Genomic DNA, 142,843 nt, shown 5'->3' with positions numbered 1-142,843 from the left:
TTGGACAAAACTTCTGAAATGGAGGTCATCCTTCCTTGCCCGCCCAGGCCTTCTGAGATCTTTCTGCTTCCTGCCTTGCCTCGTTAAATATACAGACACAATGGAAGGAGCGCAGGACCAGGAGTCCCGAGGCCTCCATTTAACTCTGTGACCTTAGACAAGTTTCTAGCCCTTTCTGACGTCAGTTTCCCCAGTTGCTGTGAGGTAATTATCTCTAAGGCCCTTTTTATGGATACTGAATCAAGCTACTGGGCGTCTTGCGTAGGTTTTCTTGTAGCCGTGCATCATAAAGGAGTGTGTGTATGTGCATGTGTCTCAGTCCAGATCAGCCTGTCCTTTCAGATGTAAGTTCTTGAAGGGAAGTGACGAGGCCACGCAAACAGGCAGCCAGCCTTTGCAAACCAGAGTTGACAAAAATGGTCAGCACAGGGAGAGTGGATCCCAGGCCCAGCTTTTGCTGAATTCGGAGTGGCCTCAGGCAAATCCCTCGTTAATAATCCTGACTTTGCCCTCCCAAGGGTTTGGGGGACGAAATGACGTGTGAGATGTGAAGCCCTTTGAAGGGGAAGGCAAGGCAAGGAGCTGTGTGCTTTCTGATGTCATCTTTTGATGCCTGTGACGGTGATGGGCTACGGAGGCAGAATAGGGTGTCAGGTGTTCAAAGCCTAGTGCTGGCCGCACCCCCTTCCCCAGAAGCTGTGGCACACACAGTGCGGGCACACGGCCCACCACCAGCATCCCCCACCAAGGTGAACAGGGGGCCACCTCTGCCCCACCGGACTCCTGCCCACTGCAGGCTTCTCTGTGTGCACCTTGGGAACTGAAGAGGGAAGATTAAGAGGCTTCTGAAACCTGAAGGAGGGTGGTGGGTGGATTACCAGTTAATTGATCAGCCTGTCTTGGCCACAGGCCTGGTGGGCAGGTGCCGCAGCCCCTCACCTCTGCTGCAGGGAGATTAAAGCCTCGCGGAATCGTGAAACAGGACCCCTGTGGAGGATGTGGAGCAAGGAGGGCTGCTGTGGATACACACAGGGAGGCCAGGGCAGGGTAATGGGGGGAGCAGGTAGCGCTCTAGACCACATGGAGAAGACTTTATGGAGTACTGGGTTCAACTTCCCCATTTCACATGGGAGGAAATGGAGACCCAGGGAGGAAGAGTGACGTGGCCAAGGTCACAGCCTCAGCAAGGGTTGCAGAGCTAGAACTTGAACCAGGACTTCAGGACTCTGTACAGGGTCTGGGCCCCCTATGCAGCCCAAAAGCACAGGAAGCATGGGAAGGACTGGGAATGTTCTAGTGACTGAGAGGAGCATGCTAGCCCAGGAGAAGGAGCCGAGCCAAGGTACAAAGGTGGGGAGCAGAGGGGAGGGTGCTCGAGTCCCAGGGAAGGTGTACAAAGCGAGGCTGGGAACTGCAGACCTTGGAGGATTTTGAGGCCACACTAGTTGGGAGATATGGGCACAGGATGTTCCTGGGGAGACACAGACCCCAAATTACCCAGTGAGGCAGCAGATGACATGTCAGGAAGGCAGTGAGGTGACTCGGAAAGAGCACCAGGAGTCTGGCAGCCTGTGTTGAGATGGCCTTGAGCAGCTGTTTCTCCTCTCTGACCATCAGTTTCTTATCTATAGAGCGGGGGTCCGAAGCTTGTTCTTTGCAGGGTTGATCGTGGTGACCACAGAATGCTTTTGGAAGTGCCCTGTGAACCTCAGAGTGCCGGGTGAATTTAACACTTAGGTTTTGTTGTTTCTTTTCGAGGGCCTCAGTAAACATTTGTGGATGTGCCCCACGCTAGGCTGGGCACTGCATCTCTTCATGGCAAGGAGAGGCTGAACTGCAAAAGGGGTGCGTCTGCGAGTGGTCAGAGGGACCGAGGGAGGGCGGGGGGGGAAGGGGGCCATCGCTCAGAAATGTCGGTTCTCCTTGGGACACTTTAACGACACAATGCAAATACCCTTTTTGGGAGGACAGTCCCTCCCCTTCCATATGACTTGGAGTCTCCCATTTCTCCCGCTTGCCCTCCCTGGCACCTGGATGTGCACGGCGCCCGGTGTCAGAAGTAGTTTTCCCAACCAGAGCCTCCTCCCCGGGGGGCCGGCCAGCTCCTCCCAAAGGGGCCCAGACTGTCTGTGCTCTTTTTCCAAATGGCCTTGTCGGACAGCAGGAACCGCGCGCCTGCACTTCCCAGCGGGACGTGGGTACATCCAACCCTCACTTCGCCCCCAGGTCCTGTCCCTCCTCTTGGGTCCCTGCGATGGAGTCCTCAGGCCGGGCTCACTGCTCTACTTGGCAGATGAGAAAACTGAGGCCGGGAGAGGGGCCAGCACTGCCCCACAGCGCCTCTGACAAAGCTCTCTCCTTGCCTCGCCAAGGGCTGGAAGTATTAGGCTCATTCCATGGGAAAAGAAGTGGCCGCTCAGGGGGAGTACATGGTTGACGGTTGACAGGAACTTCTCGAAGAGCTTCCCTTCCCCTTCCCACTGCGTTCAGACATTGGTCTCCTAGGGTGCCCGAAACAAATCACCACAGGTGCAGTGGCGTAAAACTGCAGAAACGCCCTCTCCCACTGTCCTGGAGGCTAGAAGTCTTAAATCCAGGTGTCAGCAGGGCCACACGCCCTTCGAAATTCCCACAGGACAGTGAGTCCTTGTCTCTTCCAGCTTGTGGGGGCTCCGGCAGTTTCTGGGCTTGTGGTGGCCCACCTGCAGTCACACGGCCTTCCCCTCTGTGTCTCTCTGCATCCTCTCCCATTTGTGTAAGGACTCCAGTCACTGGCTTCAGGAGGATCTCATCTCAAGATCCTTAATTACATCCGCAAAAACCCCTTTCCCCAAATCAATTCAGTCACAGGGACCGGAGGCTAGAGCGTGGCGTTATCTTTTTAGGGGACACCATTCAATCCAATACAGTGTCTTTCCTCCTCCCGGGGACACTCGTGGTCCCTCGATTTCTCACCACATCTCAGCTGGCTGGGAGAGCGCCTCCTACAGCATCTTGCCCCACCTGGTTGTTTAGAGAGGAGACAGGAGGCTAAGGCAGTGAGTTGGGGGGACTCACCTCCCTTTGACTTCCTGTCCCAGCAGCTCCCAGTCTGGCCACGGCTGTTTCAACAGCACCTTTTGTGCCCCTTTCTCTAACACCTCTCCCTCCTGGGGTACCTATGGGAAACACGCCTCTCTAGGAGGATGTGCTCACTGCCCCCTGTGTCCCAGCCCCGCTGCGGATGCCCAGAGCCTGACAGCCCTTTGCGGCGGAGCTGTGAGGCATGATAGAGCTTTGCATTCCCTACAGAGAGCCCAGCCCCCCAGGCGAACCCTGCCCAGGTATGGATGTGGTCCTCAGAGCAGGAGGAGGGAGATGGAGCATGAAGGGCTGGCCCGTGGACGGTGTGTGTGGAGGGCAGGATGCTGAGGGGGGAGGGGGGTGACCCCCCCTTCCTTGTCTGGGACTCACCTTGGCCAGGCCGGGCCACGGGGCCATACTTAGGGCCCAGACCCCTGGGAAAAACCACAAGGGCTTCTTATCTGGGGTACCTGGAGGATATCCCAGTCTGCCCTGTGTCGGCTGGGTTTCTCAGGGCCAGTATCCATCCGGAACCAGAGAATCTGGGGCCTTCAGGGTCATTTGACCTAAGGAGTAAAGATGCTCAGGGAGAAGAAGCAGAGATGCCAAGAGAGGACCCAGCAGACCGCTAGTGTCTCCAATGAGAGCTTCCTAGGCCAAGGCACCTCTGCACAGCGGCCGAGGGCCCACGGTCCCCCATACAAGGGGCTTGGGCAGCCCCCAGTTTGCAAGGGGAGAGCTGCAGGACCACGTCAGCAGAGAAGGGCACTGGTCTCTTTGCGTGGAGGGTTTCTTTGGGTGGCTTGCAGGGAGGGTACACATGGAGATGACAAAGGGTATGTAGCCTCCCCTCCCTGCCCCAGCAAACACCATCATAACCCACAGTAACCTCTGTTTTCTCCTCGTGGCCTCACACGGCCTCTGTCCTTGCATCCAAAAATGGCCTACCAAGAAAATGTAATATCTAATCCAGTGGGTCTCCATCCTGGCTAGACGTCAGCATGAGCCACCCATTCAATCCAAATCTCTGGAGGTGGGGGCCTGGGGCTTCTTGAAAGTTCCCCAGGTGGTTCTGAGAAGCAGGCAGCGTGGAGACCCCGAGGTAGTCCGATTCCCTACCTCTTGGTGCATCTAGAGGGCCAAAGCCACGTCTGTGGCCTTATCATCCTGCCCACAGTGCCCTGGGTTGGGCCCAGCACACGGCAAATAGTCACGCAGATACAGGGAGCCCGCCCAGCCGATGGTGGTGTACTTGCCCCAGCAGAGGCTACAACTGCACTTCTTGCCTGGATTCGGGGCCATCCGTGCACGTGCATGTGGCTCAGTGCTTCCCTGGGCTTCTCCTTCTCCTGCGCCCTTGAGCCCCATGCACCAGATGTGGACGCAGCACCTGCTGGAGGCAAGTCAAGCTCTCAGGGAGGAGTGCCGGGTTGGGGGGGTGTCAGGGGTGGGGGAGGGCTCCTCTGTGCAGCCCCTGGTTATCTGCTCTCAGCCTGAGGCTGCAGCTTCTCCTCCAGGACTAACTGCCTTTAAGGATTGCACCCCCCCCCAACCCCAGCAAACGTTGACTGCCCCACTGAACCCAGAGACCCCCTCCCCGACCCAGCTCTCTCTCAGCCCCCAGGTACCAGCTGTCTGCAAGCTTCAGGTAAAACCTGGACTCCGCAAACTCATCACTTTTAACAGGGCAGTCCCACACCTGAGTGTATCCTAAGGAAAAAATCCTCAGACACTGAAATAGCTCTTGGAACAAAGTTCCGGCATTACATCTAAAAGCAGCGAACTTGAGCACGCCCATTGTAAAAGCTAATTGTGAGGACGATTGCAACATGAGGAATCGCTAAAGATACAGTGTTGAGTGCAAAATTGCATTGGGCAGGAGTCCCAAGGTGGAAAAGTTGTACATTTGCATGAACAAGGGCTGGAGGGGAGCCGGGCGGCGGGGGGGGGGGGGGGGGGGGGAGAAAACCAAAAGGTTTGCAATTGTGGGTGATCCTTTTTCTGATTTCTGAGATTGTTGTAATATTGTTTGTGCAATAAATATTTGAATGAATATATAATAATAGTAATTATTATTAGTCCCTTGTTCAGGGAAGGCTGTTGAATAGACCTATTCAAGCTCAGGTGGAAATGAGCACAGGTCCCAATGTGGGCTGCCTCTGTGGAATATTTGCATTTGAAAGAAGCTAAAGTTTCAGACACAGTGGTGTTCAGGCCGGTAGCAGAGCTATTTTATAGGCAGGGCAAGGCCTTGATTGAAGTCCCCACCTGTAGACCAGCCCCCTCCTCCACATGCTTCTTCCTGTGCCCACTTTGTGGGACAACAGAGGAAGGGACAGCTTGCAGGTAACCTGGCCTCTGAGCCTCGCCTGCCCTGCACGTTATTTGGTACAATACTAAGGATATCTGTGGGAGCAGACAGGGACACTCTGACCAGGCAGGAGAGGTGCCGCGGGTCCACAGCTAGGAAAAGGCAGGGCTGAGATCTGAACCCAGGTGGGGTTCAGCTAAGGACAAGGACCTTCTCCCCTCCGGCTTCGGATCTTTCCTCTGGGATGGAGAGGTGACAGGTGCTATCCAGAGCTCCCTCAGCGGCAGCCTGCACGGACACTTCTAGCAAAAGGACCAGGACAGGGTGCTGACCCCAGGGAGGAGGGGGGCTGGCGCTGGGCCTGAGGCTTTCTTAAAATCTAGGTGTGGACCTTTTGAAGTTGTGTTCTCAGGAAAGGCAGCGGGAAGCTTGCTGTGTTCTCTGTCCCCACCCAGCTGTCGGAGCTGGGAGGCGGAAGTGCTCCCTGCTGACCTGCTGGGGTCTGGCCTTCAGGGCACGGCAGCTCTGGACGGCCTCTGAGCCCTGGGATGTACACGCAGTCAGCCTGGGCATGGAAGGACAGAGTTGCACAAAACCTTCAGTGGGAAGGAAAGCTTCACTTTGACAGGAGGATTGAAAGTGACGATCACAACCAGTGTTTCCCAAGCTCTCACGATATGCAGGTACTGTAAGCTCTATAGACAGCAGATCTCACCGAATGCTCCCTGAGCCCCGTATCACAGTCCCTGTTTCAGAGATTGGAAAGTTGAGGCTGTGACTTGAATAAGGTCACACACGGCAGGGACTCAACTCAGGACTGGTGCAAAGTTTGTGCTCTCAACGCCTCTGCCATTTTGCCTGCCTTTCCTTCTTTCCTTCCTTCCTTCCTTCCTTCCTTCCTTCCTTCCTTCCTTCCTTCCTTCCTTCCATCCTTCTTTCCTTTTTAAAGATTTTATTTATTTGAGAGAGAGCGGGGGCAGGGGAGAGGGAGAAGCAGGCTCCCCACTGAGCAGGGAGCCCGATGCGGGGCTCGATCCCAGGACCCCGAGATCATGACCTGAGCTGAAGGCAGACGTTTAACCAACTGAGCCACCCAGGAGACCCCCCCCCCCGCAATCTGCCTTTCTTAATAATCACAGGACACATTTCGACTTCTGAAACTTAAATACATATACGGTTTCTCTTGGAACATGTCTGCTCTGAAGTTCACCACAATATATACCCTACAGCTAACGTTCAAAATCTGACTCTTATTCGAATTAGCCAGCCGATCTCAAGGCTTTCCCAGGATCAAGCCTTTGAGAAACAGTCCACTTATGGGAAATATGGAGTACTTGCGGGCAGTCTCACCCATTAGAATACCGGGACCATAGCGATCTATTAGCCATCCTAGGAACAGGAAGATACTAAAAGGGCAAATGGTCTGCCTGAGTGGCTCCGTGACGTAAAGGCTGAATTTGTATTAGATTGCCATCTGCCATGCTGGGATTTCTTCCTCCTCAAAAATTGTTGTGCAACTCTTTTCGCTATGGTTTCTGACCTGTTTTCTAGAAAGTCCCTTTGGCTCCAATCTGTGTCATACCTAGCCTGCATGGTTTATTTTGTTTGCCTTTTAAAAGATCCAAGTGCAATGTCTTTCTTTCAATACACAGATCTGGCCTCTGACAAGAGCGGCCAGGGCTGGGAATGTGCCGGAACCTGTGGTCACGTCCTCCTCACTATCAGATAACTCTGAACCATCGCTGGGATTTGAGAATGCTCCTGAAATCCCTGCTAAATATTTTAGCATGGGGAGGGAGCTGCTAAAGAGAAGGAGAAGATCATGGAGGGCTGTGTAAATATTTAATTTAGCTCCAAGCCGGTATCCTCCATTACAGCATGTTAATGTCTTTATCGGAATATTCCTGAATCTAACTGAGGACAAACAGCCCTCGCTCAGGCATGCCTCAAATCCCGGGCAGAAGATGCCAGGCAGAGCTCGTCCTATCACTCCCCACACCCATGTTACCCTTCGCCTCCCTGGCACGTCCTGACTCCTGACCACCAAGGGCCAAGGAAGAGCGGGGACAGATTGCATCCTCCCTGTTTATGGATAGGGGAAACTGAGGCTTACAGGGTCAGGGAGGCTGGTAAGTGAGCTCAAATTTCTTTCCCCCAGATCCTGAGCATTTTCTGCTCCACCTTGGGGTCCACAGGGAGGCCCACAGGTCCACTGGGGCCCCATGACTCCTCCCCTCTCTGAGTTCAGTTCTGCTGCAGTGAATGACTAAGGGGTGTCAGCAAATTGCCCGAGAGAAAGGGCCATGGAAGACCCAAAGCCTAATTCAGCCCAGGGATGTCAGGGCTGGTGGCCAGGGGACCTGTGGGCGGAGGCTAGTCCCCAGGCCACACACGGTCAGAGTCTGCGCCCGCCCTGCCCCTGCCAGCCTGGTCAGCCCTGGCTCTCCGGGGTGCCCCCTTCCCCAGCAGTGCAACCCTGCCCTCCTTCACCAGGCCAGGGCGGGGAACTTCATGCCTTCTCTGCAGTTCTCTCAACAACCTGGTGAAGCTGTTGCTATCATCCCGTATCGCACGTGGAGTAACCTGGGTGGCATGGAGCCCAAAGTGCATGTTCTCTTGGTGACCCCAGACACCAAACCCACCAGCGGGCACCCCGTATTCCCCTCACAACTGACCTTTGGCTTGCTGGTCTGCCAGCCCCAATGTTTGCTGAGTGCTGCCCCCTGGCTCCATCCTAGCTGGTGGAGGCTCACTTTTGAGCCTCACCTGCCCAACACACATGCACTTGCATTGAAGGAGCAATGCGCAGGGGCATGGATGGGTCTCATCACCCCGGGACCAGGTCAGATGCTCGTAGGAAGGTCAGTGCTCACAGGATGGGGAGGAGGGAGACTTCATCTGGTCCCTGGTTTCTTTCTTCATTCACTCATTCATTCTTTCTACAGACCCTTGCCGAGCACCTGCTCTGGGACAGATGCTGTGGTAGGCTGAATAACGGTCCCTCGGAGATGCTCACAGATCCTGTGAATATGGTACCTTACATGGTGATGAAGTTAAGGATCTTGAGATGGGCAGATCGTCCTGGATTTTCAGAGTGGGTCCCTTGTAATCACAAGGGTTCTTAGAAGAGGGAGATAGGAGGGTCAGAGGTCAAAGTGTGACAATGGAAGTAGAGGTCAGAGAGATGCAGCTCTCAACTGAGGAATGCGGGCAGCCTTTATACACTAGAAAAGGCAAAGAGATGGATTCTCCCCTGAAATGTCCAGAAGGAACCCATCCCTACCAACACCTTGATTTTACCCCAGTGAAACTGATTTTGGACTTCTGCTCTCCAGAACCATAAGATAATAAATTTGGGTTGTTTTAAGCCACTGTGTTTGTGGTAATTTGTTATAGCTGCAATAGGAAACTAATACAGATACCAAGATCAATGAGATGTGGTCCCTAACCTTGAGGAGCCCTTTATGGGGCCATGCAGAATCCCCTAGAGGCCTTGTTAAACACAGGTGCTGGGTCCCACCCACACAGTTTCTGATACAGCAGTGGGTCTAGGTAGAGGCCGAGAATTTGCATTCTAACAAGCTCCCAGGAGATGCTGAGGTCACTGGCTGGGACCATACTTTAAGAACCGTTTGCGTAGAGGAATGGGTCTCAAGTTTTAATGGGCATTCAACTGTCCCAGGGACCTTGTAACATGCACGTTCTGAAGGTAATTCCCTTGTGCATTTGTTGCCATGTTTATTACCTGAACCCTCTGCTAAAATGTTAGGTCTGGGAAAGCAGCTCCTTTGCTAGAGCAGTGCCCGGCAATAGACATGCAATAAACACTGCTGAATGGCTGGGTGAACGAGCAAGGGCTTGGAGCTTGCCTGACCGTTTAGGTCAGACACCATGATGTGGTGTCCTGGGTACCCTTGCTGATGGCACAGAGTGAATGAAATCCCACAGGGACAGAACGAAGATCAGGAAGCAGAAGGGGTGGAAGGGTCCCTGAGGACCCCATGGTAGGAGAGGGGCAGCAGGAGTGTCCACAAGGGAGGAGGGGGGAGGAAGAGCAACTGGAGGAGAGGGGAGAGCCAGGAAGGAGGGGTATTCCCGGAGGGAAGGGAAGTCAGCAGCTTCTAGAGCAGAGAGTAGAAAAGGGCTCCTGGATAAGGCTGGAGGGAAGGGAGAATTTGAGCATAAAACTCCCGTTCTTGGGAGCTGGGGTGGCATCTTCTATGGGAAGGCTTAGGGGCTCAGATATGCATCCATTATTTTTTCTCTCTTATTAGAGAATTTATAAAAGCAATATGGGTATGCTGGGCAATATTTTGGAGAATTCTGAGAAGTGTAAAGGAAAAACTGAAATCACCTGTCATGGCCCCACCCAGAAATGAGACTTATTTATGTGTTTATGTATTTCAGGGTTTTTTAAAAAAAGATTTTATTTATTTATTTATTTGAGAGAGAGAGAGAGAGAGAACGAGTGGGGAGGAGGGGCGGAGGGAGAGGGAGAAGCAGGCCCCCCGCTGAGCAGGGAGCCCGATGTGAGCCATGATCCCAGGACCCCGGGATCACGACCTGAGCTGAAGACAGATTCTTAACCGACTGAGCCACCCAGGCGCCCCTATGTATTTCAGTTTTTATTTAATACATGAATGGGGGCCACCTGGGTGGCTCAGTTGGTTAAGCAGCTAACTCTTGATTTGAGCTCAGGTCATGATCTCATGGGTCATGAGATTGAACCCCTCGTCAGGCTCCGTGCTCAGCAGAGGGAGTCTGCTTGAGATTATCTCCCTCCCTCTCCCTCTGCCTGCACGCCCGCTCCCCGTGCGCACACATTCTAAAATAAATATAAATCTTTAAAAAAATACATATATGTTACACCCATAATTTTCCTTCAAATTGGGATAATATTGTTTGCATCTCTAAATCCTGTTTCTTTTACTTAATACATTGTTCCATAAGTATTTTTTATGCTATTTTGAACAGCAAAATATAATTTTTGAAGGTGGGTAATATGCTTTTGCACAAATGCACCATAATTTAGGCTATATCCTTATTTTTGAATATTTAAGTTGTTTTATTTGGTTTTAATTTACATTACCCTAAGACTAATAATATTCTGCATCTTTTATGTGTTTATTTGCCATCCTTATTTCTTCTTTAGTGAAATAGCTGTTGAGATCGTTTGCCTATTTTTTAATTAGGTCATTTCTTTTCTTATATATTTTGAATATAAGGCCTTTGTCAGGGTTATGACTTGTAAGTATTTTCTCCCAGTCTGTGTTTAACATTTTCAGTGTCTTGTGCAGAGCAAAAGTTTTTAATAGTGATGAAGGCCACTTTCTTAACATTGTTCTTTTACAGATTATGTTTTTGATATCTGAACACTCTTTGCTTAACCCAAAGTCACAAATATTTTCTCTTGTAGCTTCTAGAAGTTTATAGGTTTGCATTTCACATTTAAGACTATGATCCGTTTTGGAATGAGGTTTTTTGTTTTTTTTAATAAGAGGTGGGGTAGGTGAGGTCTTTTTTTTTCTTTTTTCTTTTTGGTCTTGCAAATAGATGCCTAGTTATATCTCAGTCATTCATGTGCACCCTGGCTCTGCACATTCCCCCTTACACAGAGAAGAGACACGGGAATTCACCATTGTACACCCTTCTTTCCCACAAGCGTAGATGGTGCTTGGCACAAAGTGCCCTGGGCTTGCGATCAGATCAATGTTTCCAGCCTGCCCCCACTCTGTGGAACAAGTCACACCATCTCCCTAGGTCTCAGTTTGAAAACCAACAGCAGCAATCTTGACATCACTGGGTTGTGAGGGCTGTGAAGGTGTAATTTGGTAGCAAAATTCTAGGCAAACGTTTACAAACTGAGAAGAGCTTTTCCTAAGGTAAGGAGATGGGTCTGAGCGACAGTTATGGATGGAGAGACTGGGTTAGCTGGAATGGGGCCGGAACTCCCCATGCACTTCCGGGGATCTGGACCTCTGGGACAGCCCAGGAAGCAGCTACAAAGATTGGGGTTGCCCTGTGAGGCTCTGCAGTGATAAAGGCTTCCCCTTGCAGTCTGAGGGATCGAGGCTGGACATTGGGAAGAACCTTCCGTCTGCCAAAGGAAGAAGTGAAAAGGGGTAACTGAGTGAATGGTCAGGAGAGCAGCGTGAGTCTCTCCTGACTCCGCTTATCCAGACTTTTCTTGTTTCCCGCGGGATCTGCGGGGGCCTGACCAGCTGGACCCTTCTCGCCCTGAGGAGAGCTGCGCTTGCTCGGGCAGGGCCCCCGCTGCCCTGCAGGTGGCGCCCTCGTGCCGGCGCAGGTGGCCGCGCAGCCTTTGGTCCTGCTCTGGGATCGTAGCCGGGCTCAGGTCCCCACCCTGGGCCCCGCGGAGCCTCAGGCCTCGGGCCTGAAGGAGCCAGAGGCATCAGGGTGAAGACGGAGAACACCCACCTGCCCACAGCAGTTCAGACCCCTGCCCCGTGGCCTTTGCGGGGGTGGTACTCAGCTGTGTGATGAGTCCTGGTTCAGCCTCTCGCTGCCGGAGGACACCAGGACAAGTCCCTGGTTTCTCTGTTTGCCCACCCTAAAAAATGAGTAATCCCTCCCACTTCATAGGGCCGTCAGAGCACGTAATAAGCACTTAATCAGTGTTAGCAATTATTGGTACTCAGCAAACACGATGTTTCCATTTCCAAATAGATGGACTCTATTGAATGCTAGAATCACAGTGGTTTTATTTTTATAAAATATTTAATAAGATTTAATTACAATTTCAAAAAAATTAAGAAGTCTAGGTTAAGTAATTTTGATTTCAAGTTTTGATATTTATTACTATTTGTATTTGACCTTTAAAGTGTAATAGGTAAATTTTTAAATATTTTAGAAAAAATAAGCATTTTTTCCACAGGCATTTTTTAAAGTTAATTTTTACAATTGATGTAATTTATATTCCTATGATGAAAATATATTCAAATTGTATACTGTGGATGCAATTCATTTTGTTTTGAATCCCTCAGATCACTGAGCATGAGTGCAAATACAAATCATGATAGTGCAATTTATCACAGTGGGATGCAGGCAAACAAAAGGAAAAAAGAAAAAGAAAAATCTCGAAAGAGACAGCTTGCTTAAATTCTTAAAACTGCCAACAACAAAGCGAGTGGATTTCACTTGTACCCCCGAGAAAGCACCTCTATGATTACTAGAAATGGAAAACAGAGACAGTAACCGTGGACAGTCTTCAACAAAGACAAGTGGACAGCACTCGGGCATATTGGCGGGATGTTCCCAAAAGAATAAAATCATGTGCCCCATGTTCAGCAAAACAGTGCTTTATTTGGGGTGGGGAGGGGCACTAATGGTATGACATACACAGAAAACAAAATAATAAAGCCTAGCTTTAGTAGAAATGACTTCAGTTTGTTTTTCCTATCTCACCCGTTCCCCCACCCCACCCTCTCTGGCAACCACCAGTTTGTTCTCTGTATTTGAGTCTGTTATTTTGTCTTTTTTTCTTTGTCTAAATGACTTCACATTTTAAAGTCCAAGTAGCCAAACACGTAGGATGGATTTTTTAAAAAGTGAAACAAGTAATTACCTAGGATATAGACAATGACTTTATTAATTTGGAGGCTAAGAAGTGAGAGAAGAAATTGAACATAAAAAAATTTTTAAGTAAAATATTACCCAGATCAACTAGATTGTATCCGGGACAAAATCCACACTGAATGACTAACGCTTATTGTTCACGTTTTGAACTACAGAAAAAGAAAACAAAGTCAAAGTTAAGGAGACTTTCATTGGTTTTATGCCTTTTATAGAAAGTGAAGGTTTGGATTAACGTGATGAACTGAAAAAACAGCTTTCAATTATAGACATTGACCGGTCAAGGGTACTGCTATGATGATGTCAGTAACACAATTGTAAAAAAAAGAAAGTGCATGAGCCAGAATTTTGGCCACAAAGGCAGAAGCATTCTCTATGCTGGATACAGCACGTGGTTTTCAGCCATGCCAGGAGGTGTGACCTCAACTGTGCCCATGCAGTGGCATTCTTTGGACAATTCAGTGATTATATATCATATTTTTCTGGGTCTGTCCCAAGACTGAACATCCTGATGAAACACGTATCACGTCAGGCTCCCAGCTCAGCGGGAAGCCTGCTTCTCCCTCTCTTCCCTGTTCGTGCTCTCTCTCTCTCTCTCAAATAAATAAAATCTTAACACACACACACACACACACACACACACACACATCAAATCTGACCTTGCGGTGCACATGGGTGGCTCAGTCGGTAAGCATCTGCCTTCAGCTCAGGTCATAATCCCAGGGTCCTGGGATCGAGCCCCACATCGGGCTCCCTGCTCAGCGGGGAGACTGCTTCTCCCTCTCCTCCCCACTTGTGCTCTTTGTCTCTCTCTCTCTCTCCAATAAATAAATACAATCTTTAAAAAAAAAAAAAATCTGACCTTACATAGACTTACATAGACCTGTCATAGACTTGATGGGTATGACAGCAAAATGCTCCTAAAGGAATCAAGATGTAATTTGGACAAGATAGAACGTAACTAGAAGAGTTCAGGTAAACAGCAGATCCTCAAATAAAGAGCAAAGCACGGTCTTTGACAGAAAATTAAGGAATGTTCTTTAAATTTGTGCTATCCGTAATTACTTGGTATGAACTATTGCTTGCCATTAACAATGTTAGCAAAAGGTTATTTTCAAAAACAAAGAGGGCTAAATTAGCCGTGTCATTTTTTTTTTAAGGGACTGAAAATATTTTTGCATGTTTAGAGAAAATGGTTTTTTTTAATATATAGAAAGAGGCTTTGTAGAAAATATGCAATAAATGTGATATTCCAGTAAAATATAATTAGAAAACAAGAGTAAAATGCTCATATGACTATAAAGGAGAAGATTCACATTCTGATAGCCCAGTTTATAGCAACTATGTTCAGGCCACTCTAGATTAAGGCAGAGTCTCAATTAAAGAGATTGGAACAAATGAATCAAATACTGGTACTTGGATTTTCTTTATAATATCCCAGTGTTAAGAAATGTGAAAAGAATTGCTAATGGATTCTTTATGCTATGAGAAACTACTAGCTGAATTAACAGTGTGCTGAGGGACACACTCTTCCTCAACCCCCGATCTCATCACAGACCAGCACCAAACATTTTAGGGACTAGATATAGCTGGAAGAGATATTCGAATCTCTAAGTGATAGAAACTTACACAGGAAAACTGGAACATTATGTCATGTTTCCTGTGATAATATATCATTATATATAAACTCATTACACTATTTGAACATGATATGTAAAACTTCACTTCCTACGGCTGTAAGGAATACATTGGTAATTCCAGTTGCTATTGTCTCAGAAAATTGAAGTTTCTCCATATAGAATCTAAAGGAAAACTGCCTAAGAATTCAAGAAAGACTGTCTCATTTGGCATTTCCGCCAATAGGACAAAATTTTGTTATTAATTATGTAATTATGTTGTTAATTATAATTGTTGTTACATGATTGGTAGTTTTGTTGAAATAAAGGGAGACAAATTTCATGAAATAAATAATGTATAACTTACACGTGTTTTTACTATTCTTTCAAACACCATTAGACCTTCGACAGAACAGTGATATCCATAGCAATGATCAAATGCAGTCATCCTTGGTATTTTACTAAATTTGGCCATTTTTTAGTCATTTGAAAAGACACTCTTTTTCAATTCCGTCATTATTAAGGTATATTTGATAAGGTAGGAGGAGAAAAACATTTTCCTTTTCAGGACCGCGAGCCTGATTAGTAACTTAAATATTTAGACATATCGCAGGCGGGCCTCCCTTTGTGCTCTTTCAGGCCCCAGAAGTGTCAGGACCCTTCGCCAACTGTAAAGTGTATTGCAGACGCCTCACTGCCCCTCTTCTGAGCGGCTCTGAGGTATAATGGGGAAATCACAGAGTATAAAACAGGAGGATGCACCTTACTTGCTTTATATCCTTTACCATCCATAAAGCAGAGGTGATATTGCCTGCCTCCCAGCACTATTTAGAAATCATGTGAAATAGTACAGGTGCGATGAGGGCTTCATGACACAGAGAGGACCGTCCAGATGGAAACTATTCTTGCCCAGTCCCAGGACCCCTGGTGTCATACCTGACCGCCTTCCTAAGGAACACGGGCTTGCCCCAGCCAGGGACTCAGTGGCAGCTCCAGGCCATTTTATTTCATACCACAGTCTTCCTCTTACCCACCGTTGACCCAAGGGTAGTCAACCTGTGACATAAGACAAGAGTAGACAAAGATGAGCTGGAACAGGGAGAACATTTTGAACCTCCCATTGATTCCCCCTCTCTCCCCAGGACATCCTTCGGATTGCTGCTAAACTTCTCTCTTCTCCACCTGTCTCCGCTCCTTCACCACCCTGCCTCTCCGGCTCCCAAAAGTTGTCACAATTTTCTTGTGGTTTAAGCTTAGAGGTAGTTACAAGTTCTAAAGATTTTATCCAAGGCATAGAAAAAACTGAGATAGCTACATTTGAACATTTGTACTCTACTAGAACTCAGGAAAGAATCCAATATTCTTGACAAAACTCAGAGCAAAATTGGACCCTGGAAAATGGACTTGGTAGAAATAAAGGTCACAGGAGGGAACTTGCCACGACAGATGCTCTCATTGGTGAACTTTGATATTGACAAAAGTTTGATCTATGGGCCTGGACCAAATTTCTGCTATAAAATTTAAGTGAAAAGGAATTGGTCCCAGTGAAAATAGTTTCAATCAACTCAAAATGAAAAAGTGAAAACATTGGAAATAGTTTAACGGAGCTGTATAGAAAATTGATCAAGGAATTAAATTGACCTAATGGAGTCCATTCCGGAAAACTCTTTCCCAAGGAAAATTCATCAAAGTCAGTGGACTTGCTCGATACATGTTTGTATTCGGAATGTCTCCAGTGCATTCTCTGGAATTTTTGCTAAGAAGCAAGGAACTGGCCCACTCGGGAGTTGCAGCTGCTAGGTCCTGGTGTAGAGGGACCGGGAAGTGTGATGGGCAGTGCCTCAGTGGGCAGGTCCCTCTCTGCATAAAAATATATTAAAAATTATATGACTGTATTGGCATAGGGAGGGACATCATCTAGGCTACATTCATTATTTTATATTCTTTTATTATATATTATATTCTTTTTTTTCTTCTGATTTTGGAAGAAATTAAAATATTTTCACTAAAGAGGGCCCTAGGCACTATGGCTAATGGAGAAGTTGGCCTGGTGGGGTCCCAGGTCAAGGGTAAGCAGAAGAGTCTGGGTGAACCTAGGTCAGGGGTGGGGCGGGAGGAGGAGAAGTGACAGGGCTTTCTCTGTGTCTTCTGAAAGGACAGTGCCAGAGGCTGGGATCCCCACCTAGCCCTTCCTGGTGCCCCGCTGTTGCCAAGGCCTGGGTTTCCACTCATGTCTCTTCACAGTGAATGAGTGGTCCACCTCCTACGGAGCCCTGGGTGCATTTCTGTTCTTGAAACCTAAAGAGCCCAACTAAATAAACAATTCTAATGCCCCCTCCCCAAGCTCATGAAGCCCCTCTGAGCCTGTCCAGCTTTAGTGGAGTGGTCTGCGTGGAGGAGGGCCAGCAGGCGTGAGGTTGCCTCCCAGACTCAGCTGTGCACTACTCCTGGGGCCGAGACTGGCTCTTTTTTTTTTTTTTTTTAGATTTTATTTATTTATTTGAGAGAGCACGGCGGGGGGGTGGTGGTGGCGTTAGGGTTAGGGTAGAGATAGAGGGAGAGGGAGAAGCAGGCTCCCCGCTGAGCAGGAAGCCCAACTCGGGGCTCGATCCCAGGACCCTGGGAGACGCTTAAGGCAGACACTTAACCGACTGAGCCACCCAGGCGCCCCAGCTCTTTCTCTTATGCCCATCCTTCAGCCAGGCACCTCATCAACGCACATGCACTGAGGACCTCCTGCCTGCCAGACCCTGTATCGTAGGCCCTGAGGCAAAGCATTAACCAAGACACAGCCCTGCCCTCCAGGAGCTCATTCAGGGCCAGCTCAGGACACAGTCTCTCAACCTTGGCACTATTAACAGGTGGGCCAGATAATGTTCATTTGTGGGGGGAGGGCTGTTCTATGCATCGTAGGATGTTCAGCAACATCCCTGACCTCTACCCACTAGATGCCAGTGATACCCCGTCCCCAAATCATGACCATCAATGTTTTCAGACATTGCCAGATGCTCCCTAGGGGGCCAAAATGCCCCCCTCCACCATTGACAACTGAGTCGGAGAGTTCAGGGAGCACAGTGTAGCTCATCGTGGGCTCCCTCAGAACACCCATAGGAACTAAAGGCAGGGAGGGCTGTAGGTCTGGCTGGCAGGGCCACTTCATGGCTGAGGTGCTATTTAACTTGGGCCTTGGAGCGAGCAGACCCCTGCAAGAACTGGGAGCAGCACAAGGGGAGAGAAAAGAGAAAATTCTTATCAAGTAAGAAGGAGGGGGAGCTGACATATGCTCTAGGAGGAATGATTGGGGTTGGGTAATAGGTAAATCTCAGTATCAAATCAGAGGCTGGGGGCAGGTATAAATCCTACAATACATAGGTAACACATGAGTTAATTGTAGTCTAAAGATGCATCTTGTCTGGCTCATCTAGTAATAATTAAATTTTGAAATGGATTTTAAATGTTTCATTTTAGCCAGAGTCCCCACCATTCCTTATCACCCACTGACCCAATTCTTCATTTATAATTATTTTGCTTGCCAAGTTTCTCAAGACTTGTGAATTTATATTTTTAAATATAAAGTGATTTTTCACTTGGGGTTCATGGACACTCTCCAGGTCTTTGGGTGTAATTCACGGCATCTGGAGGCTCAACAATTGTGGGCAGAGGGACAATAAGACCCTGCAATGCATCTAAAATTCTCTGCTCATTTTTCTGATGAAAGAGTGCCTGGCTTTTGTAGAGTTCTCTGAAGGTTCTCCCCCCTCTCTCCACCAAGAAGCTCAACAAAGTGGGGCAGGAGTCTCTGCCAGTCCCTGGAGAAATATTGTGCCATTGGCAAAGGAGAGACTCAGGGCTGAACTCCACTCACCTTTTCCTGTCGGTCCAGTTTAATGTAGTGAATAATGAAAACGAGCAAAGCCCTGTGGGATGTGCTACAGCTCAGGCAGATGCCGGGGCAGGTACCGGAGGGCTGGGCTCATTGATATGAGGTGGTGGTGCAAAGTGAGCCACTTTGCGAGCCAGAGAGAAAGCCTCGAATTAGTGATTTCGTCTGCTCATTAAGAGGCTGCTTTGGAGGACACAGAGCTGGAGCAGGAGACAAGAACTGTGGCAGGTGGCAGTCTGCCAGGGAGGACACTGGGGGAGGGCTGTGTGGCCCACATGCAGGTCTCTCCCATCCGCCTCCACCCCTGGCCCCAGGACCCACTGGCTGCCCTACTTCCCAGCGAGCCACTCCCAGCAAAGGATCTGGTCAGCCATTTACACCAAGGAGCAGACATGAGAACAGCGTGCTACCTGGTCTACATTTTAACTGGAAGCATCACTGGGGGAAGGGGAAGGAGTCCCGTCCTCAGATTCATTCTGGGTGGTTCCAGCATGGGCAAAGACTCATTTCCATTGAAAACACAGCAGCTGAGTGTGATTTTCCTAGTTTCTCTCAGTTTTCTGTCCACCCTACCTCCCTCTAGCTTTTGTCCCAAGGATCTGTGGGGCCCATCAGGCCTGAGAGGAGCTTTGGATTTCCCAAGGGGGTGGGCAGGCCGGCAGGGAGCGCGCATCTGCACACACAGGCATGCTCACATGCACAGGGCTGGGGCTCCCCCTGACCCACCTTCCCTGCTGAGCACCTGCCAGAGAACTTCGTGCAGAGCGCTCTGGAGAACTGGTTTGTTTTAGGGGATGGAGAAAGTGAGACGGCTTAAGGAGGTCCTTGTCTGACGAGTTAAGTCCCCATCCTGGGTCATGCCCTAGTCTGATGGGGGAGACAGAGCGCTCCCTTCAGAGAGCAACATGAAGCGGAGGAAAACAGGGCCCAGAGCACCTTAGGAACCCAGAGTAGGGTGCTCGAATACCACCAGTAAGGGCAAACAAGCACCCTGCTGACAGCTGAACCCAAGGTGGGAAGCAATCCCATTTCCCCTTCTTCCCACCCTCCTCGAGCCTTACCATTCCTTCAGGCTTGCTTTTTACCTGCCAACAGGAAAGATCACTAGACACCAGCTAGTTCTCCATCTCGGCTGCACATTATAAATCGGCTGGGCACTAGGCCACACCAAGAACAGATCAGCTCGGAATCCCCGCTGGGTAGGGGTGGGGCAGACACCAGCGTTTTGTAGGACTCCCCAGGAGATTCCAATGTGCAGGCAACTCTGAGCCTCAGTGCATTAGGCAGTACTTCTCAGGCTTTAATATACACACCAATTGCCTGGGGATATTGGTAAAATGCTGACTCTGATTCAGTAGGTTTGGGTGGAGCTCAGATTCTTCATTTCCAGCAAGCTCCTGGGTGACGCTATGCTAACGCTGGAGGGTGTAAGGAACTCTGTCAGAGTGTTGTAAGGAGAAAACTAGTTCCCAAGCCCCCTCAATTCTTTGAAGCTTCATTCATTCATTCGTTCAATCACCCATGCACCACTCATGGAGCTCATTCGATGGGCCGGGCTTTGTGTTAGGTGCTAGGAATAAGGTAGAGACCAAAAAGAGTCAGGCTCCTCCTATCAAGGAGGCTGCACTCCAGTGGGGGCGGGGAGAGGGGCAGTGCACAGGTGAACCAACATGTGAACAAGCCCATTTCTGCTGGTGAGAAAGGCTACGCACACATATAAAGTGGGGTACTGTGGCAGGGGCGTCTGGGAGGCTGCCTTAGCTGGGTGCTCAGAGAAGACCTCACCAAGGACCTGAGACTGGAGCTGACGTCTGAATGAGGAGAAGCAGCCAGCCCCTGAAAACCTGGGAAACACTTCCAGGCAGGAAGAATGGCTGTGCAAATGCCCTGAGGCTGGATCTTGGTGTCCATGAAGCCCTCAGGTGGAGCACAGCCCGGGAAAGGCACTGCTCTTAGGCCCAGGTGGGAACCTGGTCTTCAGGAGACCCCTGTGAGCACATTCAGACCTCCCATCTGAGCCCACCTCAGAGTTGTCCTGCCCGCACCCCGCCCCCCGGCACAGCCAGTGGGCTGCACGGCTATCCCTCCATCCAACCGCATCGCACCATGCCACCTCGGCATCTTAAGATAGAATATTTTTTCTATAAAAAAAATTAAATTTTAAAAATTTAATCTTCTTTAAATAAAAACCCAGTTTTAAACAAGGCAGCCAGGCAACAGACAGGCAGACCTTTGGGTGGATGTGAGGAGATAGAGGGCTGGTGACCAAAGAGAAACAGAAACCAGGAGAGAAGTGCCCCACTTGCTGCCGAGCCCAGAGCCGAAGGAGACAAGGCAAGGCCCTGCCTGGGGCCACTCCAGGCGGCACAGACACTGGGGGCCCCCTTCTAGGCTCCCCGACAGGCTTTGGCGAAGAGACAGAAGAGACCGGCTTCAGTCCAGCTCCGCCACAGACCACGGACCCCGGAACACCAGCACACCCCGAGCCCCTGCTCCCGCGTTGAAAGGAGAGGACCACTCGGTTGGCCCCTTAGGACCGCTCTGAGGATAAGCTAAAATAAGGAAAGGACTCTAAAAAGTGGAATGTAGGAAAGTTCTTTAGAATCTCATTAATTCAAACTCCTATTTGGAATTTGTCATAAACATGTTTTGTTGTGTTTTCATAGCAAATAAAAAATGTGTACCTCCTGAATCTGTTACTCGCAGACTTGTAGAGGGAAGGGACTTATTCTTACTCATCATTGCCTCTCCAGCAGCCAGCAGTGTCTGGAAACTTCACTGCGACTCCTTCCAGGTGCCTTCTGTGCATCTGTGTGCATGCGCACGTGCACACGCACACACACTCTACTGCATCTTACTCTGTAATAGGTACAGCTTTTGCAAGTCCATTAGGGAAGACAGTAAACACAGGAGGGTATGGTAGAAGGGCTGTAATGCCAGGTCATTCACAATCTAATGTAAACGGACAGTCCAGGGATGCTGAAGAAATGGGGCACATACCAAGGAGACTTGATCGAGAAATAACCTCCTGTTTCTGGACTCTTCTAATCATTTAATGGAACAAGTACCAATTTCAGCAGACCTGGTAGAGTCCGCGATGGAACAGGCTAATTTGCTCATCTGCTGGGGCTTTCTCGTCCCTGGGAGAGCTGCAGCCCTGGTTGAGCATACTGTGCAGGGCCGCTGGGGTGGAGCCACGAGCGAGCGGAGATGGTCATGGCCTGAGGACAGTGGTTCAGAACACTGAACCTGGCTTCTAGACCTTGGTTTGTCAAATTAACTGAAGGACCTCTAGCAAGTTGCTTAAGTTCTTCAAGTTTGTTTCATCAGCTCTACGGTTTACTTAATACCTCTTCCCAAGATTGTCAAAGGAATTAGAAAGAAGGCATGTGGAGTCCTTTTGCAAAAGCCTGTGGGCACTTGGCCACTTTAGCTGTTAGTATGGTCACTATTGCTTGGTCTTTGATTTTGGAAAGGGAAGGTTACCCCAAGCCTACCAGAGGAAGAGCATTCCAGGCTGCGACTCAAGGCAGGAATGGGATCTTCTCAACGTTTCTTGTTGGCAGGTAACACAGGACTGGCAGGAAGGTGTTCAGGAAGCGTTTAGTGAAAAGAACTGCATGACCTTGAGCAAGTTACTCAAAGAGCATCCTGTTTTCTCACCACCCCCCTACCCCCTGCCAGAGAAGTCTTTCACTCATGGTAAGCTGTGAGAGTCTGGGGAGCACCTACAATGGTGCTTGTTCCCTCCCTATCCTTATCCCTAAGCAAAGATCATCAAGAAAGACCAATCAAAACCATAGATTGCTGTACCCAGATACTAAGAACTCAGAATATTCATTCAAGGGCACAGGCAGTTGCCGGGGTAATATCTTCTGTTGGGTACTTCCAGATGGAGATGGTGCCTCTTGCTGTTGCCTGCAGGAGTTGAGAAGATACACTCTCCTCCTGATTACCTTGTCACACCATTGATGGGATTTGAGAATTACTTTGGGGCCTTCCACTCCAATTGAATTACAGAGATTTCATTTCAGTGGTGTTAAAGAGGAAAGACAAAGTAACAGTCATTAAATTAAAAGCATGCACATTTGCCAAGACATCCCTACTCCCACCTGGCCCCGGGGGTTTATTTCCTTCTTCTAGTCCCCAAAGAGATTAACGCTCTTTACTAGATTTTCTAAACTGAAACGGAGCAGCCCTTCTTATCTCAGTGTTTCCACGAGGTGCAGATGAGAACAGAGCAGAACCCCAAGAAAGTACCAGCTCTGCTGGGGCAGGGGCGGTGAGCTCAGTTGCCACGAGCGTGGGGTTGCCCCATAATATCCAACCTCAACCGTGTGTCTGCCATCAGTTCCTGGGCTGCTCGATTTCTGAGCCTTCACAGGTCTTTTTTTCTCCCCCTTTGCCGTTCTCTTTGCTACGGCTCCTCCTTGGTGTGCTTTGCAGCCCTGCCATTTCCCAAAATCCTCCTCCTGGAAAAGGATTAGCAAAATTACAGTGTTGCTGCTACTTAACATTCAGGAAATGCAGCGCGCACGCACACACACACACACACACGTTACCAGTCGTGCTCACCAGATGGCAAATGTAGCTCTTTTCACCAGAAAGTGAGCAGCAAACATTCAAATTCGTCACCAATACAACATTTAAATTCACATCCATTTTCAATTTGACATCTTTGGTTGGTTGGTATAATGAAAAGCAGTATTTTATCCCCATATTGTTAACTATTTTTAACAGTTACAATAATGCAGATTTGAGATTTTTTAAAAGTTGTCATTAAACAAATCTCACTACAACTTGCAATTTTGATACACTCTATACCTATGTTTTTAATACCTCAGGGTTCTGTATTCAGAATGGGCTAATGGGAATGGCACAGGGTAGGAAGAATAAGAATCTAGCAGCTGACGTTGGGGTCTGTGTATTTTTTTTTTTTTAACACCACTGCTTAAGTTTAGTGGTTACCTTTTATTAGTTTATAAAAAACTTGAAGATTGATTAGTCTCTCTTATTGGCCTGTATTACGAGACAGGAGTTGAGAGCCAGGGAGCCCTGTCTCCTGAGTCTCAAGTATAAATTTCTGTCCACCTAATGTTCCCTGAAGTTCTCAGAGTTTTGGCCTTGGCTGGTTATCAACTAATTAAATGGCATCCCTGGCTCATTCTATTTCTCTGCACTTAAGAGTGAAGAGTGGTTGTTATGAGCTGATTGTGTACTTCCCCTAAAATCCATGTTGAAGTCCTAACCTCTGGGACTTCAGGTTGTGACTGTGTTTGGAGATAGGACCTTTGAAAAGGTAATTAAGGTGAAATGAGGTCATATGAATGGGGCTGAATTCAATATGACGGGTGTCTGTATAAGAAGAGACTAGGACACAGACAACACACAGAGGGGCGAATCCATGTAAGGACAAAGCAAGGCAGCCGTCTACAAGCCAAGAGGCTTCGGAAGAAACCAAACGTATTGGGCGCCTGGGTGGCTCAGTTGGTTAAGCGACTGCCTTCGGCTCAGGTCATGATCCTGGGGTCCCGGGATCGTAGTCCCGCATCGGGCTCCCTGCTCAGCGGGGAGTCTGCTTCTCCCTCTGACCCTCTTCCCTCTCGTGCTCTCTCTCATTCTCTCTCTCTCTCTCAAATAAATAAAATCTTAAAAAAAAAAAAAAGAAAGAAACCAAACGTATTGACACCTTGATTTTGGATTTAGGCTCCAGAGACGTGAGAAAATAAATTTGTTACTTAAGCCCCTTAGTCTGTGGTATTTTGTTATGGCAGCCCTAGGAAATACAGTGGTCCAGACTGGAGGAAAATGCATGTAATGTAGGATTTACATTATACATTTCTCTGTAACGCAGACATTGTGTTATTAATCAGGGCTTGTTATTCTAAGTAACGGAAATCAAATCCAGCCAACTTAAGCACACATAAGGAATGCATCCTGATACAGTGGTAGCTCGCGACACTGGAGGGACGCAGCTGGCCTCAGAAATGCACTGGATCCAGGGCCTGGAGCTCTGTCAAGATTGTTTTCATCTCTGCTTTTCACAGTGTATCTGCTTCAGTTTTCTAATCTATCCCAATTTTGGATTCCTGGGGAAGAGACTCACTGGCCCAGCTTGAGTGAGGGACTCACCCCTCGTCCCATGGTCCTGCTAGAGGCGGCAGGGTCACAGGGCACACATCTGCTGTCAGGGCCCTGCGGGGAGGAGGCATTCTCAGGAAAGAAGAGCTCATCAGACTGTGGAATAAGTCCTCCGTGCCAGGGAGGGTCTGTCCCGTCTCAAGGGCAACGGGGAGGCAAATATCTGAGGTTTCGTGTGCTACAGCGGAATGGCCAGTGTGTTAACGGTTTGGTTATAAACAGCAAAATCAAAGAGCAGACTGAGACCTCATCCAGACCCAGAACTGCTTGCAACCTATGGCTGTTTCCCGACTGAGGAGAGACAAAAAAGAGACACCAAGGATGTTGACAAAATATGTGCACACATCAGCTAGAAGAAGTTGACTGGTGACCCATTGAAATTCCATTATACAAACGGTGCAGAATGCCTATAACCCCAAAAATGATGGGCAAGGAAACACAACATAAACCCAGACTGGTCTCTGGTTTTATATGCATTTGGGGAGCCTATATCATTACTCTCGGAGAAGAAGAGGGGGAAAAGGATGAAACAATGCTTGTTGATCTGGAGAAGAGACAAGTATAGAAAATCCAGGAAGGACAAACTTCCAAATAAATCAGAATCAGACAAAAATGGTGACCAGTCTGAATGAGCCTGGAAAGGGCACCCTCACAGCTGCCATGCGCTGTTTTTGCTCCTGTTACCCCTCCTCTTCTTCTACCTGGTCCCCGGGCCTGAGGGCCCCACTTAGGCTCTGTCTCCTCTACAATACCTTCCCTGACTGACCACACGATTTGGCATTTTATCTTTCCGAAACTGTTCTGTGGACACCGTGTCCCCATGTACCTTACACCTCCCGGGGTGAGGCCCACGTGACAGTTTCTTCCCCACTTTGTCTTACAGGACCTCATACACCTCTCGTGAACATCTGTCGCCTGACTAGTTGTCACCGGTTGAACAGAAAATGGTCAGAAATCCACTTGCTGGGCACAAAAAAAAAATCTGAGATTAGAGAAGGAACAAATATCCAGGTATATTCCTTTTTAAGATAAAAACTTTATTTTACAATTTTATAAAGCAGCTTTACATGAAGCACAAACAATCCATTTACTTTGTATAGAAACAAAATACCTTTCCATCTGCAAAAAATCAAGTTTTGCTGTATAGAAAACTAACATGTGCACATTGTGCTTAAACCCCAAAGTCTGTACAGCTTTACAAAGGACCACCCTTCAGAAGGGCATCCAGTAAACACTTTATTGCATATTTGACACATGGTCTCTAACCCACATGTACAATGGAGGAGGAACAAGAACAACAATTGCAACGAGGAAGAGGACAGCAGCTTGCGGCCAGAGTCCGCGCCGGGCGAAGGAAAGGACTGCCACGTCTGGAGCTGGGCTCGGGCCATTTCTGTATCTGCTCACGTACACTGGATGCTTTTTGGATGAAGCCTTTATGTACAACAATCCCAAAGGGTCAAACTTGACCTTTATCTGGAAACTTTTGGCTGGTTTTACAACCGAAGTGGCAACAGATTTAATTTAACATCAAAGCTAACTCAAGTGTAAAAAACGAATACTCATTATCTGGAAACAAAGAAAAATTTAAAGAAACAAAACAAAATAAAACTTTAAAATACCTTCCCCATTCTCTCTAAGCTCAGAATAAGTAAACATTTTACATGATTTAAAAACCTATAAAGAACGCTGTAGGTGTTTTGGAACAAAAATGCAATTGATGGTCTTGGGCAGTGCTCCTCCACGTCTGCCCTGCAGATCACCTGCACCAGAAAGATCTGAATGCTTGTTAAATATGCAGACTATCCTGCTTCCCAGGCAGACTTAGTGACTGTCGGCATCTGTCGCTCAGGAAGCTCCCAGGTGATTCGGAGGCACCCGAAAGCCGGAGAACCACGCTGGCAGAGCTGCCACAGGTTCAACTCATCCTCTTAGAAAATTCTGGGATCACAAGAAAAATCAAGTTGCTGTTGCAACGTGGAAGGCAGTGTGAAACCAACAGCAGTGAAACAGCAATGCCATTTCTAGATCAAAATGTCTTTCCTTTTTCAGTGGAAAAGGACAGCCACATTGTTAAGGCACTGATATTTGTCGCGGAAGCAGTACCATGCTGTTTTCATGGAATCCCTTAGTCTGAAGGACCAGTATGCAAACACAAGGCAGAAGTCTGGACCGCTCTCGGTAATAACAACCAAGATGAAGGGCAAAGGGTTTCCCAATTGGAGAAAGTTTATGTTGGGGCACTGAAATAAAAAAAGGAGTCCAGATATTCTTGTGGAGACATCTAATCATGTCTAAGAACGACAAAGGTCAAAAGCCAGGGGGAAGCTTAATAACCCACAACTGTTGTGTTGTGGGAGGAAGAGAGCTGTGGTCATGTAACTTGGGATTTTAAGCTTCCTTTTCCACGGCCGGTTTACTACTGTCTTCAGTGTACATCTATATTGTCCTCTCTGCTCCTGCTCCCTTTGCCACTAACATATATATTTTGCATGTTTATTCTATTCATAGATGTGTATATAGTTTCTGGTTTCTAAGTAGTGTCAGTAGGCTGAGTTCGATTTAAGATGCAGTATGTAGGCAAGTGCCCACGTGGCTCTTGATGTGCATTTAATACAGGTCACAAACTGTGACGTGTTTGTCAGACTCAGTCTCCTGAAAGTGTGGGGTCTCATATTTCAATCTGTGTAAGTTACAGTACTCATTTAGTGTACTGTCATACATTCAACAAAAACAACAAAATCAACCTCGCTTGATTCTGATAATGCCTGAAGCCCTACCGCAGACACTGCCCAGGGTACAAGGGTTGTGAAACCTATTTATGTGAGGTAAGGTATAGTGGGATAGAAAACCCAAATAAAGGTCTGGTTACACACATACAGCAAATGCAGTAGCATCAATCACTTCTATCCAAGAGCTGAAATAATTTAAAATTAAAATTGCAAAGGAAAAACACTCATGTGCAGAGTCAATGGTCTGGAAAGTTGATGACCAAGAATGATCCAAAAGTAGGGAAAAAACCTGCCATGATTCTTGTGTGTAATATCTGACATAGTATTTTTCTTTAAAGAGGGAAAAAAAAAATCCTGAAAGGGTAGTGGGAATGGATTAGCCCCTTTCTCCAATAAAATGTCCACAACGTCCCAAAAATGTCCCCCAAAATAGACAAAACTCTCAAGTATAGTCTGAAATGAAATACAGAATTCTAGACAGTGACAAAAAGAAACCATCACAGCGGGGGTGGGGAGGGATCCATTGATTATCAAATCTTTACTGATTGTAGATCAAGTTTCATAAAACATAACATTTTTGTGATTTCTTGTGCAGTCAACAAGTTTTGTTTTAGTTGTGCTTACGTTATATAACTGTGAAGCCTGAACACTGGTTGTGTTAATTTACACATTTCAAGAAAACCGTACATTCAAAATATTCTCCATATGTAACAAATTCAAGAAATGCAACACAAAGTTCGCCAAGAAATTAATCTGTAGAAAAGAAACATCATTTTAAAAAGTTGCACACAGTCCACTATTCAGGCTGCGAGTACACATTTACTGTATTACAGCACATTATTTTTTTAAAGTTTGTTTCCAACATAAACATAAATCATCACATTTTAAAAGAGACCCATACTAAGTTTTCAGGTACGTGCCGGACAGTTGGCCAGTAGCAGCTACTTACCAGTGTCTTCGCCAGACCCAGAGGGACTGGACCATCTGTGGAACTGTAGACGTTATTTAATAAGCAAGACAAAGTTAAACATCCCTGTTCAGCCATCGACTAAACACTTTTCTGCTCCGAATGCCACCTATGTTTCGAAACACCCAACCCACAGAATGCAATTATCTCAGAAGACTGGTTTATCACTTCGATGTAATCCACAAAAACCTAGTATACCACCTTTTAAAATGTGCCTAAGCTCTGCTGAGATAGGGCCCATGGTTTTTGTGTACGGCAGAGGCTGAAAGATGATTTTGGTTCTGAGCTCTAGTTGTGCTTTGCCCTGCTGCCTTTAAGGTAGCTTTTCCACCTCTTGACAAATTCTTTGAAGATTGGGGACTCATCGATGGTGCTGAGTAGCTGCAGCTGATTGATGTGAGTGGTGTGGTAGTCCCAGCGGGCCAGGTTGGGGGCAATGCCAAGCATGAAGTGGCGGAGGTCATAGATGGTCCCTGAGCCAGTGTCATACAAGGGGAGCATGGCTTTAAGAGATTCCATGCCTCGCTCGTACAAGGACCTTGCTTCTTTCCCAAGTTTTTCCCCTGCAGTTTCTTTTAAGTCATACAGCCCAATTAAAGAATACATAAAGCCATTTAAAACGAAAGAGCTAGGTGTGGTTGGATATTCTTCATACCAGTCATGTTTATTCATAAACACAGCCTTAACTCCATGCTGCTCTGACAGAAACTTGTAAGGGGCTGTTGCCCTTAAAGCTGAACTGAGGAATAAATGGTCTTTTGTCAACAGATAGGCCCTGACTAATGTAGAAATGGCTTGCCCTTGGGCCATGGCAGAGTACCACCCTGGCTCTAAAGACTTGAACCCCTCTCCTAACTTACGGGTCACCATAATTGGCCAGCCACCTTTCTCATCCTGGTTCCTTACCAGCCAATCACTGGCAGCAAAGAATGCGGCCATGTGGGCTGTGGTGGAGATGGTAATGTTGTCGAGGAATCCTTTCCCTTTTGCAATCAACCTAACCACCCTTTTGGGCATTATTTTGGTTGGCTTGACAGCTTTTGTGTTGGAAAGACCCACTCCTTTCCTGAGGTCAGTGACCAGGTCCCTTGTAACCGTGCTCCATGAAGTTCTAGGCCCAATGCCATAGTATATGTCTCTTTCTTTAAAAGCAATTAGTTGGGAATTTGAGACATAATGTACAGTGAAGAGCTGATTCTTTTCTGTGGTCTCTAGAACCACGGACACACTTCCATTTGTCAAGAACTTGAGGTCAAATGAAATAATAAAATCTTTTGTGTTCCCCAGTTGCAAGGATACACCTTCACTGGTTTCTGTAGGGGAAAAAACATACCAACAAAGACTAGTTAAAAGAAAAGCTCTTTGTATTAAAAGTTAATTGCAATTCATCTTTGATAACCACTAACCACACAAAATTAACACTTCAATATTTCGTGTCCTATGATCATCATCATCAATTATTTTACAAAAGTAACCATAAACAAATGATGAGTCTATGATGGCTTTCAAGCATCAGGCCTAATTTACATTAGAGGGTTAAGAGAAAATGGATAAGGTACTGTGGATCAAACTGCCTTTTCTAGATCAAATGCTAGCTGATCAATAATCAATGACTGTTTTAATATATCCATTTTATAAAAAGAAAAAAAAAATTGGCTCAGCACATTTTGTGAGAAGCTAGATTACACATGAATTAAAATTTTTTTATTTAATTAACATTTAGTAGGTATTTACTATGTCCTAATTTATATATTATATTAACTCACATTAACTCATTTATTCCTCATATTAACTCTATTTTAATCTTCAGAACAATTACAAGACTAGTGCTATTATTACTCTTACCTTACGGCTGACAAACTGAGACACAGGGAATTTATGATACAAAATGCTGAACCTAGGTTGCCTAGTCTGGCTCCACAATACACACTTTTTTTTTGTAAGTTTGTTTACTTTTTTTGTAATCTCTATACCCAATGTGGGGCTCGAACTCCTGACTCCAAGATCAAGAGTTGCACACTCTCCCGGCTGAGCCAGCCAGGCACCCCTCCACAATACACACTCTTAATTACTAAATGATGCTGAAAATGATCGGTTTGTTTTCAGATATTTGCTGGAATTGGGAATAAAATTTCTGAAAATTAAGTAATGGGCTCAGGTAGTCAACAAGAAGTGATGGATACTGGGGGAGGATGAGGGAGAAGCATAGGCTTTGGAGTTAAAAGAAAAAAAAAAGGAAAGAAAAAAAAAAGCCCAAACCCCACAAAACCTTGTTTGAATTGTTTCTCTTCTACTTCCTAGCTTTGAGATGTTCAAGATGAAAGAGCTCTTTGAACTTCAGTTTCTTCACATGTTGAATAGAGATAATATTACTTCGCAAGGTAATTGGGAGGATTAAAAAAAAGACAGTGGCTTAGAACAAAGTGAACATTGATAGCGATTATGATTATTATTCTGAAGCCATTGGCTTTCAGAGACTGATAAAATAGTTAACAGCTGTTTTGTCTGGCAAATTACCAAATGGGAAATTTCTCTTGCATATCTATAGTACAATGATGGTGGATTCCCAGAAAGCTGACTTTCTGAATACTGCTGGTCTAGATCTACCAAGAAAAGAAACAGAGCATATTAAAACGTATCAGCAGCAGCAGCAGCAAGAACAACAACAACAAATAGGTAGTGCATATTTTATATATAACCTTCAAGGTAAATATGCCTTGATCTCTATGAAACATATTTTCGAAACACATTCTCATGTGTTATCTCGTATGATCCTTACAATAATCTGAGGCTGGTAGAGCAGGAATTACTACTTCCATTTTAGAGATGAAGATATGGAAGTTTTGCAAGGTTAAAAGGTTTGCCCCAAGCCAAATGCTAATTAGTGGTAGAGAAGGGACCAGAAACCAGGATTCCTGGACCCAAGTTCAAAGACTGTAAAAAAGAAATGATACTGGATATGGCATTCTCATGAGCATAATCGGTGGAAGAGTTATTTCTCTTAAACATAGCCACAGAATCACATCCACTTTGAGGAGTTCTTGAGGAAATCTTCAGTGTGTCACCAGGAGCAAGGACGAAGTGTGGACTGATGATAGTGTATACAGTGTGATTAACCTGGAGAGTCTTAGCATGTTGAGTTGGTTGTTCAAGTCCCCCAACACTGGACTCTACCAGTGTTGGGATATAATTGATCCAAGGCCCTTAATGATTCCATTTGATGGAACAATCATGGAAGTTGTATAAGGAATGAGAACATCTTGATAGACTTACACATCAAATGATGCTTTGAGTGACTTTTTAAAAAGTGATTTCAGAAGCATACTTCTAATAAAAACCCATTTTATCTGGAAAAATGTCAATATGCAATCTCTTAACTAGCATTTTCCTATATCTACGGTAAAATGGAATCTGACACTCAATACAACATTTCTGAAACACTGCAGGATTCTGAATTGACTGATGAATCGCTCAAGTTTCAATTACATTCAGTAGAGAAGGCTATCTTGAGTGTTCCTTATTTTTTCATTCTTAGGGTAATGCCTCATTAATAAGGCAATATTGCTAACTATGACATCCATTCTCATGAAACTGGGTAACAGTGATCCAAATTTATTAGTCCAAATGGGAGGAAGCTGAACCCATTTTCCTCCCAGAATTCCATTCTAATTCACTTTATGAATACAAATCTATGAAATGATATGGTCTCAATTACCTTATGTTTCACTATAACAGATTAGTTCAAAGAACTCAGTAATAAATTATGTCATGGGATATAACCTTTCAAAAAAACTATTTTCCTAAAACCCCATCACCACCAGAGGGGGTTACTGAGCCACACAGGAGAGACAAAGTCCCAATCCCCGACACGAATCAACCGGCAGACAATCGTAGTCTTCACAACAATCTTGTAAGTCTTTTAATTTCCATTTTCTAGATATACAGAGTAGTTAAAGTAGTCAGCATCGCTCAGAAGGATCCAAATGGTAGCAAACGGGATGTGAGTGTGGTTGTGGCAACCGCTTTGGAAATGTAGCAGGCAAGGTCTGAGCTCTGCTGAAGGTATTATGCTATCTGGAGACCCCTGCTTTAAATCTCTTAGTAGAAAGTTTTGGGTTTTCCATTTTTTGAAATCCATGACTCCTTTTCTCTCTGAGCAGTTAAACCTGGGAGTCACTACAAGTGTTTATTCTTGGCATATGTGGTAGTGTATATGTCCCTTTAGGCAACAAAGGATGATAAACATTTAAGGACAGTCTCATAAATCAGTGTTTTCACCTGTAACACAAACCATTAATATTCATTCATTTTAATCAACAGGTTTACTGGATGCAGTGAGAAGTCCTCCCTACTCAGAACCTTGAGGAATACCAAGCGATAAGGGCCAGGCAAAAGAAGAGAACTCACAAGATGTCTGAGAAAGAATGGCTACACAGAGACAGGGGAGAAAGTGAGGTCATGGAAATGAAGTGGAGAGAGCGCTTCCGGAAAGGGAAAGCTAATTTAATTTAATAGAGTACGACAGGTATAAAGTTTCAGTTCATTCAATTTTAAAATTAGGCAGAGGAACAAAACATTATTCAACAAACAAAAGAATAAAAATATGCAGACCCATGTTCTGGTTCTTTCTTCTAGACAACTTAATTTCCTTTCAGGGAAAACAATTCAAGATCCAAAAAGAAAAAATAAAAGGCCAACAGCATTTGGCCCCTGGTCCTCCAGAGACACTTCATTGAGGCCTATGCTTTTATATACAGTTCCAATTTCTTCTCAACAGCGATTCTCTGAATTTATCTCCCATGAAGTCTACATCCTCTGAAAAGCCTCATCTCCCCATACCTGTCTTCAATACAACAGTCTCACCTCTTTGATTCCGTTCTCCTGCTCTGAGCAACAACTCCCATGTAATTCCAACCCACTTGCCCTCAAACATTTGGATCAAATGCACCTCTAGGCATGCCCAAGATATCAAAACAAGCACCCCATTCCCAGTTAGCACACTCCCACCAATAGCAGTTGTAGATGCAGTGGTTTTATCTCCATGGGCTGCAGAATGAAGAGGTAAAGTGAGGGTCCCTCACGTAGTATGAGGAGACTTATCTTTTGTATTACCCAGGGCATCCAGAAGTGCACAATGAAATCTATTGCTTTAAATAGGATAGAGTTCAAAGAACTGTTCTAGAAAACTTGCCAGCATTTGAGGAGATCAAGATTAGGACTGCTGTTTTCTACCCTAATCCAGACAACATTATTGATTAGTGCAAAAATAAGCTCCTTGGGTACAAACAAATGTCCTTTGGCAAAGTCTAATCATGTTCTGCTACAATAATCTCTTAGGTATCGCAAGCTACATATTCTTAAACATCTCCGCATACTTTCTCACCAATCAAGCAAAGATGCTCTATGTACTGGAATATCACAGAATACCATAGGAGAAAAGAAGTTCCAGTCACAGAATAAAAACTAAAGGTCACCCATTATTTGCACTGCATTAAGCACTCATAAATCTATTACTTAAGGCCATCTAGAATGAGTAGATTTGTATTGTGGCTTTCAAGGTCTGTGAATTATACGGTCATCAATAAAGGACAAGGAGAGAATACAGAAGAGGTCTTATAACCTTTTCTCTCGTTTTATTTACCGACTGAAAGGTTGGGGGTGGGGAGGAAGGAGTTCTGTTCTTGACAACATTTCCCCATAGAGAATTAAGCCTGAGGTGCTAACTAAAATTATTTCATTGTCTTTTTAAGTAATGGACTCATTAATTCTCATGGATATTGATTAGTGGAGAAAAATATATTACAAGCTAATTAATGAGACTGTCTTACTAAAAGGGGAAATGTTGCATAAAGTTAATTTGATTTTATAAATGATTTTATTAATAAAATGGTTTTATATGAAGTTTGAGACAATCTACTGCATTAACAAAACTCAATATGAGAAGCAGGCCTGGTTGCTAATGCTATAGTATCTTGAAAAAATAAAAAGCTGCTGGTAAAAAAAAAAAGGCAAAGGAAAGGATGGCATGCTCTATAAAGAATTTCTACCTTAAAGAAAAATAGTTTAAAAGTTAAAGAATTAAATACTGTACTGAAATACTAAAATGAACTAAGGAGCATCATTCCTGTGGGACACAGATCCCTGGAAGGAGATCTTAATATTCAATCTATGGTTTGGCTTTTTAAGTATTTTTTTTTTTATAACCTTGAATTTTTAGCTGTTCTTTTTCTAGGGATTTCACTTGAGTGACACCATTTGTTTCTTTATATAGATATAAAGGGTCTGCTAATGTGCTTTTTAAAACCATAAAAACAATTTTAAGGGAGTATCAGGTGCCATAAATCAACATAAAATTAACAGGCACATATAATAATACATCACTTACCTGGAGCAATGAACTGTTTAACATTGGTGAATCTAGACTTATCAGCCACACTAGCCATAAAGCACCCCTTTGGCACGGTCCAGTCATTAGGCTTGCTGTTTCTGTCCCTGTCTTCTGCTGTTTCATACACCTCTACGTGAGGGGGTTTCTCAGTTAGATTCTTGCTGTAATGACTTAACCCATACTGTGCAATCTGGATTGGGTAGAAATAGCCTTGAGGTCCCCACTGTGTAGATAAAGGTACACCTATAAAATAGAGAAACAAAATAAATAACCATGTCTGGACACTTACAAGTATATTCTGAACACCACTCTTTACTGTTTTACCTCTGGGGCATATTATAGGCTTATCTGCAACTTTCAAGCTTCTGTATTATACTGTTTTCCTAATTATTTAAAAAAACTAGTACTAAATCAGATATGAAAAACAAAATGAAGGTTTTTTTCACTCTCAGTATTTGTTAACAGCAATGCAATGTCGTAGATTATCTTTTAAGGATTGACTTTTTATGTGTAACTTTTGCTCATAGCTATAGATGTCCTGTTTCATAACCCTGTTTCATACATTCAAATTTTTTACAATTTAAATACACGAAGATAATGTTACTACAGGTTCATCCTAAAATATTAATCGTGAAATTTTCTTAAATGTTTGTATTAACATTCAAGTTAATTACATACTCATCTCTCTCTCCAAAGTCAAGATGTGGTCTAATACCTATACCATGTGATGGCTAAAGTATGTGCTTAAGGAGCGAGTTGTAACTAGGTAACTTAAAGTATAAACACAGCTTGCAATTGTTTTTCATATCCTTCATGTTAAAATATAATTCTTGAGAACAAGGTGTGTTTTTTTAATGAATTAAAATTGCACATTTAACCACAAATTTCTGACATAATTCATTAATGGATTACCCCTTTAAGGTTCTAAGCAAAACTTTTAAATGTTTGGTATTAGTGTTTTAGTAATTTTCTGTATGGGAAGTACAATAATATTACATTGCATAGAATACTGTATTGTTGCATCATGGTCTATGTGTTGAGAGAGAAGCTCCTCTCTGGAGTTCTAAAATAAACCAACAAGCGTCAGATAGGCACAGCAGAAGCTAAAACCTACAAAACCATGTGTGTGGTGTAGTTTCAAAACAGTTTAAGGATTTAGGAACCATAAGGGCTAAGAAACCTAGGCTACAGATAAGCTCTTGACTTGTATTTTTTTCTCCAAGGGTAGGTTCCCCTCCCCATTCAAATAGAATTATTTTCACTTAATGAAAGGAAGGTTTATACAGGACCTCATTAAAGATGGGTGATAACTGTAACAATGTGCGACCAGCATAAGAATTGACAGACTGATCAATGAACAAGAATAGAGGCCAGAAACATACTCTGCTATTCAAAATGGCTTAACGTAACGATAAAGACTGCATCATGAATCATTGGGGAAAAAAGATCATTCAATACATGTGAAAGGAAAAATCTGAAATTATACCCTGACCTTGTACCATTTACCAAAATATAAATCAATCTGGCTGGCCTAAAGAGCTGAATGTAAAAAAAAAACACAACCCTAATAAAACTACTAGAGAAAATACAGATGAATAGCCGATCATCACGTGGCAATGACTTTCTAAGCATAAAAGAAGAAAAAAAATAAAAATAAAGTCTGTAAATTCGGTAAATAGAACTAAAAACTACTAAAACTAACAAATCATAAGTAAAATGAAAGACAACCAAACTGAAGAAAATCTTTAACAAATGCAGCAAAGTATCATTATCCTTACTATATATAGAAAAGTTCACATGAATATTTAAAGAACCCACTAATCACATTAGAAAAAGGGGAAATAAGATCAAGATTTTATGATGATTAGAAGCATATGAAAAGTGTATGTGGCCTCACTGATGGTTATAGAAAGCAAATGAGATCCTTTGTAAACAACAGATTAAAAAAACAATGTTCCATGACAGCAAGAGTGGGGTGACAAGAGCACCCTTCCTGGAGGCACAAGTAGGTTCAACCTTTTTGGAAAGCAGTTTAGCAAAATAGATCAATTTATATTATTTTTCACGGCAGTTTATTTCCTAGGAAACTACTCCTAGACTATAATTAAAATAGCAAACGATGAACTATGAATATCTATACCATTACGTATAAAAGCAAAAAAACTGGAAATGACCTAAGTAGCCAACTAAAGAGAAAGGCTGCAAGTATTACATGTACCATGGCATATTCTTACTAAGCATACTAGTCATTAAAATAGTCAATAACTATTTTATTATCCCACAATAACAAGGGGAAATAATCAAGATAGTTTAGATGAAAAAAGAATATAAATTGACCATACAGTATGATCCCAACTTGTTTAAAAAATGTGTCTCTACAACAACAAAAAGATTGAAAAAACATATCAAAATATTATTTAACAAAGGTTATGGGTACTTTTTACTTTTTCTTTAGCATCTAAGCATCTTATATATTTTATACAACATATAAACATTTTATACATTTTATAAAATTTATGTGAAAAGGTTTGGTGAACAGCTAAGTATAGTATATAAGTATTACAATGTTGTGTAAGTATCATTTCAACTATGTTAAGACAAAGGCCTACATACAAAGAAGTGCAGAGAATATACAAAAATGGTAATAATTACCTTGAAGTGGTATGAATATAAGTGAATTTGGCTCTTCCTTCTTGTGAACATTTGGTAGAGATATTATAAAAAACTTAAAATATTAAAATATTGAAATCACTTTTTATAGAATGAGGAAAATAAAATAAAATTGAAACTAAGCAATCTTAAAACACACTGAGCTCTTTCCTTTGGTTAAATATTTTAAAGTCAAATTCAATTTGGCTTTCTGATCAATCTTAGGTTTGAAATACAAATTCTAAAATGTACTGATTATACCCATAAGATTTGAAAGACAATATATAGACTATAGGAGTGTAGTATAAATGCTCAGAGAAAATGGTGCCTATGTGTTATCTTGTTCTGAGGACTTTAAACCTCCATCCAGAAATGATACCTGGTTAATGTGGTAACAAGATTGCATTGGTACATAGTCCAATTGGTCCATTGGTCTCTCCCATTTCCATCTCCTCTCATAGGACAATAACTATATTTTAATGCAAAATTTTTGGAGACGCTGTGCCTTTACCTTACCAGTGAGAATTTCAGATGCTGCAGGTTAATGGAATAATCCTATATGATCAGGCATGATCTTCTTGCAGCCCTTAAATCACAACATCCAGAAAACTGTCCCAGATTCAGACTTCACCTATTCCTCCTTGCTAAGTCAGAGTGACAAATGGACTCTTGATAGTAAGCTGTGTATGTACTTGCTAGATAATTAACACCTACAAATTGTTACTCCTCAACACAATCAGGATAGAAAAATGCAGTGGAGCAGACAGATACCAACCTTCAACCCCACTTATGCACTTGACTCTGTCCCGGACTTCCACATTGTAGCCTTCAAAGGACATAAACACACCATCAGGGTGATACGGGGCTCTCTGTGCATAGACTTTGGAATAGCTATGAGAGAATTCAAACCGATCATAGCCATCATATTGAACCACCTTTCCATATACATCAAAATATTTCTCTACCCAAGTGAATGGAAGAAAGACTTCATTTCCCTCTCGTCTCCCTTTAATTGTGTGTTCATCATTTATGAGACAGTCAATTTCTTCATATTTGAGCCCTAACACCTTGCTTCCCCCATTGCTGTTGAAGCTCCCAACAACAGGGGGTGCTTTCTGCTGTTCCTGAGGGAATGCCTCCTCAGACTGTTTGGCCATGTGGTTCACATAGTTGTTACTCTCAGATGCTGCTGCTCTTTTTTCTATTCCATCCACTCTGAAGCCACTACTCAAGTGCCGTGGAAACTGGATCGCTTTATCGCTGGAACATTTATTCCACAAAAGTACTGTGACCAAAGTGAAGAGTGTGCAGATGATAATCAGAGTCTTATAGTTGACCCGAGCTGCCAAGCAACGCATATTCAGACCATACCTATGGAGGCAAGAAGAAAAATTCATGCAAAGATGTACTGCAGACATTTCATAGGATAAGGTTTTACTTTTTCTTATATTGAACCACACTAAGGCAATTTTATTCACTGTAGCAATCTGATCAGATTTAAAATTACTAACTCAAACTTTTCAGCAGAGACAAAGAAAAGGCAAAAGGAGCTTCCCCCTTTTAAAATTCTTAGTGTGACCCTTTAAAATAGATATTCTCAAACTTTCTGTTTGTGACTCTCTTAGTATCTTAGTAATTGTTTCAAAGTCTCTGGGCCAAAAGAAATACCTAATAGTTTCATTTATTAAGTAGTTGGGTCCAAACAACTTAATGCATTATTTTTGTCCCAACAAGTTAGCTGTTTGAAAAAACATAATGGGGGGCGCCTGGGTGGCTCAGATGGTTAAGTGTCTGCCTTCGGCTCAGGTCATGATCCCAGGGTCCTGGGATCGAGTCCCGCATCGGGCTCCTTGTTAAGCAGGGAGTCTGCTTCTCCCTCTCCCTCTGCCTTTCCCCCTGCTTCTTCTCTCTCTGTCTCTCCCGCAAATGAATAAATAAAAATCTTTAAAAAAAAAAAAAAGAAAGAAAAAACATAATGGGTATTGTGACAGTAAACACAGACATCCATGTTGCCAAATCCAACAGTGAATTTTTAGTGCTCATCCTACTTGACCTCTCAGCAGCATGAATAGTCAATGACTCTTTCCTACTGGAAACACTTTCTTTCCATGGCTTCCAGGGTACCATCTTCTTGTCGTTCTCCTTATACGTCACTGGCTACTCCTCCTCAGTCATCTCTGATCATTCTTTCTCATCCCCCTGACCCTGAAGTGTTAGCGTGCCTTAGGTCGGTCCTCACACCTCTTTATCTCTATTCACTCCTAGGTGATCTCACCCACCCTCATGGCTTTAAATACACTTTATATGCTGACTACTTCCAAAATTCCATCTCTAAGCCAGACCTTTCTTCCGAACTGCAGACACATCTATTTAAGTGCCAATACAAGTAGCTGACATCTTTACTTGGAGGTCAAATAGACTTCTGAAACATCCGAAACAGCTCCGTCTTTTCCCCCATCCTGTTTCTCTTTTCCTACTGCTCAGACCAGAAATCTCTACTCCTTTTTTGCTCACCCCATATCCAATCAGTCAGGAAATGTTGTTGGCTCTACCTTCAAATTATACCCAGAATCTGACCTCTTTCCCCCAACTCCACTATTACCACCACATCCAAGCCACTGTCATCTTTTACTTGGAATACTGCAGTGATGTCCAAACTGGTCTCCTTATTTCTACCCTTGTTCTACTATTCTACCCCCAAGTCTATTTTCAACAATAGCCATTAGAATGATGCTTTTAAATATAAGCCAGATCATGTCACTCCAGTCACGATGGGAGAAGAATGTGATGCTGTTGCCCCTGCTGGCCATATGGTGTATCAGCCAGTTGTGACTGAAATTAAAAAGTAGTCCTGAATTGTCTGTTTTTGAGGTTACTGGGCTATGGAAAATTATGGAATTAGTCTCCTTACTGTTTGCTACAGTAGCTCTATAATTTATTTTATGGTATAAACCCACAACTACTTACTTTGCTGTAATTCTTTATCCCCTTTTTTCTCTCCCCTTCTGGCAGCAATGAGATTTTTTAAAAAATCAAACCCCAAGATGAAAATGTTTAGTGAAATATTACACAATAATTTTCTATTTTTTAAGAAACCTGATGGTGAAAGTGTAATTCCTTATCTATTTATCTATCTATCTATCTAAAGTAAGCTTTACACCCAATGTGGGGCTTGAACTCATGACCCCAACATCAAGAGTTGCATGCTGTACAGACTGAGCCAGCCAGGTGCCGCTCACTCATTTAATTCCAAAAGAAGGTACCTTTGAATTCTTGTATGTCTAAAAAAGACCTCAGTCTGCTCTTAACCTTTGATTAACAGTTTGGCAAGATACAGAATCCCCGGTTATACATTATTTTCTTTTGAAAAGTTGTAGGTAATGTTTTATTGTCTTAAAGCATTAAGAGAATTACTGATGACAGATTTGAATTTCAGTCTGGTACTTGTCACTTTGTACATGGCTTTCCTCTGGATCTTTTGTTTGTCCTTGGAATTCAGCTTCCCAAGAAAGTAGTATATTATGATATTTGATTCACTATTTCAGCACTTGCTGTGCCCTTTTGACCTGAAAACTTGTGTTCTCTTATTCTTGTTTAATGGGTGTAGTATCTTCCTGCAGCCCTGAGTAGATCAGAGTTCGTTTCTTGATGAGTTCTCTCTGATTAGCTCTATTTTCTCCAGTAGCAATTTTTCTGATTATCTTAGTCTCTCTTTCATGCCATCCATTTTCCTCACATCCCTGGTGATCTTGGTTGCTCATTAGTATTTACATCTGAATGACTCATTAGCCAACACAGACTTCCTCTACCATTGTGGAGATGGTCTGATTTTTGGCTAGACTGCTCTCCTGAGGAGGACTCTGTGTGGGTTAGGTACAGGCTTACTGGCAGTATTCCTTTAGGGTGCATGGGTAAGGAGCCAGCAGGCCCTCTAAATGCCAGAATGATGGAGTTTTTCTTTTGTTCTGGAGAGATAACTTGTACTCTAGAAGCCTTAGCTTTTCCCAGTTTCTCTACAGGAAATCTGATGTTTTGCTTCGGGTTCATGCCTGCTATCAATAGTCCAAGTGCAGGGATGAGAACAGTATAGGGAGATGAGAGGGTAGAGCTGTGCCTTCTAGTACTTGAACAGAGATCCAGAAATCTGTTCAGTTATCACTCTTTCTACTTATTGTTATTGGTTTCTTCATTTCTTATTTCTATACACTTTATTTCAGTAGGGCATCACGAGGGAAAAACGCAAAGACAGGGTTTGGTCCATCTTGGAAATCTTACACAGATTTAAGAGCCAGAATCCAGTTTTTATCATTTGCATTATGACTATGAGAAAATGTTTTGAATACTAGAAAAACCAAAGCGTGGTACAAGGAAACCTTCAGAAGTCATACATTTATAAAGGATTTCCTTATATTGTAGTACAGGCAAACCGATAACACTAAACGGTGTTATTAAAAAAAAAGCAATCCTTCTTTTAAGCATTCCTTAAAAACACTTATGTGCTAACATTTGAATCATGTGTCAGCTATAACTAACATTTAGATCAATTAAAATAGAAATATAAAGATTTTGTCTCATCTTTGAGAAGTGCCCTTCCTCTATGACTCAAATGAGAGTAAACCTGCTTATGGAACTAGACTACCATTATGATGAGACACATGATGGGAAAGTAAAGAAAAATGAAAATAAAAAACTTTCATTAACCTTTATGCCCAGATTTTGTTATCTGATACCACTCCTTCCTAAAAGCAACGACGGCTTCTTAGAGAAATGGATTTCAAGTCTAGGGCCTTGTTATGCCAGAAAATAAAGAAAATTTTCAAATATCGATGAGATCATAATCCAGTGGATCAAAAAAGCAGTAGGATATAGAGAAAATGAGATTGGAAACACTGGTTATTGCTGAAGCTGAAAGATATGTTGAAGGTCCACTATATTATTCTCTATACTTTTGTTTGTTTGAACATTTCCATAATTAAAAACATAGTTATCATAGCAAAAAGACACAAGAATCCACCTGAAAGATCCTTTTCCCCGTAAGTCAAAGTTGCAAGAATTATCCCTGATGTTGACTGAAACACACTGAAACAATAAAAATCCATGAGTCTATAATGATACTCAAAAAAGAGAAAGCCAGAAAAACAAATCAAAACAAAACAAAAAGCAACCTTATGTCATCTTCTGACTGAGCTGGTTAAAACCGGTAACTAAGTGAAATTATTTATCTATCTGGCCTTTGCAAGAGAACAAACCAATAGCCCCAGATGATAAAGAATTCTGTTACAGAAAAAGGGTGGCTAATGATGTAGAAGAAAAATTCTAAAAAAATCAGAAAATTAGCATTAGTATTATATTCAGGTATATGTTTGATACGGACCTTGAGATTCATACTGTGCAAAGTAACACCAAATACATTATTTTCTAGTAGCAAGATAAAAAAGCTGAAACTCTACAACGAAGGGATCAGATTCATTACCCTAATTCAGTGCTCAAATACAGTCTCATTAATGGTGACTCATCCAGATACTGTTTTTTTTTTTGATGAGTTAAAATAAAAAGTAAATAACCTATCATATATCCCAGCCAAAAATGTTTAATATGGATCCCTGAGGCATTACAATTTGACTTTTAATTAATAAAAAATACAAGAGATAGAGGAACAAGTTAAATGCAGATGCAACCAGACACATCTTTTTTCTTTTTTAAGATTTATTTATTTGAGAGGAGTGAGCAAGCGTGCATGTGAGTGGGGGGAGGGGCAGAAGGAAAGGGAGAGAGAATCAATCCTCAAGCAGACTCCCGCTGAGCACGGAGCTGGATGCAGAGCTCCATCACAGGACCCTGAGATCATGACCTGAGCCAAAACCAAGAGCTGGCCGCTTAACTGACTGAGCCACCTAGGTATCCCTCAACCAGACACATCTAGAAGGCAAGACATCCTGCAGGAGAGCTGGCCCTGTCCCCTCAAAAAGTCAGTGGTATGAAAAGAAGAAGGGGACTAGGTCAGATTTTTTTTCCCAAAGAGACTTATTAGGGCATATGACAACCAGATGTGAGACTTGGTCCTCCACTGGGAAATCTGACTATGCATTTGAAGATAGAAGGACATAGACCGCTAATCGAAAAAAGGAGGAACAAAACACACATAGAATGATCTCACTTTAGTAAAACAATGCACACAGAGGTCTTTATTTTCTCATTTCCCATTATTTACTGGGTTTTTAAAAATCATTAAAAGAGAAAGGTCAAAGTCACTTTTGTTAAAATATTAAAGGAAAGGTAAATTTTAAGTTTAAAAATGTCTATAGGTATTTAGTTTTCGAAATACGGGAGAAAGGAGGATGGAAAAAAAAAAGAAAACTCTGAGTACTGACATGCACTATTAACTACCAAATAGGTTTATCTAAAGGTAAACATGATAATTTTATTATAATGTTGCTCAAATTATAGAAAACTAACCAGAAACTTTAAAATTTCAGAAAGTAGACTGTACTGACATTTTGCTAGTACAATAACAACAGGACCTTTAACAGACCAAACTTTTCTGCTGAGTGGTGATAAGCTTCCTACTTACTTTAAAACTTTTGCCACATCTATAAACCAGATTAACCTTTCTAGTTAAAAAAAAAAAAAGTTTAAAAAAATCAATAAATTCAAAACCCTTGAAAACTCATCTACTGTAGACCCTAAAGATTTCTTTCATTAGAAACATAATCCAATAAAAATTGATTTTAGTACCTTTAGAGATCTAAAACAGAAAATAACATAAGTATCATAAAGAAACTGTGGAATAATTTCTTTGCAGAAATGGTTAAAATTGAGGGAAAACAAAATATAACTTAGTTATCCTTTGGGAAAGCAAATTATTCTTTTCTAAAATGATTTGCAATTCAAAAAACTCTTGTGCTGTAGATACTTTACTTTTCAAATTCACTTTTCTAACTGAATATTTCAAGTAACCAAGTCATTCAAAACATTAAATCATGGATATCACCATGAGTTTTTAAACTACAAAGGTCATATTTCAGTTAAGAACATTTAAATAAATTCATAAAAGATTTCATTGAAAGAAACTTCTTTCCTCTGAATTATGTAGACCAAGGCTTGCTTGATCATTATTTTCTTTTATTTACTTACATATCTAACAATTTATATTTCTTATAATACTTTGGCACCAAGTAAACACAAAAGTAGTTGTGCAACAGATAATCACACTGACTGACTGGTTCGATCAGCATCTATTCAGCTCCTATGTGACTGGTAAGGCACTATTCCTGTCCCCAAAGGCCAGGTTATTGGGAAATATGCACATAAAAACAATAATGCTGAGATAAGAACTATAAAAAAGTTACATACAATATGCTGTGACACACAGAGAAGGAGGCCTATAACTCTCCCTTAATTTTTTAAGGTGTTAAGGAAAGCTTCAAGGTGGAATGAATACAACAGACAACTAAGCATGCTCCCAAATCAGGCATCTGCACTTGCCATGCCCTCTGCCTGGCACTGTTTCCCCAGATAATCCATTTGGATCGCTCCCTTACTTATTCAGGTCACTGCTTAAGTGTTAATTTATCAAAGAGGCCTTCTCACCCTGACCATCTTATCTAAAAATGTCTCACCCCAACATTCTCCAGGTCTTTACTCAGCTTTATTCTTCATAGCATTTACCACACTTGGTATTATACATACTTAGCTTATTATCTGTCTCCAATCCACTAGAATCTAAGCTCCATGAGGACTGGGATTTTGCTTCTCCTGGTCACTGCTGGATCCCCAGTGCCTAGAAATGTGTCTGGTTCACAACAGGCATTCAATAAAGATTTGTTGAATGAACGAATATTGTTAGGTATGCAATTTTATTTTTTTTTTAAGATTTTATTTATTCATTTGGGGGGTGGGCATGACCAGGGTGAGGGACAAGCAGACTCCCTGCTGAGTGTGGAGCCCGACACGGGGCTCGATCCCACAACCCTGAGATCATGACCTGAGCCGAAATCAAGAGTCGGACACTTAACCGACTCAGCCACCCAGGCACCCCAATTATGCAATTTTAAAAAATAATAGACAACTTTGTTTTCCTTCCCATATCTGGGTATTCTGAAATCATAATCCAAATAAAAATGAACACGACTGAGACAACAGAATATGGACTGTGATGCTGTATATTGGCCAACTCTTTAAAATAGATTTACAGTTTAATTACTGCTGTTAGAAATGTTCCATCTGTTTACTGCTTGATAGACCAAGACTTAAATTACACGGTCAAATGGTTAAGTACTCTGTGATAGCTCTAACACAAAAGAGAAATGCCTAAGGTGGTCAGGACTCTTCCAGTAATGTAAAACAAGTAGTATTCTCACTACAGAGAAGGTAACTTTGCTATCCATTTTTTTAAATAACAAAGTTGAAATAATCTACGATACAATTTGCTCACAATGCTTCAAATAAGAGTATACTTCCAGGCAAACACCCCAAAGAAATTGAGTAGCGGGTACAGAGTACACAGGCATACCTTGGAGATATTGCAGGTTAGGTTCCAGAACACTGCAATAAAGCAAATATCACAACAAGTAAAATAATTTTTTAGTTTCCCAGTGCATGTAAGTTTCAGTACACTGCTTAATAGATTAATATGCTTAGTAGATTACAATGTAGTCTATTAAGTATGCAACAGCATTATGTCTAAAAAACAATGTACATACCTTAATTAAAAAACACCTTATTGCTAAAAAAACGCGAACCATCATAAAAGCTTTCAATGAGTCATAATCTTTGCTGGTGGAGGGTCTTGCCTTGATGTTGATGGCTGCTGACTGGTCAGGGTGGTGGGTGCTGAAGGTTGGGGTGGCTGTGACAATTTCTTAAAATAAGACAACAGTGAAGTTCACCACATCGATTGACTCTCCCTTTCATAAATAATTTCTCTGCAGCATGTGATGGGTTTGATAGCATTTACCCACAGAACTCCTTTCAAAACTGGAGTCAATCCTTTCAAACTCTGCTGCTGCTCTATCAACTAACTTTATGTCATATTCTAAATCCTTTGTTGTCATTTCAACAATCTTCACCAGAGTAGATTCCATCTCAAGAAACCACCTTTTCTGCTCATCCATAAGAAGCAACTCCTCATCCATTAGTTTTATCATGAGATTGCAGCAATTCAGCCCCATCTTCAGACTCCATTTCTAATTCCAGTTCTCTTGCTATTTCCACCACATCTGCAGTTACTTCCTCCAGTGAAGCCTTGAACCTCTCAAAGTCCTCCATGAGGGATGGAAAACACTTCTTCCAAACTCCTGTTAATGTTGGTATTTTGACCATCCCCATGAATCATGAATGCTCTTAATGCCATTTAGAATGCTAAATTCTTCCCAGAAGGTTTTCAATTTACTTTGTCCAAATCCATCAGAGGAATCGCTACCTATGGCAGCTACCGCTTTATGAAATATATTTTTTTTTATTTTATTTTTTTAAGAGAGAGCGTGTGCGCATGAGGCAAGGGCAGAGAGAAGGAATTGTAAGCAGGCTCCATGCCCAACACGAAGCCCAACTCAGGGCTCGATCTCCAGACTCTTGAGATAATGACCTAACCCAAAATCAAGAGTAGGACACTTAACTGACTGAGCCACCCAGGCACCCCTGAAATGCATTTCTTAAAATAATAAGACTGGGAAGTTGAAATTCCTCTTGATCCATGGGCTGCTGAATAGTTGCTGTGTTTGCAGGCATGAAAACAACATTAATCTCTGCCATCAGAGCTCTTGGGTGACCAGGTGCATTGTCAATGAATAGTATTTGAAAGGAATCTTTTTTTCCAAAGAGTAGGCCTCAACAGTGGGGTTAAAAATAAAATTCAGTAAATTGTGTTGTAAACAGATGTGCTGTCATCTAGGCTTTGTTGTTCCATTTATAGAGCACAGGCAGAGTGCATTTAGCTAATTCTTAAGGCCCCTAGGATTTTTATAATGGTAAATGACTATTGGTTTTAACTTCAAGTCACCAGCTGCATTAGCTCCTAAGGAGTGAGCCAGCCTGTCCTTTGAAGCTTTGAGGCCTGGCATTGACTTCTCTCTAGCTATGTAAGTCTGAGACGGCAACTTCTTCCAATAAAAGGCTGTTTCATCAACAATGAAACCTTTTGTTTAGTACAACCACCTTCATTAATTATCTTAACCACCTTCATTAATTATCTTAGCTAGATCTTCTGGATAACTTGCTGTAGCTTCTGTATCAAGATTTGCTGCTTTACCTTACACTTTTATGTTATGTACAGTTTTTTCTTTACATATCATGAACCAACCTCTGCTAGCTTCAGACTTTCCTTTTGCACCATCATCATCTCTCAGTATATGTAGAACTGAAGAGAGTTAGGCCTTGCTCTGGATTAGGCTGTGGCTTAAGGAAATGTTGTAGCTGGTTTGATCTTTAGTCCAAACCACTAAAACTTTCTCCGTATCAGCAATAAGGCTATTTTGCTTTCTTATCACTTGTATGTTCACTGGAGTAGCACTTTTAATTTCCTTCAAGAACTTTTCCTTTGCATTCACAACTTGACTGGCTTGTTTGGCACAAGAGGCCTAGCTTTTGCCCTGTCTCTGCCTTCAACATGTATTCCTTACTGAGCTTAATCATTTTTAGCTTTCAAAATGGGAGACATGTGACTCTTACTTTCACTTGAAAACTCAGAGGCCATTGCAGGGTTTTAATTGACCTAATTTTGATACTGTTGTGTCTTAGGCAACAGGGAGACCCAAGGAGAGGAAGAAAGAATGGCCTGTCTGTGGAGCAGTCAGAACATACACAACATTTACCAATTAAGTTTGCTGTCTTACATGGGCATGGTTCATGGAGCCCAAAACAATTATAATAATAACATCAAAGATCACCGATCACAGATCACCATAATAAATTTAAAAAGTTTAAGATATTGTGAGAGTTACCAAAATGTGACACAGAGACAAGTGAGCAAATGCTGTTGGGAAAATGGCACCTAAAGACTTGCTTGACACAGGGTTGCCACAAACCTTCATTTTATTCAAAACAACAACAACAAAACAAAACCACAAACGGTAATATATGTGAAGTGCAATAAAATGAAATGCAATAAAATGAGGTATCCCTGTATTACATGATTCACATTTTACAGATGAAGGGACTAAGATATAACAGCCCACGAGAGATTCACTAAAGAGGACAGAGACAAAGCCAAGATGGGTGAGAACTTAAACGTGGTTAAAACCTGTGTTTCTTTGTATTTTACGGTTGATGAAACAAACAGGCTTTGTAATGTTAAGTAATTTACCCTAAGTTACATAATGTTCACTTGAAATTTTAACTCATTTGTTTGTCTGACTCTAAACCCTGTGTTCTAAGTGATGTGCCATAAAGTATCTTTGAGCAGTTACATATTGTATTTCAGAAGCTGAATACTATCCTTCCCCAGAAAATATTCTAATTTATAACAGGTTACCAGATTGTGAATTGGACTCACCATCAAGGGTCTTATTCTAGACAGAGCTGAATTTTGACAACGAATCAATAGTCTGCATAGGTAAAATACAATTTTAGGAAAGTTACCTAGTTATTCTAAAAAATTAGTATTTCTGAACGAAGCTACTGGAATTTTTAAATTTTTTTCAAATATAACAGCATTATTATATAACATATTAATATTAGAAAAGAACAGAAATATCATAATTATGAATATACATGCATATATATCATCCAATAAAGCTACCTACTCTCCACATGTATTAGAATAATTAAGCCCCTGAAAATAGGATTTCCAGTGGCCCCACAAATCCAGCAACAGTTTACAAATGCATTACAATACCTCATTTCTGCTAACAATTATTGTGATGTACTGGGATAATTGTCCAAGCAAAACCTTTCTCTAAAGATAGAAATGGAACTTAGTAACAGTTTCATTAGTCCATGTCAATTTGAGGCTTTGAAAATAATGTACTGGTGTCCTAAAAACCCCAACGTGGCCGTATATAAGGAAAATAACTAGCATTAATATAAGAAATTGGAGTATTAAAAGTAGAAATCTTAAGCAAAAAAATTTCTTATTCCATGACTATCTTTTTATTAGCAATTTTTATTAGCAATAACAGCTGCCACCAAACCAAAAAAAAAAAAGGAAAAAAAGACAAAATTTCTGTTATATAAATGCTTTGACTTTTTTTTTCCTTAACTTAGTTTTAGATACAGATTGTCTGTAATTACCTTCAGAATGAAAATGACCTTTGACATCAAAGTTCAAATTTATCTGCTCAAGTTACTCAACACAAATATGCTTTGAAGCAAGTTAAACCAGTACTTCTGCTTTCTCTGCTATTCTCTTATAAACATATCCATTGTCAGAAAAGGAAAAAACAATAAAAATGCAAAACTTTAACCACAGAGATGAAGGAGAACCATCTAATGAAGAATACGTTATAACTCGGGAGTTGGGAGAAGATAAACTTGTGGTACTGTGCTCTATTTGCTAGGAGACCTGAGACCACCTGGTGTTTTCTATTAGCCCAGAGTGTAGAAGCTCACACTCTTTTTCCATTTTTTTAAATTGTGCTAAAATACATGTAACATAAACTTTACCATCTTAACCATTTTTCAGTGTACAGTTAAGTGGTATTAAATATATTCATAATGTTGTGCTACCACTGCTAGCATTCATTTCCGTAACTCCTCATCTTGTAAAACTGAAACTCCCATGCCCATTTAACAATAACTCTCTATCCCTCTCTCCCCACCAGGCCTGGGCAACCACCATTCTACTTTCTGGGTCTATGATTTTAGCTACTCTAAGTATCTTACAGAAGTGGAATCATACAGTATGTCTTTTTTTGTGACTGGTCTATTTCACTTAAGCATAATGACCTCAAGTTTCATCCATGGTGTAGTCTATGTCAGAATTTCTTTTCTTTTCAAGACTAAAAAATATTTTACAGTATGCACACACCACGTTTTACTTATCCATTTATCAGTTTATGGACACTTGGATTACTTGTACTTCTTGGCTACTGTGAATAATGCTGCTATGGACATGGGTGTGCAAACATTTTTTCAAGACTCTTTTCAATTATTTTGGATATATACCTAGAAGTAGAATTACTGGATCATATGGTAATCCCAATTCCATTGAGGAACCACCATACTGTTTCCTGTAGTTGATGTAACATTATATTCCCACTAACAGCACACACACTTCCAGTTTCTTCACATCCTTGCCGACTTGTTATTTTGCTTTTAAATAGTACCCATCCTAAAGTGTATGAGGTAGTACATCTCATTGTAGTTTTGAAATGCATTTCCTTAATTATTAGTGATGTTGAACATCTTTTCAAGTGCTTATTGGCCAAATATAAATCTTCTTTGGAGAAATGTCTTTTCAAGTCCTTTGCTCATTTATGAATTGGGTTTTTGTTGTTGTTGAGTTTTAGGAGTTATCTGTATATTCTGATATTAATCCCTTATCAAACATGTGATTTGCAAAAACTTTCTCCCCTTCTGTGGGCTGCCTTTTTTACTCTGTTGATACTGTCCTTCTGGTACACAGAATTTAATTTTCATGAGGTCCACTCTGTTTATTTTTTTTTGTTGCCTGTGCCTTCAGTGTCATAGTCAAGAAATCACTACCAAATCCAATGTCATGAAGCTTCTCTGTCCTGTTTTCTTCTGAGAATTTCATAGTTTTAGGTCTTACGTGTAGCTCTTCGATCCATCTTAGAGTTAACTTTTACATATGGTGTTAGGTAAGGGCCAGAACTTCATTCTTTTGCACACGGATATCCAGTTTTTTCAGCACTTTTTGTTTAAAAAGACTATCCTTTCCCCCATTGAATGGTTTTGTCACTCTTGTCAAAATCATCTAACCATATACGCAAGGGTTTATTTCTGGGCTGTCTACTCTATTGGTCTGTCTTTATGCAAATAATGCACTATTTTGATTACTGAAGTAAGCTTTGAAATTAGGAAGTGTGTGTTTTCCAGTTTTGTTCCTTTTTTTTTTTTTTAAAGACTGTCTTGCCTATGTGGGGTCCCTGGAGATTCCATATGAATTTTAGAATGAGTTTTTCTGTTTCTGAAAAAAACACATTGAAATTTTGATAGGGATTGCACAGAATCTGTAGATTACTTTAGGTAGTGCTGATATTTTAACAATACTAACTCTTTCAATCCACAAACATGGGATGTGTTTCCATTTACTTATGTCTTTTTTAATCTGGAAGTTCATAATTTAAGCCAACTGGGCCTTCCACCTGACATACTACTTTTGTAGGGAAAGTTTAGTGTGCCAACAGGACACCAAAACAATGCATTTTCTAAAATGCAGCAACCACAAACTAGACAGAAAGAATAATACAAGGAACGTTTCTTTAAATAATTTTAAGAAGTGAAGTACAGATGTTGACTGGTACCAGATCAACCACCTTTCCATACTACTGGAAAGAAAGAAACTCTGTTTGCATAAAAATACTAAATTAATGAAGTAAAAAAGGAAAACCCTTAATAATTCCTACAGTACCAGTTATGACAATGAGCTAGTGAACAGATAAGTATTTTACTTATTACTATGTATATAATTTAGCCTAAGATCTGACACTGAGGAAAATATAAAATGTTTACATGATTCCTTCCCTCAAATGACTTACAACCTCAGAGACAAGATCTGAATGTAAGGAAAACTACCGAAGAAAAAAATTTATATTGAAAAGGTGTTAAAATAAATGCAATCGTTGAATTTGCAAATCAAAAAGTAATGTGGCAGGTTGTTAGGTAAAGGAAAGGTGCTTATAAGCGATACATGGAGGAACATATACTAAAGCAGAACATAGATGATATACTTGCAGCTATGGATTTCCATATCTATTGTGCAAAGTACTTTTATTTTCATTTTCTTCATTTAATTCCGCCAGCAATCCAATGAAATGGGCAGGAAAATGAGTGCTATTTTACAAAAGAGAAAACTGAGGCTCAGCAATATTAAGTAGGTTGTCAAAATTGATAAGGTGAAGCCAAGCACAGAATCTAGGTCTTTTGATTCAAGCTCTATTTTACCAGTGATTTCCAAACCCAGCATATCAGTCTCTGGGCTGGGAATAGATGTTTCAAGATCCTCAGGTGATTCTGAGGATTAATTAGGTTTGGGCACCAGTATACTATACCAGCAGTTTGTAAGTTTTATTGGGCATCAGAATTACCTAGAAGGCTTGTTCAAACACAGATTGCTAGGTCCCACTTCCATGGTTTCTGATTCACTGAATCTGGGTGAGCCCAATAATGTGGCTGTCTAACCAGTTTTAGGTGAGAAATCTATGCTGCCAGACCACACTCTCAGAATCACTGTAATATACCAAATGCATTAAGTTTATTTAACTAGTAGATACTTTTTGCAAATGATAAAATAGGTGTGCTGCCCAAACTCAGAACCATTTTAGGCAATTGTGAAGATTAAGATTATTAGCACACTGATTTTCGCAGAATTAATCCATACTCCAGTGAGAATGACTTCAGTTAATGTCCTTCCTTTCTAAAACGGACAAAGCAGTGATTCAAGAGCTCGCTAAACCTGAAGCAAAAAGTCATACTTGGAAAAATGTTTCAACTTCTGGCTTTTGCTTGTATACTGAAGAATTTCTGTCAGCTCCAGAAATGTTTTTGAAGTTAATTCTTCCAGAAGGGTAGCTGTTGTCTATACTTTGAAGCTCTGAGAACTGAAAAGGTGTGTTGCTTCTTGGCTGCTAACTTGGCTGGATAAAGAACCTGGGACATAAACTGTCACAGAACTCTCGATTGTCTCCTGATGTTTAATTATAAGAACAATCCAAGGCTAGGAGTCTGCCATACATCCCGTGTGAATGAATAACTTCTGTATATTTGTTTTCCTCTTTGCCTGGATGCCTGATCATTATTGTTATTATTTTTAACAAGGGAAAGTACAAAGTTTCACCAGGACAGGTTTAGTTGTTAGTTTCTCTTTATTAAATTCTCTTGGTATTTGGCAACAGGCTTGTTTGAATTACAGACTCAAGGTCATCCTTTAGCTCAGGAAAATGTTTTTTCTATAGTGTGTTTAATAACTGCTCCTGTTCAATTTGTTTTGGTCTCTTGCAGAATATCAATCATCTATCTATTAGATCTCTTACTCTATCTTACTCTATCTTACGTCTATCACCTGTTCTTCATGTTTTCTTTGTCCATCTCATTTCCCCTTTTCCTCTGCATTCTGGGAGAGCTTCTCAACCTTGTTTAACATTATCACCGAGTCAATTTTCTCAAGTTTCTACTCTATTTTTTCCAGCACACAATTTAATTTGGATACTGCATATTTAGTTACTATTCTATGGCTTCTTATTTGGATACTGCATTTTAGTTTCTAACCTGTTGTTTCTTATTTTATCCAATACCCTTTTAATTTATGCCTCCCCATTAGCCAACCCCCCTTTCATCTCAGTCTACTGTCTTGTGACTCATTTTCCAGGTCTTACTCCAAAGACTCCAGGTTTTCTTCTTTTTCAGTCTGCAAACATAAAAAATGCTTTCTAAAATGTCTTTGTTATTGAAGTAATCTTTAATACCAAGGGTATGCTTTTGCCCTGTATTGAGTGCTATGTTCTTCTTTTCTAGTGTTTGTAGGGTCTTATCTCAGATTACATTCCCAGGTATTTCCTGTAAACCAGCAGTGAGACCAACAGCTTGCTAAAAGTAGGGATTGATTTTTCAGCAAGAATACTTCATGGTAGAGGTGTGAACCTTCATCAGGAAGCATATAATGTCTGACAGTCTTTCTTTTTGTTATGTTAGGATTAATCTGATTGTTCATGTGCTGTCACCTTGATCCAGCATTATAAAGTTCCCCGTTAGCAGCCGTCTAATAGTTTTAGCAATGACGACTGTTTCATTAGGGGTTGCAAAATGGTGATATTCTACCAGCCCTTAATATATTAGCTGACATACTTTTGTAAAGAAAATCTAGCCCTTCTCTATCAATGATCTGGTAATCCTGAGGTATACTGTCTGCACAGGTATATGGTCTGTACAGTCAGAATTAACACCTGAATCTTTCCTTTTACTTACCAGTTCAAAACAATGAATTGGCTCCCTCATAACCTCCAAAAATAAATGAGTTTTTTAAAGTAATATATGAACGAACTCATGAATATTAAATATATTTAATGTGCTTCAATCCATACAGTTACAACTTTTTAAAAATATTTTATTTATTTGAGAAAGAGAAAGTGAAAGAGCATGAGTGGAGGGGGAAAGGCAGAGGGCAAGGGAGAAGCAGACTCCCCGCTGAGCACAGAGCTGACTCCATTGGACTGGGGGGAGAATGGGGGGGGCTTGATCCCAGGACCCTGAAATCATGACCCAAGACGAAGGCAGATGCTTAACTGACTGAATCACCCAGGCGCCCTGAAGTTACAACTTTTTGATGCTCAGATTATCCCATCTTTATTTAGTCAGTGCAAATCTTTTCAAGTTGGCCCCTAAATCCTTGTGACACAACTCAAGGAGCTTCTGATAGCTTTCTTGCTTTCTTGTATTATAAGATATGCCAGGTTCATCATGTATACTTCTTGCCAAAGACATAGCCCTTCTTCAAAGACTTCTAGTTCTATAGTGGGAATACCTATATTATTTCTGATAGAAATTTCTGGACATTTCTGTATTTCAGGATATGAACACCTCCCCTTTTCCATGTTTTAGTGTTAGTATACTATGTTATTAAGATATATTTAGTCATTTCAAAAGTAAGTAGATGTGGGGTTAGAGGGAATCAGATGCCTGCATCCAAACTATCTGACTGTTAGGATTAGGTTCTGCTGCTAGCAACAGACGCCAGAAATAAATCCTTGTATGCTCCAGCCATTGTTATTTTTCACTCATGTAAAAGAAACTCAGGAGTAGGTGATCCGGAACTAATATGCAGCTACATCATCAAGGACCTAGGCACTTTCTATCTTTCCACACCACACTACGGCCCAAGACAGTGACTTAAATCTCAGCCATCATGGCTGCGTTATAGCCCAGAAAGAAGAGGAAAGGCAGAAGGGCAAAAAGAGTGTATCTCTTGTCGAATGTCTCACCCACTTATAGGAAATACTCCATAAATACTAAATTGGAAATGCCTTTATTCAGTCACAGTGTTTCTGGTTGCATACACTTTCAGTCTAATCCATTGGCTTGTGTAACCTACATGGCAACCTAGTCTTCCCACAGTCTACAGCTTGTGCTAAAGATTATCAGCAATCACTGATGGGTAGGTCAACCCTGCCACCTCATCTATCCTCAAACCTTCATGAGACATACTTAGCCTTAAAAAACAAACCAACAAACACCAAACTACGTTTGAATGATAAAGGAAGTTGTTTGTTTTTGAAGGGGTAGGGGGCAAGCTTACAGGGAAAGGAAACATTTAAAGAGTAGTTTTACTATATGCCAGGTGCTGTATATTTGATCTCAGTTACTGAGATCAAACCCTAAGAAGGAGTTGTTATCACCAGCGTATAGTTGAAGAAACTGAGTAGTTTTTAACTCTGCTGAAGGAAAAATTATTAGCAAGCACAGAGTGGGATTTAAACCTAGATTTACCTGGTTTCAAAGTGTTAAGTTCTTCATATCATACCACAATAGCATATTATCTGGCTCCAAATCACTATTTACTCTCTGACCAACTAGATTAAGAGCAGAATGATTTGCCCTTGATTTGTGCAGACATCTTGAACTACTGGCACTGTGCAGCAGCTTCTGAAACTAAAATTCATTTCTGAAAAGAGGTTCTAAATGTGTTCAGCTTAATTCTCCGTAACACTGAAGGCAATAATGTAAAGAACTAGGACGGGAATGTTTTTTAAGGAGCAAAGAGCAGCTTTTGTATACAGAAAAGCTGAACAGTTAGTGTAGCTAAAATGTTCTTTGAAGTATTGTATAATATTTAACTAAAAAAACTCTGCTTCTTCTGAGCAATGTGTCAAACTAAGCATATGTTATGTAAATAAATCAGTTCAGAAAGGAGTCCCAGGCTTCTCCAGCTGTGTAGCAGCCTTTCTCCCCTCATTAGGAAAGCAAGAGAGAGAGAAAACCTAATGATGTGGTTACTCCTCACCGTTCATGCATAGGGGGATTTTACAGCACAGATTGGTAGAACTACCCTCAGAAGTTCTACAGAATAGCTGCCGATAATAACTTTTTATCAAGTTTGGGGCAATCCTGCAAAACAGGAATGACAGAAGGGGAAATGTTCATCAAGTTGCTTGCTTACAGCAATTTTTTTTTTACATTTTTTTAAATTTTATTATGTTATGTTAATCACCATACATGACATCATTAGTTTCTGATGCGGTGTTCCATGATTCATTGTTTGCGTATAACACCCAGTGCTCCATGCAGTATGTGCCCTCCTTAGTGCCCATCACCGGGCTACCCCATCCCCCCACCCCCCTCTTATAGCAATTTTTAAACAATCATAAAGTATAGAGTCTTGGCCATGTAGAAACTATGTGGAAGAAACCAGATGTGGGTATTGGCCCCAAATGGTTTTTAAATATAACTAATTATTGGGATAACTGTTAACAGAGATGTAGTAAAGGGCAGTTTTAAGCTACTTTACAAGCAATGCAGAATGTATCACATTGGAAAAAATGAGGGAATGTGCTAACAGGAATCATGTGAGAACAATCTGCTAGGTTATTGGACTAGACTGAATTCTATTTGCTAGCTGAGTTAGTGTTTTTCTAATATTTATAATAAAAAGAAACATCTAATATACCAGCCTCCCAGAGTACTAGGATTGAGTCCCGCATCGGGCTCCTTCCTCGGCAGGAGTCTGCTTCTCCCTCAGCCTGCAGTTCCCCCTGCTTGTGCTCTCCTCTCTTCCTCTCTCTGACAAATAAATAAAATCTAAAAAAAAAAAAAAAATTCTGGCAAAAGAAAAAGAAATTGTGGGCGGGGCAGTGCCTGGGTGGCACAGTCGGTTAGACATCCGACTCTTGGGTTTCAGCTCAGGTCATGATCTCAGGGTTGTGAGACAGAACCCCACAATGGGCCCCACACTCAGTGGGGATTCTATTAAAATTCTCTCTCCCTCTCTTTCTGCCTTCCCCCACCCTCTCTCTCAAATAAATAATCTTAAAAAGAAAAAAGATGTAAGACTAGCACCCACATTTTAGATTTCTCTAAATAAACAGTTAACAGAATTGAGGGGCAGGAGACAGGGAAAGAGGGACCTTTATAAGAAGAGAAGGAGAGTAAGAGACTAACGGTTCTGAGTCTTTATTAATATAATCCCATTTAACTCTCACAACTACAAAACTGGGTATTATCTTAATTTTCCAGATAAGGAAACTGGTATGGAGTCAATTGTTGAAGCACCCACCTACTTACTGGCTTTGCTACCACTACCAGCTACTTTTGTGAATCGCAGCTTCCTCCTCAGTGCAATAGGACTAGTACTAATCTACCACATAGGTACCTCTTAGGGTGTCTTGAGGACTGAATGAGCTAAAGTTTATATCTAAAAAATGTGTAAACCTTAGCTCCATCTTACTTCTTGCAGAGTGGTTATTAATTTGTTCAAAGTCACAATTTATCCAAAGTCTAATAAGAGATACAGCTGGAAACTACAACCAGATTAAAGGACTAGAAATCAATTTTCTCTTAGCTCAGTGTTTGCCATTTTACTACATTTTCACTGTACTTCACCTCATATCATTTATCTTTATACTACTTTGGCATGCTAAATTAAAAAAAAATATGTTCCAAATATCAAAGTACCCTTCCAAATTGTGAAAATAGTCAACAACTTTCTTTATTCCCTAATTTCTAATAGAGGGCTCAGAGCCCCCCAATGAAGTATCCCATATTTTACATTATCTAAACCTAAGTAATCTATGAACTAGTCATCCAAGAGAATGTCAAAGGTCACAAGATAATCTCGTACTAACCCAGAAATTTTAAAACCAAACAGGTTATGAACATGAATGTTTATAGCATTTATTCATAATAATCTAAAACTCAAAACAACCCAAATGTCCATCAACTGGTGACTGGATGAACAGTGGTTCACCCATTTAATGGAATACGACTCAGCAATAAACCAATACTTGGTATCTGCAACCACACGGATGAGTCTTAAAAGCATTTTGCTAAGTGAAAGAGGCCAGACACAAAAGCTTACTTAATATATGATTCCATTTACATGACATTCTGGAAAAAAGCAAAATTATGGGGATAAAAATTAGATCAGTAGTGGAAAGAAGGGATTGATGAGCATGAGGGACTTTGGCGGGTAATGGAAATGTTCTAGATTTTGATTGTTGTGGTGCAGGTTACATGGCTACATACATCTGTCAAAACTCATCTAACTGTACACTTTAAAAGGGGTACATTTTGGGGCACCTGGATGGCTCAGTCGGTTGAGTGTCTCTTGATTTCGGCTCAGGTCATGATCTCAGGGTCGTGAGAGTGAGCCCCACAATGGGCTCCACACGGAGCGCAAGAGTCTGCTTGAGATTCTCCTTCTCCTTCTCCCTTTCCCCTCCCCCTGCTCTCTCTCTCTCTAAAATAAATAAATAGGGGCACCTGGGTGGCTCAGTCAGTTAAGCATCTGCCTTCAGCTCAGGTCATGATCCTGGGGTCCTGGGATCGAGGCCCACATCAGGGTCCCTACTCAGCGGGGTCTCCCTCTGCTTGTGCACTGTCTGTCAAATAAATAAAATCTTTAATTAAAAAAATAATTAAACTAAATTAAAAATTAAGTGGTGCATTTTATTGCATGTAAATTACACCTCAATAAATCTGATTTTTAAAGCTTGTAACCTGTAAAATTAGGCAAGAATAAATGCATTTCTATAGTTTTTTTGAGTAATAAATGCTATGAATATACAGAAGTAACTTATAAAATAGGCCATTAAAAGAAGGAGATGGTGTCTTTTGGGAAAAAAATGAGCTTTTGAGTCTGATATACCTAAATTTCAATAGTGGTAATCTGGACAATCTTGGACAAGTTAGGTAATCTCAATTTTCTCATATGTAAAAAGCTGACACAATACCTTCTACTTTATAAAGTAGTTGTAAGATTAAATGAATACTTAATTTGGTTCCCACCACATAGCAAGCAAAGGAAAATGTCTATGGATAAAGTGATACCTCTTTTTAAAGTCAATAAAGAAAGAGTAAGCTTCACTTAGCTATACCAGTTCATTTAATCAACATATATTTGTTAAACATCTATTATATGGTAAGCTACCATTTTCCCAAATAAGCATCTGAAAAAAGAGATAAGTACAATTTTCTCCCCCTGAAAAGAACACCTTCCTCTAAGCTTCTGTCACTTTTATTATCTCATAAAAGTTGGTAAGAACAGCAATCAAGAAACAAATACAATCTGCCTCTCACAGAATGATATATTATTAGTAAGGAAAATACATTTTATCAGCAATAAATGTGAATTAAGTAAGACTTAGGCTAAGATTTCCCAAATGTACAATTTATAAGCAAATATGAAGGTTACCAAATTGAATTAACTTTAGCACTGTAGGAACTTTGATTTAACTCCTACTTAAGACCTCACTGCATGCTGAGCAAAGGGTATGGAGATTTTCTGTTGGTTTTTAAATTTGAGATGAATGTAAATTACCACAAAGAAATCCATTTACCTAAATAAGGCAGCTGAAGTAGAAATGAAATTTATCCAAAATAGTATTTCTTAATGTACAAAAACACATTTCTATACATTTTCTAAGGGTTGAAACTAACTTTTCACTGACATTTATATAAAGTCTCAGATCTTGGCACTGGGACTATTAATAAAGGTGAAACCTGAATTACAACTATTTGACAAAGAAAGTGGTATCTTCTGGAATTTTTCCCCCAAATCCTTTTCTCCACATATGTGTGTTTATCGTGTATATTTTGTATATATGTACATACATTTTTTCTTCTGGCAACAAAGCCTATTCTATATCGCACACATTGCTTCATGTTTTTAAAAAATTACTCCTTCAGAACAGACTGTATAGTATTATCCCAGGGGCGCCTGGGTGGCTCAGTTGGTTAATTAAGAGTCTGCCTTCAGCTCAGGTCTAGGTCCCAGGGTCCTGGGATCAAGTCCCGCGTCAGGCTCCCTGCTCAGCCAGAAGTCCGCTCCTCCCTCTGCCCCTCCCCCTACTCGTGCTCTCTCGCTCTTTCTCCCTCTCTCGTAAAAATAAATAAAATCTTTTTTTAAAAAATAAATAAAATATTATCCCATATCTCATGAGCTTTAGGTTTCTAAGTGTGGCAAATACTGATTCAAGAATAAGAAATGAAGATGATACACAAATCTTCCCTTTGCTCTTAAGCCAACGAAGCAGATATGGCCTCCAAACAATCCAGTAATCTGGATTATAAACCAAACTTCTCCTATCATGTCCTATGATGCACATTTGTAATAAGAATAGAGATCATTCTTTTTTGTTAGTGCTAAACTCCCACCTCTAGGAAGCAGAGTGATTTTAAAAAGCGTAATATTATACACTGAATTTGAAGACATGACTCCAATGATTTTCACCCCCTTACTATTCACTGCTGGAGTAGGAAATGGGAAAGGTGTTCAAGTATGTTATTGACGTCTATTTCTTGACTGAAAATTAAATTCTTCTAGCAGTTTCTTGGTATCAATTCACAGTCTGAATGCAGGAATGAAACAAGGGGACTTTATTTAATAAGCTAAAAACAAAGTCAATGAAACTTTTATTCTTATTTTCCACTTTAGTCACAAGAAGTGGCTAAGGAGGTTATAGGAATTTGGTGGCTTCAAGACTTTTGGGAGTCATATGGAGTCTTTTACATGTCTTTCATATAGTCTTAGAAGTGACAGAGCTCCTTAAAGTTAAATACGGCCTACTTGAACATACTTTTCTGTAAGGAACTCCTACAGAGGAGTCATAAAATTCTAAGCCAGTATACCTTCCTGCAGTCTTTCCAGGAAAATGAGAAATTACCCTAAAATGCCCAAATATGGATATTCTACAATCTTTTTTAAAAGATTTATTTATTTATGTGAGAGAGAGCATGGGAGCAGGAGGAGGGGCAGAGGGAGAGATGCAGACTGTCCACTAAGTGCAGAGCTGGGCGCACGGCTTGATCCCAGGACTCTGAGATCATGACCTAAGCCCAAGCCAAGTCAGACATTCAACTGACTGAGCCACTCAGGCGCACCTACAATCTTTAATAATGTCAAATAAGTTATTTCTTTATATTAGAGAATTATTTCTCACTTGGATATTGTCTCATTCCTGTCTGCTGCTCCTCTCCAAACAGCATATCCTCCACTAAAACAGAAACACTCTCAATTAGTTTATGATTTTAAACTAAAGCTTCTAATTCTCCAAGGATGAATTTTTTTTTAAGATTTTATTTATTTATTTGAGAAAGAGCAAGTGAGAAAGCAAGCACAAATGGGGGGAGGAGCAGAGGGAGAGGACGAAGCAGACTCCTCGCTGAGCAGGGAGCCCGATGCAGGGCTTGATCCCAGGACCCCGGGATCATGACCTGAGCCGAAGGCAGACGCTTAACTGACTGAGCCACCCAGGCGCCCCTCCAAGGATGAATTTCTTATACATTCTTGCTGAGGCATTTATATAAAAAAATAAACTCCTTGAAGGGAGAAACCATGTGTGAATGGATTTTTTTCCCGCCTAAAGTGCCTAAGACAATACTGGGTTTGTTTTCTTTCTATATGATAGTCTAATTATTCCTGAAATACATTTGAATAAATTCCTGTGAATATAACCACCTCAAATTCTATTTAGTTATACTAAACACTTTTTGTTCCCTGGAAGGAGTAGCCAGTTTGGCATGTATGAAGGATCCCCAAGCTCTGCAAGAATGAAACACATTTAAAAGGCAACCATTAAAAAAAAAAAAAAGTATTTGAATTATTTAAGACAACTGGCATAATAAGATAAAAGTACAACTCAGCAATTTCTACTTTCACAGCAAATAAACCTAAGAGGAAGGAAGGGAAATGGGCACAAGTTTTTACACACCCACACACACACACACACACACACACACACACGCTTCATGGAGTCACACCAATCCCACTGTACCAAGTGACAAATCAAAATCTTTACCTGGAAAAACATTTTGTAATATAACACAATATTATGTATCTCATCAAAGGTGCTACTGCCTAGAAATATCACTGATTATTTAGAACATAATATTACACCTGGATCAGTGACTATTAGAAAAGCATTAATGACTGTTCAACCATATTCTACTCTCCTACCAGATTGATACTAGTGGTTTGACATACCAACACTGTAGATACATACAGGAAGTTGCTCTCTAGCTTAAATAATTAGAATTATGTTTTTTATGCAAATAAAAGGAACTATGATCACTCAGACAACAGCCTATTTTATTCCATCCAAAGGTTTATATGAAAAGCAGAAACACATATATATCCTAAATGGGAAAAACTCATAGGAATATATAAAGATATTGAAAAGGTCTTTCAAGAGCTAAAGAACAATAAGTAATAACAAAAATGAAATGGGGGCATTTGCTGCGTGTTTCAAGGGCGCAATGAATATTCCACCAAGTCATCTAAAACATGATTTTTTAGGAATGATTGGAAAATGCTAGGTAGCAAAAACAAAATCCCTGTCTGCTTGGAAAAATTTGGTAAAATTTAGTTATTTTGTCCTCAAAAATCTAAAGTATAATAAAATCTGTCTCACCATCCACTTATCCACATCCAAACAGAGCACCAGGAGAAAAACTGATTTTTGTCAAAACTGCAAGTGGATTTAAAATCTCGACCATTTGTTTTCTTTTTCAAAAATTTACTTTCACTGTCTCTGAATTATCTATATCAAGTACTCCATCTGAAATACAGGCCTTTTTACTTTAAAAGGGAGCCATGAGCCACAAAACGCAGACAGCCTCTAGAAACTAGAAATGCGAGTAATGCAAGTAATAGATACTTCCTAGAGCCTCAAGAGGAACACAGTTCTGCCAATACCTTGATTTTAGCCCAGTGAAATCCACTTTGGACTTCCAACTTCCAGAACTGTAAGATAATAAATTTGTGTTTTTTTAAGCCACTACATGGTAGTTAGTTTGTTATAACAGCAAAGAAAACTAATACATCTAGTAATCAGTAAGTCCCAGTAAAATAATTGTTTTTACTGATCCTTGGTTGGGGATACTTACATAGAATCTACACCTTAATAGTACTTTGATAATCAGGTTTGGTAGGCATAATCTTTTGGCTAATGAGAAAGCAAATGTCAAATAAAAGAAAACATTAAAACTAAGAAACAGTGATAAATCATGCCTCTCATGGCAGACTATAGCTCAAACATATATTACTGAATGTTGAAATTTGCAACTTAATTGTGCATTTGTCTACTTTTAGTTGTACTGCTTTTCCTTCATCTATTTTAAAGTTCTATTACTGGATGCCTACAGATCTAGGACTGTTACAGCCAGCCTCTTGAAGAACTGACCCCTTTTACATTATGAAATAATGTTCTTATTTCCTCGTTCTGAAATCTATATTATTCAATATTAATATAGGAACTCCAGCTTTCTTGTGATTACTGTCTACACAGTATATCTTTTCTCATCTGCTTACTTTTAATTTGCATCTTTGTATTCAAAGTGGGTTCCTTGTAGACCGTATGTAATTAAGCCTTACTTTAAAAACATCTAATCAGACAATCTCTTTTAACTGGAGCATACAGACCATTTACATTCAATGTGATCACTGATATGGCTGGATTTAAATTAAATCTCTGTCTTGCTATTTCTCTATTTGTCTTATCTTTCTTTTGTTCTCTTTTTCTCTTTTTCCTGCCATCTTCTGGTGAGTATTTTTTATGATTCCATTTTAGCTCTACGACTTTTAGCTATACTTTTTTTTAACTTATAAACACAATATATTGTTATTCTTGTTTTAAGCAATTACCTTGTTTTTCTAGACTTTTCTATCCATACACATATTTACCATTTCCTATATTCTAAATTTCTTTTTGTGGATGCAAGTTTTCATCTGATATCATTTTCTTTCTGCCTGAAGAACCACTCTTAACATTTCTTATAGTGTAAGCCTGCTGGTAACAAATTCTCTCAGCTTTGTTTATCTTTTATTTTGCCTTCATTTTTGGAACATCCTTTTTACCAGGTACAAAGTTCCAGGTTGAGTTTTTGATTGTTTTTCTTCTTCTAGTACTTTAAGGATGTCATTTCTGACATGCACAGTTTCTGATAAATCTGTAGTGATTTTTATATATTTGTTCATCTGCATATTTTCCTCTGGCTGCTTTTAAGATTTCTTTCAAGACTTTTGTCACCGGTTTCAATAACTTAATTACTGTACCTTGCTCTTCTAAGAGCTTGGAAATTTGTAAACTATAATCTGTGGATTTACAGTTTTCATCAAACTTGGTAAATATTTGCCTATTTCCTGAAATATTTTTTTCTGTCTCCCTGTCTCCTTCTGAAACTTGTTATACTTGTGTTAAATTGCTTGATGTATCTTTTTCCAACTATTTTTTTCTGTTGGTATTTCATGTTAGATAGTTGCTATTGCTATGTCTTCAGTTGTTTTTTTTTTTAAGATTTTTATTTATTTATTCAAGAGAGAGAGAGAGAGAGACAGTGAGAGAGGGAACACAAGCAGGGGGAGTGGGAGAGAGAGAAGCAGGCTTCCTGCTGAGCAGGGAGCCTGATGTGGGGATCGATCCCAAGACCCTGGGATCACGACCTGAGCCGAAGGCAGACACTTAACGACTAAGCCACCCAGGCGCCCTTATGTCTTCAGGTTTTAACTAATCTTTTTCTCCTGCAATGTCTAATCTGTTAATCTCATCTGCTGTATTTTCCATTTCAGAAATTTTATTTTTCGTCTCTGGAAGTTCTATTTGGGTCACCCTTTTTAAAAATAACTCCTACATCTTGCATTGGCATGTTCGTTTTCCTCTACTCTACTGAACATGAGTATAGTTATAATCGCTGCTTTAATGTCCTTGTCAGTTAATTTGATCATATGGGTTATCTTTCTCTCTTATTGGTTGATTTTTGTCATGGTTATGGGTCATATTTTCTGCTTCTTTGCATGTCTGGTAGTTTTTTATAGAATGCAAGACATTAAGAATTTTACATTGTTGAGTACTGAATTTTTTCAAATTTGTTATGGATATATTTATCTTTCAGGCTTAATCTTCACTATATGGATTTTAAGGCAGAAATGGTATTTATAGTGAATCTGAATTGACAAATGAATTTGTGCAATTTATTTTATCCACAATTTTTTAAGTGTACAGTACAATGTAAGCACATCGTTGTACAGATTTCTAGAACTTTTCAATTTACGTAACTGAAACTTTATACCCATTAAACAGCAACTCCCCATTTCCCCCTAGCTCCAGCCCCTAGCAACCACTATTCTACTTTCTGCTTCTATGAGTTTGACTACTTTAGATACCTCATAGAGGTAGAACCATGCAATATTTGTCTTTCTAGGACTGGATTATTTCACTTAGCATAATATCCTTAAGGCTCATCTATGTTGCTGCATGACAAAATTCCTCCTTTTAAAGACCAAATAATATTCTATTGTACATACATACCACCATTTTCCTTATCATCCATTGACGGACACTTGGGTTGCTTCCACCTCTTGGGCTTCAATGAACACATAAATGCAAATCTCTCTTCAAGATCCTGATTTCAATTACTTTGGATAAATACCCAGGAGTGAGATTGCTGGAATATATGGTATGGATTTTTTGAATTCCTTTAAGTGTTTTTGAGCTTTGTTCTGGGAGTAGTTCAATGCCTAGGAAAGTTTGATAATTTCAAGGCTTACTAATTAAACTTTGTTATGTGGGACCAGAGTACAACAGTCCTCCCTCATCTGTGGGAGATACTTTCCAAGACCCACAGTGGAAGCCTGAAATTACAGATAGTACCGAGACCTCTATGTTTTTTCCTATATATACATACCTCTCATAAAGTTTAATCTATAAATTAGGCAGATTAAGAAATTAACAACATAAACTAATAATAAAATAGGACAAGTTATATGAATGTAGTCTCTCTCAAAATATTTTATGCTATACTCTCACTTCTTGTGATGATGTAAGATGATAAAAAAAAATGTCTATGTGATGAGGTGAATGACATAGGCATTGTGATGTAGCATTAGGCTACTACTGACCTTCTGATGATACATCAGAAAGAGAACCATCTGCTTTTGGACCACAGTTGACAATGGGTAACTGAAACCACAGAAAAGTAAAACCACAGAAAAGGAAGGCCTACTATAGCTTTTAGTCTACAGCAATGTCCTTCTTAAGACTACCCAATGCCTTTCTTTTAGGAGGTCTTTCCACTCTGGCTAGTGTGGCTACCTTACTCCCTGTGATCTCTGAGGACTTTTCCTACTCCTTCCAGTGGCTCTTTTCCTAGTGTTGAGTAGTTATTTCACATGTATGCACAGAATGATAGCCAAAGACTTGTAAGGGCACTTTCCAAGTCCCTGGAGCTCTCCATTTCTACAGTCCTTTCCTTTCCAGTATTTTGCCCTCAAAATTTTAGCTTGTCATCTCTGAACCCCAAACTCAATCCTGTGAGACTCCTGGGCTGTTTAGGCTCCCTCTATCTGCACTGTGGCTTGGAAAACTATGGGTTTACCCCATTAGTTTCTCTTCTGTCAGAGATCATTATCCTGTAATGATTTTTACCCACTGTGTGAAAAACCACAAGTAGGAAAGAAGAAGTAAAGTTGAGAAGTCAATTCTTACAATTAATAAGTTCCATTTAATTATTATGCCATTGTTTTTGCTGCAACCTAAAAAGCCTCACTGTATTTGTAGCTGACTTCACAGGGGCATGTGTTAATTACTGAACTATCACATAAAATATTATTCTACAAAGTACATTCTAAATCAAGCATGACTGAGAAGGATAATCTTCCATAGAAATGTAAATTTTTCTTTATTTCTTCTTGTCTCACAAACTGAACAGGTACATTTTTGGCTAACTCTCCAAGTATCATTTTCATTTTTTTAATTAAAAATTTTAAATAAACTTTATTACAGTATAACAAACTAGTATACAGAAATTTTCACAAAGTTAATACACCTCTGTAACCAATACCCAGATCAAGAAATACAGTACAAGAGCACAAGGCGGTTTAACATTCAGAATTCAAATTAAAAGAAAAAGAGGAAAACCACATCATGTCAACAGCTTTCATCAAATAAAAGCATTTGATAAAATTTACCCAGTCATGATTGTATTAAATGCTTATAACAATCAGTATAATAGAACTTCCTTAACCAGCTACACAGAAGATCCCATTATTTCCCTATCTTTCCCCAAGAGTAACAACTCTCCTGACTTCTAACACAATAAAGCAGTTTTGCCTGTTTTTAAACTTTATATAACCGGAATCACAATGTGTACTCCTTTGTGATTGGCTTTTTCTACTGAACATTATGTTCCAGAGGTTCATCCATGTGGCTGTGCACTACAATAGTTCATTTATTCTCACTGCTGTATGGTATTCCATTGCACAAATATACCACTATTTAGTTATCCAGTTTGCTCTTTTTAAAGATTTGGATTGTTTCCATGTTTGCCTGTATGAATACTGCTCTATGAACACTCTTACACATGTGTTTGGAGAACACTTGTTAGCATTTCTGTGGGATATATGCCTAAGAGTGGAACTGTAAGGTCATGTGTGATACAAAGACAAGTAAGGAAAAAAAAAACTTTAGTGAGGAAAAAAAAAAAGTATTAATCAGAGTGGTTTAAGCAATTTATATTCCTAACAATTGTGGAAAATGAGTTAAAAATGCAACACATCCTCATCAACATTTGATATCATCAATCTTTTAATTCAAGCCATTCTGTAGGGCAGAGTTGTATAACATAGTAGGTCTAATCTGTATACTGCAGATGACTAATGAGATGGAGAATCCTTTAATATGTGTGTATGCTTTTTGAAGATCTTATTCTGTGAATTGACCATTTAAGTGTTTTGTCCATTTTTTCTACTGGGTTATCTGTCTTCTATTGCTGTTTAAGACTTTTTAATATATTCTGGTAGAGTTCTTTGTCAGATATACCTAATGAAAACTGCAAATTTTTTTTCCAATTGCAAGTATCTTTTTCCCACTCTGTGGCCTGATATTCATTCTTAACTGTGTATTTTAGTGAACAGAATTTCTTAATTTTAATGTAGTCCAATTTATCATTTTCTCCTTTTATTGTTAATCCTTTATGTATTCTGTTTAAGAATCTTTACCAACTCCAGGGTCATGAAGATAATGTTTTCTTAGAGCCATACTAGAAGAAAATTATGAAAGAAAAAATTTCAATGGTAAAAGCAAACATATAATAAAAGTAGTAGATCAATCACTTTATAAAGCAAGTATGAAGGCCAAAAGACAAAAATAGTAAAATCAACTACATCTATAATGAGTCCAGGGATACACAAAATAAAAGGATGAAAATATGACTTTTAATTCATAAAATGCTGGGAGGGGGTAAAAATGTAGTGCTTTTGGAATGTGTCTGAACTTAAGCAACCACCAATTTAAAATAGACTGCTATAAGGGTGCCTTGGTGGCTTAGTTGTTTGAGCATCCAACTCTTGGTTTCAGCTCAGGGTCGTGAGACTGAGCCCTGGGTCAGGCTCCACGCTCAGTGGGGAGTCTCCTTGAGAGCTTCTCTCTTTCCCTCTCCTTCTGCCCATTACCCTTTCTCTCTCAAAAAAATAAACAAATCTTTAAAAAAAAAAAAAAAGACTGCTATATATATAAGGTGTTATATATGAACTTCATGGTAGCCACAAACCCAAAACCTATAATAGATACAAATAAAGGGAAAGGAATCCAAGCATAACATTAAAGAAAGTCATCATTTCACAAGAGAAGAGAGCAAGAGAAGAAAGGAAAAGAACTACAAAAACAACCAAAAGAGGCACTTTCTTCTAACAGACCAAAATACACCCAAAATCTAGTGTGTGGCACTGATCTATGCACCAACCTGATCATATTTGATCATATTCTGTTTTTTTTTGTTTTGTTTTGTTCTGTTTTGGTTTGTTTTATCTTTTCTTTTTTTTTTCTTTTTTTCTTTCCCTTTCTCTTCCCCTGGTTTCAGGTCTTTTCTGATTTGTTTAGAGTATATTTGCTGGGGACTTTGTTAACCTGTTAGCATTTTGTTCTCTCATTCATCTATTCTCCTCTGGACAAAATGACAAGATGAAAAAAATCTCCTCAGCAAAAAGAACAAGAGGTAGTACCGTCTGCCAGGGACCTACTCAATACGGACATTAGTATGATGTCGGACCTAGAGTTCAGAATCATAATCTTAAAGATACTAGCTGGGCTTGAAAAAAGCATGGAAGTTATTAGAGAAACCCTTCCTGGAGAAATAAAAGAACTAAAATCTAACCAAATCGAAATCAAAAAGGATATTAATGAAGTGCAATAAAAAATGGGGGCACTAACTGCTAGGATAAATGAGGCAGAAGACAGAATCAGCGATATAGAAGACCAAATGATGGAAAATAAAGAAGCTGAGAAAAAGAGAGATAAACAACTACTGGATCACGAGGGCAGAATTTGAGAGATAAGTGAAAAGACGAAACAACATTAGAATAATTAGGATCCCAGAAGAAGAAGAAAGAGAGAGAGGGGCAGAAGGTATATTGGAGCAAATTATAGCAGAGAACTTCCCTAATGTGGGGAAGGAAACAGGCATCAAAATCCAGGAGGCACAGAGAACCCCTCTCAAAATCAATAAAAATAGGTCAACACCCCGACATCTAATAGTAAAACTTATGAGTCTCAGAGACAAAGAGAAAATCTTGAAAGCAGCTCGGGAGAAGAGATATGTAACCTATAATGGTAGAAACATTAGACTGGCAACAGACCTATCCACAGAGACCTGGCAGGCCAGAAAGGACTGGCATGATATCTTCAGAGCACTAAATGAGAAAAATATGCAGCCAAGAATACTATATCCAGCTAGGCTGTCACTGAAAATTGAAGGAAAGATAAAAAGCTTCCAGGACAAACAAAAACTAAAGGAATTTGCAAACACGAAACCAGCCCTCTAAGAAATATTGAAAGGGGTCCTCTAAGCAAAGAGAGAGCCTAAAAGTAGCATAGACCAGAAAGGAACACAGACAATATACAGTAACAGTCACCTTACAGGCAATACAATGGCACTAAATTCATATCTTTCAATAGTTACTCTGAATGTAAATGGGCTAAATGCCCCAATCAAAAGACACAGGCTATCAGATTGGATTAAAAAACAAGACCCATCCATATGCTGTCTGCAAGAGACTCATTTTAGACCCAAAGACACCCCCAGATTGAAAGTGAGGGGGTGGAAAACCATTTACCATGCTAATGGACACCAAAAGAAAGCTGGGGTGACAATCCTTATATCAGACAAATTAGATTTTAAAACAAAGACTGTAATAAGAGATGAGGAAGGACACTATATCCTACTTAAAGGGTCTATCCAACAAGAAGATCTAACAATTGTAAATATCTATGCCCCGAACATGGGAGCAGCAAATTATATAAGGCAATTAATAACAAAAGCGAAGAAACACATGGACAACAATACAATAATAGTGGGGGACTTTAACACACCCCTGACTGAAATGGACAGATCATCTAAGCAAAAGATCAACAAGGAAATAAAGACTTTAAACGACACACTGGACCAAATGGACTTCACAGACATATTCAGAACATTCCATCCCAAAGCAACGGAATACACATTCTTCTCTAGTGCCCATGGAACATTCTCCAGAATAGATCACATCCTAGGTCACAAATCAGGTCTCAACCGGTACCAAAAGACTGGGATTATTCCCTGCATATTTTCAGACCACAATGCTTTGAAACTAGAACTCAATCACAAGAGGAAAGTCGGAAAGAACTCAAATACATGGAGACTAAAGAGCATCCTACTAAAGAATGAATGGGTCAACCAGAAAATTAAAGAAGAATTAAAAAAATTCATGGAAACCAATGAAAATGAAAACACAACTGTTCAAAATCTTTGGGATACAGGAAAGGCAGTCCTGAGAGGAAAGTATATAGCAATACAAGCCTTTCTCAAGAAACAAGAAAGGTCTCAAATACACGACCTAACCCTACACAGAAAGGAGCTAGAGAAAAAACAGCAAATAAAGCCTAAACCCAGCAGGAGAAGAGAAATCATAAAGATCAGAGCAGAAATCAATGAAATAGAAACCAAAAGAACAGAACAGATCAACGAAACTAGGAGCTGGTTCTTTGAAAGAATTAACAAGATTGATAAACCCCTGGCCAGACTGATCAAAAAGAAAAGAGAAATGACCCAAATCAACAAAATCATGAATGAAAGAGGAGAGATCACAACCAACACCAAAGAAATACAAACAATTATAAGAACATATTATGAGCAACTATATGCCAGCAAATTAGATAACCTGGAAGAAATGGATGCATTCCTAGAGATGTATCAACTACCAAAATTGAACCAGCAAGAAATAGAAAACCTGAACAGACCTATAACCACAAAGGAAATTGAAGCAGTCATCAAAAATCTCCCAACATACAGAAGCCCAGGGCCAGATGGCTTCCCAGGGGAATTCTACCAAACATTTAAAGAAGAATTAATACCTATTCTCCTGAAACTGTTCCAAAAAATAGAAATAGAAGGAAAACTTCTAAACTCGTTTTATGAGGCCACTATTACCTTGATTCCAAAACCAGACAAAGACCCCATCAAAAAAGAGAATTACAGACCAATATCCTTGATGAACATGGATGCAAAAATTCTCACCAAAATACTAGCCAAGAGGATCCAACAGTACATTAAAAGGATTATTCACCATGACCAAGTGGGATTTATCCCTGGGCTGCAAGGTTGGTTAAAACATCCGCAAATCAATCAACGTGATACAATATATTAACAAAAGAAAGAACAAGAATCATACGATCCTCTCAATACATGCAGAAAAAGCATGTGACAAAGTACAGCATCCTTTCTTGATGAAAACTCTTCAGAGTATAGGGATAGAGGGTACATACCTCAATATCATAAAAGCCATCTATGGAAAACCTACAGCGAATATCATTCTCAATGGGGAAAAACTGAGAGCTTTCCCCCTAAGGTCAGGAACGTGGCAGGGATGTCCACTATCACCACTGCTATTCAACGTAGTATTAGAAGTCCTAGGCACAGCAGGGCACCTGGGTGGCTCAGTTGGTTAAGTGACTGCCTTCGGCTCAGGTCATGATCCTGGAGTCCCGGGATCGAGTCCCGCATCAGGCTCCCGCTCAGCAGGGAGTCTGCTTCTCCCTCTGACCCTCTTCCCTCTCGTGCTCTCTCTCTCTCATTCTCTCTCAAATATATAAAATCTTTAAAAAAAAAAAACTACTGATGTACTATACGGTGACTAATTGAACATCATAATAATAAAAAAAAAAAGAAATCCTAGCCACAGCAATCAGACAACAAAAAGAAATCAAAGGCATCCAAATCGGCAAAGAGGAACTCAAACTCTCACTCTTTGCAGATGATATGATACTGTATGTGGAAAACCCAAAAGACTCCACCCCAAAACTGCTAGAACTCCTACAGGAATTCAGTAAAGTGGCAGGATATAAAATCAATGCACAGAAATCAGTGGCATTCCTATACACCAACAACAAGACAGAAGAGAGAAATGAAGGAGTCGATCCCATTTACAATTGCACCCAAAACCATAAGATACCTAGGAATAAATCTAACCAAAGAGGCAAAGGATCTGTACTCAGAAAACTATAAAATACTCATGAAAGAAATTGAGGAAGACACAAAGAAATGGAAAAACGTTCCATGCTCATGGATTGGAAGAACAAACATTGTGAAGATGTCAATGCTACCTGGAGCAATCTACACATTCAATGCAATCCCCATCAAAATGCCATCCACTTTTTTCAAAGACATGGAACAAATAATCCTAAAATTTGTATGGAACCAGAAGAGACCCCAGATAGCCAGAGGAATGTTGAAAAAGAAAAGCAAAGCTGACGGCATCACAATTCCGGACTTCCAGCTCTATTACAAAGCTGTCATCATCAAGACAGTATGGTACTGGCACAAAAACAGACACATAGATCAATGGAACAGAATCGAGAGCCCAGAAATGGACCCTCAACTCTATGGTCAACTCATCTTTGACAAAGCAGGAAAGCATGTCCAATGGAATAAAGACAATCTCTTCAACAAATGGTGTTGGGAAAATTGGACAGCCACATGCAGAAGAATGAAACTGGACCATTTCCTTACACCACACACAAAAATAGACTCCAAATGGTTGAAAGACCTAAACGTGAGACAGGAGTCCATCAAAATCCTGAAGGAGAACACAGGCAGCAACCTCTTCGACCTCAGCCACAGCAACTTCTTCCTAGAAACACCCCAAAGGCCAAAGGCAAGGGAAGCAAGGGCAAAAATGAACTACTGGGATTTCATCAAGATAAAAAGCTTTTGCACAACAAAAGAAACAGTCCACAAAACCAAAGACAACCGACAGAATGGGAGAAAATATTTGCAAATGACATATCAGATAAAGGGCTAGTATCCAAAATCTATAAAGAACTTATCAAACTCAACACCCAAAGAACAAATAATCCAATCAAGAAATGGGCAGAAGACATGAACAGACATTTGTCCAAAGACGACCAAATGGCCAACAGACACATGAAAAAGTGCTCAACATCGCTCAGCATCAGGGAAATCCAAATCAAATGCTCAAAGAGATACCACCTCACACCAGTGAGAATGGCTAAAATTAACAAGTCAGGAAACGACAGATGTTGGCGGGGATGCGGAGAAAGGGGAACCCTCCTACACTCTTGGTGGGAATGCAAGTTGGTGCAACCACTCTGGAAAACAGTATGGAGGTTCCTCAAACAGTTGAAAACAGAGCTACCATACAATCCAGCAATTGCACTACTGGGTGTTTACCACAAAGATACAAATGTAGGGATCCGAAGGGGTACCTGCACCCCAGTGTTTATAGCAGCAATGTCCACAAAAGCCAAACTGTGGAAAAAGCCAAGATGTCCATTGACAGATGAATGGATAAAGAAGAAGTGGTATATATACACAATGGAATATTATGCAGCCATCAAAAGGAATGAGATCTTGCCATTTGCAATGACGTGGATGGAACTGGAGGGTGTTATGCTGAGTGAAATAAGTCAATCAGAGAAAGACATGTATCATATGACCTCACTGATATGAGGAATTCTTAATCTCAGGAAACAAACTGAGGGTTGCTGGAGCGGTGGGGGGTGGGAGGGATGGGGTGGCTGGGTGATAGACATTGGGGAGGGTATGTGCTATGGCAAGTGCTGTGAATTGAGCAAGACTGTTGAATCACAGATCTGTACCTCTGAAACAAATAATGCAATATATATTAAGAAAAAAAAAGAAGAAGATAGCAGGAGGGGAAGAATGAAGGGGGGGTAATCGGAGGGGGAGACCAACCATGAGAGACGATGGACTCTGAAAAACAAACTGAGGGTTCTAGAGGGGAGGGGGGTGGAGGGATGGGTTAGCCTGGTGATGGGTATTAAAGAGGGCACGTTTTGCATGGAGCACTGGGTGTTATGCACAAACAATGAATCATGGAACACTACATTCAAAACTAATGATGTAATGTATGGTGATTAACATAACAATAAAAAATTTTAAAAAACAACAAAATGGTGTTAACTACATGCCTATCAATAATTAAGTATAAAAGGACTAAACGCTCCAACCAAAACACAAAGAGGACTGAATAAATAAAAAATAAAATCTGTCTATATGCTGCCTACAAGAGACTCATTTCAGACCTAAAAACACATAAAGCCTGAAAGTGAAGGGATGGAAAGATACTCCATGCAAATGGAAAAGAAAAAAAAAAGCTGGGGGAGTAATATCTACATGAGACAAAACAGACTTTAAAACAAACACTGTAACAACAGCCAAATAAAGGCATTACTTAATGATAAACATGCAATCTTCCCAGACGGAATCAGGAAGAAACAGAAAATTTGAACAGATTACTAGTTTTAAAATTGAAACAAACAAAAGTCTAGGACCAGATGGCTTCACAGGTGAATTCTACCAAATATTTAAAGAGTAAATACCTATCCTTTTCAAACTATTTCCAAAAAAAGTGGAAGAGAAAGAAATGCTACCAAATTCATTCTATGGGGCCAGCATCACCCTGGCACCAAAACCAAAGACACTACAAAAAAAGAAAATTATAGGTCCATATTCCTGATGAACATAGATACAAAAATCCTCAACAAAATATTACCAAACCAAATTCAACAATACATTAAAAGGATCATTCACCACCATCAAATGGGATTTATTCCAGAGATGCAACATGGTTCAATATCTACAAATCAATGTGATACACCACATTAACAAAACAAAGGACAAAACCCATATAGGTATCTCAAGTAGATGCAAAAAAAGCATCTGACAAAATTCAACACCCCTTCATAATAAAAACTCTCAACACAATAGGTATAGAGGAAAAGTACCTCAACATAATAAAGGCTATATATGACAAGCCTACAGCTAACATCATACTCAATGGTGAAAAGCTGGAAGATTTTCCTCTAAGGTCAAAAACAAGACAAGAATGCCCACTCTCACCACTTTTATTCAACATAATACTGGAAGTCCTAGCCACAGCAAGAAAAAGAAATAAAAGGCATCCAAATTGGTAAGGAAGAAGTAAAACTGTCACTACCTGCAGATGACATATTATATATAGAAAACCCCAAAGACTCCACCAAAAACCCATTAGAACTAATATATAAATTCAGAAAAGTTGCAGGATACAAAATTAATATACAGAAATTTGTTGTGTTTCTAGACATTAATAACAAAGTGGCAGAACATTCTTATTTACACTTGCATCAAAAAGAATAAAATACCTAGCAATAAATTTAACCAAGGCAGAGAAAGACCTGTACTCTGAAAACTATGACACCGATGAAAGAAACTGAAAATGCCACAAGTGGAAATATATACCATGTCCATGGGTTGGAAGAATATTGTTAAAATGTCCACTACCCAAAGTAATCTACAGATTTAATGCAATCCCTATCGAAATTCCAACAGCATTTTTCACAGAACTAGAACAAATAATCCTAAAAATTGACTAATGATGTAATGTATGGTGATTAACATAACATAATAATAAAAAAAAAAATTGTTAGGGGAACCACAAAAGACCCCAAGCAGCCACAGCAATCTTGAGAAAGAAGAACAAGGCTGGAGGTATCACACACCCACATTTCAAACTATACTACAAAGCTACAGTTATCAGAAGTGTACAGTACTGGCACAAAAAGAGACACATACATCAGTGGGACAGAAGAGAGAGCCCAGAAACAAACCCATGCTTATATGGCCAATTAATCTTCAATAAAGGAGGCAAGAATACACAATGGGGAAAAGACAGACTTTTCAATAAACGGTGTTGAGAAAATTGAACAGGTACAAGCAAAAGAATGAAACTGGACCACTTTCTTACGCCATACACAAAAATAAACTCAAAATGGATTAAAGACCTAAATGTAAACCTGAAACCATAATACTCCTAAAAGAAAACAGACAACAAGCTCTTAAACATTGGTCTTATTTATATTTTTTTGGACCTGTTCTTCAGGCTAGGGCAACAAAAGCAAAAATAAACAATTGCAACCACACCAAACTAAAACGCTTTTTCACAGTGATGGAAAGCATCAACAAAATGTAAAGACAATCTACTGAATGGAAGAAAATATTTGCAAATGATATTCTAATAAGGGATTAATACCCAAAACATATAAAGAATTCATATGAATTATCAATACCAAAAAAACCCACAATTTGATTAAAAACTGAGCAGTGGGCCTGAATAGACGTGTTTCCAAAGAAGACACACAGATAGCCAGCAGACATATGAAAAGATGCTCAACACCACTAATCATCAGGGAAATGCAAATCAAAACCATACTGAGATATCACCTCACAGCTGTCAGAATAGCTAGTATAAAAAAAAAAAAACCACAAAAACAAGAAATAACAAATGTTAGTGAGAAACAAATGTAGAGAAAAGAGAACCCTCAAGCACTGTTGGTGGAATTGTAAATTGGTGCAGTCAGCATGGAAAACAGTATGGAGGTTTTTCAAAAAACTAAAAGTAGAAACACTATATGATACTACTTCTGGGTAATTCCCCTCTCAAAATGAAAAAGCTAATTCAAAAAGATACATGTGCTCCTATGTTCACTGCAGCATTATTTACAATAGCCAAGACAGGGAAGCAACCTAATTGTCCACTGATACATGAATGAATAAAAAAGATATGGTATACATATACAATGAAATATTACTCAGCCATAAATAAACAATGAAATCTTGCCTTTGCAACAACATGGATGTACCCAGAAGGTATCATATAAAGTGAACTTTGTCAAGGAAAGAAATACTGTATGATTTCATTCATATATAGAAACTAAAAAAATAAATGAACAAACAAAACAAACGGATTCATAGATACAGAGAAAAAATGGGTGGCTGCAAGAGGGGAGAAAGGTGCAAGGTGGGCAAAATAGGTGAAGGGGATTAAGAGGTACCAAGTTCCAGTTATAAAATAAGTCAGTTGACAATACTGTAAAGTACAACACGGAGAACAGAGTCAATAATATTGTAATAATTTTGTTTGGTGACAGATGGTAACTACACTTATCATGGTGAACATTTTTTTTAAGATTAAAAAAAAAATCTCCACTGAACATGGAGTCTGACATGGGGCTCGATCTCACAATCCTGAGATCATGACCTGAGCCAAAATCAAAAGTCAAACACTTAACCAACTGAGCCACCCAGGTGCCCCAACATGAGACTTTTTAAAATAACTTTATGCCAATGGATTTGAAAATTTAGGTGAAATGGACAAATCCTTAGGAAAATAGATATTAAAACTTACAAAAGGGTGCCTGGCTGGCTCAGTCGGTCAAGCATCCAACTCTGATTTCGGCACAAGTCATGGTCTCAGCGTTGTGCAATCAAGCCCCACACATCAGACTCTGTGCTCAACAGAATCTTTGTAAAACCAAAATGAATAAATAAGTATATAAATAAAGAAACAGACTCAGGTAATGCTTTTACATCATCTACTTAATATTATAATATACTTTGCCCTAAAATATAACAAAAGTGGGATGCCTGGGTGGCTCAGCTCATTAAGCATCTTCCTTCAGCTCAGATCATGATCCCAAAGTCCTGAGGTCAAGTCCTGCAAGCTCCTTGCTCAGCAGGCGGCCTGCTTCTCCCTCTGCCTCTGCCTGCTGCTCCCCCTGCGTGTGCTCTCTCTCTCTGACAAATAAATAAAATCTTTTAAAAAATAAAATATAGAAGAAATAATGAATTCTGGAGTTTTTCCTTACCAAATATCAACTAATATTTAGCACTTTAAAAAAAAAAAGTCTATAATTTAACTGCTTATATATACTGAAACAATTTCCCATACAATTTTATCATATTTGAAATGTTTTCTATATTTATGGATTTGAGAATTTTAGTATGCTAGAAATAAATACTGAACAACTAATGATTTGCTTATAGATGGATTTACAAATATACAATAAGACCACTAATACAATGAACATGTTAAGAAAAACTCTTACAACTGACAACAATTCTACATATAGTTGTTAATTTTGACAGTATAACATTACTACAGGGTAAAATACCATTAAGATAAAGACAGCTTAATCACTGCACAAATGGAATTTATTGATCTACCATAAAATGAGTTTATTGATCAAACAGTTTAAAGCATTATTTGCAAGCTATACAACAGTTTGTTTTGCAAATGTTATACTAAATATCATTTCTAAGAGTTTAATTAGACTAAAAGGTTACTAGTACTACAAGTGTGAATTTTTGAGATGAATATTTTTACTAAGAGCAATTCATACATGTACTATTTCTGATTCATAGATGATTTTATCTTCAAGAAAGTTATTAATATTGCTAATATCATTAGAGAGTCCTCTTTGAGACATATATTGGAGACTCAATCATTTAATTAGCATTAATGAGTATCCTGCTGGTGGTTCCTTCATATAACATGTATAAAATAAGTCTCCCGAAAGTGAAGCCCCTTAAGATTGAAGAAAACACTACAAAGGTTGAGATAATGTAAGTCTTATCTAATATTAGTTTCTCTCCAAGAGGCTTAAAACTTCAGAGAGATTTTCTAATACTTTTCATTATTTTTCTAATTTTAGGAGAGGCAGTATAGTATAATGGATAAGCATTGACTTTTAGCTCAAAAAAACAAAGGTTCAAATTCTGACTCTGCCACTACCAGCTGTGTTACCTTGGGTAAATTTTCTTTATTTGTAAAATGTGGGTAATCATACATACCATGTAGGCTAATTGTGAGGACCAAGTTAAATAACATGGAAATAAAAGCACCTGGTTTGGAGTCAACCAAAGAACAGCTGCTCAAAAGAAGTTAAACTCCATACTTCCTCAATTCCCCAAATTCAGAAATGGTGATTGGGATGCCTGGTGGCTCAGGCAGTTGGGCACCCAACTCTTGATTTCAGCTGGGGTGGTGAGACTGAGCCCCACTTTGGGCTCCACGCTCAGTGGGGAGTCTGCTTGGGATTCTCTCTCTCCCTCTGCCCCTCCCCGCATTTGCACACACGCTCTTTCAAATAAATCTTAAAAATAAATAAAATCTTGGGAGGCCTGGGTGGCTCAGCCGTTAAGCATCTGCCGGCTCAGGTCATGATCCCAGGGTCCTGGGATCAAGCCCTGCATCAGGCTCCCTGCTTGGTGGGAAGCCTGCTTCTCCCTCTCACACTCTACCTGCTTGTGTTCCCTCTCTCACTATCTCTCTCTTTGTCAAATAATAAATAAAATCTTTAAAATAAATAAATAAATAATAAATAAATAAAATCTTCAAAAAAAAGAAATGATTTCAATACTGGAAGATAAAACTGATATTGTCAACTGTCATACATGCACAACTGCTTTGTGGCTGCCCCTTCTTGGGCTCTAAAGAATACTCAACCAAAGTCACAAAGTTCACCTTCCTAGTCTTCTATAAAAAAGGAAGAAGGTACCATCAACACATTAGAAAACACCCCTCTTCCTCTTTTTTCCCTGCTGTTCAGGAAAATGGAAGAAGGAAATAAAATATATTTATAGCACAAATATATATAGTACTTTTTTTCCCTTTCACAAGGCTACTTTGTGTTACCCATAACTTATTTACAAAGAGAGCCTGAAAAGGTAGGTCAATATAAGTTATATACAGTGACCAGAGCAGCCACTACAGAAAGGTCTATATTTTCCAATTTAAAATTTGCTGTTTTTTTTTTTTTTTTTTTTAATTCCTTCTGACAGGGACACATGGGTGGCTCAGTTGGTTAAGTGTCTGCCTTCAGTTCAGGTCATGATCCCATGGCCCTGGGACCGAGCACCATGTCAGGCTCCCTGCTCAGTGGTGAGTCTGCTTCTCCCTCTCCCTTTGCCGCTCTTCTTGCTTTTGCTCACTCACTGTTAAATAAATAAAATCTTTAAATAAATAAAAATAAATAAATAAAATTTGTTGGTTTGAATTCAGGCTGCCATGATCATAATAGTAACAACCAACCTGGTTTCAGCCAATAGAATCAGTAATGTAATCACACTATGAAACAGGATATTTAAAGAGACTCATTCTAAAGCAGACAAGAAAGTCATCTTCCCATTTGTAATGACTTCTAATATTATTTTCATAATCTGAATATGTAAATAAAATATTCCTTAAGCTGGCGTTCTCCTGCTGAAATTGGGAATAACTTACTTTGTTAACTAGAATCCATACCAACAGAATCAAATCCTAATTACCCAAGTGATGTGACGTGACAGGAATGTTGTCCTTTAAGGCTTATATTTTAAGCATACATTTTATGTAATATATTAAGTTCTCAAAAGGACTTTACATAGCAAACAAACAGAAAAATCTATTTAAATAACTTGGCATCCCTGCACATAGCCTAATAGATTAAATTAAACATAGGCCTTTACAAAACAGAAACAGTAAATATAAAGCTCCAATAGGATAAAAATCACTCACTAAAACTTTATATCTTCATTTCATTCTGATAGAAGCCAAATTTAAACTAAAAACTCAGTTACTGAATTATAGGGCTTTTTGGCAGTAGTCTTTGAAATGCAAGAAAGTAGAAGATGAGTATTCCACACATTTTCATTAATTCAGTTCAATGAAGCAACATCATATTTTCAAGCTGTCAATTTAAATGTTTATGTAAATTGGGGCAAATTTAAAAACATTCATTTCTACTCTCTTTCACCTAATATTAACTGATTAGTTATAAGAATATAACAAAGGCTGAATACATTGACAAACATCCCAAGAAAGTATCAGGTTTGCTTGTTCATTTGATAGTCAAAGGGGAAAAAGATCTCACTAAAGACCCTAAGATTTCTTTTTCTACAGTGACATTTGTCAATCCAAAGCAACCTCTAGCACTAACAGAATTTCTTACATTTTCCCTTGCCTTGCAAGTGTATTTAGTCACAGATGTAATCTATGAAGATTCTTATAAAGCAATCTAGCTTTAGACAATAATGAAATTATCATTCAAATACTCAGCTATATAAAAACTTATATTCATTCCACTATAAGTACAGAAAGCCAAAACTGATATATGGAAATGTGTATTTATTATAAAATATAGCTAAATAGAGATGATAGCAACTAATTCAATCAAAACTATATTGGAAAAGACTCTACCCACCTGGTTGATCAAAAAAGAAGAAAATCAAGAGAAATAAAAGGGACCAGCTACCCATTCACAAACATGGATTGCATATTAACATTATTAGTCATTTAAGAAATGCAAATTAAAACCACTATACATATATTAGAACAGAAAAGACAAGGGCGCCTGGGTGGCTCAGTTGGTTAAGCGACGGCCTTTGGCTCAGGTCATGATCCTGGAGTCCCGGGATCGAGTCCCACATCAGGCTTCCTGCTCAGCAGGGAGTCTGCTTCTCCCTCTGACCCTCTTCCCTCTTGTGCTTTCTATCTCTCATTCTCTCTCTGAAATAAATAAATAAAATCTTAAAAAAAAAAAGAACAGAAAAGACAAAAACAAACTGATAATACCCATGGGTTGAAGAGGATACAGAGCAATAGGAACTCTCATACTCTGGTGGTAAGAATGCAAAATTGTATAGCCACTTAGAAAAAAGTTAGGCAGTTTCTTAGAAAACTGAATATATACTTAAAGTCCATAATCCCACTCCTAAGTATTTACCCAAGTGAAAACAAAACCAAAATCAAAACCAAAATCCACACACAAAAAATGCCAAAAAAAACCACAAAACAACCCTTCATGTAAATGTAATAGCTTTATTCGTAATTGCCCAAAGCTGGAAACAGCCCAGATGTCTCTCAACAGGTAAATGGATAAACAAACTCTGGTATGCTACAATGGAATGCTACATGGCAATAAAAAGGAACAAACTAGTGATTTATACAATAGATAAATGAATATTAAATGCATTTTATTAAATGAAAGAAACAGGTCCTAAGAGGCTACACATTATGAGAGTCCATTTATACGAAATTCTGGGAAACGCTAATTAAAGGCATAAGTACTTGCTAGGCTTTGGGAGATACCAATACTAGTACTGATCCTAATCCAGAGAATAAAATGAAAATCCATGAGTGTGTATGGATATAAATAAATTATTAAATAAAATAAATCAATGTGGGGAAGGACAACTTTTTCTTACAGAATTATAATTAATAAATGTAGAAGGAGTGGAATAGATAAATCAATCACCATCAAAACATCAGACTAATCACTGCTTCAGGCAAGATCCACCAATCAATGCTAAAATTAGTGGCCAAATTTTTAAAAAGAAACAGGATATTTGTGTAACTTCAAAGTATTTTCACCAAAATATTTATTAAGGGAAAAACAGTAACTTTACAGTGGAAAAATCTAGCAGACACCTCCATAACCAGGTGATAAAGGTTAATAAAATCACCAGCAATGAGACATGCTGACATCACATAACCCCTGATTATCATATGCTGAGAAGGACACATCACCTCTCTGGCATTCTTTTCCAAAATCTCTAAGTTCATTTTAACCATGAGAAAACCACACTGAATGACATTCTACAAAGGTCTACCTGACCAGTCATCTTCCAAAGTGTGAATGAAAGATAAGCAAAGACTGAGGAACTCTCAATGATTGGAGGAAACGAAGGAAATATAACAAATAAATGTAATGTGGGATTCTGGAAAAAGAACATTAGTGGAAACATTGGTGAAATTCTAATCAAGTCCATAGTTTAGTAGTCTATGTTGATTAGTTTTGATCACTGTACCAAGGCTGCATAATATGTTAACATTAGGGAAAGCTGAGTGAATATAGAAAAACTATATACTATCTTTAGAATGTATTTCTACATCTAAAATTATTCTAAAGTAACAAGTTGTTTTAAAAAGGGGGAATCTTGGGGGCGCCTGGGTGGCTCAGTCTGTTGAACGGCTGCCTTCAGCTCAGGTCATGGTCCTGGGGTCTTGGGATTGAGCCCCACATCTGGCTCCCTGCTCAGTGGGGAGCCTGTTTCTCCCTCTCCATATGCCTGCCACTCTGCCTGCTTGTGCTCTCTGTCAAATAAGTAGATAAAATCTTAAAAAAAAAAAGGGGGGGAATCTTAAAAAAAATAATAGCCTTTATTCCTCTCTTTCAAAAGTATGTATACCTTCCTTGGTAGCAAATTTTGTGAATAAAATTTAAGAGTTTATTTGGTAGAAAATAAAATATGTATAAAGAAAGGACTTAAAAAATATATCACTTAAAGTTTAAGAAAATCCCATAGTGATCAATTAAAGTAACATGTTTTTGCATTATCTCCTGTGAGGATAATCCTTAAAGGCTCATTTCCGTATTAGTTTCTTTACTGCCCTAAAGACTATACAATGACATTGATCAGGGTCTATGAAATTAAAAATCTGACCGAATGTTTGTGTCCCCCAGAAATTCATATTGAAATCCTAACCCCCAATGTGATGGTACTTGGAGGTGGGGCCTTTGGGAGGTGATCAGGTCATGAGGGGAGAGCCCTCATGAATGAGATTAGTGTGCCCTTATAAAGGAGGCCCCAGAGAGCTCCCTCACCCCTTCCACTATGTGAGACACAGCAAAAAAACAGATGTCTATGAACCAGAAAGCAAGTCCTTACTAGAAACTAAATCTGCTGGCACTGATCTTGAACTTCCCAGTTCAAGTTCACAGATCTTGAAATTCTATAGTTTATAAGCTATCCAGCTTTTGTTATTTTGTTATAACAGCCCAAATGGACTAAGACATTGACATTCAAAAAAAATTCCTAACTAATCCACCCAAGCCCTTTCTTATCCAGACATATATAACTCTAAAAAGCAGGAAGCATATTCAATTTAAAGAAGAAAATCTGTCTGTCTTCAACACACATATCTAACTGCAGTAATAATGTCAAATTAGCAATGACTCAGTAGCCGATTTTTTTTTTAAAGATTTTATTTGTTTATCTGACAGAGAGAGAGACAGTGAGAGAGAGAACACAAGCAGGGGGAGTGGGGGAGGGAGAAGCAGGCTCTTGCCAAGCAGGGAGCCCAATGTGGGGCTCGATTCCAGGACCTTTAGATCATGACCTGAGCCGAAGGCAGACGCTCAACGACTGAGCCACCCAGGCGCCCCCAGTAGCTGATTTTTAAAATGAAATATTTTATGTTGACCTAGAAAAAACTAACTAATCTAAGTTTGTATGGAAGGACCACAACAAAACATAAATCAGGGAAGTTAAAAAAGAAAAGACATCTTCAGATATGATTTTGATAGAAGCAAAAAGCTTTAGTAGTACTTTCTTATATCATCCATCATTTAAAAGGGAATTCTTATTCATAAGTCTCAGTCTATGAATCAGATAGGTACTTTCCAAACCAATTCAGTTTAGACCACAGCTAAACATGCTAATACTAAGGTGGCCTCATTCACATGTTCAAGCTACCAAGAGTCCCATCAATTCTTCTGTAGCCTTATTTTATCCAACTTTCATAATTCAAATATATAAGTACTCTAATAGAGAGGCTTTAAATCTATATTGATTTAAATGTAAAATGACAATATAAAATAATACAAAATACATTTTTCAGATAAATTTCTAGATTTCCTCCTTTAAAATGCAAATTTTTAAAAGTTTTAAATTCACTTTATAAAAACACAAGATACCTCACACAAGTCTATTAGAAAGCTAAATGTATCTCAGCTTCATGCATGATATGAGACTTTTTCAAATCAAATAGTTATGATGTAAAGATTTTAGAAACTTACTTTATTTTGTTAATATTACCTAGAAATTAGCAAAAAATAATTTATTTTTCAGATTTTGTTTCAGAAAAAAGAGAAATTCCTTTATATGATATTGCCTGGAAATTCTAATCTATATGTCCACGTGTAAAAAATATGTTTTTCTTTAGTCAAGAGACTCCTGAGCAGGCTAGCAAACATTTTATAAACTGTCTAGGCTCAAATTTTGATTTCTCCTTCTATCTTATGTTTTTTAAATACTCATAATTTTAGGAATCACAAACAGGTATAAGTGATTCAATATAAATTTTAGAAACATAATTCCAACTTTAGCCACTAAAACACAGTTTTATATCAGAATCAATTTTATTTCAATTAAAACTTTATATAATCTAAAATACTTGTGTTACTAGGACAGATATTAAAACACATAATGATTACTTCCAAAATGTTACTAGTTCTGTTTAAATTTCCTAGGAAAGAAAATAATATTAAATACATTTGTGTGAATTTTTTTAGACAGGAAGAAACTTGACCTTTATCACATAAACTTTTACTTTTTTAAATCTAAGCAAAATGAAGACTTCTACTGGAAATAAGGACTTGGCATTTAATTGCTCATAGCTTTGTCTTATTTTTAAAGTCAATTACTTCAGAAAATTAACACCTCTTTCTAAATGATAATCACTAGTTTTCATACCTGACGACACTTACTAATAACTAAAATCAGTTAGCTATCGATTCACATATAATTACACGGCATAGCAAGATACTCTGATTCAGTCAGCAAACTTTTCTTAAAGAGCTAGCTTTTAGGCTTGCAGGCCACAAAGACACTGTTGCAACTAATGAACTTTGCCACTGTGGTGTTAAGGCAGCCACAGACAATATTATAATGAATGGGTGTGACTATGTTCCAATAAAATTCTATTTACCAAAACAGGTGCTGGCCTTTGGGCCATAATTTGCTGACTCCTGCACCAGGCAAACAGATCTGATTATCAATATACAACACCCTCAATAAACAAATAATCACATGTTCCCTCATTTCTGGAAGTTATTATATCCTCTTGTATCTGGAAGTTGTTACATGAAACATTAGTTATTTAAATGGTAAAGGAACCCTGAAAATATTTTGAGGTCAGAATCTCAGGTAGACTGAAAAGTAAAATGTGTTAGTAAAGCACACATTAAAATATAAGTTTAAAAATATATAGTGGGGGTATGATTAATTTTACTAAGCAATCTTACCTTAATCAAATGAAAGAATCTAAACTTTGTTACATGTCTGGTTTCATACTCAAAATATACTTGATCAAAAATTCAGTTTCTTGTCAAATTCCTAGAGAAATAAAATTTATAACTTTTAAGTAAGGTTCTAGTGCCAGATAAAATGGGGTAATCATACTCCAACCTGTCTCTCCAAGTCAAGGTAGCTACAAGACCTGGATAGAACACATGGAAGAGCTACTTCAGAACTTTGAGAAGTTAAAATAGGAAGCGCACAGGTTGGGTAGGAAGACCAGAATTTGAAGTACCACTGAAACATCATTTTCCAGTATGCAACCTCCAGTTCAGGTATCCTACAGCCCCAAACCTGGAAGTGGACATTAGTACAGAGAAAACTTCAGTAAAAGCTGTCTAGTGCTGGCTCTAGGAGAGGGAAAGGGAACTTCTACTCAAAGAAAGTGTGGAAATCCCTCCCCCATTCTCTCAAGCTCAGAATCCTAAAACTCTGAGGAAGGGGAAACCTTCCTCTCTGATTAGAGGAGCTGTGGTCCAAAGAGGATGTGGTGAATCCCTGTTTGCTTTTTCTCTGTTGTTCTGCCACCTGGCCCTGGATATGGGCACAGTTGTAGGGAATGCAATCTTTTCTCATGTAATGGACGAGAATGGGCACAGTTGTAGGGAATGCACATTAGAGATGAATAAATAAAGCTTTCTGGTCAGAGAATAGAAAAGATAGCCCCAGGGAATCAGAAATTACTGGGAGATCCCAGAAAAGGAGGAGTTTAGGAAAGCAATGCTTCAAGTTGTTTATGAACTCCCAGGCTCACCCTCAAGCAGCCCATGGGTGGATCTGACCTGAACAACCACACGTACACTTTGAGACTTGAACTATGATACAGACCACTACCCAAATTCCAGACGGACCCATGTGTGGTGCACATGTAAGACAGATCCAAATAGCATGGCAAAGGCTTTGAAAATTGAACTAATGTTGTAAACACAACCCACAGGAACTGGCAGTCTTAGCCTAACGGGGTTATTTGCCTACTAAAACAAATATATCAACATTCTGCATAGGATTTGAACGTATCATAACATACCAAACTGTCCAGAATATAACCCAAAATTACTTGGCAAATGAAGAAACAGGAAAATCTCAACTTACATGAGAAAAGATGCCTACACCAAGAAACCACAGACACTGGAACTATCTGAGGAAGATATTAAAGATATGAGAACAACCATTATAGAATGCTTCACCAAGCAAGAGCAAACATTCTTGAAACAACTGGAAAAATATAAAGTCTCAAAAAAAGAAAAAGAAGATATAAAAAAAGAACTAAATACAAACCTCAGAAGTGAAAAAATACCAATAACCAAAATTAAAAGCTCACTAGATGACCTCAATAGAATAGAGATGACAGGGCACCTGGGTGTCTCAGTACGTTAAGCGTCTGTCTTCAGCTCAGGTCATGATCCCCAACTCCTGGGATAGAGCCCCAAGTCAGCCCCGAGTCCGCTCCCTGCTGAGGGAGCTCTATCCCAGGAGTCTGCTTCTCCCTCTCCCTCTGCCCCTCCCTGCCACTCATACTCTGTTCTCTCACTTGCTTTCTCTCCCTCTCTCTCAAATAAATAAATAGAATCTTAAGAAAAAAAAAAGAATAGAGATGACAAAAGATGAAGTCAATGTACTTAATATAGATGAACTGAAATTACCCAGTGTGAACAACAGAGAAAAAGATTAGAAAAAAATAAAAAAAGAGGAGTGCCCCAGATCCCACATTTGTGACAATAGAATCCAAACAAGAGGGGAGTTTGGTATTTGTTGAATTTGTTGAAAGACAAACTTACAGTTTTAAGAAGCTCAGCAAACTCCCCAAACAGAATAAATACAAAGAAATCCATAACCAGCCACATACTAATAAAATTTCAGAAACTTTAGACAAAAAGTCTTGAAAGCAGCCAGAAAAATTTAGTATTACTTAAAGGGGAAAAGTGTTCAAATGACTGTGAATCTATTTTCAGAACATATGTGGGCCAGAAGGAAGTAGAACATTTTTAAAGTGCTGAAAGAAAAGAACTGTCAACCCAGAATTCCATATCCAGCAAAAGTATCCTTCAGAGATGAAAGTGAAATAAAGACATTCTTAGATGAAGGAAAACTTAAAGAATGTTTTGACAGCAGGAGTGCTTTAAAAGAATTGCTAAAGGAAATTCTTCCAACAGATGGTAAATAATACCATAAGGGAACTTTGAAACATTAGTAAGGAAGAGCAATGTAATTGTCAAATATCTAATTAAATATAATAGACCATTCTCATCCTCTTGAGTTCTTTAAATATGTTTGATAGTTGAAAGCACAAAGTATAACATTGTGTAATAGAGCTTTCAATGAATGTCATACAACATAATATATAACACAACAACAGCATAAAGTGGGTGGGGTGGTAAAGGGGCTGTATGGTGATACAGTTTTTATGTGCCACATGAAGTAGTAAAATTTTGATTCTAAGTAAACTGAAAAGTACATTGTAATCTCTAGAGCAACCACTAAAAAACAAACTGTAAAAACACAATCAACAAATTATAATGGAATACCTAACCCCCCCCCACACACACACAGAGGCACACAAATCAAATACTCCAAAGAAGGCAGGAAAGGGAAAATAGAGAAATAAAAACAGGGGTAACAAATAGAAAAAAAGAATAAGAAAATGGTAGAGGTAAATTCAAATATATCAATAATTACATTAAATATAAAAGATCTAGGGGCGTCTGGGTGGCTCAGTCGTTAAGCATCTGCCTTTGGCTTGGGTCATGGTCCCAGGGTCCTGGGATCGAGCCCCACATCAGGCTCCCTGCTCGGCGGGAAGCCTGCTTCTCCCTCTCCCATTCCCTCTGCTTGTGTTCCCTCTCTCAAATAAATAAAATCTTTAAAAATATATATATAAAAGATCTAAACACACCAACTAAAGGAAAGTAAAAAAAAATAGTAGAAAGAAACATTCTTTAACTATAATAGCATAACTAGTAAGCCACTGCTGTAAGGGGCCAGGAGTCAAGGAAAGTGAGCACCTTTAGAAGGTGGCAAGAAAAAGGAAATAAATTATCCCACTGAGCTTCCAGAAAGAAGTAACAGTCTTGCTGATACCTGGGATATAGCCCAGTGAAACAGGCTTCAAACTTCTGAGCTCCAGAACTTAAGACAATAAATTTGTGCTGTTTAAACCACTGTTTGTGGTAATTTGCTAAAGCAGCAATAGAAAAATAATACACTGGATCATAAAAGAAACCTTTACAAACAAAAAATTTTAAATCATACAAAAGGCTGTTATCTCTAACAAAATTAGACTAGATGCCAATAACAGAAAGATAACAAGACACTCTCCAAAGAGAACGAAATTTCAAAACACACTTGTAAGTAATCTATGGGTTAGAGGGGAAACAAAATATTTTGAACTGAACAAAAATAAAACAACATATCAAAATTTGTGGGATACAGCTAAAGCATTACTTAGAGGATGTTATAGCATTAAATACTTACATTAGAAAAAAGAGTCTAGAATTAATAATCAAAGCTTTCATCTTAAGAGACTAGAAAAAGAAGAGCAAACTAAAAAGTAGAAGGAAGGAAATAATAAAGAACAGGAATCAATGAAATTGAAAAGAACAAATAAATACAGAAAATCAATTAAAACCTAAACCGGCTCTTGGAAAAGATCAATACAGCAAGACTGACAAAGACAAAAAGGGAGAAGACATAAATTCTCAATATCAATACAAATGGGGAGATTTCACAATAGATCATACAAATATTTAAAAAGCAAGGAAATACTGTGAGCAGCTCTATGCACATACACTCAAGAACTCCCTGAAATGACAAACTACAAACATTCACATCCAATAATATGGATAAGCTGCACAGAAGTATCAGATAAATTGAATTTGTAGTTAAAAACTTTCAAAAAAAAAAAAAAAGGAATTCTTCAGGTCCAAATGTCTTCAGTAATGAAATCTACCAAACATTTAAAAAAGAGATAACTCCAGACTGATAAGACTGGCAAGTAAGAAATAAAACTGTCCTGGGCACCTGGGTGGCTCAGTTGGTTAAGCGACTGCTTTCGGCTCAGGTCATGATCCTGCAGTCCCAGGATCGAGTCCCGCATCAGGCTCCCTGCTCAGTGGGGAGCCTGCTTCTCCCTCTGACTCTCCCCCCTCTCATGTGCTCTCTCTCTCACTCTCTCTCTCAAATAAATAAAATCTTTAAAAAAAAAAAAAGAAATAAAACTGTCCTTATTTGCAAATGACATTACTGTCTACACAGAAAATCCCAAGGAATACAAACAAACCCCTCCTGGAACTAATAAATGAAATTATCAAGGTCAACATCAATTATATTTCTATATACTATATAATGAACACTTTGGAACCCCCAATTTTATTTATTTATTTATTTATTAAAGATTTTATTTATTTTTTGACAGAGACACAGCGAGAGAGGGAACACAAGCAGGGGGAGTGGGAGAGGGAGAAGCAGGCTCTCCGCTGAGCAGAGAGCCCAACGTGGGGCACGATCCCAGGACCCTGGGATCATGACCTGAGCCGAAGGCAGACGCTTAACGACTGAGCCACCCAGGCGCCCATCCCCCCAATTTTTAAATAATGCCACTTATAATAGTTCCATAGAAACAAATAACTTAGGTATAAATCTGATAAAACATGTACAGGATCTGTATGCTAAAAACTACAAAATGCTGATGAAGTAAGTCAAAGAAGACATAAGTGAATAGAAGGATATACTGAGTTCACAAACTGGAAAACTCAAAATAGTAAAAATGTCAATTCTCTCCCAAACTGGTCTACAGATTTAACACAATTCCAATCAAAATCCCAGCATTTTTTGCTGTTATAGCAAGCTTATTTTCAAACTAATATGGAAAGGCAAAAAATCTAAAATAGCCAAAACTATTAAAAACAAATATATAAAAAAAGAAAATTGGAGGAACCATATAATCTAATGGAACAGAACAGTGTCCACAAATAGGCTCCACACAAACATGACCAACTGATTTTTAACAAAGGTTCAAAGAAAATACAATGAGAAAAGGATAGCCTTTTTGACAAATTGTGTTGGAACAATTGAGCATCCAAATACAAAGAAAAAAACTGAATTTTTACCTAAACCTCTCACTTCATATAAAAATTAGCTCAAATGGATATGTAAAATATAAAACTATAAAACTTTTTACTCCCCCCTCCCAAGGACAAAATTTCTGTGACCTAGGGCTAGGTAAAGAGTTCTTAGATATGACATCAAAATACAGCCCAATAAGTAAAAAGGGATAAATTGGACTTTATCTAAATTAAAAACTTCTGCTCCAGAAAGTTGTCTAACATAATATAAAGACAAGCTACAGAGAGGGAGATAATTTTTGAAACTTACATATTCAACAAAGAATTTGTATTCCAGAATATATAAAGAACTCTCAAAACTCAACAGGAAGAAAAAATCCAATTTAAATATGAACAAAAAGCACACTGATTAGAATGGCTAAAATTTAAAAATAAACAAAAACATAGCAATAGAAAATGCTGCCACAGATGCAGAGCAATAGGAACTCTCATTCACTGCTGGTGGGAATGAAAAATGGCACAACCACTTGAAAAACAATTTGGTGGTTTCTTATAACGTTAAATTTACACTTACACAACCCAGCAATCAAACTCCTAGATTACTTACTCAAGTGAACTGAAAGCATATTCACACAAAAATCTGTACGTGACTGTTTAATAAAAGCTTTACTCATATCACCAAAAACTGAAGGAACCAAGAAGGTTTTAACAACCTTCAACAGGTTGTTAAAAACAAAAAATGATTAAAGGTAATAATTTAGGTGATACAAATTTTATTTAACATTTTATGAGGTGGATAGTCTCCATTCCAAGAAATGAAAATGGGGCAGAAAACAAGCTTTTACAGGATAAAGAATAAAGAACAAGGAAGAGACAAATGGAAAATATCTGATTGGCTAGGACCCCACAGTCAACCTCATTTGGGGTGAGAAGGCCCAGAGTTGGCCTGGTGTTTGGGGATTGTCTGACTAGAGATCTTGTGTTTTTGGTGAAGTGGAGCTTTTACAGAGACTGTTTTGGTCTACTGATGTGGCACCTGGAGCAGGAGCAGCTCTATCTTGGGCCTAGAAAGTTATTTCAATAAGATGAATGGATAAAACAACTGTGGTAAATCCATACAATAGAATACTCTGCAGGAATAAAAAGGCATCAACTATTTGATTCATAAGACAACATGGAGAAATCTTAAATGCACTTCGCTAAGTGAGAAGTCAGATCCAAAAAGTCACATAGTATATGACTGCACGCATATGACACACTGGAAAAGGCAAAACAGTATGAAAAGAAAAGACATTAGTGGTTATCAGGGATTGGGGAATGTGGGAATGGCTAACTACAAAGCAGGTGTGTGAACTGAGGTGTGGGATGGGTAGTCCTATGGGATTGAGCCCTTAACAGGTGGAATCTGATACAATCTCTAGGTAGATGGTGTCAGAACTTAGTGCAATTTGGTGATTTATAGCAAATACATACATTTGCTCATTCAGATGACCAAAACATATTTCTCATATACATTTGGATTTCATCTGGTTCCTAGCTCACAGTTCCCAAAACCTTTTGTTATATTTGGTCTCTTGGCCTCAGTTCCTATAATCACTTCAGAGCCATAAAGGTGAAATGGGTGTCTTGTTACTTGTAACAAGTCCCTTTCCACCACAACTGGGTTTATGATAATGAGGTGACTTGTAGAAAGTAACTAAGTAAGGATGGAGGCTGGTTTCCAGAAGAACCAACCATGTGATTAGGGGGTTGGAAATTTAGTTCCACCCCGTGAACTTCCAGGGAGGGGAGAGGGACTAGAGTCTGAATCAAGTGCCAATGGCCAATGATTTAATCAATCATGTTTATGTAATGAAACCTCCATAAAAACACAACAGGAAGGGTTTCAGAGAACTTCTAGGTGGTGAATATGTGGGCATTTGGAGAGTAGTGTGCTCTTAGAGGGCATGGAAGCTTTGTACCCTTTTCCCATACCTTGCCCTAGGCATATCTTCCATCTGGCTGTTCCTAAGTTATATACTTTTTAATAAGCCAATAATCTAGTAAGTTAAATGTTTCTTTGAGTTCTGTAAACCGTCTAGCAAATTAATCAAACCCAAGGAGGGGGGGGTCATTGGAACTTCTGATCGATAGCTGGTGGGTCAGAATCACTGGTGACAATCTGAGCTTGCAACTGGTATATGAACTGAGGTACGGAGTGCACAGTCATATGGGACTGAGCCCTTAACTGATTCTATCTCTGAGTAGATGGTGTCAGAATTTAGTTGAATTGTAGGACATCCAGCTTGTGTACAAGAGAACTGCTTGTTGGCGTGGGGAACTCCTCTGTCCTCTACATGCACACATATACAGGGTGTAACTGGGTCCATAACTTTTTTTTTTTTTTAAGATTTTATTTATTTATTTGACAGAGAGAGACACAGCAAGAGAGGGAAAAGAAGCAGCGGGAGTAGGAGAGAGAGAAGCAGGCTTCCCACTGAGCAGGGAACCCAATGCAGGGCTCGATCCCAGGATGCTGGGATCATGACCTGAGCCGAAGGCAGACGCCTAATGACTGAGCCACCCAGGCACCCCTGTAACTGGGTCCAGAACCTTTTAACAGGAGAATATTCAGTGTGATGAAAACTGTCTGTATGGTACTGGCATAGTGGATAATGACCCTGTGCATTTGTCAAAACCCATAGAACTGTACATTGCAAAAAGTTAACGTTAAGGTATGCAAATTTTTAAAAATCAACTAAGACGGTAGGGAAATTTTAAGATAGAATGCAGTCTGTGACAAATGAATGTGACTGTATTGCAAATGAATGGCAGAACCCCACTGAAGACGTTGGAAGGAAAATGAGCTGACCTAAGTAACTTTGGAAAACAATGTTTTAAATGGAAACTTTAAGGCTAAATACAAAAGGACCCATACATAAACACTGTACTCTAGTTGGTAAATTTATTTCTCATGGGAGTAACGGTTATTCTAAATTTAGTTTTTACATGTAAACTGGCGTGGAACAAATAAGTAAATATGCCAGGTTTCTCATTCTCAGAGAAGTCAGAAGTTAAGCAAAAAGGAGAAGGCTAGAATGAACCTTATGGTACTGGAGCAGAGTCACAGACGTTGGTATGAACTTAACATATATACTGTTTAATACATAATACAGATGGATAAATACAGAAACAATTATAATGTGTACAGACACACGGATTAGCATACAGATGTATAACTGCCACCTCTATCCTCTGAAAAGGCCTAGAAACAGTGACACCCCATAGTAAGGAGTACATCCAGCACCCAGACACTGGTCTCTAAACACAATTCTCCAATACAAGAAGCCAGAGCTCAGAGAAATGAATGATTCTAGGAATAGGGTGGAGAAAATACAAGATAAGTTTGGAGTATCTTGTAGTGCCAGAAAGTAAGACAGTACTCAAAAAATGTCAAAGGGATACAGGGTTCAACAATGAAATAATTTTAGCAACAAAATAAATAACACAGCATTCATTGGATTATAAGCCAATGTATAAAAGAAGTATACATAATGACCTAAATGAATGAACGAATTAATTAATGAATGAAAGGTAAGGGACAAACTTCTTTACGGAAGAATTCCTAATAATATACGTAGACAGACCCTCATCCATAAAATGAAATCATCACCCCACCTCCTTGAATGCAGGCTAGAATTAGTGATTCATTTCCAAAGAACAAATGACAGAAAGAAAGAAATAATAACTTTACAGTGTAGAAACCTAGCAAACACTACCTTAACCAAGTGATATTATCATACACGCCCTGATATGATGTGACACAAGAAGGGTACTTCACTGTCATAACTTTGATATTCTTCCCTAAAACCCTTAACCTCAGTCTAGTCAGAAGAAAACATTAAACACAAATTGGGGACATTCTCCAAAATACCTAACTAGTATTAATACTCAAAATTAGTAAGGTCATGAAAAACAAAAGACAGACTAAGAAACTGCCACAAACCGTAGGAGACTAAGGAGACTTAATAAATGCAATGTGGAATCCTTGGAACATAAAAAGGAGACTAGTGGAAAATGTGACAAAATCCGAGTTTAGGATGTGGAATTTGGTTAACATTAAGGTACCTATGTTGGTTTCTTCATTTTGATAAATGTACTTGGTTTTGGTTTTATAAGATGTTGTCATTAAGCTGGGTGAGGGCCATACAGGGATCCTCTGTATTATCTATGCAACTTTTCTACAAATCTAAACTATTCCAAAATAAAGCTTCTATTATTTAAAAAAAAATGGACAAAACACTTGGACAGACCCAAAAAGAATATATGTATAGTAAAAAAGCACATGACAAAGTGTTTGATATCATTAACTATTAGGAAAATGCAATTTAAAATCATTATCAGATATCATTCCAAATCTATTAGAACGGCTATAATTAAAAAAAAAAAAAAACCACTTGCAGATGCCGCTGCCCGAGAGCTGCCTGTGCCCACCCAGCCATGGTCACCCCATTGTGTTCTTTGATATCATTGCAGACAGCAAGCGCTCTGGCCACATCCCCTTCAAGCTGTTTGCAGAGCTCCAAAGACAACAGAAAACTTTTGTGCTCTGAGCACTGGGGAGAAAGGATTTGGTTATAAAGGTGCCTGCTTTCATAGGCTTATTCCAGGATTTACATGCCAGGGTGGTGACTTCACATGCCATAATGGCACTGGCAGCAAGTCCATCTATGGGGAGAAATTTGATGATGAGAATTTCATCCTGAAGCACACAGGTCCTGGCATCTTATCCATGGCAAATGCTAGACCCCGCAAAAACGGTTCCCAGTTTTTCATCTGCACTGCCAAGACTGAGTGGTTGGATGGCAAGCACGCGTTCTTTGGCAAAGTGAAGGAGGGCATGAATATTGTAAAAGCCATGGAGCGCTTTGGGGCCAGGAATGACAAGACCAGCAAGATGATCACCATTGCTGACTATGGACAAATCTAACAAATTTCACTTGTGTTTTATCTTAACTACCAGACCATTTCTTCTGTAGCTCAGGAGAGCACCCCTTCACACCCACCTGTTTAAAATATCCTATCATCTTTGTGTTCTCACTGCAATTCTATAGGTTTCATGTTTTCCTTACTCCCCTCCAAGTCTAGATGGATTACAGTTAAGTTTATGATTATGAAATAAAAACTAAACAAACAAAAGAATGACCATCCCAAGTGCTGGCAAATAGGGAGAACAACTAGAACTATCACACATTGCTGATGGGCATATAAAGTGTTACAACCAATTTAGAAAACAGTTTGGCAATTTCTTATTAAGTAAAATTATACAATTACCAACAATCTCACTACTATGTATTTACCCAAGAGAAGTGAAAACTCGCATTCACAAAAGCCAACAAACAAATATTTATAACATCTTTATTCAAAATAGCTACAAACTTGAAATACCTCAAAGTCCTTCAATGAATTAAGGGATAAACTATGGTACATCCATACAATCAAACACTACTCAGCAATAAAAATGAATGAAATAATGATATACAAGTTAGGTGAAATCTTAAGGCACTATGCTGAGTAAATGCACGTGTAACTATCTCAAATAGCTATATACTTTATGATCCCATTTAGTGGCCATTTTTGAAAAGACAAAATTATATGACAAAGTGGTTGCCAAGGGTATTGGGTGAGATAGAGTACAACTACAAAGGGACAGCATAAGGGAGTTTTATGAACTAATGGAACTATCCGGATATCTAAATACTGACTGTGATGACAGTTACATGAAAATCTACACACGTTAAAGTTCATCAACTGTACACACACAAAGTCAATTTTACTGCATGTTCATTAAAAAATTAATTTCTGATACTTAAACAAATAACCTTTAAGTCATCAAGATTTTTCCAGGATATTTAGTTTGGATTTTACAGTCTATAAAAATCCTCTCATTTATTCTGGCTACTTTTAAGATAGAACAAATGACAAATTTCTCAACTCAGCCCTAAAATATAGAATCACTGGGGGATCAATTCCTCTAGTCAGTGCGTCACCTGCAAAGGAGTCTAATCTAACAATCACAATCCCACCTAATTGAAGAGTAGATCCTGACATGTACTTAACGGCATCATAAAAGAACTTTCATTTATTTTTTTAAAAAGAATACTGATTTATAGCCAGAGAATTCCAGGGAGGGGGAAAAAAGGTGATTAATTCTACTTCAAATGCATTGAGAACATTCTAAAAATTGGAGAATAAAATAATCATTTGTTTCCACCTTTATTATCAGGGGAAAATTGTTTTACCTGAATACGAAAAAGGTGAAGCTAGGATGTAAATCAGGTAACATAATATTTCAGAATTCTACTCTTTTGCAAGAGTTTTACTTCAACTAATATAGTACTACTATAAGCTTCCATTATACTATACACATAGCACAAAACATTCAAATCCATACAATTGGTTTAAATTTAAAAATCTACATAGAAAGGCACTACCTCTCCTGAAAACACCTTTATTATTATTTAATCTTTCTGATTCCTAGGTTTATCTTAGGTGTTATTTTTTTTAAATCATATTCAGGCAAATATTTTATTTAAATAAAACTCACTAATTACTTTTTTTTCAAAGGATACAGCTATTCTCAGTTGTGCTAGTAAATTTAGCAACAATTTTACATTGCTATACTTTGTTTAAAAGAATCGGAGATTTTTTTGAAAAGCCAATCTCCAACTGCACTAATTTCAAATGGAAAACAAAAACCTCTGTAAGGAACAGTTTTTACCTTAAGGCTTTTGTTTTCCTAATATTACATTCAATTAGAAGTGAAATGGCCTGCTTCAGAATTTAGGTTTATTTTCCCCAGAAACACATTTGGAAAAATTAATGACTTACATCTGAAACCATATCCTTTCAAACTGAAGCCATTTTTATGTAGCCACAGTAATAGGTCACTAAGGCCAGTTTAGTTTTAACACCCACTAAAACAGCGCCTACTGCAAATCAGTATGCTTATTCCTCCATGTAATCTTCTCAGTAAATGTTCAATTTACTAAACCAAGGCTGCTTTAGTAATTCAAATCTGACGTCTAAAGATGCAAATATACCTGTCAAAAGCTTTCGGTAAATCAGTAAATTCCATCTCTCTGTGGCATTGCGTGTATTTAAGTCACTGCTACATTTTAATGTCCAAAACCACAGAGGATTTTTTTCCCTTCTCTTTTTACAAAAATCAAAAGAACCTCAGTTATTTTCATTATTATGTTGTTATACTTCCAGCCTCCTTCAAAAGTTTCCCTTTAATAAGAATTTTTGCCTATGAACGAAATCTGACAGGATGCTACACTTGCCTAGACACTGAAGCATTAAAAAAAAAATGCCCACAGAAATCAACATTATCTGTTAACGCTTTCATTTACAGTGCATTAAACCACCTCTATAAAATAAAAGTAGCTATCACCTTCCTTGACCCACACTAAAATCACCCAAACTTAATAGGACAATACCCACCTTAACATAAGCAAATGAAATGAATTTTTCATCCACTGTTCTAAAATTTCTTTTATCAGAAATAAAATTTTGTGTAAATATACTTAGGCTACTTGTTTGGAGACATGAAGAGTCATATGGATAAGATATCCATAAATAATGTTAAACTGCCAAAGAATCATGAAGGAATTTTGGTTGGAGCTCTGTATGTACCAAAATTAAGAAGATGCCCTAAGACCCCATGTGACATTTACGCTTTGGAGCTCAAACCTGTGTAACAAATATATTTAACCACTTGCCAATTGTTCTGATAAAAAGTTCTGTGATGATCAAGTTTGAAATTGATGCTGGTATATTATCTATAAACCTCACATACCCATGCTTATTCCAACCCATCATTACTAAAGTTCCTCACTGCTGCTCTGGGACATTACATAGCACAGAATAATCTTGACCATCACTGAAAAAATTAAGAACTGTCTTTAAAAGTCTTTGAACAGGGACGCCTGGGTGGCTTAGTCAGTAAAGTGTCTGCCTTCGGCTTGGGTCATGATCCCAGAGTCCTGGGATAGAGCCCCGCATTGGGCTCCTTGCTTGGCGGGGAGGCTGCTTCTCCCTCTACCTGCTCTACCTGCTGCTCCCCCTGCTTGTGCTCTCTCTCTGACAAATATATAATCTTTTAAAAAATTTTTTTTTAAAAGTCTTTGAACAATTGGTAAGAATCCTGTGGTCTTTCACAAAAAAACAGACTGACACTCAGCACACAGCAGGAGCACAACAGGGAGTTGTGTATGGAGAAGATAACTCTAGGCATAGTAAACAGATAGTCAATCTCTTTCATTATCTTATTTTTATTCATTCATTTTTCCCCCTATTATTTTAAGAGGCTATCCATCCATGGAAAAGCCATATTGAGAAGTTTATTTTAATGTGCTTCAGGGTTGGCAATTCTTCATTATCTATTGATGAATACAGGGATTAAAGCAACTGCTGATTTTTTTTTAATTGGGTAGGTACTTTCTGGCTGTCGAACCCAGGGAAAAAAAGCAAAAGTGCCAATTTATATGATGACAGCATTTATAAAGCTGCCTTTAGCACCTTGGAGTTTTAACTCAGAAAAGGAAGATGGAGTACATGGTAATTCTTAAGGCCTTTACAAAATTCTTCAGTAGGTATCTGATTAAATCTTAACCTGTCATCTGAGTCTGGATTGAACTCAAAATTCCTCACTGCTTTTAGAGTAGAAAATATCAGGAAAGAGAGATAAGTCAGGTTTCTAACAACGCAAAGGAAAACCAAAGTAAGCCTTTGTGAACAGTATCTGTTAAGCATCTAAGAAGTAAAACATTGGTCTAGTGGTGGGATGAGGAAAGGGCCACGACAAGGAACACCAGTACCTGCTTTCAAAGAACTTAATGTAAATACGAAGTACATGAAGAATCCTTTATAAAGCACTGCTGTTTCGCTTGTTTTTATAAAAGTATGCTGCTATATACATACAGGCAGGGCAGGGAATGTGTCTTGCCTTGTTTATCACAATAGCACCAGTGCCTATAGCAATGCCTGACACAACGCAAGCAATCAAAAATTATTTGTTGGACAAATGAATACTTTCAACAGCTATGTCAATACTGACTTGCTTTCCTTAACTCCAATGACCTAGCCCCTTTTGACAGACTGAACAGCCCTCCAAAGATATCCTTGCTCCTTTCCCTCCTACCCCCAGCCTAGCTATCCCTACATGGCAAAAAAGACTTTCAGTTATAACTAAGATTAAGGATGCTAAAATGGGGAGGTTGGCCTAAATTATCCAAGTGGGTCCAATTTAATCCTTTAAAGTGGAAGGGGGGCGCGCCTGGGTAGCTCAGTCATTAAACGTCTGCCTTCGGCTCAAGTCATGATCCCAGGGTCCTGGGATCGAGCCCCGCATCGGGCTCCCTGCTCAGCGGGAAGCCTGCTTCTCCCTCTCCCACTCCCTCTGCTTGTGTTCCCTCTCTCACTGTCTCTGTCAAATAAATAAATCTTTAAAAAAAATAAAAATAAAAAAATAAAGTGGAAGAGGAAGACAAAAGGTGGATCAGAGAGATGAGACAGGAGGAGGAGGAAATACCTTAAAGGGCGTTGACCTGTTGTTGCTGGCTTTTAAAATAGAGGAAAGAATGCCATGAGCCAAGGAATGAGGGTGGTCTTTAGGGTCTGAGAAGGGTCCTCATCTGACAGCCAGCAAGGCAACGGGAACGTCAGCCCTACAACTGCAAGGAAGAGACTGCTACCCTGCGGAAATCTTGATTTTAGCCCAGCTGGACCCTCGTGTTGTCCTACTGACCTACAGAAAGTAAGATAATAGATTTCTGTTGTTTAAGCCACAAAGTCTGCAGTGATTTGCCCCTGCAGCAATAGAAAACAAAACAAAACAAAACCCTCTAACCTCTACTCTAGCAACCTGAATGTATAGTCTCTTGCCATCACCTTGACGCTACTTCAAAGATCTCAAATCCTTAAATGCTTCAATCTGATCACAATCTCCTATTAACTCTTCTACTTCATGCTGCTGGTACCTGTCATTATGAAGGAAATATCTTGTCTAAAGGAAGGGATATCCTGAAACAAAATGCGTTGTTTACCAATCCCAAATTCTATTTTCTAGTTACAATGCTCAGTCAGCATCCTACCAAAGAGTGCATGACTGCCCCCACAGAATGGTTATGATAAAACTGCAAATTTCACATTCCTTGCAACATACAGTACCAAGGACGTACACAGAAATGTGTTATTAAACAACCCAGTGTGTCAAATCCGGACTAACTTACTTTCAAAGGAAAAGCCTTTTGTTTTTAAATCTGGAACCATTTCTTTGCCTCTTTATATTTATACACTTGCTCTAAAATATTAAAAAAAACCTCATAAACAATCTGTTTAACAGTAATTAGAATTTTATCTAGTTAAAACAACAGCAGATCATGCCACAACACAGATGGCAGAAGACTTTCTCCTTGCCTGATCAGTGTCAAAGAACTGTTCTCCTATTTCATGATTAAGAGGAATTCTGTTGCAGGCTCTCCTCATTTACAAAACACATGCTTGTGGAAGGACAGCTTTATTAAGAAAGCCTTTGTTCAGCAGAACTCTTGGCTATTTCTCAATGTAAAGATTTTTCTAACTGCCCAGATAAAACCTAGCCAAATATATGATTAAGGAATCAGAATGGATGGAAAGCTGTACTATTGATTTCATTCTGGTTCCAAGTCCTTAACCACACTCATTCCTTGTGGAACAGGTTTCCAAACTTGGAGCTTTTAAAAATCCCAATGTTCAAAAAAAAAAGAAAAAAAGAAAAATCCCAATGTTCAACTTATACCCCATACCAATGAACTCAGAATATCTGGGGAATGGGACCAGGCATAAGTATTTTTAAAGATCCCAAAGTGGTTCCAGTATGATTTATGATTAGCAGTGTGGCATGGTACAGTGCACTTTATGGAATTGGCAGCCTGGGTTCTGGCACTGGCCCTGCCACCAGCAAGTTTGGGTACATCACTGACTGGGTAGCCATTTCCTCATCTGTAAAAAGATAAGGCTGGGTAAGTTATTGCTAATATTGAACATGTTATGAGTCTAGGATGAGATTCCTTAGTTCTCTTCTAAAGATTAAACTGCCTCAATTTTAAATGCACCCCCCCACCAAAATCCAAATCTGTGACCTGATACTTTTTCCAGCCTTTAATTAAGAGCTTATTTTTGTAAAGAAAGATTATTTTATAATAGGGATCAAATTTATCTATGCTTCAACTGCTCAGATTTTGATACATTATGTCTATCCAGGTCATAAAGTAGTATATGGACTGGGAATGATGGGAACCTTGAATGATCTCAAAATACAGCTTGCTATTAGACTACTTCTTGAATTCCCATTAAGTTATATACTACATGTATTCTGATTTTCCTAAGTAGCATTCCTGGTTTTATTTGGGTCACAGGGGCATCATATGATTTTTACCTTTTCACTAATGTTAACTTATTTCATAAAAGCAAAGCATTAAGGACGTGGGAAAACAGGGATTGGGAGAACCCTCGGGTAGCAGCTGTGTCTGACAGTGTCAGACTGAGTCCTCGCCCTTGCCAGCCCTCTCACAGATGTATGCTACCAGACATGAGGGCGCCTGGAAAAAAGGCTAATCCATTCAACATGTTAAGCACCTCATAGTACCAGGGTTTGGGGACAGGGCGGCACACTTCTAAAATGGACCTCCAATGATCCCTGCATTCATGGTACTCACATGCTTGTGTGATTCCCTGTTCCGCTGAGTGTGGGCTGGGCCTAGTGACTTCCTTCGAAAGGAGAGAATAGGGCAAAAGTGAAGGGATGTCACATCTGTGATTAGGTTAAAAAGATTCTGATGCCCTACTTGCTAGCACTCTCTTCTGCTAGTACTCTTTCTTGCCCTCCTGCTTACTTGCTCTGAGGGAGATACTCTGGAAAGGTCCACGTGGCAAGGGACCAAGGGAGGCCTCTGACCAACAGCCCAACAAGGAAATGAATCCTGCTAACAACCATGTGAATGAGCTAGGAAGTGGATCCTTCCGCAGTAAACTTTCAGATGAGACTGCAGGCCCGGTCAGCACACTGACTGTGGCCTTGTAAAAGACCCACCTAAGCCATCCCTATATTCCTGACCTACAGTGAGATAATGTGGTTTTGAGCTGCTAAGTTTTGAAGGCAATTTATTAGGCAGCAATAGATAATATAGGCACATAACAATGAACAAAAACACTGTACTGAAGGAAACAAGAGTTGAGTAATGAGTAGGATCAAGGTACCAAAATCTGGTAATGGGTGAGAGACATGGACATAAATGTAATAAAGTGTTTTAAGCACTCTGACAGAAGTATATATATGCAGGGTATGGTGGGGACATAAGAAAGGGTTTGTTTTTGGAAGGGCACAGGCAATGAAGTTCTTTGAAAGGGAGGAATGTGAGTTATAAGCATGAAATATAACGGTCAGTTTGGAAAACTATAGGTAATCTGGTAAGTCTGGAACACAGGAGGGCAGAGATGATTATTAATCCTTCAACTTCAAAAATGTGCAAACATTTATAGGTAGCATAAGAGTCGAAGAGCTCTCTAGTATTGTACATAGTATAACTTTAGTTATATTAATAAACCCTCAACCTCCACTAGATTACAGAACATCATCTTATTATGGAATAATATCACTAATTATGAATAAATGGTCCATGCTCCAAGACAGGACTCAGTGAGGGCCAATCTTTCCACCTGTTTCCTAGATCCCAATTCCCCTCCACCTATGCTTCAGCAATGACCTCTTCTCTTTACTGCATTGTCAAATACTCCCTCTCTACTGGGTCATTCCCACCCCATATTTAAAAACAAAATTAAAAGGCATCTGGGTGGCTCAGTTGTTAAGCATCTGCCTTTGGCTCAGGTCATGGTCCCAGGGTCTTGGGATCAAGTCCCACATCGGGCTCCCTGCTCTGCGGGAAGCCTGCTTCTCCCTCTCCTACTCTCCCTGCTTGTGTTCCCTCTCTTGCTGTGTCTCTCTCTGTCAAATAAATAAAATCTTTAAAAAAATAAAACAAAAATAAAATTCCCTTACTCTATATGCCGTGTGTGTATAGCTCCCCCTTTATAATAAAATTAAAAAGTGTTGTCAATACTCACCATCTCATCTCCTCTTGAATCCGTCAACCAGGTTTTACTCTCCATCTATGTCAAACTTGCCCTTAATAAAGTCAATAATGACTTCCACATTGCTAAATACAATAATCAGTTCTCACTCTTCCTCTTACTTTCCCTATGACCAGCAGCTAATACAAACAGTAACTTCTCCTATAAAATGCATGGCTCCCAGAACACACAAATCTCCTGGTTTTCATCTTTCTTATTCTCTTTTGCTGGTTCATTTCTCTTCCCCCTAATTATAGAATGTTCTAGACTTCAGTCCTTGGACCTCTTTCTTGTATGATACTGTAATTTATAAAAAGAAATATATATTTGGTCTTCACCGTTTCTGGCATGAAGCTCCTAAAACTCTTGGAATTTTGGAATTTCCTAAGAGATTGAGAACAATAAAGGTGTCTTTTGTTATGTTAATGAGGTGACTTAGAAAGCACCAAGGAAAGGAGCTGGTTATAGGAAGACCAACCCTGGATTCAGAGGGTTGAAATTTTCAGTCCCACCCACTTGACCTATGGAAAAGGAGAGAGAGGGTCAAGTGGCTGGAGGTTCAATCAATCACCAATGGCCAATGATTTAATCAATCATGTCTATGTAATGAAGCCTCCATAAAACACACAATAGGAGGAGTTTAAAAGAGCTTCCAGGGTGGTGAACATATGGACACTTGGAAAGAGTGGTGTGTTCCCTGAGGGCACAGAAGCTCTGCACCCTTTCTTCATATCTTGCCCTATGCATCTCCTTCCACCTGGCTCTTCCTGAGTTATATCCTTTTATAAGAAACCAGTAATCTGTAAGTAAAGTGTTTTGAATTCTGTTAGCCACTCTAGCATAAATTAACCAAACTCAAGAATGGAGGGTCACTGGGAATATCTGATCTATAGCTGGTGGGTCAGAAGCACAGGTTAATAACCTGGACTTGCATCTGGCATCTGAAAGGGGAATTAGTCTTGTAGGACTGAGCCCTTAACCTGTGTAATCTGATGCCATCTCTAGACAGATAGTTAGAATTGAGTTGAATTGTAGGATATCTAGCTGGTCTCTCAAGAACTGCTTGGTGTGGGGAGAAAAACGCAGTCTGGAATTGGGTACAGAACAGTACTTCCATCTACATTCACTCTCTAGGTGGTCTCCTCCAATATGAGGGCTTTAAATACAATCTCCAAACTGACAACTCCCCAAATTATTCACTGGTAGATAAACAGCCTTGTCGTCTCTCCATAATTGTCTTCTAATACATCCAAACTGCCTACTCAACATTTACTTGGAATTTAATAAGCATTTCTTAGCAGATTCAAAACCAAACATCTGGAGTGCCTGGGTGGCTCATTTGGTTAAGTGTCTGCCTTCAGCTCAGGTCATGATCTCAGGGTGCTGGGATGAAGCCTGTGTCAGGCTCCCTGCTCCCTCTCTTGCCCCTCCCCCCACTCATTCTCTTGCTCTCTCTCTCTCTCTCTCTCATATAAATAAAATCTTTAAAAAAAACAAAAACCAAACTCCTAATTAACCTCACCACCACCCAACCCACAAACTTGCTCCTCCTTCCACAGTCTTCCATCTTAGTAAATGGTAACTATAAGCTTCTAATAGCTTAGGCCAAAACATGTTAGCCCTGCTTTCCCTCTCCCCCTTATTTCCTATCAGCAAAACCTGTTGACTTCACTTTTAAAATAGAATCCAACCATTTTTCATCATCTCCACTGCTACCAAGCACACAAAGATTATTGCAATAGTCTCCTAAATGATCTATTTCTGCCTCAAACCCCCCACTCGCCCACCACTGGTGATAATTTAAAAAAAAAAAAAAAAAAGGCCATGTGATCACTCTGCTCAAAATTGTCTAAAGGCCTCCTTTTTTCAGATTAAAAGGGAAAGTCCCCCAAAGTTCAATTAACTAGCTTGCCATTACTTCTCTGACCTCATCTAATATTCTCCCCTAGGCTCACTCTACTCAGTCACACTGGCCTCCTCCCTGTTCCTTGAACACACGAGGCACATTTTCCTTAGGGCCACTGAACTTGCTTTTACCTTGGAACAGGAATACTCTTCCCTGAGATAGCTTTTTGTATAGAATCCTCCTTCATGTCTTTGCTCAATCGTTCCCTTTTTCTCTGGCCTGCCCTCCTCCAATCCCCATGCCTCCCAATATTCCCCATCCCCTTTCCATCTCTTATTTTTCTCTACAGTACCTATTGTTATCTGGCATACTATGTATCTCATCTGTTATTTTCTGTCTCCCTTCACTAGAATGTAAGCTCCACAAGAACAGGAATTTTTGTCTATTTACTGTTGTACGCTGCTCTAGAACATTGCCTGACAATAGTAGGCACTGTATTAATATTTTTGTTCAATGAATGAATGAACCAACCAAGGGGATTCTCCCACCGATCCATTCTAATATCGTTAGGGGAATAATCTGAATAATTTCAAAGGTACCAAAATATTACGTGCATATTTCAATCATTATGATTTAAGTTCTGGCAGATTTAAGTCCCTAATTATATTCATATCGGGCTCACATTCGTTTGCATTCCCTTGGATGCATACTAATTACATGGGGAAGAGTACTGCAGAATCATCTTAAACAAGGAGAACCCAGATTGAGGTTTTTTTTTTAAGATTTGTTGATTTGAGAGAGAAAGAGAGAGAGGAAGGGAGGGAGGGCAGAGGGAAACGGGAATCTCAAGCAGACTCCACACCAACCGTGGAGACTGAGTCAGGGCTCCATCTCACGAGCCCGAGATCACGACCTGAGCCAAAAGCAAGAGTTGGACGCTCAATGGAATGCGCTCCCCAGATTGATTTTTAAAAATAATTTTCCACAGGGGCACCTATGGAGGCTCAGTAGGGGCTCAGTAGGTTAAGAGTCTGCCTTTGGCTCAGGTCATAATCCTGGGACTCTGGGATCAAGCCCCTGCTCAGTGGGAGCCTGCTTCTCCCTCTCCCTCTTCCTCTACCCTCCACTTGTTCTCTCCCTCTCTCTCTAATAAATAAAATCTTTAAAAAAAATTTCTCTCTATAGATAATCCAAAGTGGAAAATCCACACACAATATTTCACAGAATATAACTGTTAAGAATTTGCAAAGTCTAGGAGTAGAGCGGAAGTAAACATTTCAATCAAATTTTACTAGTATAAAAAAAACTTTAAGATTTTATAAACTTTGTCATTGGTAATTTATAACCTTTGCATAATACAGTATCATGTATTTTCCATCTATACTCCGACCTACCTTTTCCTTTTTCTAAACTATCAGTGATAAAAGCAATGAACTATTTAGATGAAACTAACAGATTCTCAATGAACAGGACTTGATGGAGCTGAGATAAAATTTTTTATAACTATATTTTTATATTTGTATTTGTGTAATGTTTTACACATTTTCCAAAATGCTTTCACATCTTTATGATCTTTATGCTGATATGTACAATAAGCAAGCAGCTATTATCACACCCTCACCCACCTCCCACCTACTTACACACACTTTATAGATGGAAAAAAATTGAGTCTTAAAGAGATTAACTGACTTGCTTAGGGGCACAAAGCTATATAAGTGGTTCAACCTGGACTGTAACCAAGTTCTTTCCAATCCAAGTCTACTGTTTTCTATCACAACGTATTACCTCACCCAGTGATTAAAGAAAGGTACCACTGCTTAAGTCTACAAAACTTGACTGCAAAAGCGTCTTCCTTCAGGATTGGATATTTTCACATTCCAACCTATTATAAAATGCTTTTTGCAGGTGGTACAAATGTGGTAACATTCTCACAAAAGAAATGAGAAAAAGCCCAAGAAGTCAGTAAAATCGAGTAAAGAAAACTCAGTATCCAAAGCAGTAGTAACATGAGATTAATGGTTATTCTCCGCACACAAGATCAGTTAAGCATCTGCTTTCGGCTCAGGTCATGATCTCAGGTCCTGGGATCGGCCCCACATCGGGCTCCCTGTTCAGTGGGGGTCTGCTTCTTCCTCTCCCTCTCTGCTCTCTCTCTCAAGTAAATAAATAAAATACTTAAAAAAAAATAAAAACAAAAAAATAAATTAGTCTTACCGTAAAGGCAATTCTGGGTTTGCCCTGAAACTGCTTAAAAACAAGCCATGAAAGGATCAAACTTACCTGCAAGTAATTTAGCAGTTTACCATAAAAATTCTGACATTCTTTAATGTAATACAACAAAACCCAGCAAACAACATAAAACAATGATGAGCATACAATAATCAAAAATACAATAATCATACAATAATCAAAAATTATTATAAAATACAGCATAAAAATAGGTTTATGAATAAGCAACAAAAATGTGACCCATGAACTAGAAAACCATAGCAATATTAACAGAACCAGAAATGAAAGAGATGAGCAAATCAGGAGATGAAGCTACTAGAGCAGCTAAAATAAATATATTTGCTCAACAACATGATAGAATATCTGAATATAATGAGACAAGGAAACCTATAAAAACGAACCAAATGGAACTTCTTGAAAATGAAATATAATGAAATGAAAAATACCTGAAATAAAAATATAACTGGAAGGGATTTATAGTAGATAAGCCACTGCAGAAGTAAACCTGGAGACTGAAGAAGAAAACTACTCAAAAAAGGAGAGAGAGGGGAAACAAAGATGTTCCCCTCCCCCAAATGAACAGACTCAGTGACCTGTGGGACAGTAGCAGCAGTCTAACATATGTTCAACTGAAGCATGAAAACAAAAGAGATGGAGCAATGTTGGAAAAAGTAATGGCTGAGAAAATTTCAATTTGTTGAATACCTCAAATTTACAGTTCCAAGAAGTCCAAGGAATCCCACACAGGATAAACACAAATATACCTTCACACGTACACATAAAGTACATCATAAACCAATTACTGAAAACAGCGATGAAAAATCTTAAAAGCAGCTGGAGGAAAAAAGGTACATTACATACAATGGAGCAAAGACAAGAATCGCCACAAATTTCTCCTCAGAAGGCATCCAAGCCAGAAGACAACAAAATAAAATCTTTAAAGTGCAAAAAGGTAAAGACAAGGTGACCTACTATGCAGAAGAGAGTTAACATAGCAAGTTCAAGACTGCTATCCTTAGAAAACATTGCCTAACTAATACAGGTGGTTTACTGTACCTACAGTGTTTGTGTAAACAATATGATTGATGCTAAACACCCGCTTTCCTTCTGGGAGACTGGTCTTTTGGTGCATGCTAGGCAGAGGATGCTCATGTAACCAACTCTCAATAAAAACTTCGGACACTGAGTCTCTAATGGGCTTCCCTGTTAGACAACATTTTTCATGTGGTGTCACAATTCATTAAGAGAATTAAACAGGTCCTGTGTGACTCCACTGGGAGAAGACTCTTGGAAGTTTGTGCTTTGTTCTCTCTAGGCTTTGCTCATGCACCTTTTCCCTTTGCTAATTTGGCTTTGCATCCTTTCACTGTAATAAATCATGAGTATAACTATATATCCAGTCCTGAGAATTCTCCTAGTGAACCACCAAACCTGAAGGCAGTCCTGGAGACTCCTAACAGACTCAAAGTCAGTACTGGAAAAAATATCTTTCTGAAATGTTGATAAAATACTTTTTAGACAAATAAAAGCTGAGAGAATTTGTTACCAGGAGACTTGTACATTAAAAAATTCTGAGAAAGAATTTCTGCAGAAGAAAAATGATAAAAACATAAATCTGTACAAAGGAATGAAGAGCACTAAAATGAGTAAATATGTGAATAAATATAAAATATTTTCCTTCTCATTTTAAAAGAATAATAATCTAGTATGAGGTTTATAAAATACATAGAAGTAAAACATATGACAACATTTGGAAAAGTGATGGGATAAGGGAAAAAATACACTGTGCTTAAAGTCATACATTATACATGAAGTGATAGATTATTATTTGTAGGAAGACTGTAATAAGTTAAAGGTGCTTATTACAACCATGTCAACCACTGAAAAAGAAAAAAAAAGTTGCAGTTCATAAGGCAATAGTGGAGATAAAATCGAATACTAAAATGTACTCAATTTAAAAGAAGGTAAGAGTAAAAAAAGCAAAGAGATGGGACAAAGGAAACAAATAGCAAGATGGCAGACACAAGCCCAACCACATTATATAACACTTGACTGAAAGGAAGAGATTATCAAATTGTATAAGATGTTGTCTAAAAAGAAATCCACTTTAAATATAAAAAAACAAAAAGGTTAAAATTAAAGGATTATAAAAATATACCAGGTTACCACTAATCAATAAAGAGCTGGAATCACTATCTTAATATCAGGTAAAGTATATTTCATAGCTAAGACTATTACCAAAGACAAATAGGGTCATTTCATAATGATAAAGGAATCGATTTAATCATGAAGATGCAAGAATTCTACAGAGCTTCAAAATACATAAGGCAAAAACTGATACAATTGCAAGAAAGAATAGACAAATCCACAATTATTGTCCATGATTTCAACACTACTGTCTCAATATGTGACAGAACAAGTACACAGAAAATGAGTAAGGATACAGCAGACCTGAACAATACTATCAACCAACTCGATCTAACTGAATTTAAAGAACATTCCATCAACAGCAGAATATACATTACTTTCAAGTACACACAGAACCATTACCCAAGAGACTACATTCTGAGCCATAAAACCATTCTCAATAAATTTTAAGAACTTTGTCATAAAAAATATATTCTATTATCACAATGGAATTAAATTAGAAATTAAAATCTGAACATCTTTAGAATCCCCAAAAATCTAGAAACTAAATGACACTCTATCTTAAAAAAAAAAAGTCTGAAATCAATGACCTAAGCTTCCACCTTAAGAAATTAGTAACAGAAGAGCAAAATAAACCTAAACAGTAAATTAAGTGTTCTCTCCTTTTCTGTAAAAAAAAAAAAAAAAGCAAGCAAAAGATGAGCGGGGGGGGGGGGGGGGGGGGGGCGGTAAGGAGAATAGAAGGTCAGGACAACAAAACAGAAAACAGGTGGGAAAAAAAAGTCAGTAAGACCCAAAGCTAATTTTTTGAGATTAGTAAAACACAAAATGGTAAGGACACTTTGGAAGACAGTCTGGCAGTGTCTTATAAAACGAAACATATTCTTATACAATCCAGCATTCATACTCCTTGGTATTGACCCAAATGAGTTGAAAATGTATCTCCACACAAAAACCTAGACGTTAATATTTATATAAGCCTTATTTATAATTGTCAAAGCTTGAGGGGCGCCTGGGTGGCTCAGTCGTTAAGCATCTGCCTTCGGCTCAGGTCATGGTCCCAGGGTCCTGGGATCGAGTCCCACATCGGGCTCCCTGCTCAGTGGGGAGCCTGCTTCTCCCTCCCCAACCAGCTCGTATGCACTCTCTAATAAGCGAATAAAATTTTTTTTTTGTAATAAGTGAATAAAATTTTTAAACAAAATAAACAAAACTTGCAAGCAACCAAGATGTCCTTCAGTAGCTGAATGGATAAATTATGGAACATCCAGAGAATGGAATATTATTCAGAGCTTTAAAAAGAGCTATCAAGCCATGAAAAGACATGGAGGAAACTTAAATGCATATTACTAAGTGAAGGAAACAAATGTGAAAAAGCTATATACCATATGACATTCTGGAAAAGGCAAAACTATGCCAGGAGTTGGGGGAGGGAGAAATGAACAGGCGGAGCACACAATTTTTAAGGCAGTCAAACTACTCTATCTGAGGCTATAATGGTGAATACATGTCATTACACATGTGTCCAAACCCATACAACACCAAGAGTGAATCCTAAGGTAAACTATGGACTTTGGGTGATAATGATGCATCAATGTAAATTTGAGTGTTAGTGGTGGGAGAGGCTGTGCATGCATGAGAGCAGGGGTATATAGAAAAATCTGCACTTTCTACTCAACTTTGCTGGGAACCTAAAACTGCTCTCAAAAACAAAGTCTGTTTTAAAAGAAATTTTTAAGTCCATGAAACCAAAAGCTGGTTCTTTGATATAAGTAAAACTGAAAAACCTCTAACCAGACTAATCAGGAGGAAAAAAGGAAAAGAGGCAAAACACCAATATCAGAAATAGGAGAGAGAAATTATAGACATTAAAAAAATAAGGGAGGGCACCTGGGTGGCTCAGCTGGTTGAGCGACTGCCTTCGGCTTGGGTCTTGATCCCAGAGTCCCGGGAATTAGTCCCACATCAGGCTCCCCCTGCTCTGTGGAGAGCCTGCTTCTCCCTCTCCCTGCCGCTCCCCCCTGCTTGTGCGCTCTCTCTCAAATAATGAATAAAATCTTTAAAAAATAAATAAATAGGGGCACCTGGGTGGCTCAGTCGTTAAGCGTCTGCCTTCAGCTCAGGTCATGATCCCAGGGTCCTGGGATCGAGCCCCGCATTGGGCTCCCTGCTCCCCGGGAAACCTGCTTTTCCCTCTCCCACTCCCCCTGCTTGTGTTCCCTCTCTCACTGTGTGTGTCTCTCTCTCTCTGAAAAAGAAAGAAAGAAAGAGAGAGAGAGAGGGGGGAAGGAAGGAAGGAAGGAAGGAAGGAAGGAAGGAAGGAAGGAAGGAAGGAAGGAAGGAAGGAAGGAAGGAAGGAAGGAAGGAAGGAAGGAAGGAAGAAAAAGAAAGGAAAGAAAGAAAGAAGAAAGAAAGAAAGAATAAGGAAATGTTACGAACAATTCTGTCAATAAATTTTACAACTCAGATGAAATAGATAAACTCCTTGAAAGACAAACTACCAAAGCTCATTTAAGAAATAAATAGAATAATCCTGTTACCAGTTAAAGAAATTGAAATTGTAGTTCAAAATCTTTCCATAGACAGAACTCAAGGCCCAAATGGCTTCATTTTTGAATTTTACCTAAAATATAAGGAAGAAATAACACCAAACCTAAAAAACAACCAGAAAATTGAAGAGGAAGGAGGGAATACTTCTCAACTCGTTCTACAAGGCCAGCAGTGTCCTAATACCAAAACCAAAGGCATTCTAAGAAAACTACAAACCAAATCTCTCATGAATATAGACACAAAAATTCTTAACATTTCTGTAAATCAAAGGCAACAATACACAAAAAGTATAATGCATCATGACCAAGTGGTATTTTTATGAGAAAAACAAAATTGGTTTACCAGTTAAAAATGAATTAATGTTAAAAAAAAACTTTATATAAGAGTCTATCTTTTAATGTAGAATATATGTTCTCATTTTCTTATTCTTTATACACTCATGTTAACACTTTTCTTCATTTGCAAGAAGAATAAAATCTTCCTCAAAGAAAAGATGTAATAATTACATGAAAGCAGTATGAGAAATGTAATGAAGGGAGGAGTGATACAGGGTGGGAGAGTGTGATTGAGTCCTCGGTGGCAGTGAGTCCTCGGTGGCAGTAATTTTGAGGTCACTTAGTCTCTAAATTTCAATGTTTTCTTTTATAAAATGGGGACACTAATACTCTCCCATCAGGTTGAAGGAAGAATAAAGTGCATAAATGTTAGGTACTTGGTATGCTTGTACACAGTAACAAAAGTCAACATACGTTAGTTCCCTTTTCCTTTCGAAATCTATAAACAGTATTTCTCATATAAAAGAAAAACGCAAATTGCAGAACTGGTCTTCTCATTTAGAAAAGAGATTGCCCCAAATCTAACATGACAGCAGCAACTAGGTCAAAACAAAAAGATAAATGATGTCAATTCAAGAAGCATCTATGTTTTGGGGCACCTGGGTGGCTGAGTCGTTAAGCGTCTGCCTTCAACTCAGGTCATGATCCCAGGGTCCTGGGACGGAGCCCCGTGTCGGGCTCCCTGCTCCGCAGGAAGCCTGCTTCTCCCTCTCCCACTCCCCCTGCTTGTGTTCCCTCTCTCGCTGTGTCTCTCTGTCAAATAAATAGATAAAATCTTTAAAAAATAAATAAATAAAACAAATAAAATAATAATTCATCAAAAAAAGCATCTATGTTTTGTTTCATATTTTATTGTAATAAAATACAGAGAGAAACTATATTTAACATAGCTTATTAAAACATATTCAGATTCCACTTGTACATTAACCTAAGACATGATGAATATATTAAATAGTATTTTAAAAATCAAATTCCTCACCATCACCTTAATTTCATTCAACTCCAAATAGAACTTTTGCTTTTCAGAGTTCTCAGCAATGAAATGCAAATCTCCTTTGGCAATAACAATCAAACTCCACCCACATTTCTGTGGGAGACCTTAGTGTTCTTCAAAAGAATAACGTCCCAAGAAAGGAAAAATGCATTTGGGAAAACAGTCAATAACTAGAATAAATAAATAAATGCATCCATCATACCCTGCAAGCCACATAAAGCACTATAGCTTACATTTACTCTACAGCTGCTATCTTCAAAAACAGCTTTAAGGCAAAAATTTGAAGTAAAAAAATTGTAGGGAATATCTGAAAAGTTGCTACTAGGATATACTTACTAGAATCAAGCATTCAAACAGCTTTTACTCATTACAAAACATCTTTTACTCATTGAGCATCTAATTTCAAAAAACCTGCACACACCCTTATCTTCTACACTCAAAAATCTAAGATCAATTATTTACTTTTTAGGACCAGAATCTGCTGTTATTTACGTTTTCTCCCTTTAAATGCCCACTCTTTAATTAGTGTAAAAATTAAGACAATTTAAAATCGTGTCACTCTACACTTCTCACATTTCTTTCACATCATTTTATTTGACTCCCACAAGAACAACTTGGCGAGAAGAAATTTCATCTTATAAAGAAGACAGTTGAAGGTCTGAGAGATGAAGTGATTTGCCCATGATCACACATAACTGGAAAGCAGTGAAGCTAGAATTAGAACCCTAATCATAACCCAACTCACCTTCTACTTTATCACAATGCTCCAGGCAATTTTTGAAGAGAGAAAGGAGATACAAATCAAATCACTAAAGTCTCTATGTAAATGGCAGCTAAGTCAATTATCTGGAGGTGAAAGAGGTTAAAAATTATTGGTTACAAGGAGATACAGATTCAAATTTGCCAACTATCTCCAATCTTTTCACTATTTCAACATTCTCTTTTTAAATAAAGGAATGCTTAATAATTGCTGTATTGCTTTCTATGATAGAAAGCTCTGAACATGGGCAATTAAATCAATAAAATATGACTAAGTATATTTCAACTCATTATAAAAGTCTAACAGAAACCTCAGAGCATGTAGTACACAACCAAAGCAGACACTGTGACTGCTCCAATAACCATTCCACAACTCTAAGTGGCAGCAACTAGGAAAACTGACTTCAGCTCAAGGGTGGGCTTGTCCCCATCCTCACTGCCAGAAATTCAGAAATGAGGAGGACTCATGCCAAAGAGACATGAAGACAAGTTCTCTGGTAGCTTCTGGTTAAGTCTGTCCTTTCTGTCCAGAGGAAGCTGTGGGGTGTCCCATTGGATGGGGGGGCACCAAACACAGGGTGCTCTGATTGGGTGGAGGCCGGTGGCTTGGGTGGTAAAAGAATTCACCCAAGGCAGAACAAAGGAGATGAAAGTTTACTGAATTCAAGGAAGCAGCAGGCAGGGCAGCAACAGAGAGCTTGTCTATGATGGAAGACGCAGTGGTAAGGGGCCCCAGTTATAGGGCAGAGTGAGGGAGTGTGGGGACATAAGGAATTTTCCCTTTGTTTTGTAAACTTGGGAACTGTGCCTGGCTGTAACTGGTCCGTTAGAGCCTATGGTTATTTTGAGGTGGGTCTCTTAATGAGCCTGTTGGCAATGCCTGTTTGCATTTAGCTCAGTGGTCACTGTGGGCCCTTTTACCTTACTCAGGTTTCCATTGCTCAAACTTGTTGCCTAAAAGCAGCCTTTACAGATGCCAGACTTTTCTTCCTTGTAGAACATATGGTTCCTTCTTGGCAACCATCATACAACTACAGAGAAAGTCCTGCTTTGGCATAAAGCCAGTGTTATGGAGCCTCAAGAATCTGAATTCTCGGTGTCTTCAGTAAGGTAGTGACGAACTAATCCTGAAGACTACTGTCCTTTAAGACTTCCAGTTATGCTAAGCCAAAAAACTTGCTTGTTGTGTAAGGCTGTTTGAAATGGGCCTTTGATACTCACAGCCGAAAGAAGCTCAACTGAAACAGACACTGAGATAATACATCTAGCTGATGAATTACAAAAGGTGCCTAAGAACTAAAATGAGCTCCTGAATTTTTAAAAAGATTTAAGAACACTTACTCTGTTAGCAGGTAATTTAGATGTAGTAATATAAAATAAAAAAATAGAATTTTCAAAAAGAAATGGAACAACTCTATGCTTATTTTTATAATTAAAATTCTTACAATTAATTTTTAATAAAAAGTTTAATTAATAAAATCAGTAATTTTATAATTAACATTTTCTCTGACTTGGGTATTCCTGGAAGATTTAGAGGGAGGCAGAGTCCATGAGGGGGAGAGGTGTCATTATTTTGTACTGTATGCCCAACAGCTACACCTAAATTGAGGAGGTGTTTGGGAAGCTGCAACAAAAATCATTGTTAATGGTTCAGGATCAGTCTTGGCAAATATTAAACCAACTACTGATTTCAGTCTTGGGTCTGACATTCATTTTTATGAAAAATTTCTGGATGCCAAAACACAGAAAATGCTTATTAATTCTAAGTGCTACTAAAAGGAATAAGTCTACAAAAACACTGTTAAAAAGAAAACCACAGGCCCAAAATGGCATCACTTGGGCAAGGCAAGTAACCAAACCAGGGTTTTAACACCTAACCTAACTGCGGTTTCAACTTCCCACAGAAATGTAAGTCTTAACCTATCTATCAGGAATTTTTTTTTTGAAAGATTTTTTATTTATTTATTTGACAGAGAGAGACACAGCGAGAGAGGGAACACAAGCAGGGAGAGTGGGAGAGAAGCAGGCTTCCTGTGGAGCAGGGAGTCCAATGCGGTGCTTGATGCGGGGCTCGATCCCAGGACCCTCGGATCATGACTTGAGCTGAAGGCAGACGCTTAACGACTAAGCCACCCAGGCACCCCCAACAGGAATTTTTTGATAAGCACCAGCAGGTAATCTGTCACATGAGCCCCCTCTATCCCCTAAAGAAAGATGAGGAAATCCACCTAATAATACCCCTTGCCCTTCTACCTAAGGGAAGATGAACTTGCCTGGAACAATCCTTTCTTTTCTTTCACTAATAACCTTCTTGCCCCACTCTCCTTCCTATAAAAAACTTCGAGTTTGTACAGACCCTCGGAGCTCCCCTCTACTTGCTAGATGAGATGTTGCCCAATTCACAAATCACTCAATAAAGCCAATTAGATCTTCAAATTTACTCAGTTGAATTTTGTTCTTTGACAATATTAAACAGGGATACACTTAAATTCCTAAACTCCACAGCAATTTCTGCAGTTCTACAACACCAGGTACCTTCTATGTCTCTGTTTATGATATTCTCTCTCTCCTTGGGATGTTCTTCACCCCCTCAACTGGCTAAAATGACTCTTGCTCTAACCACCACTTGGCTCTCCCTTACCATGGCTTCCCAATGAAAGGGAATCAAAACAGTACACTAGGAAAAATAAACACAGAGGAAGGCAGTAATGGAGGAACTGGAGAACAAAAGGGATATATATTTTTATTAAAAAGGCCTTACCTATAAGTAGTTACTTTAAATATAAACAGTTTAGTTCTTCAATTAAAAAGCAGAGATTGGGGGTGGCTGCATGGCACAGTCATTTAAGTGTCTGCCTTAGGCTCAGGTCATGATCCCAGGGTCCCGGGATTGAGCCCCAACATTGGGTTCCCTGCTCAACGGAGAGTCTGCTTCTCCCTCTCCCTCTGCTGCTCACCCTGCTTGTGTATGCACTCCTCCCACCCTGGTCAAATAAATAAATAAAATCTTAAAAAAAAAAAAAAAGGCAGAGATTGGTAGAAAGGATTTTAAAAGATGATTGAACTATGCTGTCTATAAGAGACTCATTCTGGATCCAAAGATTCAAAGAGGCTAAAAGCAAAAAAATGAACAAAGACATTCCTTACAAACAGTAACCAAGAGAGAGCTAAAGTGGTTATATTTATATCAGACAAAATAAGGTTTAATTTTTTAAAATTATTTGAGAGAAAGAGTGCAAGCAAGAGAGCACTAGTAGGGGGAGGGGCAGTGGAGAGGGGAAGAGGGAGAGAGAGAATCCCAAGCAGACTCCAGGCTGAGCACAGGGCCCCACTCAGGGCTCCATCTCTTGACCCAGAGATCATGACCTGAGCCGAAACCAAGAGTTGGATACTTAACTGACTGAGTCACCAAGGCACCCCAGACAAAATAGACTTTAAGTCAAAAATAGTTATAAGAGACAAAGGAGGACATTATACATTGATAAAAGGTAAATCCAGCATGAAAATATATCAAATATAAACATATGCACCTAACAACAGATCCTCAAAATACATAAAGCAAAAACTGACAGAACTGATGGAAGAAACATTCTATAGTAATAGCTGGATACTGCAATATCCCACTTTCAGTAGAAAAACCAGGCAGGTAATCAGTAAGGAAAGAGAAGACTTAAGCAACAGTATAAGCTAACTAGACCTACCAGATATATACAGAATATTCCACTCAACAGCAAAACAGGGTATTCTGGAATATTCTCCTCAAGTCCACATGAACATTTTTATTTTTTTTTTTAAAGATTTTATTTATTTGACACAGAGAGAGAGCACAAGCAGGGGGAGCGTCAGGCAGAGGGAGAGGGAGAGGGAGAAGCAGTCTCCCCGCTGAGCAGAGTGCTGGATGAGGGGCTCAATCCCAGGACTCTGGGATCATGACCTGAGCCGAAGGCAAACGCTTAACCGACTAAGTCACCCAGGTGACCCACATATGAACCTTTCAAGATAAACCATAGGTAAGGCTACATATAAAAATAAGTCTCAATAAATTTAAAAGACTGAAATCATACAAAGTATATTCTCTGAACACAATAGAATAAAATTAGAACTTAATAACAGAAGGAAAACTGGAAAACTATAGATATGTGGAAACTAAACAACAAACTCTTAAACAGACTCGAACAACTAACTTATATTTATTGCAAATATCTATAGTAAAAAAAAGTTTTCAAGGCATTAATCTAACTTTACACCTTAAGGAACTAGAAAAAGAAGAGCAAACCAGTGAAAGAAAGGAAATAATAAAGATTAGCATCCAGGTAAATTAAAGAGAATAGAAAGACAACAAAGAGAATCGATGAAACCAAAAGTTGGTAGTTGAAAAGATAAAAATGACAAACTTTTAGCTAGACTAAGAAAATAACAGAGAAGACTCAAACTACTAAAATTAGAAATGAATGTGGGACACTACTGACCTTAAAGAAATAAAAAGGATCATAAAAGAATACTATGAACAACTGAATGCCAACAGATTAGATAACCTAGAGAAAATGGACAAATTCCTAAAAGACACAATCCACTGATCTATAACAAGAGAATGAATGAGTAATCAAAAACCTCCCAACAAAGAATTAACACCAATCCTTTTCAAACTCTAGCAAAAAAAAACTGAAGGAACATTTCCTAACTCATTTTAAGACACAAACATTGCCTTGATACCAAAGCCAGACAAAGATACCACAAGAAAACTATCAATGAATATCCCTTTTAAACAGAGATGCAAAAATCTTCAACAAAATACTGGTAAACTTAATCCAGCAACACATTAAAAAGACTATATGCTTTGAGCAAGTAGTATTTATTCCAAAATTGCAAAGGTAGTTCAACATATGAAAATAAATCAATGTAATACACCCTATTAATATAATGAAGGGGGGAAACATGATCATCTCAATTAATGGAAAAAAGGCATGACAAAATCCAACACCCTTTCACAAAAAAAAAATGCTCAACGACATGGATGGAACTGGAAGGTGTTATGCTGAGTGAAATAAGTCAATCAGAGAAAGACATGTATCATATGACCTCACTGATATGAGGAATTCTTAATCTCAGGAAACAAACTGAGTGTTGCTGGAGTGGTGGGGGGTGGGAGGGATGGGGTGGCTGGGTGATAGACATTGGGTAGGGTATGTGCTATGGTGAGTGCTATGAATTGTGCAAGACTGTTGAACCACAGATCTGTACTTCTGAAACAAATAATGCAACATATGTTAAGAAAAAAGAAAAAGAAGATAGCAGGAGGGGAAGAATGAAGGGGAGTAAGTCAGAGGGGGAGACGAACCATGAGAGACGATGGACTCTGAAAAACAAACTGAGGGTTCTAGAGGGGAGGAGGGTAGGGGGATGGGTTAACCTGGTGATGGGTACTAAAGAGGGCACATTCTGCATGGAGCACTGGGTGTTATGCACAAACAATGAATCATGGAACACTACATCAAAAACTAATGATGTAATATATGGTGATTAACATAACAATAAAAAAATTTTAAAAAATGCTCAGCAAACAAGGGGGGGGGAAGAGCTTTCTCTCTAAGATCAAGAACAAGATAAGGATGTTCACTTTCACCACTATTATTCAAACACTGTACCAGAAATTCCAGCCAGAGCAATGAGGCAGAGCAAAATATATAAAAGGCATCCAAATTGGAAAGAAAGAAGTGAAACTACATACACAGAAAATCCTCAAGACTCTACAAGAAAAATTATTAGAGCTAATAAAATTCAGTAAAGTTATAGAGTATAAGATCAGCACATAAAAAACGGTTGTATTTCTACACATTAGCAAAGAACAATCTGAAAAGGAAATTAAGAAAACAATGTCACTTGCAATAGCATCAAAAAGAATAAAACACTTAGAAAGAAATTTAACCAAGGAAGCACAAGACATGTACAATGCAAGGGACAAAAGACTGCTGAAAGAAATTAAAGAAGACCTAAATCAATGGAAAGACATCACATGTTCATAGGCTGGAAGACTTAAAACTGTGGTGATAAAATGTTCCAGAAAGTGGCAATGGTTGCACTTAAAAATCTTAAATTTTATGTTATGCAAATTTTACCACAAGACTCAGAAATGACACAAAGAATTAGAATTAGCATATGAGGATATTAAAATAGTCATTATGACCGCATTCCACATGTAAAAACTTAAGGACATGAAAGATTTTTTTTAAAATGGAAATGTTAGAGAGGAAAAGTAGAAGGACTTCATCACAAGCAGAGCTACATTTTTTAAATGTTAAAGGAAATTCTTTAGCCAGAAGGAAAATCCACATACAAATACAGATCTACATAAAGGAAGAAGAACATCAGAAATGATCATTTCAAGGGTAAATATTTAAGATTTTGTTTTATTATTTAAATCTCTTTAAAAGATAATTGTTTAAAAAAATAATAACGTAATGAGGTTTTATAACATGTAAAAGTAAAATGGATCACAACAATGGCATAAAGGCTAAGAGAATGAAAGTATACTTTTGCATGGTTCATACTATACATAAAATGACATTATCTTTGAAAGTAGTGAAATGAAAGATGTATACTATAAACCTAAGCAACCACTAAAATAACCAAACATGCAGTTACAGTGAATAAGGCAACTGACGTGATAAAACAGAATCACAGAAAATACTTAACTAAGCCAAAAGAAGACAGAAAAAAGAAGGAACAAAGAATGGGACAAATGCAAAACAAATAACAAGACGACATACTCAAACACAACTACATTAATAATCACATTAAGCATACAGGCATACGTCTTATTGCGCTTCACTTTATTGCACTTCACAGATAATCTGTTTTTTACAAAGTGAAGGTTTGTGGCAACACTGTGTTGAGCAAGTCCATCAGTGCCATTTTCCCAACAGCATTAGCTCACTTCATGTGTCAGTGTCACATTTTGGTAATTCTCACAATATTCCAAACTTTTTTATTATTATTCAATTTGTTATGGTGATCTGTGAAGAGTGATTACAACACTGAAAGCTCAGATGATGGTTACCAAGTTTAGCAATCAAGTATTTTTAAATTAAGGTATGTTTATTGTTCTTTTAGACATAATGCTATTGGACACTTAATAGAGTATATAGTATAGTGTAAACATAACTTTTATACACACTGGGAAACCAAAAAATTCACGTGATACACTTTATTGCAATACTCACTTTATTGCAGTGGTCTGGTACTGAACCCACACTATCTCCAAAGTATGCCTGTATATGGTCTATACTCTATTTAAAAGATAGATACTGTCAGACTGGATAAAAAACCATAATCCAACTAGAAGCTGCCTATAAGAAACACTTTAAATATGAAGACACAGGGGCGCCTGGGTGGCTCAGTCGGTTAAGCATCTGACTCTTGATTTCAGCTCAAGTCATGATCTCGGGGTCCTGGGATTGAGCCCCGCATTGGGGTCCCTGCTCAGCAGGGAATCTGCTTGTCTCCCTCTCCCTCTGCCCTCCCCCAGCTTGTGCGCTCTCTCTCTTACATAAATAAATAAATCTTTAAAAAAATAATACAACCTTGGTGGCTCAGTCGGTTGAGCGACTGCCTTCGGCTCAGGTCATGATCCTGGAGTCCCTGGATCAAGTCCCGCATCGGGCTCCCTGCTCAGCAGGGAGTCTGCTTCTCCCTCTGGCCCTCCCCCCTCTCATGTGCTCTCTCTCTCATTCTCTCTCTCTCAAATAAATAAATCTTTAAAAATAATAATAATAATACAAATTTAAAAATTGGATCTTCTCAGGAGCCTGGGTGGCTCAGTTGAGCATCTGTCTTCAGCTCAGGTCATGATCCCAGAGTCCTGGGATCAAGTCCCGCATCAGGCTCCCTGCTCCTCAGAGGGCCTGCTTCTCCCTCTCCCTCTGCCTGCTACTTCTCCTGCTTGTGCTCTCTCTCTGTGTCAAATAAATAAATAAAATCTTTAAAAATAAAAAAATAAAATAAAATAAAACCGTAAAGAGAGGGGCACCTGGGTGGCTCAGTCGTTAAGCAGCTGCCTTTGGCTCCAGTCATGATCCCAGAGTCCCAGGATCAAGCCCCGCATCGGGCTCCCTGCTCAGAAGGGAATCTGTTTCTCCCTCTGCCCCTCACCCTGCTTGTGCTCGCTCTCTCTCTCAAATAAATAAAAAATCTTTAAAAAAATAAAAATAAATAAAACCATAAAGAGATACCTCTACACACCTATTAGAACACCTAAAGTAAAAAATAGTGACAATATCAAATGCCAAGGAAGACAGAGAAACTAGACCTCTCAAATAATGCTGATGGGAATCTAAAATGGTATATACCACTCTGGAAAATGGGTTGGCAGCCTCTTAAAATATACTTTACACTTTCTTAAATACATTTACCATAATACCCAGCAATTCGTACTCCTAGACATTTATCCCAGAGAAATGAAATCTCATGTCTTGTACACAAATGTTGATAACAGCTGTTATCTGTAATAGCCAAAACTGGAAACTGCCAAAATGTCCAACAATGGGTGAAGATTTAAAAAACTCTGGAACACACAGACCTGTATCTCTGAAACCAATAATACATTATATGTTAATAAAAAACAAAACAAAACAAAACAAACTCCGGTACATCCATACCATGGGATATTGTCCAGCAATAAAAAGGAATTACTGATACATGCAACAACTTGGATGGATTCCAAGGGAATTACGCTAAAAAAAAGGCAGTCTCAAAGGTTACATGTTTTTATTCCATTTATTTATCATCTGGAAATGACCAAGTTCAAAAATGGCGTACAGATTAGTGGTTGCCAGGGGTTAGCGGGATGGATGGGACTACAGGATGGATGGATGGGGACAGCACAAGGTTCTTTTTGGTAATAGACCAGTTCTGTATCTCAGTTGTGATGTTGATTATACTAATCTACGCATCTGGTAAAACGTGAAAGAATTGGGGTGCCTGGGTGGCTCAGTCGTTGGGCGTCTGCCTTCGGCTCAGGTCATGATGTGGGCATCGGGCTCCTGCTCGGCGGGAAGCCTGCTTCTCCCTCTCCCATTCACCCTGCTTGTGTTCCCTCTCTCTCTCAAATAAATAAAATCTTAAAAAAAAAACTTCAAAGAATTATATACACACACAAATGAGCACGTGTAAAACTGGTGAAACCTGAACAAGATCTGTGGGTTGTACCAATGCCAATTTCTTGGTTTTGATACTGTACTATAGTTACCTAAGATGTTACCATTGGGGGAAATTGGATGAAGCGTATGTGGGACCTCTCCATACTAACTTTGGAACTTCCTACGAATCTGCAATGACTTCAAAATAAAGAAATGTTTTACAATACAATCTTGACCTACACACACACACACACACACACACACACACGGCATAAAAGTATACTCAGGCAAATCAAAGTCTTAATGAGATCTCAGACTTCCAATCTCCTAACCCCTCTCCCAAAGCAACTACTTCTTTTCTTGTGTATCCTTCCAGAGAAGTTTATGAACATAGAAGCATAAATGTGTTTATTAATACGTGCATATTAATACATTTGCATATACACCCACAAATACACAATTGATTTTTTTTCACAACTTACTTTACAGTAATGTCAGCATATCATAAATATTGTCCTGCAACTTATTTTTTTCACCCAATAACATGTGTTAGAGATGAATTCATGCAAAAGTACTCCTTTTTTCTTTCTTTTTAGGGCTGTGTGACATTCCACTGTATGGTTGTACAATCATTTATTTAACCCATATTAAGAATTACTTAGGGCTTCTGGCACTATAATAAACAAAGATAAATCTTTAAAACTACTGAGTTAGAAAGTATGAACACATAATTTTAATAAGTCCTCCAAAGGAACTGCACAAATTTACATTCCTGCCTAGAGCGTATGAGTGATTCTATATATCCCTGCTATTGTTGTGTATCAAACTTTTTAAACTTTATCAATCTAGCAGTGAAAAATGCTCTGCTGTTGTTTAAATTTGTTATTACTAACATGTTATTACTAAAATTTAGTACTATATAAGACCATAAGGTGCTGAGAATAAGTGATGTACCCAAGAAAATTTTGCTATGGGGAATTAGAACCAATGAAGAAATAAAAAAAGATTGGGGGCACCCGGCTGGTTCAGTCAGTGGAGCGTTGTTACTCTTGATGTCGCGGTTGTAGGTTCAAGCCCCACGTTGAGTGTAGATTACTGAAAAATAAAATCTTAAGGGGTTCCTGGGTGGCTCAGTCGTTAAGCGTCTGCCTTCGGCTCAGGTCATGATCCCAGGGTCCCGGTATTGAGCCCTGCTCAGCGGGAGGCCTGCTTCTCCCTCTCCCACCCCCCCCCCCCGCTTGTGTCCCTGCTCTCGCTCTCTCTAATAAATAAATAAAATATTTTTTAAAAAATCTTAAAAAAAAAGATGAGAGTTGGAAAAGTCCTTAGAGAATAAGAATAGCTTGTTGAAATGCTATTCAATACATACTTTAACACCATAATGAGAAATTGTCCACTCTATTTTCATTTCAATTGTTAAAAACATCTTCATTATGTACCGATATTTCCCTTCCTCTAACTTTCATTCATTGTTCCTAGTTCTGTCCTCTGGGGATATAAAAGATATGTTTAATCCTTTTCCATGTCCCATTCCTTCATGCTTTTCACAGAATCACAGATTTAAGTCAGGAAGAATATTAAAGATCATTCAATTACCCAATTTGAAAAAGCATTACCATATACCCCGCTAAAGTCTTTTTTTTTTTTCCAGGCTGAAAAACTCAAATATTTCAATTATTTTGCAAATATCTGTTTCAAGACACTGCTTCATTCTGATTACTCTCCTCTGAATACACTATCAATATCCTCCTCAAAAAGCGGCAAACAGAATGGAGAATAGTCAGCTAAATGCAGAGTAGAAAAGGATAATCAACTGTGTTTTAAACAACCTGCTTCAAAATATTTAAGTGAGTCTGAGCCTTTGGGGCAGTTATAATAAACTTTGACTCATCAACTTCAGACAAATAAGGAGACCCAGCCAGGCACACACCCACTCAAAAACAACAACAAACCACCTGTTAGCCTTCCAAGTCTCCAACCCTGTAATTGTGCAGATTAAAAAAAAAAATCAATTACAAAGCTTTGTTTGTCCCTAGCAAATACATACATGTCAAATATAAAATTATTGTAACAAATATTTTCTTAGACACAGTCTGTCTTTCCAATTATTAAAAATAAAGGGAGAGGATAGAGGGAGGATCCTGATCCTGTCACATAACATACTGGCACGCCCTCACAGTTTGTAATGGCTAAACATTTTAAATAGGACATGGGGGAAGACAGCACCTTGAGGGACACCACTAAGAATGAACTGCAGTTTAATTTTAACATCAGCCCATTAATCAATCACAAATCCACCTATCTATGCAATTATTCAGACTACATTTCTCTAACTTGTCTATAAAGGTATCATAAAAGGCTGTCAAATGCTATCTGTATAACCTTGGGGGGGGTCCCGTCCCTCATTTGTAAAACACCACTAAATGAGACAATCTATGTAAAGCATTTAACCCAGTACCCAACACAAAATTAAAAATCCAATAAATGTAGCTGTAATTCTAGATATACTATGGCCAGAGTATCTTCTGTTGTACCTACCAGGTTACTTACCCTATAAGAAAAGAAATGAGGCCAGAATGACATGACTTGCTCTCTGGGAACCCATGCTGGCTCTTAGTGATCAGCACCTTCTTTTTTAAGTACCAACAACACACATGTTGTGTGTTGAGCATTTGGTTCAGGAATGACACCTATCTCATCAGTTTATTACTATTATCTGCAACCTTTACTTGTTTTCCAACACTGTATATACTTCAGCAGCTAAAACACTCTTTTACATACAGTCGGTGGCTCAAAAAAATTTTTTTTGTTGAGTTTTCTTTTTAAAATCAGGATGTAGGGCGCCTGGGTGGCTCAGCTGGTTCAGCAACTGCCTTCGGCTCAGGTCATGATCCTGGAGACCTGGGATCGAGTCCCGCATCGGGCTCCCTGCTCAGGGGGGAGTCTGCTTCTCCCTCTGACCCTCCCCCCTCTCATGTGCTCTCTCTCTCTCTCTCTCTCTCATTCTCGCTTTCTCAAATAAATAAATAAATAAAATCTTTAAAAAAATCCTTAAAAAAGATAAAATCAGGATGTATTTCCTAGTTTTGATAAAAGTATAATGGTTATATAAGATGTCAGTTAGGGAAAGCTGAGTGAACGGTATATGGGAATTCTCTGTACTATCTTTACAATTCTCCTAAAAATACATATGTTTTTCAAAATTAAAAAAAAATTAAGATGGTCTTTCTCACCTCTGATAAATTCATTCTTAAAATACCTCAAACATTGGGGCACCTGGGTGGCTCAGATGGTTAAGCGCCTGCCTTCAGCTCAGGTCATGATCCCAGGGTCCTGGGATCGAGCCCCACATTGGGTTTCCTGCTCGGCGGGAGGCCTGCTTCTCCCTCTCCCTCTCCCACTCTCCCTGCTTGTGTTCCCTCTCTTGCTGTGTCTCTCTCTGTCAAATAAATAAAAATCTTTAAAAAAAAAAAAACTCAAATATTACCAACCACTATTAGGTACAAATTCTTTAGCAGCCTTTACAGCCTGATTAATCTGGAATAGAAGGTGTGAATTCCAGCAAACAGGAACGTTCGTAATACCCCTACTTATCCTGGGCCACACAGAGTTAGTATTCAGTAAACAACAGTCATCCCCAAATTTTATTTCTGGAAACAAGAGTCTTAAAAAAATCTATCCCCAAAGCAAGTATCCTTATGCCTAAAGCATTAAAGCTCTGTAGAATCCAATTAAAACCTCTGACTCTTACTGCTCAAATCACTTAATTAGGAGTAACATTCAAGTCAAGCTCAAAATCTTTGATGTATGAGACCAATTACTACCATATAGTACCATTAGCATGGAAATCATTTTAAAAATATGTTTATATCATGGATGATTGGTTTCTGATTTAGGTAAATAAGAGTTTAAGAAAATGATAAATTTTATCTGTAATTATTTAAGCTCAAACTTTCAATGTTAAGCAACAAAGTCATGAAAATTCTGCTAAAACTTTAACTGTCAAGCAGAGAAATCCTAAAATACCTAAGAATAAAGTGTCTTTCCCCTAAATTCCTCCAAATAGATTTTATACTTTAAAGAGTTTCTTTCAGGTATCAACTGTCTAATTTTCAGAAACTTGGCTTTCCCTTTTGGAACAGTACTACAGAATTGGTACTATAAACAGAAGTGCTACTGTCAAAGAATCGATCCAAAGATAAAAAGAGCTAAGGCCACTTGTCTTATAGAAAATTACTGCCAAATACTGCCAGACCCTGCTTTTTCTTCCTTCTGGGCTAGTAGCCAGATACTAATCATTTTTAGACCCTTTCTAATTTTTAGTACACAATTTAGTGCACAATACCACATCTGAACTAGACAGTATTTTAATGAATGTTCTCCATAATTTGTCTAACGTTTTGGCATACAAATACATACATACACACATACATGATCTACCATACCTCTGGAAGTATATCTATAAGAAAGTGATTAACAGTGGTTGCCCCTCAGGCAACTGTCTCGGTCCTGGAGTTTTGTATGTTTTTGTAAAAATTATTCAAAAAAATTAATTTATCCATTAAAAGAAAACATTAATTCCAGTTAAAATATTTTACCTTACAAGATAACGTATAAGGGATTCTTTTAAAGATATTTTTAAAATATTCTAATATGTAATTGTTTTAAAAACAATTTACAATGTTCAACTTCACTTATAATAAAAAAAAACACACAAATTAAAGAAAGATCATTTTTGCTTACCAAATTAGAAAAACTGAATATTGGCATATAAAGTGGCATGACCCTTCTAGAAAGCAAAATGGAAATCTCTAATTTTTTTTAAGGTGCTACCTTTGGCTGAACATTTTTATTCCTATCCTAAGAAAGTAAGTATGGAGGGGCACCTGGCTGGCTCAGTTGGTTAAGCGGCTGCCTTTGACTCAGGTCATGATCCCAGGGTCCTGGGATCGAGTCCCGCATCGGGCTCCCTGCTCAGCAGAGAGCCTGCTTCTCCCTCTCTCTCTCTCTGCCTTCCTCTCTACCTACTTGTGCTCTCTATCTCTGTCAAATAAATAAATAAAATCTTTTTAAAAAAAAAAGTAAGTATGGAGAATGAACTTATGCAAAGATTTTCTTCAATGTTATCAGCAGAGAAAAAAAATGTTTAATAATTGGGAATGGTTAAATCACTACATATCCATTCAGCAGAATTGTGCTACTTTAATAAAGTTAGATTTTGAAACAAGTTTAATGAAGTAGAAAAGTCTTCATGATATAATGCTTGGTGGGGTAACAAACCGTATACATATGAATAAATATATTCATGTATTCATGGGAGGAGGAAGAATGTATACCAAAATGATAGTAATGCTTTATTTGGGCTGAGCTTATTTTGCCTTTCTCCAAGTTTTTAAAAGAGTACCTAGAACTCTTTATATAAAGAGTTATATAGAGAGTTATATATATAACTCAATTTATATACAATATAAATATATAAAACATGAACACACACCTTTATTCTTAAGTTTATAATATTGCAAAACTGGTGTAGTATTTAAACAGCTGAAATACTAAATCAAAACCTTCTAATTAATAACATTTAGGGAAACCAATGAAGAGTAACCCAAGTTACTTTTACTATGTATCATTAAGATCATTCCTACCATACAGTAAGCACTACCAGCTAGCTCATTTTTAAATCAAAACAATAAAAAAAGAAAACGTCAGACTATTATATCGGTACACAAATGGAAAAAAAATTATCCCATCAGACAGGGTTAATAATGTAATTATGAGATAAAATTATAAGAATACTTACTAGGATAAATAATATCCCTGGAAGAAAGAACTGCTTAAACTAACATATAACATCTAAATTAATAAATATAACCAAGCTTATCCTTTAAATGCACTGAGTCTGCTACTGGGAAAAACAAGTTATTGATGAATAGGTAAATTATCATTTCTCAGACATTAACCTGTATGTTTCAAATGTAGCTGGAGCATACCCCTAAAGATTATTTGCACCACTACTGCCCACTTACATCACAAGTTCACTATTACTCTTGGCACCCTTCAGTGGGTTACCAATGCCTTAAGCCCAAATTCCTTCCATTGGTTATAAGACTCAACTGTGTTTTCATATTGCTGTTATTAAAGAATAATGCCCTGGCAAAAAAAAAAAAAAAAAAAAAGACTCATGGATGGTCCTTGCTTTCACTCCCTATTCCTTCCTTCTCCCTTGCTTTCTACACCTGAACCCAGTAGTTTGCAAAAAAGTGTGATCCTTGAACCAGCAACATTTCCATCACCTGTAAGCATGTTAGAACTCCAAATTCATGAGCCCCACTCCTACCAGGAGATTCATATGCACATTATAGCTTGAAAACCACTGCTCCAGCCTTCCTGAATTGCCTGCAGATCCCCAAATCTGCCCTGTTCTCTTCTCTCTCTCTCTCTGCAAATGTAGTTGCCTACCTACAGTGTTCTTTTACCTGAGGTGTCCTATCCACCTTGTTTCCTACTCACCTTTCAAGTTTTAGCTTTAGAAATCACTTCAAAAGAAAACTGTAAACTTTCCCAGAATTAGAAAAATATTACTCAAGATTTCTTCTATTATTGTAGCTCTCATTTGCATTCTTCACCAACTAAAGCCATTTTTAGAATTACTTATGGCCATCAAAGAAAGCCTTTGCTTGACATACCCCAAAACACCACTAACACATGACAAAAATAAAAAACAGATTCACAGCTTCTCCACCTGTGTTATGAATGCAGTGGTATAACTGATTTCAAAGTGTATAGAATGTTAGAAAAAATATAATGTACAGTAGAACCAAATGTCAGGAAAAAATGACTTTTATTGTTGAAAACTTAAAGAAAAATCACCAACCAGTTCTGAAATTCACATCTTGAAATTAATTTGAACTTTCTCTTTCCTGCGCATATTTCTCCCATCTTCTAGAGGATGGAGAGCAAATAATGAGGAATACGGCTTTAAAAAAAAAAAGGCAATCCCAGATGAAAGAGAAATGTGTAAAGCCTGGATAAAGCCATATTTTATGTCAGATACAAGAAAAAAGTATGGACTAGAAACAGTTCTCCAGGGGCACCTGGGTGGCTCACTCAGCTGAGCGGCTGCCTTCAGCTCAGGTTGTTGTCCCAGGGTCCTGGGATCAGCAGGGAGTCTGCTTCTCCCACTGCCCCTCCCCTGCTTATGCTCACTCTCACTCTCTCTCAAATAAATAAATAAAATCTTAAAAAAAAAGAAACAGCTCTCCAACATTTTTAATAAGTTTGAGATAATCTCACAGTACATGATTAGTTACTAATTTATCTTCAATCATTTAATGATCTAAAAACTATGTGGTATTAAGAATTATGTGTATCTCTATATATATGTGGAGATGAAGTTAACTCTTAGTTATTTAGCCAAGAAATTAATCTTTTTTAAGATCTTATTTATTTTTGAGAGAGAGAGAGAAAAAACAAACATGAGTGGGGGGAGGGGCAGAGGGAGAAGCAAGCAGACTCCCCGCTGAGCAAGCGTGATGCGGAACTCAATCCCAGGACCCTGGGATCATGACCTGAGCCAAAGGAAGATGCTTAACCGACTGAGCCACCCAAGTGCCCTAATCTTTTTTTTTTTTTTAAGATTTATTTATTTATTTGAGGGAGAGAGAGACAGAGAGACAGAGAACATGAGCAGGGGGAAGGGCAGAGGGAAAGGAAAGAGGATCCTCAAGCCGACTCTCTGCTGAGCCAGGAGGCCTACCCGGCTGGATCCCAGGACCCTGAGATCATGACCTGAGCCAAAAGCAAAAGTTGGATGCTCAACTGATTGAGCCGCCAGGTACCCCAAGAAAGTAATCTTTATGTGCACCAAAAGACAGGTACAAAGTTGTTCACAGCAGCTTTGTTCCTAAGAGCTAAAAACTGGAAATGGCCCAATGTATCATCAGAACAGAAAAACACACGTACTCAAACAATGGAATACTACACTACAATGAAAAAGAATTACTGTTACCTTAAAAAAATATGGATGAATCTTACAGACACAATGCTGAGCAAAGGAAACCAGGTTGATTCCATTGGTATGAAGTTTAGGAAAACAAAACTAATCTGTTGTGACAGAAGTCTGAAGAGTGGTTACTTCGGGGAAATACTGACTAGAAGAGAACGTAAGGAAGGTTTCTAAGGTCCTAAAAGTGTTCTAGATCTTGATCTGGTTGGTGACTACATGTTTACACATGTAGAAATACATTGAGCAGTTTATAATTTCTGCACTTTACTATATAGGATTTTTTTGAAGTCCCATAATTTTTTTAGAAAATGGAAGAGAAAGTTCCTATTCCTCAAAGCCAGCCAGGAAAAAAGGAAGAAAGGAAAAAAGGAAGGAGGAAACGTTAAATCAAATAATTTTCACATTCCTGCTTTAAAGTTCAATTGTTTTATTCAACAAAAATTTGAGCACCTACTTTGTAACAGGTACTGTTCTGGGTGCAGGTATATAGGACTGAATAAAATGGGTAAAAATCCCTGCCCTCATGGATCTTATACTAGGAGTGGAAAGACAATATAGAGTATGTTGGATAGCTGAAAGAACAAAATAAAGAAACAAAGCAGAGAAGAGAAATAGGAAGAGTAAGTGTGGAAGGGCTGCTATGATTCTAAACAACAGGGCCAGTAAAGGCCTCATAGAAGGGGTAATATTTTAATTAAGACTTGAAGGAAGTAAGGGAGGGAGACATGTATGTGTGGAAGAACATGCTCCAGGTCTTCTGAAGCAGAGCGAAGGCTACTGTGACTATAGGGAAGTGAGCAAAATAAAATAGCGAGAGTTTCAATGAGTTTAATTAACAGTTTTACTCCAACTCCTTATTTAAAGATTAACTTAGGGGCACCTAGGTGGCTCAGTCGGTTAAACCTGATTTCTGCTCAGGTCAAGACCTCAGTCATGCGACTGACTCCTGTGTCAGGCTCCATGTCCAGCATGAAGCCTGCTTAAAATGCTCTCTCTCCCTCTGCCCCTCTCCCCTACCCCTCGCACTCTTTCTCTATTTAAAAAAAAAAAAGTTTGTTTGGTTTTTTTTAACTTAAATTGGGATGCCTGGCTGGCTCAGTCAGTACAGCACTCGACTCTTGATCTCGGGTTTTAAGTTCAAGCCTCACATTGGGTGTAGAGATTACTTAAAAATAAAAATCATAAAAAAGATTAAGTCAAATCTTTTCTACAGAGAAACTTCTGTAACCACTAGCTCAGTCCACCCTTATCTAATCTTCTGAGTTCCTACAGCTGTACCACTCATGGCATCTTTACATATTACCTTGCAATTAAATATACACTGACTCCCACTCCCAAATAACCAAGCCCCTTCAGGATAGTGACTAGATTTTATGCTTTTTTGTATCTCTATCAGTTGGCTTATGGATAGCACTTAAGTGGTTAAGTGGTTATGAGTAAGGCTGATGCTAATAACAACTTCATCAGGCATAAGATTAGTTAACTGTGGACAGATTTTTTAAAAAGAAAAAGAGGAAGGAAAGAAACCAAGATGAGGGAACTATGTGAGTAAAGGCACTGAGGCGTCTCCATGTGTCATGATCCAAAGTCTGGATTTTCTCTGAGCCATGTCCTTAAGACTCTGAGATCCTCAACATCACTTTTCTAAAAGCCACTGCAGGCTTTTTTTTTTTCCTCCGTTGGGGGGCGGGCAGGACCAGGTACCTGGTATTCCTTTCAAATAATGGTTTTATAATACCAATCTGCATAACTAGCTTAACAAAGAAAATCTTAACCAATTAGCCACATGATCTTGAGCAAGTCATTCAATTACTCCTGCATGTGTCAGCTCCCTCACATGCTAAAATAGTTGGATTAAATGATCTCCGTCCAAACAATCTCAAATTCTCTAGCTTTTTTGAAAAAACTGAATGAATAAACATTACGACCTAACTTCTTCAATTTGTAAAATGAATAAAATATCTATTAACAATTTTAAGGGCCGCCTGGGTGGCTCAGTCATTAAGCGTCTGCCTTCGGCTCAGGTCACGATCCCGGGGTCCTGGGATCGAGCCCCACATCGGGCTCCCTGCTCGGCGGGAAGCCTGCTTCTTCCTCTCCCACTCCCCCTGCTTGTGTTCCCTCTCTCGCTGTGTCTCTCTCTGTCAAATAAATAAGTAAAATCTTTAAAAAAAAAATGTTTAATACACTGAATAAGCAGTCATATTCAGAAAGCAGTATCGTATTTGGAAAAGCATAGAACCAAGAGTACAACAGACCTGAATCTAGTTATAGCCTGTTGCTTAGTAGATAACGACCCTGAGCAAATTATTAAATCTTCAGCCAATAAACAGACAATATAAAGACACACACAGGTTGGCAATAATCATGTCCCATACAAAAAGCAGCCAAGGTAAAAATATCTACCAATCACTGATATCCAAGATCTGAAATACCCAAATTAGTTTATAACTCTACTAGCAATTTGAGTTATAGGAATTATAGGAACTAGTTGTTGCCTCAAAATCTGCAAGTTTAACAGAGTAACCCTTAACTCCTATAGTGCTGGGGAGTCTTACTTCTTAAATATGAGGATAAGAACTATAGATCTAGGGGTGCCTGGGTGGCTCAGATGGTTAAGCGTCTGCCTTCAGCTCAGGTCATGATCCCAGAGGCCTGGGATCAAGCAAGCCTGGCATGGGGGGGGGGTGTCCCTGCTCAGCGGGGAGCCTGCTTCTCCCCCTCCTTCTCCCCCTGCTCTCTCGCTCTGTCAAATAAATAAATAAATAAATAAATCAAATCTAAAAAAAACCCAGAACTATAGATCTAATATCAGTTAGTGGTCATAGGTGTAAGGGTAAAATATCATATCTATTAATAAGAGAAAGCCCAAAATTTTAGAAAAATAGGACAAGACTGAGATTTGGGCTTAACTCAGACATTATGAAGATACCAATCTTGGCACTGAGGGTTCAAACCTGTAATAAGAGCCAAGTGTGTAAAATAAGCAATCGAGGTTCAAAAGGTAGTAAGACAAATATAAACCGGTTTTGAGTCCAGGAGGACCCAGTGACAGACATAAATAATTACAGCATACTAGCAAACATAAGAGAATGAATGAACAAGACAGAGAGAGTGAATAACCCAGTGGGGTAAGGAAGAGGGAGGACCAGAGGATACAGAAGACTTAAAAAGCAGACGGTGCTTTTTTTTGTATCTTGAAAACTCAGTAGACTTTGTCAGCAAGACAGGAGAGAGAAAGGCATTCTAAGCAGTGGGGAGAATATATGAGAAGGCTCTGAGTCAGGAAACAGTACGACTCTTTCAGTGAATTAACTGGATTAGTACAGTTGGAGCTTCAGATTTACGGTGGGGGAAATGCAGGAGATGAGCCAGATGATGAAGGGCCTCTGATAAAGAGTTAGAACTAAATATGTACTGTAGGTAAAGGAGAAGTATGGATGTTATGGAAGAAGCTTTGAATAGATTTGCATTTTAGAAAAGTCACCTTGGCAGGAGTGTAAAGGATGGATTAAAGGGAGTCAACCATTAGTAACCTCATTCTACAACCCGAAGTTAAGTAAGTACATCATCACATACTCAACCAGAAATCAGAAATGAAAATAGTAATGCTTAAAACAAATAAAGCTAAATCATCAAAAGAAAATAATTTATCTTCATGAATGTATACTGTGGAATTAAATATTTCCTATATATCTTAAAAAGGAAGAGGTTTCTAAAATTAGGTATCATAAATGAAAATTACATGGAACTAGTTGTATCCTGAAAACCAGCTACTCTTCAGACATCTATCCCTTTTTGTAGACATAACACTGCTGACATGCAACATCAAAAATGCAATAGAATCTTTGGAATTGGAGCTTACACTGATTACTGACAGGGACTTCTCTTTAATTTTATATATATGGAAACTGAGGCCCTAAGAGTCTAAGAAATTACCCAAGGCCATATGTTAGTAGGACAGTGAAGACTGGAATCCATGTCTTATGATTTCCTTTCTAGAAACTGCTGTAGTACATCATGTTTATAACTCTAGAATTTTGAATGATAATCCAAAAGACACTCTGGTAGTACCATTTTCATTATAGTAATAATGAAATATAAATAGTAAAACTAAATTATAGTAATAATGAACCATAAAATTATTTTTATGTTTCATATGCCTCAGAAGAAAAACAAATCTAGTAGATGTATCCATACATCTGACAAAAAGAAATCTCTTCCTGAAATCTGTGTATCAATAAGAACACCTCCACCCCAACACAGAGACAAAAGGTATTCTTGTCTAAGGAGTTGAAAAACTTCCCTTCTCAAACTTGGAAATAATTAAATTTGAAAAAGGAAAGGCCTTAGATTAATTTATCTTTATATAATTAAACATCCAACATCTTTAACATGTTTTAACATTTTACTTAGGTCTCAATTCTTAATCTGTTGTGCTCCCCACCCCCTATAATATTAGATTCTTGAAATACATTTTTTCCTTCACTAGTACACACAGTGGAAGTGGCAACACTGACAAAATGCCTTATAAATACTGTACATTTCACAAATTTGCATAGTGACCAAAATGTTTTAATTTTTAGACTTCTCTAATTTGCACTTATGTCCACTCACGTAAATAGATTCAAATAATATAAAAGCATAAAATTAATAGCTCTCTTCCATGCCTCTACAACCCTCTCTTAAAGAATCCCCCAAATACTTGTAAGTTTGATGTGTATCCTTATAGACTTTTTAATGCTTATATAACAAAAGGTGCTAATCCTCAGAGTCAATATATATTTAATACCCAAACTGTACTGATAATTCAATTTTTAATAATTCAGAAGGTAGATCATTACCTGATTTGGTTTCCAGTTATCACAACAGACATCAATTATATTATTATTCAGGGGTTATAAAAAAAAAAAGTGAGCTGAACCCCAAGTACCCTGTTTCTTCATTATCAGCATCTCAATTATTTTATTTATTTATTTTATTTGCTTTCTCTCGACACAGATTACATGTGAGCTGGAATCACTGTACCTCCAGTGCTGTGACACCTACCAGATAATAAAATATTTGTTGACTGGTCAATATGTTTACTTAGAAATCATGAAAGCTGCTTTTTTAAAGTTACTGAAATTTGCTTAATTTATCATTTGTCTTTCAAAAATAATGAGGAAAACAAAGGTCTGTTTAGGGTTTTTTGGCTGTAGTTCTAACCAAATATCTGCTCAATTGATCAATTTTGAAATTTTAATCAATTTGAAAGTCAATCAGGCAAAAACAAAAAAAAAATAAAAAAATGTAAGCTCCTCAATAGGTTAAATATTGCTATGTAGGATCCCCTTGTATTTTTTTTTAATGATTGCAATACTCAAGGATTAAGTACATTAACCCTAATCTTTCAGGTTCTAAGATCAAAAGAAATCTCAATCTTAAAAAACTGTTACTAAGAAAAAGACTAAGGCAGGCAAAATTCTTTGCTTTGGCATAGTCAAATGTGTGTTTACCCAAAATGACAGAACTACTGTTAAAATGGGCTCCACTGCCTGCCACATCAGACTTCATTTACAGGCCTCTCTGATGAAGTAGCTATCTAACCTGAAGAACTGTCAAGCAAATGCAGACTTCCCAAGCCATATATTTTTTTAAAAACCATATACACAGGTTGTTTTATTTGAATTTCACCAAAGTCTGGGCTAGTTACCAAGAACTCTGCATTAAAGTCAAGACTAACTCAACCTTTACAAAAAAACTGTTTAGCAGGATTCTCTAAAAGAGCTGCTAGTCATCCTTACAGGTCTCAAATGACGCTTCTGCAGAGCTCTAGCTTTGGGACTTCAAATTCCGATACATTATTTGGAGACTGAACTTCACGTTATCCCTCTCCACGAACGTATTTTCAAAGCACAGAGAGAAGCCCGAACACACCTCCCATCACTACTTGACTCAGGCAAGACTTCAGGACAGATCTAATAATGCAGGATCAGCAAAGCTGACTATCTAGGAAAGCGAAGCCAAAACCACACAGCCTTCCCTATCTTCAGCGGCAGGCACGCTTAACCCTACGACACTCAAAGAACCTAGAGTCTATATACCGACCTAAGGTGCTGCCACTCTCTCGCTCCCAGAGCAGCGAGACCAGCATGCCCCCACAGGGATCCCGGGGCAGGGAACAGAAAACTGCAGAACCACCCCCACGATTTCTCCAACTAAGAAACAACGCGGATCAATCCTCCCACTGAGCACCGAATAAATCTCACGTAGAAAGAGACCTGTTCCAGGATGCTGACCAGCCACAGACTGTCTACTGAGCTGGCTCCGGATGCCCCTAGAGCCCCCTCCTGCCCCGAGCCGACCCAGTAGTGCCTGCTGAACCGCGCCCTCCATTCGAGATCTGCCGGAGACCCGCCAACTCGCCCCCTTATAGACTGGAGACCATGCCAAGTTACCGCCCCCCTCTGGGCAAAGCAGAAACCCCAGTAAAGACTCCGGTCTCCGCCGAACACCCTTCCGCACCCAGCAGCCCACCAAGGCGGCCCGGCCCCTGCAGGGCGCAGACACATCGCCTTCTCGCCCGGAGACACAGAGCCCCCTTCCCCGAACCCTAATACGCTGCTTTGTCACCCAGGGATGCGAAACACTCCCGCTCAAAGGACCCCCAACACCCCAATGCTCTGCCCCTTCAGAGATTCAGGACCTGCTAAACTGAATTCTCTGCCCCCCAAAGAGCCTGCGACCACGGTAAGAGGACCCCTTGTTCCGGAACCCCGCTAGGTCTCCTCGAGGAACCCCAGGACCCTGACAAATCTCCCTTGACCCTGAAGTGGGACCCTGTGTGCCACCACCCACCTCCACGCCAAGCTGGAAGAGCCCCAGTAAACCGCCCCCTCGCTTCAGGAGCCCCGGCACCCGCCACACCGCCCTTGGGCGCCCGCACTCTGGTCCCACCCCGCCGCCTCCTGCCCCCCGCACTCCCGAGCCCCGCCAAGCCTCGCGCCCACCAGGCAGCGCCTCGCAGCCCGCGGAGCCGCCCCCGTCGGGAGCCAGCCCGCCCCGGCTGCTCCGAGTCCCCGCTCCGCAGCCGGGACGCGCTCTGGGCTTCCTTACCTGGGAGCGCCGGAGGGCGAGCGGACCGAGGAGCCCTGAGGAAAAGAAGGCGGCAGCAGGGAAGGGGCGGCCCAGGCCTGCGACTGCGGCAGCTCTAACCTCTCCGCGAGGAAGCGCTCGTGTGAAGAGAGCCCTCCCGCTTCGCGCGCAGCCGGGAGACCAAGCTACAGCCGTGCCCGCCGCTCTTCCCGCGAGATCCCAGCCACGGCGAGGGGCGGTCACGGAGGCTCGAGTGACAGCCCGGAGAGCCTGTCGGCTGCTGCGGAGGAGGCGGGACTCGGAGCCCATTGCGACCAGTTGTAAAATAGAAAAGGCGATTCGTCCCGCCCACCCCTTCTCCCCTCCCCCGCCCCTCACAATTAACTGGGGGCAAAAGTAGCAGTGACCTTAAATAGTCAGAGGCAGTGGCGGATCGCGGCAAGGTATCTCGGGTGGGGAGGCTGGGCTTGTGTCTGGTTCTGCTCAGCCTCCGTAGACACACCTGGTTCAGGGAAGAAGCGGGTCTTCACACTGGTGTAGGCTGAGGCGCCGTTACCCTTGGTTACAGCGCGGCCCGAAGTGCACAGAAGGTTCGCACCTTCCTGGTTGAAGGCGCACCCTCCTGGGGTTACTCGGGTGTAAACCTTCCCCCCATCTCGCCTCTCTTCCCTCTCATCCTCAAACAGGGCGCCATTGTTGAGATGCCCGTGTTTTCCAAACCCCAGGTCAGGACAGCTGGTCTGACTAGGGACTCTCTTCTGATTCGTGCATTTATTTCTACTTAAAGCCTTCTAGAAGAGTAAAAAGTAAATCTCACTTGAGTCCCAGTATAACAAATTCCAAAATTTCATGAAAAGTCGCATCACTGTAGATAGACCCCAGTGTCTGGTACACTCAGGACACTGAATAAATGTGAAAGGAATGAATGAAGATTGTGATATTCAAATATTTGAAATCTGGACCCGCCCCCAGAAAATTCGGGCTTTCTTAGCCTTCTCTCTACAATGACAGCCAATCTCTTCACCAGTAAGCCCAGTCACTCCATTATTACGCCTATCCTGTAGCCTTCATTCATCTTCCCGCCCTTCCTCCCTTACCCACAGCAAGAAGCACCCTTTCTCCTCATCAAGGTTAACCCCTGCACCTGTGCACTGGATCTCAGCCGTTCCCGGATTCTGTTGAATCATCTATCCTTTCTTTCCCCATTATCAATTTTCCCTCTAATCTGGCTCTTTTCTCCTACAAACACACTCAGTCGCCTCCAACCTTTGAACAGAACAAAACCACCCTACCTCTTCCACCCTCTAAAGCTACTCTATCTCTTCTCAGAATCACATTTTCTTGAGAGACATTAAAGTATGTTTGCTGTCTCCACTTTCTCATCTCATTTTTCCCACTACAATGTTGCTTTCACCCACACAGTCTGCTCTTCTCTCAATGGTCACAAAAGACCTCTTTCCTAATGGGCAAATATTCTATTTTTGGACTTCTTTCCCAGTGACCTCTCTGCAGCTTTTGACAATGCTGGCCATCTCCTCCTTTGGTGACTGCCTAACTACATTCTTCTCATTCCTTAGCTACTCCTCTGATTTTGGGGGGCGGGGGGAAGGGGGAGGTCCCCTTTCCTGGTCTGAAAATGATTATGTATTGATGTTTCCTTATCTTATAGCCATATCTTGTCCATAATAAGAAAAATGACCACACATAGTTGCACACTTTGAATGCCAATAAGTGGCTCAGACAAGAGCTGTTAGAAGAGGCCTGTGGAATGTGACATGTGACTATAAGGCTGGGTCTTAAAACAGTAGCGTGGCCCATACAAATGCAGGACAGAAATGGAGGCCTTTCAGAGAAAAATAGTGTGAACCGAGCACAGAGGAAAGGGCGTGGGCCAAGCCTGGCTATGGGTCGACCAGTTTGGTTGATGGAAGATTCCTGCAGAACAGCAGTGGGAGGTAAGATTAGAGAGGACTCAATATTAAAAGGCCTTCCAAACCAAGCCAAGCTGATTCAGCTTGGTTCTGTATTAAATGCGGAGCCAGAACCAACCCTGACATTTGTAAGGTCCACAAAAAGGCTACGTGTAGAAGCCCACAGTTAAATGTATAAATATGTAAAAGTTATAAAACAAACTAACAAACTGTGAAATTTAATATCTCTGTGTCTGTGTGTGTGTATGTGTGTGTAACCTTTCACCTTGAAAATATACTTTCAATACGACTTGGAAGACCAGGTTTGAACTTAGAATTCTGGGACTTCTCAGAGTTCCTTGCTAGAACAGGGAGAGCTGGTTTCCACACAGAGCAGCCTTCCCCACTTCACTTCCCACAGCCAGTTAAACCCCGTACTCCATAGGCACTCCAGCCCACATGTCCACTTTTCCCTCTACAAAACTGTAATTTCTTGGCCACTCCGCAGGTCCAGGAGTACCTATCAGAAGA

The 142,843-nt window shown here is 39.4% G+C and overlaps 1 protein-coding gene and 1 pseudogene across 4 annotated transcripts; one reads left to right on the top strand and one right to left on the bottom strand.

Moving 5' to 3' along the window:
• Nucleotides 1-25,623: 25,623 nt before the first annotated feature.
• GLCE (glucuronic acid epimerase) lies at nucleotides 25,624-140,940 on the bottom strand. Of its 4 annotated transcripts, XM_027571126.1 has the most exons (5): nucleotides 140,424-140,610; nucleotides 45,856-45,887; nucleotides 38,119-38,714; nucleotides 34,692-34,937; nucleotides 25,624-29,619 (listed from the first exon to the last, which is right to left on the bottom strand). In XM_027571126.1, exons 3-5 carry the CDS (start codon nucleotides 38,699-38,701, stop codon nucleotides 28,595-28,597), a joined length of 1,854 nt encoding a protein of 617 aa, XP_027426927.1. In that variant the 5' UTR covers nucleotides 38,702-38,714; nucleotides 45,856-45,887; nucleotides 140,424-140,610; the 3' UTR covers nucleotides 25,624-28,594. The 4 variants fall into 4 exon arrangements, with proteins under 4 accessions (XP_027426927.1, XP_027426929.1, XP_027426926.1 ...); XM_027571128.1 differs by lacking the exons at nucleotides 45,856-45,887; nucleotides 140,424-140,610 and adding an exon at nucleotides 140,810-140,940; XM_027571125.1 differs by lacking the exon at nucleotides 45,856-45,887.
• On the top strand, nucleotides 96,534-97,142 carry LOC113908759 (annotated as a pseudogene).
• Nucleotides 140,941-142,843: the final 1,903 nt, after the last annotated feature.

The sequence above is a fragment of the Zalophus californianus genome, chromosome 6, assembly GCF_009762305.2.
Source record: "Zalophus californianus isolate mZalCal1 chromosome 6, mZalCal1.pri.v2, whole genome shotgun sequence".
NCBI classification, from domain to species: Eukaryota; Metazoa; Chordata; class Mammalia; order Carnivora; family Otariidae; genus Zalophus; species Zalophus californianus.
The sequence above is the reverse complement of the archived record's forward strand: the minus strand, read 5'-3'. Positions and strand labels throughout refer to the sequence as shown.

Bases quoted from the DNA above. Each gene is read 5' to 3' on its own strand.
- GLCE (XM_027571124.1), bottom strand. From the start codon at position 38,740: ATGAATTTTTCTTCTTGCCTCCATAGGTATGGTCTGAATATGCGTTGC. The intron at 34,938-38,118 runs GTTGGTATCTGT...TCTATTTTATAG, and splicing joins GTGCATAAGTGGGGTTGAAG to GTGTACCTTTATCTACACAG. The intron at 29,620-34,691 runs GTAAGTGATGTA...TTTCCCCTACAG, and splicing joins TAAACAGTTCATTGCTCCAG to AAACCAGTGAAGGTGTATCC.